The sequence below is a fragment of the Lithobates pipiens genome, unplaced genomic scaffold (genome assembly GCF_037356315.1).
Source record: "Lithobates pipiens isolate NorthernLeopardFrog02 unplaced genomic scaffold, aLitPip1_a1.2 Scaffold_25, whole genome shotgun sequence".
NCBI lineage: Eukaryota > Metazoa > Chordata > Amphibia > Anura > Ranidae > Lithobates > Lithobates pipiens.
Genome location: NW_027507787.1, coordinates 64,935,413 through 65,079,591, shown reverse-complemented (window position 1 = coordinate 65,079,591; position 144,179 = coordinate 64,935,413). Strand labels below are relative to the sequence as shown.

General features: G+C 43.6%; 1 protein-coding gene across 3 annotated transcripts; it reads left to right on the top strand.

Moving 5' to 3' along the window:
- Positions 1 to 66,872: 66,872 nt before the first annotated feature.
- Positions 66,873 to 143,268, top strand: AIFM2 (AIF family member 2). Of its 3 annotated transcripts, none has more exons than XM_077454568.1 (9): positions 66,873 to 67,006; positions 87,206 to 87,387; positions 102,201 to 102,316; positions 106,464 to 106,583; positions 116,904 to 116,996; positions 121,309 to 121,417; positions 122,841 to 122,996; positions 137,095 to 137,295; positions 142,414 to 143,268. In XM_077454568.1, the coding sequence occupies exons 2-9, from the start codon at positions 87,213 to 87,215 to the stop codon at positions 142,566 to 142,568; spliced, it is 1,125 nt and encodes a 374-aa protein (XP_077310694.1). In that variant the 5' UTR covers positions 66,873 to 67,006; positions 87,206 to 87,212; the 3' UTR covers positions 142,569 to 143,268. The 3 variants fall into 3 exon arrangements, with proteins under 3 accessions (XP_077310694.1, XP_077310693.1, XP_077310695.1); XM_077454567.1 differs by lacking the exon at positions 66,873 to 67,006 and adding an exon at positions 73,270 to 73,436; XM_077454569.1 differs by lacking the exons at positions 66,873 to 67,006; positions 142,414 to 143,268 and adding exons at positions 73,270 to 73,436; positions 139,768 to 140,480 and having other exon boundaries at positions 137,095 to 137,333.
- Positions 143,269 to 144,179: the final 911 nt, after the last annotated feature.

Sequence of the window (144,179 nt, the reverse complement as noted above, 5' to 3'; positions counted from 1 at the left end):
AATTGCATGGGTTGTTACCAACATGTGGTGAAAATGTAATGTCTTTTGAAATATATTTACCTAGAAAAATGGTGACATGTTCAATACATATTTTACCCGCTGTATGTAGATAGTTGCTGAACTACTGATACCACAGCAGCGTTGAAATATGTGATTCCTATGTGGCTCAACACATCTTACATTCTAGCTGTATAAACCATTCCAGTTTTTGCTGCTAAGGATGACCCCGTATACTAAGTCATCATATGCTGGTGTAAACTATAATAACTTCACTTGAGATATAAAGCAGGTTTCACGCATTATTTCAGGAACATCATCCCATCCACTCGGGCACTTTATGTGATTTTTTTCAGAACTTCAATTTTAAGACCTAAGGTTTTCATGGCAAAACGGTGGTGTTAAATGTAGTTCACCAACAGTTACCTCTCTTAGTACAAGTCAGATTTCTATGAATAATTGGTGTTTGTTGGCAATGTGCAGATTATATTAAAGTGGCTCTTCACCCTGAAAATAAACGTTCCTTCTCTTTAACCCTCCCCACTCCCCTACATACTGTAGATACCTCTAATACAGTGATTCTCAACCAGGGTTCCGTGGAACCCTAGGGTTCCTCCAGAGGTTGCTAGGGGTGCCTTCAGCATTGGGCCATTTTTGCCTCTCGGATAAGTTCCCACCGACACCATTGATCTTTTTAGCCATCTGTAAGGAGGTAATTCTTCCCAATGACCACAAGTGTAAGGACCATTCTTCCCACTGACCATCACACTAATGTATCATGAGTTGTAGACTTCTAATTTTTAGCAGGGGTTCCCCGAGACTGGAGAACTATTTCAAGGGTTCCTCTGTGTTAAAAAGGTTGAGAAAGGCTGCTCTAATATCTCTCCTTTTTTTGTTTGGTTATCAAACACAGGAGGCATAGTCTTGCGGGAATGGTGGGGGGAGGGGGGCATGTTTAGAGGTGCTTCGTCTGAAGGAAGCTGCCTGAACCTGGAAGAGCTGGCAGTCTCAAGATGACTTCACAAAACAAAATGGCAGCATGAGACTTAAGAAGTGGCAGCAGAGAAGTATGATTTTCTGATCCTGTGTATAGGCCTTTAGGGTTAGTTCACACAAGAGAATACTGCAGAAAAGCATCCAGTACCCATACCATGCCTTACTTGCTCAAAATGGAAGCTTTTAAAATGCTTTAAAATTCTTAGAGCTCAGTAGTCCCTCTAAAGCCCAGTGGTTGCTTGATACTTGTGTGAATGTGGCCTCAGAAGTGCAGTCTGTTTTTACTTAGAAATGTAGATCTAGATCTATGAAACAAATGACAGGTATATAACAAAAATACACTGTAATGGGCCAGTGGACTTTGTGTTTACTGGACTCATCTGCTTCAGCCATGTAGATCTTCAACAGAAGACTCTGTTCTATAACTGGCCAGCCAGCCCCCGTTCCCGGAAGCCGGATGGCACATGTTTAAATAAGCTTTGCCAAGCTAATTTCTACAGAACTTTCCAAAAGTTACCTCAATTAAATTACTTTATTTTGGCGTTTTATAAAAATAACTGGGTGAGCCTGATTCATTCCACTTGAGGGGAAATAAATGTGTTTTTCATACAAACAATAATCATAGTTAAAACATCAATACAAATTTTGTTCAAAAAATACAAAACAAAAAAATCAATACAAAGTATTGAACAACTACATTACCAAGCCTAGATATAAATGCAAACCTTAAACATGGAGTAGAGGCTCATGACAGCATTAGGAAAATATAGTTTGGTCTAAAAGTTTTATTTTCCCCTTAGTTTCACTTATTAGCACAGTTATGTTTGCTCACTGCTTCATGAACAGTATAAACAGTAAAAAGGGCCAAAATCACCAGGAAAGCTTGTTACCATACCTGGCTGGGGGTGGTGTTACTGAACGTCTTCTGAAAATTGGCTGTCATATCATATCTACATAATATGTTGATAAATGGAAATAAAAATGTAATAAAATAAAAAAGCGACAATTGTATATTTTGTCTTTTAAATATACAGTATTATCTTATTATTATTCATTATTTGGACAATAGTTTTAGAATACCGCTACAGCACATATAGCATAAACCCTTTGAGTCCAGACCACTCTCTAATCTTAGATACCCAATACCTGCCCAATGGTGCTCCCCACCTTGGACACCCTTTATATCCCATGTTAGGAACTGGGGTATTCACATTTCTTCAGTGTCATGCTTTCATACTCCTGCGTACAACAGTCTTCATGTACTTTACAATAAGTACAGTAAACAAGAGCAATAACAGTGACTGGTAAACTGCAAATACACAGCTTCCATGCAATACAAGTTTTATTTTTTTTTTTTTTTTTTTACAGCTCATAAAGCTCTGGTGCTTGCTTATATATAAAGTTATATTTAGGACTAACTCTAACCCTAGCAGAGAACAAAGCAGCAGACAGAAAGGGTTATAAAAAGAACAAAAAGTGAAAGATATTTGTACTGCTGACATATTTTTGCCTATTAATGTGATGTTAATGTTCTACAATGTAAGCCTATGGACAATTCTATGGCTTAGTATTTGGCACCATCTAGCGGTCAAATACAGAAAGTGGACTGTGATAATTTTGTTTTTTCTTAAGTGTTGAACACAATACAGGAAGTGACTGTTTTTACCCAGGAGGCTTGATGACCTACCCATAAACACTTTCCCTAGCAGTGCATGCTGGGTAGGACATAAAAGGAAACCAAACAGCCATTTTAGGTCTCTTGGGATCGCGTGGCCTGTGAGGATCTGTGCGGAGGCCTCCCGTTAAAAGGGGCCTACAGCCATCACAGATTGCAACTTCTACAGCTTGTGTGAGTGACTGGACATTGCAGGAGACACAGTGACCGGATTGGAGAAATCAAGAGACACTCATTTGAGCACCGGAAGATCGGGTTCACCCAGTATAGCGGAACGGAGTGATGGAGCCAGTTGACGGAGGAGCAAGCTACAGTCACCGAACCAAAGCTACTGCACAGAGTTCCGATCCAGTTGGTGAGCGGATCCCACAGCTTGTTAACTTTTACACGCAGATAGACTCATACACAGGTCTCACTTGAGATTTATAGTTCCACAAAGGAGGAATCGAGTAACTGACACTGAGCAGGTTTGAGGCCTATCTACTCTGACATTTCTAAGTTTTGTAACATAGTTACTGAAGTTACACCGGGAGTACCTTTTCCACAACTTAACTTACTTTAATCTGTGGATTACAAAGAGTTACTTTAGCTAGCGAAGACAAGAAGATCAAAGACTAAGTACTTTAAGTGAGATCTCACGCATAGCTTTAAAAGTAGGGGGAGCTCCCAGGTATAAATATATATTGATTGTTTGGAATTGTTTATGTTGAAATTCATTGTACTGTTGTCCTATGTTGGGGTGACATTACTGTAATCACCTTTGAAATATATTCACAGTAAAATATATCTGGTTAATTATGGTTGTGTGGAGTGTTGTTTTCTCTCAGCAGGTGGAGCCAGCGAATCCTGAAGTTACAATACAGGTATACTGCATTACATTATATTGTACTTTATTGTGTTGCACCACAGCTGTGTCAATTCAGGGGAGTTCATTAGCAGAGTGCAGGCCCAAATCAAATTCAGCCGCTCCCTCGGGGGTAAGTGCTACATATATTTTTTATTACAAGGGTATTATAAGACAAATTACCCAGAAAATTATATAACAACAACTTCAAAATGTATTATAAATAGTTTTTTTATCAAGAGAATACAAATTCTTTTTTAACAAAAAACATGAAAATTTAACATATATAAAATGTAAACATTTAACTTATAGAACACAGATTTTCACCCAAATTGTTATAAATTTAGAAAGGTGTTTTGGCCGCTTGAGTGTGAACCAGTGTTGGTGGATAGTCCTGATCCATAGCTGGTGGGAGGTGGTCACTGTGGTACATGAAAATTGGTAGTCGTAGCCAGTTGCTGTGGCATATGATGCATGGTGGCTGGAGGGCGAAGGGTGGATGAAATTGGGTAGGGAGAGGGATATGGCAAGTGGGGCGTATATTGCATATTTCCAAATTCATCAGCATAGGGCCGGGATCCAGGTGGCACATAGGAGGTGGTGGGTAGGAGGAGGTGGTGTGAAGGAGGTAGTGGGTACAGATGATTGTGGATCTACCTCACCTGTCATGCACTAACAGAAATAGTGCTTATCATTGGCTCATCTTGCAAAAATTGCGCAAAGCAAATCGTTTTTCTGTTTTTTTTTTTACACATGCCTATTAAAAATGTGGCAAAGGCTGCCTCATCACTTGTGTGCTCCTGTAATTCCCTTGACATCTCTGTCACTACATTCAGCAGCCTATCAATGGGTTTTCCACCTCTGCCCCTCCCCCCTACTGATCTTCTTACAGACGGCACGGTGCTAGGGTCTAGTTCAGGCTCCTCATCTGTTACTGGGCTAACAGACCGAAAAGTTGGGGTTAGTGGTATGTCCAAAAGTGAACGTTCCTCAAATTTCTTCTGGCTCCTTTTTTGCCTCCACCTCTTCTGAGAGGCTGTCTTCCCAGCTAGCTTGTATTCTGGAATAGAAATAGTTTATTGTTATTACGAAGCAATATTTACACTGTTCTTTAAAAAAAAAACAGAAATATGAAAGCCAATAGCATACACCCTCATTTTCAATATGGGTTTTAGAAACTCCAGATCCAGGGCATGGCAGTATGGGTAAACTTTTTTCTTCCTGAGCCACTCCTTCATTTTTTTAAGATGGCAATTGTAGCAGTCTTTGAGATCATACAATTATTCCCTTTCACACTACCGATCCGTTCAGGTCCGCCTGTCAGTTTTTCAGGCGGACCTGAACAGATGCTCCATAGAGCTCTATGGAACGTCAGATGTCAGCTGGCATCCGACCTGCTCCGATCTGAAAAAGTGTGACGGAGGGAAAAGCTATTTTTCCATCCGTCATCGGATCGGGTGATGACAGACACTGCGGTCCGTCGTCACTCGATCTCCCATAGGGGAGAGCGGCGCTGTGACAGGTCCATCCCTGCGCAGTGTGCAGACAGACCAGTCATCTTCCTACTCTGCTGAGTAAGCAGATATCCACGGGGCGGATCAGCACTGATCTGCCCCGTATGAAAGGACCCTTATTCATTTCAGGTACCTAGCGACTGGTCATTTAATGGTAAGTTTACATTATGAGTTTTTGATTGGAATATGGACAGCTAGCAGAATTATTCACAACACCTGCAAAACCAAGCCAGGAAGACTGGTTACACATAGCGCATGTTTTCTTGGAAAGAAGACATTTTCCCCATTTTTTAGACACAATTGACAGAAAGCATATCCGCATTGTGAAGCCCATTGGCTGTGAAATTTTTGAAAGTGTGCCCCATGACAACATCCGCCTGGTGACGAAACGCGTAGGGAGGAGCGGCATGCTGACATCTCGGAGCCGTTCTCACGCTGCATTTGCATGGGAGTGTTCGTACCATTTGCCAGCTGGCACAATTTACTTTTATGGAAACCGTTTTTAGCTTGGCTGTTTATAGCAATTTTTTTTACTATTAAAAACCATCTGGTTTTACCTATGGAGCCCTTTCTGTTTATTCTCTGTGACATTATATTCCTGGCTGCTCATTGGAGTGTTGAATGTATATTTGATTATTATTTGTTCCCCATATTGTGTGATCTATATTACCCTTATATACTTTTTCCTCATTATTAGCTCAGATCTTTTTTCTTTATTTTTGAACCATAAGAAAAATTTTTTTTTCCTGTTGCTAGCAGTAGCTGATGCCAACTATTGTTTTACGTACATAGACATTGGCTCCTATGGCAATCTTCTTTTGGTAGGATGCTGCTGGAAGATAGACTTGAGTTTCCACCACAATCAACATATACTAAGGGTCGGTTCACACAGGGGCAACCCGTCAGGCGACTTAGCCGCCTGACAAGTCGCGTCCCGCTCTATGCAATGGAACCATTCTAATCGGAGCGACTCAAGTCGCTCCGACTTAGAAAAAGGTTCCTGTACGACTTTTGGGGCGACTTGCATTGACTTCTATACAGAAGTCATTTCACAAGCCGCCGCTAAAGTCAGATCCCGGTCGCCTGAGGCAGTCGCGCTGCAAGTCGTGCTGCCTCAGTGTGAACGGGCTCTAAGGCCTTATTGTAATCGCTCTTTTAATTTGGAGTGTAGAGTATTCAAGTACCACCTGATGTGAGCAAGATTTGTGGAGTGTGTGTTCGACATTTTATTAAATAAATTGTGCTTCCTGCATACTGAAATTAATCTAAACATGGAGAATACCATATCTACATTAAAAGCAGCATGTGTACTCCATAATTTTGTGAGAATTCATGATGGAAACCTGTTTGAGGATTCACTTTAATAAGGACTATCCTTATCCTAACCTCCGCTTAACCCTAACCCCCACTTAACCCTAACCCTCTGCCTAACTCTAGCCTAACCCTAACTCTAGCCTAACCCAAACCCTCATCCTACCCTAACCCCCACCTAACCCAAACCTTAGCCTAGCCCTAATTCTAGGTTAACCCTAGCCTAATCCTAACCCTAGACTGGGTCCAAAGTCGCATGACAAGTCCCACAAGTGTGAATAGGGCATAAACCACAAACAAGGAGCGAAAGAGCCGCATATGCTCCATAAAAAAAGTGTAGCCTAACCACTTCAGCTCTGGAAGGATTACCCCCTTCACGGCCAGGCCATTTTTTGAGATACGACACTGTGTTATCTGACAATTGTGCAGTCGTGCAATGCTGTACCCAAATAAAACTGAAGCCCTTTTTTTCCCTAGAATTACAGCTTCATTTTGGTGGTATTTGATCACCACTGCATTTTTTATTTTGTGTGCTATAAACAAAAAAGGACCCACAATTTTGAAAAAAATAAACACATTTTTTTTACTTTCTGATAAAAGACACATTCAATAAATAATTGTAAAAAATATAATGTCTTCATTAATTTAGGCCAATGTGTATTCTGCTGCATGTTTTTTGTAAAAAAAAAAAATTTTGATTGGTTTGCGCAAAGGTTATAGCATCTACAAACTATGAGATATTTTAATGGAGTTTTTGTTTATTTCATTTTTTTACTAGTAATGGTGGCGATCATCAACTTATATTGAGACTGCGACATTGCAGCAGACAAATCAGACCCTAAATTACACTTTTGACACTTTGTTGGGGACCAGTGACACTAATACAGTGATCAGTGCTAAAGAATATGCACTGTCACTGTACTAATGACACTGGCAGGGAAGGCGTTAACATTAGGGGCGATCAAAGGGTTAAATGTGTCCCTATGGAGTGCTTGCTATTTGTGTGAGGGGTGCTTTAACTGTGGGACAACAGAGATCCGTGTTCCTGCTTAGCAGAAACACAGGATCTCTATCTTTCCTACTAATGACCTGCTAATTGGCTCCCGCTGTGTCCAATCACAGTGTTACAGAAATCTTGAGACTTTTATCAGTGTCTGGTTAACGCTTGTAGAAGGAGATTTAATTCTGCTCTGGCTGTCCTATTAGGCTCCAGGACCCCTGCCCCTTTGTCTGGACTGTGCTGATCACATGCATTCTCCCAAGAAAAAAAAGACACGATCAAACAGCCTTTTTACACAATGCAGAGGATTAACCCCTTAGGTTCCAGAGTGAGTATAACAAGCATGCTTTACTGCACATATAGACTGATTTGACTGTTCTGGGTTTAATAACACTTTAACCACTTGCCGACCAGCGCACGACGATGTACGTCGACAGAATGGCACGGGCAGGCAAATAGGCATACATTTACGTCCCTTTAAATTTGCCGCCCTGCCATCGGGAGCGTGCCGCCGGCAGCGCGCTCCCGCGCTGGTCGGGACCTCCGTGAGTCCGGTCGCGGGACCAGCGGACTCGATCGCCGTGGGCATCCCCGCGATCGTCTCACGGAGAGGCCGAATGAAGAAATGCCGTTGTAAACAACATTTCTCCATTCTGCCTAGCAACTAGTGACGCTGATCTCTACTCCTGTGATTGGAGCAGAGATCAGTGTTCACTAAATGAAAGCCCAACCCCCCCACAGTTAGTAACACACCCCTAGGAACACTTAACCCCTACACTGCCACACACTGCCACCCACTGCCAGTGTCATTTACACAGGAATCACTGCATTTATATAGCAGTGATTATTGTATAAATGACAATGGTCCCAAAAATGTGTCAAAAATGTCCGATGGGTCCCCCACAATGTCGCAGTCACAATAAAAATCGCTGATCGCCGCCATTACTAGTAAAAAAAAATAATAAAAAATTATTAATAAAAATGCTATAAAACTATCCCTATTTTGTAAACACTATAACTTTTGTGCAAACCAATCAATAATCGCTTATTGCGATTTTTTTTACCAAAAATATGTAGAAGAATACGTATCGGCCTAAACTGAGGGAAAAAAATGTTTTTTTATATATTTTTGGGGGATATTTATTATAACAAAAAGTAAAAAATAATGCGTTTTTTTCAAAATTGTCGCTCTATTTTTGTTTATAGCGCAAAAAATAAAAACCGCAGGGGTGATCAAATACCACCAAAAGAAAGCTCTATTTGTGGGAAAAAAAGGACGTCAATTTTGTTTGGGAGCCACGTCGCACGACCGCACAATTGTCAGTTAAAGCGACGCAGTGCCGAATTGCAAAAAGTGGTCTGGTCTTTGTCCAGCAAATTGGTCCGGTCTGAAAGTGGTTAAGCTTCTAAATAGATCTCCAAAACACGTTCTCATTTTGATTTAGTTACTTCTTATTTTCTATAATTTTTTTAAATAAATGTCATGAAATAGCAAGGTAGGAGAAGTATGCAGCGAATAAAGCAACAAGAGTCTAAGTGCATGTGTTTATGTATGTGGAGGAAGTTGCGCAGAGGGTCTTTAAAATGTGCCTCTGTCTCTCAGACTCTACGCCTGTGACAGAGCTTCCACTGAGATCCTGCTCAGGCTTCACAAAGCCTTTTTCATACCCAGAACAAGGCTAATGCTCTTGTGGTAAAACTAGCAGCTGACCCAGGCTCTCTTGGCATAAGCCCTCTGCACACTGCTTTCTGAAATGTCACTTTTTTCCTTAACATTTCAATGAAACTTTTTCTCTTCTTGTTACTTTGTGTCCATAAAAAAAAAAGATAGATTTCCTGCATATTTTATTACGCCACTGCTTTCTGTATGACTAACTTCCTATGGAAAATAACGGGTTAAAAATGAAAGCCTAGATGGAAGTGTAGTTTACATTCTCAGTAATTCCAATGATGTCACCAGGAGCTATAGATGGGAACTTTGGGGGATGAAGGAAAAAGTACACAGTAAAATCAATAAGATTGTGACATTTACCTAAACCAGTAAAGAGGAAATAAAATAGTTTGCAGCGTCTTTGAGGAAGAACTAGTCTGGCCCATTTCAAATATTTAATTATACTTCAATCATGTCTGTGTTTTTACAGGACTATTTTTAAATCACAGACTGCCTTATTCAATAAAATGTAATTTCTTGTGTGTTTGCCTCACTGATTTTCCCTGAAGTCTGCACTAAGATACAAGTCAAATTTTAGGCACCCGGGCGTGGCTTAACCATGAAAGTGTGAGGACGCACTTGCAGGAGCTCTGCACAAGAACGGGCTGAGGATCACCCGTAGAACGGTCCAGACGAGCCATCACACGCCCGGGGACCGCAAACACCCGCTGGCCACCAAGGAACGGAGGGGACTTGAAATTACCCACTGTTTCCTGTGGTAGAACCCTGTTTCCTTGCCGCCACGAGTTCCCCCCCGGCGAGCGCCGCAGCATCAAGTAAGAAAGGTGGGGGGGTGCTGCGGAGGAGGAGGACTCCTCCTCTCACTCACAGGGTGCTCTTCTATACAGTCCCCTGCTGACCGACAGACTTTGCTGCGACAGACTCGCAGCAAAGCACTGAAAATGCAGGGGAAACGTGAGGCCACACAGAGAGATGCCTAAAGGGACATAGTCTCAGGTCTGCCTACTAAGAAAGGTTTACATGCCATGACAGCCTCAATTGTGAATGCTCTCACACAGGAGCTGCCTGATCTGCATCAGCAAATTGACACGGTAGAGGAGAGGATAACGGTTCTAGAATAATCCACTACCACTGCCGATGCCCATAATACTAATCTAGAGACAGAGCACAGGGCCTTCTGCCACCATCTTTTCGATGTCCAACTGCGGCTAGACGACGGTGAAAACAGGAGCAGGTGGAACAATCTGTGCCTCCAAGGCATCCCTGAGGCCATCATGGGTCCAGATCTCCACACCACTGTAGTAGCTATCCTGAACCAGGTCCTGGGTAAGCCCCCTACCACTGACTTGGAAATAGATAGTGTCCACTGCGTACCAGAGCCCCACCCTCAGCACCACGGGGCTCTGCCACCATGGATCTCCCACATGATCTTCTCGGCAGGGTGCACTTTTTTACCATTAAGGAAGATCCTACGCTTGCCATGTTATCTTTCATATGGTTCTCATTGCTCTCATCTTGTGCATCTCCTAACGTAATGATTCTTTTGTTCCCATTTACCTGTTGACCTACCATTGCTTGGTTTAAAGCAACCCTTAGGGCGGCCCCCCGTCCGGGCACCACCAGTGCTTACCAGGGGTCCATAGAGTAATTACATTTGAAGACCTAATTTCTCTCTACCCCTTCTACTCCTTTCCCTATTCCCCCTCCCTTTCCTTCTCCCCATACCACTTTCTTTCTCCTGTCGTGTTGCCCCTCAACTAGAGGAAGTTCCTGGATCGAGACCCTTACCTACTCTTAACAGTGTTCGCCACCACACTAGACGGCAACATGGGTCTCCTGAAGGTCACCTCCCTCAATGCATGTGGCCTCAACGTACTAGAAAAGCACTCTCAGCTTCTAGCTGACTTGCGCAAAGGCAGAACTCAAGTTGCCTTTCTACAGGAAATGAACCTTCATGGTGAATGTATTCCTAAATTGACCAATGGGGCCTTCCAGACAGCATACCACAGTAAATCAAGGGGGTTAGCATTCTCATGGCTAAATCGGTACCATGGGCGTTTGGGGCGCAGCTGGTAGATGCACAGGGCCGCTTTCTTCTCCTAAAAGGGAAGGTGTTTGATGTGCAAGTCACCTTTGCCAAAATATACTTCCCCAACGTGGACAAAGAAAGAAAAAAAACACTGCGCTACTACGATACAACAAGCAGCTAGCACTCAAACAAAGTTATAGTAAATGTGAAACAAAAAGTGTAGCCCTAAGAAAATGAGTGAAACAAAATCTAAAAACAATTTGTACAAAAAATGTAAGCAACCTGTGTTGAACCACAGAGGAATCTCACACTTATTCTGAAATCAGTGTGGATAACAATATGTATAATGTGTAATCCCCAGTAGAGTACACATACAACTTATATGTGGAAAAATGTGATATCAATAAAGTGACGTGACATGAATCTGGAAGATTTGGACAATTAATAGTGTATCAGTCTATACAGGAGTCCTCATGTAATATTTAGGCAAAGTCAACCAATTTTCTCTTGGAGACCCAGGATTAAGGCTGCAGGAAAACCAACGACAGAGATCTGCTTGTCTGTAGTGATGTCTGGAGACACAGCACTCAATAGAAATAAGTTGAATACCCTTACCGGAGATGTTGGACCCACCTGACGTACGACAGTGAGTCTAGAATGCGCGTAGTCCCAAAGGGACCCAGCATACAATCCTTCCATAGACGTCCTCAGTCTCAGGTAAAGGTAAGCAATCCAGGTGATCACCGGACAATGTTTTCCATAATCCAAAGAGGTAATATTTCCAAAACCGGATTTATCATAGCTTTAGTTTTGGATAAAAGCTCCAAAGGATAGCATGTAAACCGAAAAAAGAAAAAGGGGGGGGGGGGGGCTCTGGATAGTGTAGGTCAAAATAAACTGGTTGGTTTTATTAAAATACACACATTTAACAAAAATATAAAGGGGATCACTGAAAATAAAATCGATTAAAAAAAGCAATGTGGGGTGCAAGTAATGCTTCCCGATGCGTTTTGACACAAGCGGCCATCAACAGGGGCAACGTGGACAACCTGCAAATTTTTGTGGAAGCTACTGCCTCAGCTGCTGGAGTTCTCGGAGGGGATTCTCATCTTTGGGGGGGACCTCAATTTCACAATGGACCCATCACTAGATGCCTCACGTGGTGCCTCCCATCTCAATTATGCACATCTTAAGCAGATGAAAGCAGATCTCCTTGCCCTAGGTCTGATAGACCCTTGGCGGCTGTTACATCCCCAGGACTGGGACTAGTCCTTTTTCTCCCAGGTCCATCACTCTTATTCGAGATTGGACTACTTGTTGTCACATAAAGACTTGTGTAGGGTGGTGTCCACCTCAATCGACATTATCTCCTTAGCGGACCACGCACCAATACACCTGACACTTCAGTTGTGCCCGGTGACCCGGACTCCACCTTTGTGGAGACTGAATGAGGCCCTGCTGCAGTCGGAGGAGACCTGCTCAGAGGTACTGGCCATGCTGCAGGAGTATTTCTCCATTAACAAGCCTCAGTCACCAACCCCCTGATGGTATGGGAGGCCCACAAGACATTTGTTAGGGACACTCTAATTAAAATAGGGGTCGGCCACAAACGGGAGAGAACACATCATACGGATGAACTCCTTACCCAGATCCATTCTTTGGAGTGCTCCCATAAGGCCAGTCTCACACGTTCTACTCATCAGGAACGTCTCAAAGCATGCCTCTACCATGGCTTTGATACCTCTTTGGTTACCTTCATAGCCCTGTAAAAGATGCCCAAAGATCCAAGAGGAGGCAACTGGGATCGTCATCATGGGAACATCATGTTCTTGTAAACCCTTCCTTTTATGTGTCCATTTTGTATCCCCTCTTTTGGGACTCAGTTATCTATTTAGTGTGGGGTGTATATTGCTGCTGGCTGCTTTCAATTAGACTTTATCCCCTCAATACCACCCTACGAGCACCTACATTTGGCATGTCTGATTATGTAATAGTGGGACTAAGCCTGGGCAGAGTAATGAAGTTACATATGGAATCAGCATCAAAAAGATCCGGGTTCAATATCTATTTTGATATATTTAAATGTATTTATGTTTCTGTTTATCTTTTTAGAAAACATATGCGGACTTTGATATATTTTTGTCCCCCTGTGGCTTCATTTGATTGTATCGGATGGAGCCCTCTATATGGTGGGGGTTTAGGGTTGCCATCTCATCCCTTTAAAACTGAACACATATTAATTATACAGGTTCTGTGGCTGATTAAGGTGGTAATTAAACTCACTTGGTGCCTTATCTGCATTAAATTAGTCTCAGAATCTGTGTAATTCATTTGTGTTCGGGTTTAAAGGGATGAGGATGCAACACTATGGGGGTTACCTATGTCACTGACCACTGGATTAATTATTATACCTTTCTATACACTAGGAACCCTTAAAAGAGAGGGCCCTTTTAAGTGTGTCATTAATACTACACCATATCAGATGATATTCGTAGATCTTCCAAACTGATTTATCCTTACATCAGCTGTACCAATTTTGGACACTTCAACTCTGACAGTGAAGAATATATGTCTATACAGTCAAGACATCACTACACCACCTATCGTATAATGCTTGTACTCTAAGTCTCTGCCCCTTGCTCCACCCAACTTGCGTCTGTTTTTGTAAGTGTATATTGTCACCTTCTGTGTATACAGAAATTAGTAAATTGAATATATTGTACATTTTGTATTTCTGTAAATCAATTTATTATTAAAAATGTCTGTTTTACCCCTCACAGGGTATAGAATCAAAATTAACCCCTTGAGCTCCTGAAGAAGTGCTCCTCACAATGTGAGACATGTTGAGCACAACCTAATCCACTTAACTGGAGTTACTCACCCCTCAACAGCCACTGCTTTGTATTGTTTAGCACCAGGAGTGTGTGGTGCTCCATAGCAATGTTTTGGTAAACCATGTGTAATATTTTGGAAGCTCCCTACCTATACATTGAGGGTGGCTACGCCATTAGCTTATACATTGTTCGGGGTTATGTTTATTCTTTTTTTATATATATATACTATGGTTTTAAATGAACTTCAATAAATAATTATACAATTGTTTTAATATGTGTGATTACTAGTACGGTTCCCTAAAAGTCCCATACTTTTGGATCCTCTTTTTCACCTAATTTACAACTAGTCACCTAGACAAGCCTAGGTGACTCGGGTCACTGCTCACCCAGACAATGCTTTAATTAAACAGGGACCCCACCCGACTTCAGAGTGTCCTGCAACAGTTCCCCAGTAAGAAGACGTAGGGCTGTGCAAATCTCTAAAGGATTAGCAGACAGACAGAAACAATAGTTAATTAAATATGATTAACAATGTGAATTCACACCTAGGAGGCACACAAAGGGGAAATATCATAGGAAAAAGACACCTTAGCTTACAGATTATAGCAGGAGATCCCAGCATCAGGTTATTTTCTTTCAATTGTTTTTTTATTAAGAGTTAACAGTTGACAAGGCACAAAATACATTGACATCAATCAGATATTGACAAAAGTAAAGCAGTCTTTCGTGTTACATTTGAAATACTAAAAAGTTCTTATAGCTTGAATATGCTTACATAACACGTTGGCTAAAAAGTAAGAATTATTATTTGGTTAAAGTCTAAGTAGGAGCGTACCTAGACAGAGAAATATGAACAAAAGGCTTTAACCTAGAAGCCAGAACAAAAGAAATAAAGGAATAAAAGAGAAAAATAGAATAAACATTACCACCATCTTAAGCATCAGGTTGTTTTGAGCGGAATATTAATTATTATTATTATTAACATCTACTCTGAGTCCCACAGTTTAAAGAACTAATTGCTGGTTTGGGCACACAGGCCCCAAATCTGTATCCAGGTCTTAGGTTCCCAGAGTCTGTGTGTTTCAGGGAGACATAGACTCGAATCTGAAGCAAGACCACTCCAAAGGTCCCCCAAGCATACATAGGGCCCATAGTCAGTAGGCAAGAGGCTACCCTGCAGTCCCCTCCAGAAGCCCCTGTCCTGGTTGAGTCTGTCACACTGGGATTGTACTAAAATCCAGGGACAATTCCTTGGAATCTATGATGGTTGGGGGGCATGAATTTGCCCTCTATTATCGTGCTTTCCTCACATTTAAGGGTTTTGTTTATCAATGTTTTTAACCAAAATTGACGGTTTTCTAAGTGAATCTTAGCTGAAAAAATTTAGATTTTTGCTCTGAAGGTGGGTATTTTTACAGAATAGGGAGAGAAATTTTCTTAAGGGAAGGGGAATTTTGTTGTAAGGGGTGAGGAGGGGTTTCTTGGAGGGTGGTGATTTTTGTCTGATGGGGTAAGGAGGTTTGCTCTTGGGGGAAGAGTATGAGTTGGGATATTCTTGACGGTGGGAAATTTTCACTAATGGGGGGTGAAGGGTGTGCTTATTGCGGATTGTGCGGTTTTTACTGATGGGGTGAGCAGAGGTCTTCTTGCAGCAGGGAGTGCTGACAGGGGCCAGCAGGGTTTTTCTCGAGGAGGATGGGTTTGCTTGTATAATGAAAGATTTGTGCTGGGTGTAGGATTTTCCTTCGGGTGGTGACGGGAGAGGTTATATTAGGGGGTGGAGAATTTGTGCTTGAGTTAAACACACTTCTGACCCTTGTGTTATTTACATTACATACTTTTGCCCCTTGCACTTGATGTGTTGCGCAGTCGTGACCCCTGTGTACTTTACATTACATACACTTGACTTCTGCAATCTATATGTTACACACCCTTGACCTCTGTATTTTTTGCATTACATACTGCTGACTCCTGCACTTTGTGTATTACATATCACTGACCTCTATGCATATGTGTTACATAACCTGATTCCTGTATGCTGTGTATTAAATACTTGTGACTCCTGCACTCTGTGTGTTACCTACTTCTGACCCCCACATGCTGTACTTTACATACTCCCAACCTATGCATGCTGTACCTTACATATTCCTGACCCCTGCCCTCTGTACACTAGATTGTACATTACGTACATTTGACCCCTTCACTCTATATCAGGGGTGCCCAACCTTTTGAAGAGCAAGGGCCACTTAAGTGACTTGATAACTGGCCGTGGGCCACAATGAGCAGAACAGGCGGATGACAGGTCCGTGCAGAGTGGACACAGCCCACTCTACTCTATAGGTCCTCTGATCCGCCCTGATGGAAGGGGATTGATCTCCTTCTGTTTTTTTTTTAGCAAATCAGATTGGAGGTAGGCAGGTGTAAAAGGACACAAATCTGTTTACATCTGCCGTTTCATAAAGGTGAATGGAGGGTCAGATTGAGTCGGACCAATTGTGTGAAAGCGACCTTTCACACTAATGCAGCTCAATGCACCTGGGTCTTTCCTGTGGGTTAGCTACACTTTGCCATAGACTTCTATTATATCCTGCAGGTGTGGTGCACTTTCTGAAAGCTTACCAAACCCGCAGGTAAAAAACAGAAGTCTATGCCTCAGTGCAGGTAACCTGAAGGTGCACTGCACCTGCGGATCAGTTTGAAAACAGGTACCCAGTAACCACTGCGCAGATATGCCCATATATACACTGCAATTTTAGTAATAAACTGACCTGTAATAACAGTCTTTTATTCAGGTATCACCTGCTGTTGCTGGCAGAGGGCATTTGGCATCACTCCACCTGTGGCAAGAGCCGGCGCTATACAGGAAGCATCAGCTTATACAGCTCTGCTCCACAGCTTGCTTTGCCGGCTTCATTAACACAGATGCTTTGGGATGGCGGGTCTGCAACCCATAACTGGGCTTGTCAATCTGCCATCCCACAGAAGGAGGTCACGGGCCACATCAGAGGGCTCCACGGGCCACATGTGGCCCCCGGGCCACTGGTTGGGCACCCCTGCTCTATATGATATATTACATTACATACTTCATAATTTGTAGGTACAAGGATTCTGGCTTAGGAGGCTTAGGTTCTATTTAACTGTGAATCTTTAAGTCCCTCACACTGTTAGTCCCAAACCCACCACAGAGTAATGGGTGTGCTGCATCATTGTTTTCTTTAGGGTAACCCAGGTCTTTTACAATCCTAGCAACACCCCTTTAGGGACTATGCTATGCTGCCATGTGTTATCCTGACTGAGCCACAGTGATACAGCTGTGGCAAGTCCACATTTATACAGCTTTCAATGTTTGTTTTGTATTATCCTGTAATGTATGCATGCTCTTTGGCATTTTGACCCTGTTTTGCATTATTTCTTATTTTGCACTTGTTTAGTAAACTGCAAGTTGCAGATACTCCCTGGCTAATCATTCAGCTGATTACCCATCCTAATAACTATTAGGCAGTGTTAATAATAGAATAAATACAGAAATCTTTGTGGCAATATACCAATAATTCTCTCACATAGTGTACAGCAGGGGTGCCCAACCTTTTAAAGAGTGAGGGCCACTTAAGTGACTTAGTAACCAGTTGCGAGCCACAATGAGTGGAGCGGGCGGATGACAGGTCCATGTCCACCCTACATATGCAGAGCGGACACGGACATGGCTCGCTTTACTCTATGGGCCCTCCAATCTGATTTGCCATGATGGAATGGGACGGATCCCCCTTCTGTTTTTTTTAGTGGATCGGATTGGAGGTAGGTGGGTGTATATAGCCACGAGTGCGTTTTTTTTACATCTTTGGCTCAATAGAGGTAAAAAGAGGGTTCGATTGGGTCGGACCATTCATGCCAAAGGGGCCTAATGCTGCAAAGCAGCCCAGTAACCACTGCAGAAGAGATATGTCCATATATACACTGTGATTTTAGTAATAAACATACCTTTAATAACAGTCTTCCATTCAGGTATCGCTGGCTGTTGCTGTCCCAGGCAGAGTGTGTTTGGTATCACTCCATCTGTGACAGGAGTCAGCGCTATACAGGAAGCATTGGTTTATGCAGCTTTGTAGCCACTTGCTTTCTCTACCGCCAGCTTCATTAACAACACTGATACTCTGGGATGGCGGCCATTCCATAGCAGGAGGTCGCGAGCCACATCAGAGGGCTCCGCGGGCCACATGTGGCCCCCGGGCCACTGGTTGGGCACACCTGGTATACAGTATTCCCCTTCTGAATGTGAAACAAGTGGCGATAAATATAGTATAAATTCACATCAATAATCACGTGGTGCTAAATGACAGCTCACTCTGCACACAGTGATTAATACCTAATATACTATAATCGCACACAAGTGAAAAAACTATACCAAAATCAATTGTCATAAATTGTGATGAAGCAAATTATAACCAAATAAATATTGACAAACCACAAAAAAACAACCTCTGACTATCCAGCAAAAAAAAAAAGTTGGAACTGAATGAATTGTTTCAAATTGTATCAAACAGTGTCCATTTCTTAAGCAAAATAAAGATTATCACAATGAAAATTCCAAAAAGGTTGTAAAGTGTAACAAAGTGGCGTGGCTACTAGGCGAACGTGTGGGGCAGACACAGGACGCTAAACACCTTATACCGATCGGTGCAGAGCGGCAGCAGAGATAAGGAGTGGTGAGAGATCATCTGATACTACCGCATATCCTGGGTCTGCCATGACCATCCATGTTCCAGTATACAGTTATCCAGACTGGTGTCTTTTTTTACCTTTGGCGTGATCAGCAATTTTCTTATGCGAGTGCAATGTGATGCAATTTTATGTGTGATTAAAAAGTTTTAAACTTTATTACGCTATTGGATGCAACTAAGTAAAGGTAAGTGGTGTTGCGCTCTGTTTTCTTTATTACATGAGCGCACATGTATGAACAGCCATGGAAATTACCCCTAAACTCTGAACTGGAATCTAGGACACCCCATCTAATCCCCTGTAAAAAGGGAAAAGCGCGTCAAGCCAAACACGGAAGTGTAAGGCATATACAGTTGGTGAGTTTATTCACATAAGGGGAGTGGAGTTACAGTTAAAGCGGTGTGGTGGAGGAGCGTGTTTGCAAGCTGATTTTATTCAAGAGACACTGGTCATCATTTGTTTAATCTTTTCCATTATTTGGAGCATTATTTATAGACTTTTTTTTCACTTTGTTACACTTTACAACCTTTTTGGAATTTTCACTGTGATAATCTTTATTTTGCTTAACCTCCCTGGCGGTATGATTATTTCAGATTTTAGGTGCTGAAAGCGATACCATTATTTTGCATGGAAATTTGGCATTTTATATTGTAGTCCTTTAATTCTTAGGAATATCTGACTTAAATCTGAGTCTAGTAGACATCCCGGGTATGCTAAAGTTTGAAAAATTAAATCATAAATTATAATATAATAAATAATTATATCAAATAATAATAATATAATAATAATAAAAATTATTCAATAATGTAATCAAATCAAAAACACTGAAATTTGCTCAGAATTGTTACTGTCATTACTTTTTAGTATTTGATGACGGATCTCCCCACAAATCGCTATCCCTCAATTCTGCGAGTGATTCTAATTTATTATCGCTGTTTTCTAGCTGGTCTAAAACCATTTTTTATGTAAAGGGACAGTTTTGGTTGCTATGGACAATCTCCAGTTTCCAGGCATAAAGAACAGTTTTTATAATATAAAACTGTATGCAGGACACTGGACAGACCAATAGGGACAAAGAGGATGTGAAATAATTACATAATGACATGTAATCTGTAAGATTACATTATACTGTATGTAATGTGTGTGTTTTATTTTTTTACTTTGGCACCGTTCTCCGTCCCCATGTGTCACAACGCCCACAGGGAACAGAGCCCGGCGATGTGATGAATCGAGCGGAGGACAAGCCGCTCACATTGCGAGGAGACATTGCTGGATCCAGGGGACAAGGTAAGTAAACTCATCCTGGATCCAGCGATGCGATCCCGAGTCTGGCTCGGGGTTACTGCTTTTGGTTCTGAATTTTCACCCTGAGCCAGACTCGGGAATATCGCCAGGGGGATTAAGATATGGACACCGTTTGAACAATTCATTCAGTTTCACCTTTTTTTTGCTGGATAGTCACTGAGCCTCACATGGTGACTTTTTTTTTCAGAGGTTGTTTTTTTTTTTGTGGTTTGTCAATATTTATTTGGTTATAATTTGCTTCATCACAATTTATGACAATTGATTTTGGTATAGTGTTTTCACTTGTGTGTGATTATAGTATATTAGGTATTAATCACTGTGTACAGAATGAGCTGTCATTTAGCACCACATGATTATTGGTGTGAATTTATACTATATTTAGCACCACTTGTTCCACATTAAGAAGGGGAATACCGTATACTATTTGTTTTTTTATAGTGGCAGCTTAGTTTTATTTTTTATTTTTGTGTTTAAGCGCAGTGGTGATACACAGTTGAAGAGGGAAAGAGAGAATATATTATTGTTTTTGCAATCCTCTCACATATGTTGCACTTTTATTCTTCCCAAAGGGAGCCTCCCTTCCAAAGATTGGGGTTATATAAAGTACATGTATAGCTTATATTTGGACACATTAAACCACACACACACACCCTTAATTATGGCATGCAATATTCTCCTTTCAAAGCCAGGCTTGCAAGTAATTGCAATATGTCTAAAAATACATAAGCCAACAGCTCAATGCTTGTAATTTTAAAACAAAAAAGTCGAAGGAACTTCCTAATGAGTAGCTGTGTGCCCGTATTTTTAGACTGCGGAAAATGTCATTTTAAAGAGCCTAGAATACCTTTTTCTGGTTAGACAAATGACAGTACAGTCCCCGGCAGTATACAGCAAACAATACAAATAATTTGGAAGACCTGAGTTGTTATGCAGGAAACCAAACTAACAGGGTAATGCTTGGTCCCAAGGAGAAGTCTGGGTCATTGGTTTATACTAAGCTATGCAAAATATGTCTGAATAAATAATATACTTCAGAAGGGAAAGGTAGTTATTTAAATGCAAAAAGCAGAATATCAAAATGATTGCTTGATGGCTTCATGTAAAACTGCCAACTACTGAATGACCACAAGCCACTGAGGTTTTTTTAGGGCAGTGTAAGCCTCTAGCCGGAAATTATAAACATTCTACACATATTTGAGTATAGACAAACCTACCTATCCGCAATAGGTGGTGCAGCCGGGTGCTGGACTACAGAAACATTTAGGAGACATTTCCCATCTTTACAATCAGTTTACTTTCAGATTCTGCTGTTATACTGAATGTTGTGTTGTACTATCCTCTCCAGTCAGCAGAGGGAGAACTATAGTCAGAAACGCATATGGATTCCTTTGCAGAACCTTGAGGAGCATGGGAATTAAATTCCAGGGAGTAAGCCATATTGTGGAGCTTACAGACCATTTGCACTATAATTCCCAGGAGACACTGCACAAGGAGGAGCAGTGGACCCGCTTTTCTGAGATTGCTCAGCTAGGCTTTCTCTCCTGGTGCCAAGGGAACAAATGGGGGCACATGTGCTGCACACTGACCAGAATGTTGAGAGGCCAGACCTGCAGAGACACCTGAGTCAGCTCAGGACAGACCACAGTGATCACATCTTCACCGCTGATGCAGGGAGAGCAGAGCATCCCCTCACCCTCTACTTCCTACCGCTGAATCCCCAGAGGCATTCCATGGAGATACCGCCACCCCTGATAACGTAATTTACTGATGAAACACATAGGGAGAAGTTGAAGACGTGTGACGTCATCACACATCAGGAAGCGGCGGCCATCTTGCTGGTTGGGAATGCCAGAGTTGTTTGTAGATATGCGCTGTTTTATTCATATTAAATGTGAGTGTAATACTTTTTAACCAAGAAACTGGGTTGAGATTTCTACAGTATGAGAAGTGTTCTTTGTTCCTTTTTTGTGATATTGGTGAGTCCTTGGAGGAGACATTCTGGAGACCTAGAGGCATGTGGCGGTTGATTTATACGGCAGACTTGCTCAGGAGTGCTACTGCGCATTTGACCTTTGTTGTGAGGGGCTATGGTGGATGGTAAGAGGCAGTGTGATTGGGTGATGATGGTGGTGGCTTCATCCCTTTGGAGAACTCAGCTTTACAGCATTATGATCGTCTCTTCTGAGCACTTCTTGTGGTTTGATGCTGGAATGGGCTCTTAATTTAAGGACTCTGATGAAGAACACCTTGTGCCCTCCACCAAATACAAATACTTAAGAGCCTCCAATGGTATTGTTTAAAACACCAAAATGTGACCAAAATGTTACAGATAAATTATGTCAAGAGCTCTGCAGTATTCCAAAGCACACTTGCCACATTCACACCTGAGCGTAGCGTTTTTAGGCAGAAAGTCGCACAATTTTACTGCGTTTTTGCCGCAATTTGTACAGGTTAAAAGGTCACCTATGTAAAAAGCAGAAAAATGCCTGCAATCTGCCTAAAAAGAAGAGAAGTTCCAGAACTTGTTTGAGCTTCAGGCATTTTGGAGCTTCTCACTTCAGACATTTTGGAGTGGAGATGTGAACCATCTCCATAGAGAATAATAGATTTTTTGCCCTCTAGAGTTTTGTAGGTTCAGGCTTCAAGCTACAAAACACTCAGATGTGAATGGGGCCTTATGATGTCACCAATAAAAGCGGAGGTCCACACAAAAATGGAGCTTCGGCTTTTCAGAACACTCCTCCCCATTCGGTGTCATATTTGGCACCTTTCGGGGGGGGGGGGGGCACAGATACCTGTATAAGACAGGTATTTGCACCAACTTCTGGGCATAGACACGAGGGGAGTTATCGCAAGGCTTCACTTCCTGATTCCCTTACCGAAGCATCCGAGGACCAAGAGACGGTTCGGCTTCGGTTGCCGACACTGCGGGCACCCTGGACAGGTAAGTGTCCTTTTTTAAAAGTCAGCAGATGCAGTATTTGTAGCTGCTGACTTAAAAAAAAGAAATAATTTGGTGGAACTCCGCTTTAAGCCCAGTCCAATGTGTTTCCCTGTCAAACAGCGCCATCAAGGGAACAGGAGCATTATGGGCAATGTCCCTACCACAATATACAGTATGTAATTGCTTTGTTCCCTTCACCCATTTCCCTTATTTTTTATGGGCAGTGCACATACAGTCAGTCCAGGGCCTCTAGGCTTAGTATAGTCACCATCAACGCACTGTGACAGTATAGTTCCTGTATTCAGTAAATCAAGCTTTATCACTTCCCACATCTGCACTTTTTAAATTACCTTGCTACTGTTTTGTTTTCAATGTTTTTATTGAAATGTTCACACAAAAAAAGGGCATACAGTCTTGAATACAAGAATAAGTACAGCATAAAATGTATAAAAAATCCAGAGTTATCCTAACAATGTGTGGATATCCCTACAATGTACCGTATTGCCAATACATGTATTTACTTTCTATAATAATTGAGCTATCCTCGTCCGTATCCTCTATTCTCGTTAAAAATTTCAGATGTGGTCTAAGGCTAATGCTATGTATCTGTTAAATACAGTTAGAGTTAGAGCCTCTATGTTTTATAAGTCAAGGTCAATCTTCTGCTTATGACTTTTATATATATTGTAAACACTCTCATTGACCACTATAGGTATGAGTAGGAGGGATTGGATAGCTGTATAGTGAGGATACCACATCACTCAGCTCCCTGAGATCAGAATACATTCTTCAGATGTACTCACTGTTCAGGGATTATAGGGAACAAATTGGATGACTCTCATATAACTACGGTAAAGACCAAGAAAGAAAAACAAACAAAAGAAGACAAAATAAATAAAAAAGGGAGAGAAAGAGGAAAGGATGAAGGAAAAGTGTGAAAGTAGAGAAGTAGAAAAGTAGAAAGTGAATTCATGGTCCAATCAGTGAATTCAGTCTCCATTCAGAGACAGATATAATCAGGCAAAGATTTGGGATCCCCCGTCAAATATTCAACTCATGGGTCCCAAACTTTCTTGAACGTCTGCATTTTATCTTGTATTATCGCTGTCATGCGTTCATTAAGTTTGTGCTTAAGTTGTGTGTAGCGCCGGCTCCTGAAGAGCATGCGCTATGTGTTTTTTTCTATTTAAAACTCCTAAAGCCACAGTTGTGTTCAATTATACCAAATTATGGTTTCAGTGCCATTCTTGCACTGGGTTCTGCTTGGCCACAGGTGTCGCTGTCACCGCTAGCAAGTGTGAGAATGCAGTTTAGTTAGGCGTATTGAGTGCCATTCTTTCTCTGAACCATCCCAGTGGGAGTGTCATCATGCTGTGCATTCTGGGAGAGGGTACTTAAGGTACTGACATCACATGCTTCTGGGTTCCGGTCCAGAAGATTTTTTGCTGTCTGTTTGGTCCTGGTCCACCTGACCAGCCCCCAGGGCCCCCATGGCCTGGGGTGTGGATCCATCTAATTCCGAGTCTCGGGGATGGCTAGCCCAAGGCAAAGTAACTGGAAGGAGGATTCAAAGGTGGTCCGGTGCCGTCTCATCTGAGGAAAGGCCCAGCAACTGGAGAAGCAACCAGGGGAGGACTCTTCGGGAGAAGGCCACACATAAGGCTGGCTTCTCAGAAAGAGCCTGGAAGCTCAGTTTAAAGACACCAAGTGAATCTAAACTCATACAGTATTGCTGGACCAGCTGCGAGATACTGGTACCATATGATAGCGCTCTAGATTTGTCTACATCCTTCAGTTACATTCAAGTCTGTGGCAGAGACTTTATTCACAAGTGTTCTACATTCAAGTCTGTGGCAGAGACTTTGTTCAAGTGTTCTCCATTCAAGTCTGTGGCAGAGACTTTATTCACAAGTGTTCTACATTCAAGTCTGTGGCAGAGACTTTGCTTTACTTAAACACTCTATCAGCTGCTAGGCCTAGTGAGAGGAGGTCTATCCGGTAGCTGTGAGAATCCAATTGTGTGCAGTAATTCTCTGGATTTCTATAGTGAGAGACTTCCTATCTTTTGCAGTTCCAAGAGTACCTGAACTTAATACCCAACCCTCTATCCCTTTATTGAGAGACTGTTCTGTCTACTTGTTGTCAAATAAATGTCCCAAAAGTGGATCCAGTGTCAGTTTCTGCAGTTCTTTGGACCCTCTACCTCGGGAAAGCCCTAGATGTAAACAAGGTCAAGAAGGTAACGGTAAGCCCAATAAAACTAGCCGCTCCTTCGGGGGTCAGTGCTACATGTGCAAATGGAAAGGCTGACATTTTCCAGGATTTTTCGCTAATAATTTTTGCTGATATAAATATAAATCTTATGAGACATCTTTGGGGTTTTGGCGCTGTCTCCACCTTGCTGCCCAGCAGTGCCTGTCTCAGGGACTTCATTAGATTCACTTGGGTGAGGGTGTAGATAAAATTGTACACCCTAATCCGGTAACGTCTTACCTTAGGGCACTGCCACCACATATGATACATGGTTCCCCCCTGCCCCCATCTGCGAAAACACAGTGGGGATGCTGTCGGCACATATGTTGCCAGCCTGGCTAGTACTATGTACCATCTCAAAAGCACTTTGTAATTAGCTTCTATAATTGAGGTATTTATAAGCGACTTCGAGGCCTCTTAGGCTATAGTATGCCATTCTTCCAGTTAAATAGTCTCCTGGAGGTCTGCCTCCCATTTTTCCATATAAGCCTGTTTAATAGAGGAATTGGTCAATACCATATATATTTCAGAGATATGTCCTCCAATTTTATCGAAATTCTGACACAGGTATTCCTTTAGAGACAAAGTTGTTATATCAGAATTTTGTGACAAAATGCTTAAGAAATGCATGATCTGTGTACATCGGAAATATTCCAAAGCCGGCATTTGATATTTCACCGTTAAAACCTTTCTTGTCAGTATACTCTTATGGTCACACAAGTCAACTATATGAAGGAGTCCTTTGTTGGTCCACCAATCAAATGTTCAGGGGGTGAGGCCTGGAGTGAAATTCGCATTTCCAAGTATAGGGGCCAATGGAGTATGCTGGGATTTAAACTTGTAAGATTTAAATTAATCTATCCCACATATTCAGGGAAGAGGATAGTGCCGGGCACAAAATTGGGGGGCGTTCCTTAGGGTATATCCATAGGATATGTGATATCGGCCTTTCCCTACATGCATGCATCTCCATCTGCATCCATATAGGGTGGGGCTTGGTAGAGTGAAACCTGGCTAATTGAGCCAGCTGTGCTGCATAATAGTATTTTTGCAAATCTGGAGTACCCAGCCCACCTTTCCTCTTAGGGGTGAATAGTGTACGCTTATTCACCCTATGCCTCTTATCTCCCCAGATGAAATATACAAGTTTATTCTGGAAGGCCAACAATTCTAATCGAAAAATCGAAACTGGTAGCGTTCGAAACAGGTATAATAATGCCCAAATATGGGAGTGTCTCTTTGTGCCATATGAAGTTGAAGGATTGTTTGAGGGTCGAGAGCATATTCTCCTCTACAGAGATATTCATGGCCTGAGACTTGTCATGATTTATTTTAAGACCCAAGATTGCCGTGAATGATTTGAGTATTGCATATAAGTTGGGGAGGGTGGTGATCGGTGATGAGATCATCATTAAGATGTCGTCCGCAAAAAGGACACATTTTTGTTCATAATTGCCACATGTAGTGCCGTTTATGTTAGTGGAGCGCATTTTTATAGCGAGCGGTTCTAGAGCCAAGATAAAAAGTAAGAGGACAGAGGTCAGCCCTGGCGAGTTCCTCTATGGATGGAGATGGGGCTAGAAGAGTAGCCCTTTACTATTAAGGAAGCAGTTGGGGAGCTATAGAGGACCCTGAGTATAGACATAAATCCTGCCCCTGAAGCCCAGCTGAGTCAAAACATAGAAGAGATATTCCCATGATAGGGTATCGAATGCCTTGTATATGTCCAAGGACAGCAACATTCCCCGCCTGGGCCTTTTATCATCCCAATCTGATTGTATCGCTGAGATGGCATCTATGACTCTTCTGGTCTGATCTGAAGCTTGGCGGCTAGGGACAAACCTTGCCTGGTAAGGGTGGATATATTGCGCCAGAAACAAATTTAGTCTACCTGCCAAGACTTTGGTCATTATTTTTAGATCAGTATTTAGCAAAGATATTGGAAGATAGTTTGTGCATAGTCCATGGTCTTTCCCAGGTTTTGGGATAAAATGAATATAAGCTCCGTAGTCCTGAGCCAGAAGACTTGTGCCCCGTTGAAATGCGTTGAAAAATTTGCAAAGATGTGGGGTCAGGATCTCTTGGCATTTACGATAATATTGTCTTGTGAACCTGTCTGGGCCTGGTGCGTTAGAGGGATTCAAACTTTTTATAACCTGTCCTAGTTCTGCTTCCAAAAATTCAATTTCCATGAGGTCCGAGTGGTCCATAGTCAGTATGGGTAGGGGAATGTCGTTAAAAAAGTCATCCATTTTACCCTTGTTACCCCTCTCTGAGCTATTATAAAACATAGACTAGAGTTTGGTAAACGCTTCTAAAATGGTTTCTGGGTTTTGAGTGACACGACCATTATTTAGTCTGAGTTTGGGTAGGGCTGACGTATAGGGGCGAGGAACTAGTTTTCCCGCTAGTAAGGTAGTAGGTTTATTGTATAATATCTGTGACGCGACCATCGTATATGTTTTTCCGCCTGTGTGGCGAGGCTCAAATTTAATGATAATCTGGTCTAGTCAATTTTGTGCCTGATATCTATCTGTGGCAATGCTCGCTGCTCAGATATAAGAGTATTAAGTTCCATCTCCAGTTGTGTAATCGTGCTTTCGAGGGATCGCTTTAATCTGCCTGCAATTTGTATTAATTTACCATGAATGGTGGCCTTATGTGCTGCCCAGTTAACAATAGGGGATGTAGACAAGGGCAAGTTTTTGCGGAAGAACATGGGCAGCTCTGTCTCTCTTTTAGTACTATCGGGTCATTCAACAGGGATGCATTAAGACACCATGGAGAGGGGTATGGTTTCTTACACAGGTCTGAGAGTGATAACCAGACTGGGGCATGATCTGACCATGGAGTAACCAGAATTTTAACTGAGGTCACATATGGTATCATCGAGGAGGTTATAAAAAATGTGATCAATCCGGGAGTAAGTCCTGGGTATGTGTGAGTAATGGGCGTAGTCTCGCACGGTGGGATTGCCTTCGTGCCAAGCATCGATGAGGTAGTTTCTATGTAGCAGTCAAGCTAGTTTGCCACTATTTCTGGGTACATGTTTGAATAGGAATTTGTTGGGAGATGATTCATCTAACATTTCATCTAATGTTAAATTACTGTCCCCGCCCATAATCGGGAGTGTAGTAGGAGATGGAGATAAATTGGTCATTAATACGTTCCACTGCCAACAGGTATTGCTAGGGATCAGATTGGAGACTGAGTTGATGAGGTCGGCCTCTCTTATATCTGAAGTCCTGGCTCCGCTGGAGGTGAAACAAAGGAAGCCGAAGGACAAGAGGGACACGAGTGCCTGAAGAGGATGGACCCGGATGGACTGCTTGCCAGGATCCAGCATTCTGGAGTAAGCTGCGGTGTACAGAGCATGAACAAAAAGGCAGCCAGACAGGTAACCAGGGTTTAACTGAAGCCAGGGACATAGACAGGAGCAGGGTCTCAGGAATAGCCAGGTTTATCAGCAGGCGGGCAGCGAGGTACCAAAAAATAGACAGAGCCAAATTCAGGAGCGGAGCCGGGTCAGGAATGGGTAGCAATACAGGAACGGAACACAGAGCCAAGGTCAACAGCAAGCCGGTTCATAAACTGGTAGAGCACACAGGATCAGAACAGGATACAAGGACACAGCTGAAGATCAGTCAGCAAGGCATAAGAGACAACACTCTCACAGGAATTCCCTGACATCGCCCCCCCCCCCCTTAGGGGCAGCCTCCATATGTCCACAAGAGACCGTTTCTCAGGATGAAGGTGGAGGTAGACTTGTATCAACCGGGGAGCATGAACATTAGAGGCTGGTTCCCAGGAGTTATCCTCAGGGCCATAACCTTTCCACTTGATGAGGAATTGAGTTCGACCTCCCCTTTTCCTACAGTCCAGAACACCCTCAACCTCATATTCTTCACTTCTTTCGACCAGTAATGGGGCAGGGGTTTGGATATCTCAATTCGGGAATGGATTAGAAACCGTTGGTTTCAGCAGCGAGATGTGGAATACAGGGTGAATTTTTAAACTGCTTGGTAAGGACAATTCAAAAGCCACAGAAATGATCTGTTTCTTAATGGAGAAAAGACCCAGGAATTTTGGGCCAAGCTTCTTCGGAGGGCATTTTTAATCTTAGATTAGCTGTGGACAGTAAAATCTTGTCTCCTGGTTTCAAATTCAGGTTCCCCCTCCTCTTCCTATCAAAAAATTTCTTATTAGCTGCCTGTGATTTCAAGATAGTCTCTCAAAAGATTTGATTATTGGTTTTGAAAAAGTCCAGTCTCTCTTTTACAGCTGATACCAAAGATTCCATGGGTACATCGGGTAGAAAGTAAGGGTGATGTCTAGTGCTCAGGGAAGTGTCTTTAAAAAGAGACATTAATTGCTTGTTTGGCGGCCATTTTGGGGGAGACCCGGAAGTATCCCGGCGGCCATTTTGCGGTGTATCAGGTCGCCGGAAGTGTGCGGGCGGCCATTTTTTGGTGGTCACACCGGGTTTGTTGTATTGTTGGCCGGAAATAAACATGTGGCCATTTTTTTGGAGGTATCTCAAACGGATTTGCATATGGATGTCACCGCCTAACTTAAGCAACAACATATTCATTCATAGAGAAGGGAGAGGCAGGCGGAGTTAATCAGAGTATGCAAACCGGATGAGTAATCTGGCCTTGTGGTGGAGATACTTAATCCTCTATTTAAAAATAAAAATAGTTAACGAAGATCTGGATTAATTGGATAATGGTAACCATAGTAATAAGTCTAGGACTCTGTAAAACGGGGCACTAATGGTTAATTATATATGCAGTGGAAAGTGGGGAAATATCCAAATGATGTATAGAATTGTATACTGGAATTATCTATCTATAAAAATTACTATTTCATTCTATATTTATTTACATATAATAAAGATTAATTATATATTTATTTCATATGGAGAAGAGAATGACAATAATTAAAATGAGCAAATTTAAATAATAAGTGGTAAGATCTTACTAATGAGCAAAGTTAATATAGCAAGATCCGAATAAAAATAAAAATTAAAATCAAAATTTAAAATTAATTAGAATATTCTAAAATTAATTAGTATAAAAAATCAGTATAAAAAAATTATATCGGATACAATGTATTAAAAATCAGAAAAAAGGGGGGAGAACGAAAAAACGAAGGGAAAAAAATTCCCATTACTGCCGGAAATGACGTTAAGAGCGGGGTTATTCAAGCATATTCAAACATATTCAGAGTATTTTAAACACAAATATTAAAAATCCATAACACGGTGCATACATATGTGTGAGCCCATCCATATATAAATGTGTCATATAAACATGCGACTATTGCGATTTGGTGACTCAGGTGATCATATTGCATGCAGACAATCAGAGTATATGGTGTTGGCTATTTTGGAAGAGTGGTTATAGTGCACCAAGGATCTAATGTGTGGGGAGGTAAGTATATGGACTATAAAAAATATATATAAAATGGTCTAAAAATTATATGTAGAGAAGAGTTGACAGAGGTTTTAAAAAAAGGTTAAAAGTCGCTAATGAAGCAATTCAAGTCGAATTCCACGTTAAGTCCCTTTGGCGAGAAAGTGTCTAGTGTGAAAATCCATTTGGACTCGATTTGGCTGAGGGTTCTTACTCTATGACCCCCTCTCCAATGTTTAACATAGGGCTCGATTCCCCAGAATTTGAGTTGGGAGGGGTCTTTCTTGTGGTGTAACGCAAAATGCCTAGATACGCTGTGCTTGTCGAATCCCTTCAGTATGTTCTTTACATGTTCTTGAATGCGTACCTTGAGTGGTCTCTTGGTACGGCCTATGTACTGAAGGCCACAGCTGCATTCCAATGCGTATACCACTCCAATCGTGTTGCAGCAAATGAACTCTTTGATGTCATAGCTATTTCCTGTGCTGGTTGAAGTAAACTCTATTCTCTTTTCATTAGGACGCTTTGTCTTAGTACATGCGTAGCATCGTTTGCAGGGGAAGAATCCTTTCCCTGTAAAAAAGGAAAAACCCCTACTTGGTGGATCTGGTATATTCTTTACTAGTTTATCCCTGATGGTTGGGGCTCGCCTGTACACAAATTTTGGGCGAGTGGGCAAAATATCTTTGAGGCATGTGTCTGCGCGTAGTATCTCCCAATTGCGTTTGATAATTTTTTCAACTTGTTTGAACTGCACATTAAAGTCTAAAATAATGGGAATGTTGTCCTGTGTAGTCGCGTTGTGGGGTTTATTTTTTATAAGGTCTTTGCGATTTAAATTGGCGACTTCTGATATTTTCTTATTAATAAATCCTTCATCGTAGCCTTTTTCTATAAATTTTAGTTTCATATTGCTAGCTTGGTCAAGGAAATGCTCTTCTTGTGTACAATTGCGCCTCAGGCGCATAAGTTGGCCTTTTGGTATATTGTACAGCCAATTCCTGTGATGACAGCTTTCCAATGGTAAGTAGCTATTACGGTCTACGCTCTTGAAGTGTGTTTTAGAAAAAAGTTTATTGTTGTCCTGTATTATTTCAAGATCCAGGAAAGTAATGGATTTATTACTTATCTCCCATGATAGTTTAATGTTTCTGTTGTTTTTGTTAAATTTTTCTAGAAAAGTCGTCAGACTTGATTGTTCACCCTTCCACAATATGATGACATCATCGATATATCTCCGATATGTGTGCAGTTCGTTTGGGGGGTTGGCGAATACTTCTTCCTCCTCCCATTGGGCCATAAACAGGCCTGCGACGCTGGGGGCGAATTTCGCTCCCATAGCTACGCCCGTCTTTTGGTGATAATAGTTCTTATTGTACCAAAAGTAGCTGTTTTTCAGACAGAAGTCAAGACACTTTATAAGGAATTTTCTCTGGGGGCAGGGGAGATCTGTGTACTTCCGTAATCCCCATTTTGTTGCCTCGCAGGCTTGGTGGTGTAAGATAATTGTGTATAGTGAGGCTACATCTGCTGTAGCGAGCCACCAAGGTCCTTCTTCTGTTGGTATTTCCTCTATAATTTGTAATATGTGCTTGGTGTCTCTCAGGTATGCTCGTGTCTTCTGTACTGCCGGCTGAAGATAATAATCGATATATTGTCCCATCCTCGCTGTCAGAGAGTCAATACCATTGACTATTGGTCTGGGAGGTGGATTATCCCTATCTTTATGGATTTTTGGGAGTGAATAAATAATTGGTGTTCTACATGCCTCAGGTATTAAATATTTAGCTTCTTTTTTGTTAAGGATATCCTTCTTCTTAACTATTTTTATTTTTAAATAGAGGATTAAGTATCTCCACCACAAGGCCAGATTACTCATCCGGTTTGCATACTCTGATTAACTCTGCCTGCCTCTCCCTTCTCTATGAATGAATATGTTGTTGCTTAAGTTGGGCGGTGACATCCATATGCAAATCCGTTTGAGATACCTCCAAAAAAATGGCCACATGTTTATTTCCGGCCAACAATACAACAAACCCAGTGTGACCACCAAAAAAATGGCCGCCCGCACACTTCCGGCGACCTGATACACCGCAAAATGGCCGCCGGGATACTTCCGGGTCTCCCCCAAAATGGCCGCCAAACAAGCAATTAATGTCTCTATTTAAAGACACTTCCCTGAGCACTAGACATCCCCTGATGAAGTCACGTGACCGTGACGAACACGCGTCGGGACGCTACCGGAAGTGACGCAATCGAGCTCGAGGCTCGTTTATACACCATACAAAAACTCTGTCTGTTTGTGAGTGCTAAAGCTGTTTTTATAAATAAACTTCAATACTGTTAAAAAATACTATACTATGGGGCTTCCTTCCTCCTTATCTGTTTAACCCCTTGCATAAAACCACCGAGGTATACCACCACTTCCCCCCCCCACGCTGAAGTACCGCTGAGGGACCACTTAAAGAGCCCAATACGGCACAGTAGGCAGGAGACGCCAGGACCCCGGGGATATGTGAATAGGACCTCGAGGGATAAGGACCACCAGGAACCCCGAGGACACATATATCACATGCTGTTACCTTACAGCTGTAAGGTAAGGGGACACCCATATTCTGATCACACAGGACCACGTGGGAGATATCCACCATCACCATTATCACCGTTTAAATCTCTACCTTATAGTGCACATATATTTTAAGCACCAGCACTGCAGGCGATTGTCTTGTTACATGCGATTTTGGGCTATCGCCACCTGTTTTTGCACAAGCTGAATGGACAATTTTAACTAGGACTATTGTTCAATTGTTGTTCTTTTATAGTTTCAAATACTGTGCACCTTTTTTCTTTTGTTTTGGACTATTCCCAGAGGGTTGTTTCCCTCCCACCAACACTTGGATTGTTTATGCGTTTTTTGCTTTGATTCAACAATTTGATTAAATTTTTTTTGGTTCTATGATTCAATTTAGTGCACTGCACCGATATTTAAGTCTATGGCATAAGACACCCGCACAGAGTCACTCTGCTTAACCCTCCCTTGGCTTTAACACCATATGCGATTTCTTTAGTCACAAGGCAAGCATTATTTACATCTTTTGCCTTATCCAGCTAATGATTGTTTTTGTACACTGTTGCACATATACTTTGGTTTAGCAGATATTTTTTTCAGATCTATTCATTGTTCAGCACTAGCACTTTGTATGCGTTTTTTGTCATTTTTAACAAATCGCATGGTGATTCACTTTATATATTTTTTATTTCGTCCACTACTTTATGTATAGTATTTTAGTCACTTTAAAATGCAGTAGTAGTTATCTTCACGGACCTTCTTTATATTCAACACTGCCACTTTATGCAACTTTGCTACCTTTTTATAAAAAAAAATCGCATTGGGATCACCAGTCTTATTTTTTTAATTGTTTTTCTTATCCACTTGTTTACCACTCAAAATACTACTACGCATAGGAGTGAGGGTCCCTCACTATATATATATATTTTTTTATATACATATATTGTCTTTTCTTTTTCTACGTTCCATTTATTACCTGTAGTGGAGACGACATTACATTTATCATCTAATCTTTTGAGTACCTATTGAATATATTAAACCTGTTTTAACTAGATTCTTCATCATAGTACCGCGCACCACTACTCTTTTACCCTTTGTCTTCTCTAATTGGGGTTCGAGTACCCCATCTCAGTGTGTGCAGCGGTGCAACAATTAGATTACTCTCTGATTAGGCGCAGGAATATTTTCTTTTATACTTAGAAAGGAAGGGTGATACCCCTAATTGACATAGAAGGGTGACTGTTTCATGACAGAATGAACTGAATTATTATACGCAAATTCTGCCAAGGGAAGGAGGGACACCCAATCATCCTGAGAGAATGACAAAAAGCATCTCAAATATTGTTCAAGGGGCTGATTTGTCCTTTCGGTCTGACCATTAGTCTACGGGTGATATGCAGATGAAAGACAAAGTTACATTTTTAATGCTTTACATAGGGTCCTCCAAAATTTGGAGGTAAACTGAACTCCACGATCTGAGGTGATACTTGCTGGGATGCCATGCAGCCTTATGATCTCTTTGATAAATGTAGAAGCAGTTTCAGAAGCAGAGGGGGTTCCTTTCAACAGTACAAAATGGGCCATTTTAGAAAAACGATCCACTATGACAAAGATGGTGGTGAATCCTTCAGATGGGGGAAGTTCCACAATAACATCCAAGGAAATCATGTTCCAAGGTTCAGGTACATGAAGAGATTCTAACAGCCCCCAGGTCTTGGCATGATCAGATTTGTTTCTGAGACATACAGAGCAGGACCTGACATAATCTCTACAGTCATTTAACAAAAGAAACGGGACACTAGGTCAGCGGTCTTGTGGATTCCAAAGTGCCCGGCAAGGGGATGGTCATGGCATTTCTTAAGGATGTGAACTCTAAATTGCTCAGGAATAAAGATTTGTTCCTTGTGGAAGAAGAGTTCATTCTATGGTTGAAGATGCAGAACCAGTGGAGGAGGATGATTAGCAACTGCCTCCTTGATTTGGGACATAACATATTCCTGTAAGAGTAGAAAGTTCTTGGCAGGTAAAATAGTGTCAGGTTTGGGAGATGGGGCCAACTCAGAGAACATACGTGAGAGAGCTTTGGGTTTACCGTTCTTGGATCCAGGGCGGAAGGTAAGATGAAAAGTGAAATGTGAAAGAATAGTGCCAATCTGGCCTGTCGGGGTCTTAAGTATCTGGCAGTTCATAAATATTCCAGGTTTTTATGATCAGTAAGAATAAGGATAGGATGCGGGGCCCCTTCCAACAAATAGCACCTGCCAGGATCAGCGGCTAGGGAGATCAGACATGTAGCTACACAAGGGAACTGAGACCAAACAAAGGCTATATATATTAAAGTGATATTTATTTATAGTGAAACACAGCAAACCATTAACACAGCAAACACAGCACACAGTAAATGTGAACATAAACAAACCCCAAAAGACAAATAACAAAGGAACCTAAATACTAACTATATACAAAAACCATCTAAAGGACAAGGATAAGGGAATGCAAGGTTACAAGGAAGGGGGATCTCAACAGGGTACACAAATAGAAGCAAGGCAGGAACAAGGCAGAGAGGTACAGACTGGATCAAGCTAGGCACAGCCGGCAAGGAAGGGACCAGAATCGTGACACACTGGGGGAAGGGGGAGAAGCCTTAAGTAGCCCCCAGGCAGCTGAACATTAATTAGCTTGATTCCACCAGCGTGCTGGCTCCTGGGTGACACCTGCTGGTGGACACTGGAACTGCAGCAAACAGCCCAGAGCAGGATAGTGCCACCATCAGGCGAAACTTAATCCTAACAGCGATATTTCTCCAGGGTGGCTTTAATAGCTAATAGTTCACGATCTCCCATGTCATAGTTCTTTTCAGAAGAACTTAATTTCCTAGAGAAGGCAATTGGTTGGAGTAAGGACTTAACCCCTTGTCTTTGGGATAGTATAGCCCCAACTGCCATTTTGGAAGCGTCCACCTCGAGCATGTAAGCTAGAGCAGGGTCAGGGTGTTTTAGAATGGGAGCAGAAGTCTTTAATTTCTCAAACGGCTTGAGCCTCATGGGTCCATTTAAATGGAGTATATTGTTTGTTTGGTTAGTCGAGTAATAGGAGCAATGATACTGGAAAAGTTCTTAATACATTTCCTATAGAAATTGGCGAAGCCCACCAAACGTTGTATGGTTCGTCTTCAGGAGCAGGCCAATCAAGTACAGCAGTGACTTTTTGCAGATCCATGGAGATGCCCTCCACAGAAATGACAAGTCCCAATAATTGGATAGACAATCTTTCAAATTCGCATTTCTCAGCCTTAGCGTAGAGATGGTGCTGTCGAAGTCTATCAAGTACTTTCTTTACATGATTTCTCTGAAGATCAAGAAAACTGGAGAATATAAGGATGTCGTCCAGATAGATGATAATCAATAAATCTAAGCAGTCCCGAAATACATCATTGACCAGATGTTGAAATGTGGCAGGGGCGTTGGAGAGGCCGAACGACATGATAAGATATTCAACATGACCAAAGTGTGTTCAGAATGCAGTCTTCCATTCGTCTTCATCACGAATTCTGACTAAGTTGTATGCACCCCTTAAATCAAGTTTAAAGAACACTTGTGCCCCTTGCAATCTTTGGAAAAGTTCTGGAATCAGAGGGAGTGGGTAGCGGTTCTTAACCATTAATTTGTTATGGTCTCGATGATCCACACAGGGTCTGAGGGTGTGATCTTTTTTTTCGACAAAGAAGATGCCGGCCCCTGCAGGGGATGTGGATGGTCGGATGAAGCCCTTCTCTAAGCTTTTGTTGATGTAGTGATGGAGAGCTTCTAATTTGAGCTCAGAAAGAGGGTAGATACGGCCAAACGGTATCTCAGCCCCAGGCAGCAATTCAATGGGGCAATCATAGGCCCAGTGAGGAGGGAGAGAGTCCGCATTCTTTTTATTGAAGACATCATTATCCGAAATTTGTGGTATAGTGCAGGAACAAGTTTTGAGACTTCCGGATCAGACTGTATGGCCAGGAGAGGGGTAGCAGTGCGTACCTCTTATGGAGCACAATGTTCCAGACAGTAAGAAAAGGACCTCCCCCATAAGTCAATTGATGCTGGGATTGTGTGCCTTCAGCCAAGGCATACACAGGATGATGAGGAACATGGGTGATGTGATGACATCTAGGCTTAGGAACTTTTGATGACCGGTAGAAGAAAGGCAAAGGAGGGGAACCGTTTCCTGTGTTACTGGGCCAGACTTGATACCAGAACCATCAGCGAGGTGTACAACAAACCCCTGCTTCTTTTTTTTTTTTTTTTTGCCACGTCAGTGTTTTTATACCAGAGACTAGGTTCAGCTTGCCGCTCATTCGTGTCTCATTCGCAATTCCACATCATTGTAGCATATTTGATTATATACGTTTTAAGATTACTGTGATCACATAAAAATTTCATATCATTTGAGAAATACAAAGGTAGACAAAGTGGTAGAAAATACCCTAATGTTCGCGAAATATACACCGTGACGATATCTATTGTCCTGGCATCTCATATCTAATTTAAATTTCCCTCTCCCTACTCCCCCCTCCAATCCCCCCCGCCCCCCCTCAGTCCCCACAGGATCACGTCATACACTCAATTCAAATATAACCTCCTCACTCCTCACTGCCATTCTGTAACAATATCATTCTCAGATTGACAATCAGAGTCATGAAGAGGCCAGCAGAGAAATCCTAAAGAACAGGAAGGGCCCACCCTTCATGAGACGGAAGAGAGACTCTAGAAGGACTAAATAGGTTGAAAATAATGAGATAATAGAGGAGTCACATCCAAGGAAAAAGAGACATCCGACACTCATGGGGGGAATCAATTTTCAGTGGCAAAAGCTAATGCAGCCCGTCTAGCTATGGTAGGATCCCCAACTTCCACAGACTAGACCCCCATAAACTCATAAACTTCTTATTGTTACCCTGTTTGATGAAGAAGACCCTTTCATTGCCAATTGTCGTTTTTATGGTTGCCAGCCAGGTTTCAGCTGACGGGCCCGAATGTGAATGCCATTGTTGAGCAATTAGCTTCCTTGCTTGGAAGAAACATCTAATCACTGGTATTTTAGTAATGTTGGAGTTTGTAGATTCCTCTGGTATAGACAGGAGACAAGTCCTGACCGTTGCTTTCAATGTTAGATTAAAGATTCTGTTAATCTGAATTATAACCTGCGTCCAATACCTGAATAATTTCGGGCACCTCCAAAACATATGGATGAAGTCGCCAGTCAAGCCGCATCTAGGGCAGTGATCGTTATTTCTCCAGCCTAATTTGAACATTTTCTTAGGGATATAGTATACCCGATAAAAAAAGAAAAGGTGGGAAGCTTTCTGAGAGGGGGAAATCGAAACTCTAGTTCCATAATCGATTATCCGATCCCAGTCAGAATTGGACAGTGGACCCACGTCATTCTCCCAGCTTTTCCTACTTTTAAGCAAGGCTTCATGACCTAACGTTTTATCCCCTAATCTAACATAAATATAGGAAATCAGTCCTTTAAGCGTATCCTAAAACATAATTTGTGATATCACAGGCATCTGAATCCACTGAACCTTTTGAGGTCCAAATTGTGACTGGACTGCATGTCTGACCTGAAGATATTTATAGAACGAACGGTTCGACAGCGAGAACTCCGATTTTAAACTATTGAATGTTTTAATATCTGAGCCTTGAAATATTTGCATTAGTTGATTTATACCTTGGTTCTCCCATTCTCTGCATCTTTCAACTTTAGCTAATTCGGCCAAGTTTCTATTATTCCATAACGGAGCCAATACAGATACACCTTGGTATCCTAGTATAACCTTGACTGTTTTCCAGAGTTTAACAATCTGGTTAATCGTTGGACAGTTTGTACTGAACGAGTTAGCCTCAAGGGCCTCGATGAGTGTATTATGTGGGCTTCCTAACATTAGCAGGCTGTGGCGAGGTGTAGCCTCGCTTGATATTCCTCCTCCTGCTAGGTGCTGCAGCTGTGCCGCCAAATAATAAAGTCTAGGACATGGAACCGCCATCCTCCCCTTCTCCAACGGTAGCTGTAACAACCGTAGACTGATCCTCGGCGGCCCCTTTCGCCATAAAAAATCTCTAAACAGAGATTCTATTTTCTTAAACCACCTCGAACCAATCCATATCGGCGAGTTATGGAGAAGATATAGAATTTGGGGGAGCCACACCATCTTGACCAAATTAAAAACGTCCCGCCATCGATAAGGGGAGGCGGCTCCAAATATCCGCCTTACATTTGAGCTTCAGCAGGAGAGGGACTAAATTATCTTCCAGATACCCCTTTACATCTATTGCCATCCAAACCCCCAAATACTTCAATTTCTCCACCACCTTCAAATTGAAGGTATCTCGTAATACATCAGTGACCCCGATATCTATCGGAAGTAGTGCAGATTTGTCCCAGTTGATGGTCAATCCAGATATTTGGCCGAATTCCCTAATTATTCTCATAGCCACTTCTAGTGAGGTCTGAACCTCACCTAAAAAGAGCAAAATATCATCGGCAAATAATGCGATCTTTTCCTCCAACTGACCTCTCTTAAATCCCTGAATATCCGGGTTAGCCCTAATAGCAATGGCCAATGGCTGCATCGCCAAGACGAAGAGCAAAGGGGAAAGGGGACATCCCTGCCTCGTACCTCGCTCCAATTGGAGCACATCAGAGTATTCATTATTCATTTTTATTTTTGCGCTTGGATTAGTATAGAGCATCTTTGTCCATTTGATGAAGGTAGGCCCAAATCCAAATCTAACGAGGGCCTCAAACAAATATTCCCACTCAAGGCAATCGAAGGCCTTGGCTGCATCCAGGGCTAATATAGCCCTGGAGCCTCCATTGTCTACCGGGATCTGGATATTCAAATGGGCTCTACGTATATTAATGCTGGTAGACCTGTTCGGGATAAATCCCGACTGGTCAGGATGGATGAGCTTATGGATAAACTTTTTTAAGTGTGTTGCAAGTATTTTTGCTAGGATCTTTACATCAGTACATAACAGCGAAATCGGACGATATGAAGCAGGATCCATGGGGTCTTTCCCCTCCTTGGGGACAACCACTATGGTAGCTTCCAACATTGAGGAAGGCAACGTCCCCACTGCCAGAGATTGAGTTAATACCTCCAGCAATTCTGGCAACAGAACCTCGCCATATTTCTTATAAACCTCGATAGGTATCCCATCTGGTCATGGTGATTTTAAGTTGGGCATTTCCGCCACGGCTTTACGAAGTTCATCGATAGTTATTGGAGCCTCCATTGTCATAGAATCTTCTACCGATAAAGTTGGTATGCTTACATTACCCATAAAAGCAGCAATCGTTCCCCCCACTCCCCCCCTCTGAGATTTATATAACGAGCAATAGTAATGGTGAAATATATTTTTAATAATAGTGGGTTCAGTAGTGATCTCCCCCTGTGAAGTCCTAACCGCTAGTACCATTGAAGGGGCAGTATTTGTTTTAACCAATAAAGACAATAAACGGCCCACTTTTTCTCCTTCCCCAAAGTTCACTTGTCTCTGTAATATACATCTGTTCTCTATCTTTCTCCTAATGGTCATTTTATACTCTTGCTTCTTTTCTAGCCATATCTTCTGAGTGAGTGGAGTTGGATTGATAATGTACTGCTGTTCTGCCCCTTGCACAACCTTCCTAGCCTCCTCCTCCCAGTTCTTCATCTCGGCTTTATATCTAGCAATTTTCTGGATAAAGAGTCCCCTTAAAAAAGCTTTTAATGAATCCCAAACCGCTCCCGCCGATGCAGTACCCACATTAATATGAATAAAGTGTTTTAATTCAAGTATTAATCGCTCTGGATCATCTAGAATCTCTAACCACAAAGGGTCGATTTTCCATTGCCCAAAATACTGCTTTTTCCCCACTATAAACGTCAATGTTAAAAGGGAATGGTCTGATATCCCCCTTGGGCCATATTGTACTGCCTCCACTAAGGCCAAGGCTTGGCTATTCACCAGGGCCATATCAAGTCTGGATAAAGTAAAGAAGGACATTGAAAAACAGGAGTATTGTCGCTCCAACGGGTGACGGGTGCGCCACGAGTCGCATAACCCCACTTCATGCAGAAAGTGACAAAATCTCGTCTCGTTCCCCGCGGTTGTTGGAATTACCGTTGGAAATCTATCGAAGGACTTGTCCAGAACTTCATTCAAATCCCCCACTGCTATCACGGGGATATCAGGTTTATGTATTGTGAATAATATTAACTCATGCAGAATCTCCAACTTAAATGGAGGTGGGACATATATATTTGCTATCACATATGGATTATTTTCAATACAGCAATATAAAAAAATATAGCGACCCAATGTGCCTATGCGACTATTATAACAAGAAAACAGAACCTCCCTATCAATCAAGATGCTCACCCCTCTTGCATATGAAGAAAATACCAAATGAAATTGAGTTTGGAATTTCCGGCCAAGAAGGAGCGGAACCGTCTCAGCAGTCAGATGTGTCTCCTGCAGACAGAGCAATCCGGGCCCTAAGCCCTCCAATGCTGATAATACCACCGCCCTCTTGGTCGGATCTCCCAAACCCCGGACATTCCATGACATTACACTAATTCTTTTTACCGGCATTTCATCTTATCAGCCTATATAGCGGGCCAATTTAAAACAAAAAAAAGAAAGAGAAATAAAAATAAAAAATAATAATAGAAAAAAGGAAATATAAAAAAGACAAAAAAAAGAAAGAGAAATAAAAATAAAAAATAATAATAGAAAAAAGGAAATATAAAAAAGAGAAGAGAAAAAAAAGGAACAAGTAGAAAATCAACCCTTTTCCTTAAAGTTGCAAACGTGCCGTTCCCACATACGTGGTTTAAGGTGATTGTGGTTCTTACCCCCCCCCCCCAAGTGTGATATATCCCTCCTATACAGTAGATCCTCGTACTTGTGTGTATATGTGTTGGTTTATCATTTCCCACCCTTCCCACCCTGACCCTCCCACCTTCTATAGCTAAATCCAGCCCCCCTATCCCTCCCGCCTTGCCCCACAGGGCTTCCCCCTAGGGGTACGCCAGTGACCTTCTTACCACCCACCCAACACTTGCTTCCATCATTCCTAATTAACACTGCACTCAAAAAACAAACCCAAACCTGGGAGCACAACTGCCCCCCTCCACACACACCTACTTGCATTCCTTTTATCCCAATCCCTCACCGTCCATCCCCCCCTAATCCTTTTATACGTGAAATAAACATGCAAATTGTTAATATATCATACCCCCTTCTCACCCCCTTCACCCTCCTCATAACAAGTTATAAACATATTATAAACAAATTATAAATTATAAACAATCTAATTTTTAAATCAACAAGCCAGCCCAATCTATATAGATTTATAACTCTTTTTTGTTTTCTTCCAGCCATTGGGCTGCCTCCTTCGGTGTATTGAAGAAAAAAGTCCTGCCAAGTGCTATAACCCTCAGGCGAGCTGGATAGAGGAGAGCATAGTCTATCTTGTATTTTATCATGCCACGCTTGACTGGAATAAATTCAGCTCTACGCTTCTGGAGATCTCCAGCAGTCTGGAGTAAGCTGCGGTGTACAGAGCAGGAACAAAAGGCAGCCAGACAGGTAACTGGGGGTTAACTGAAGCCAGGGACATAGACAGGAACAGGGTCTCAGAAATAACCAGGTTCGTCAGCAGGCAGACAGCGAGGTAGCAAAATATAGACAGAGCAAAAATCAGGAGCGGAGCCGGGTCAGGAATGGGTAGCAGTACTGGAACAGAACACAGAGCCAAGGTCAAGAGCAAGCCTGGTTATAAACTGACACAGCTGAAGATCAGTCAGTAAGGCATAAGAGACAAGACTCCCTTTAAAATAGGCCATCTGGCACCAAGGGGAATTGGGCCCATATGTGCGCGAGTGAAGGCGGATTGCCGTGCGCATGCGCGAGCCTGTTCGCCGTTCTATGACAAAGACTATGCACACATCTATGCACAAAACATCTCACAGGAATTCCCTGACAGGTATCTACCCACTTTGTCTTTTACTATGGTGATGGGAGTAAAGAGCACCTTCTGTGAGAGGCTTATTGCAACTCCCTCGTGGTTATCGGGCACTGAGATACCTCGGGGGTCAAGGTCTTTGAGAAATGGGTCTCCTGTAACAACATGTCTGCTTTTTGTTTATAATAGTAATGGAATGCATTCGCTCTCTTGAGAGGGGAATTAAATCCCTGTTCATTATGTGTGAGTATGGAGTATTTGTTAGAGTAATCAGTCGTCATCGTGGTTTGACAGAGCACACTCATCGTTGCATTGATATAAAGCCCCCCCGGCTCCAATGGCAGAAGAACCAGGTCAACCCAGGAATCCATAAGGATATGGCAGGAACAGAGCACAAGGTCAGGATCAAAGGAAAGAATAGAAAAGGAGAAAGAGTAATGAGATTTTGTGGAAAATTGTAAGGCCTAACGCCTGAAATTGAGTACAATACCTTTGCTAAAGAAACTGAGCAACTGCGAGATGAATCCCTTACCGGGAGATGAAGCCGGGGAATCAAGCGTGAGGTTGCTCCCATCCGAAGATAGGGGCAAGGTCACTAGAGTGGCTTGCAAATCCACCCCGACTTTTAACCAGTTTTGCTATGAATCTAAAGGAGGTTAGGTAAACATATCTTTAACCATCTATTTGAGAAAACTCACAATGGGGTTGCCCAAACCACGCCGCCCCCCAGGATTTCCCAGGGGGGCGCCGGCGGGCCAGGCCACCCGGTCTCTTAACAGTGATATGTAACAGCGTAGCCGACCCAGTAACCGTAGGACAGCAATCATAAAACAGAAACAAACAAAAACAGATAACATCAAAAAAGATATCTATGTTGATAGGGCTGAACATAGGGCTCTTAAAGGCAACCAAACAGGTGGGCCCCTCCCTTCCAGATTCAGACCACAATGTGTTCCATCCAAGGGCAAGTCCATCTGCAGATAATGAAGGGGGAGGGAGAAAAGAAACAAAAATGGAGAACAACAACCCCTTCTAAGCCCCTGTACACACGGTCAGAGATTTCCACAACCAAATCCGTCGGATTTTGTCCGTCGGATCTTGTCCGAAACTGTTGCATACACACGGTCGGACTAAGTTGTTGAAAAATCCGATCATTCAGAACGTGATGACGTAATTTCGTTACGATGGGACTACGTTCAGGCTAGTAGCCAATAGCTTTGATGTAGGAACTTGATCTGAGCATGCGTGGCACTTAGTCCAATCAAAATTCTCCACACATGATCAGAGTATGTCCGATCGAACCAGTTGGTCGGGAAATATTTCCAACATGTTGGAAAATTGGGTCGGACGGATATTCCGACGGAATCAGTCCGATGCATACCACACAGTCGGATTATCCGACAACACGGTCCGATAGGACACATTCCGACGGATTCTCCGACCGTGTGTACAAGGGCTAAGAAGGGGAGAACTGTGGCTGCTCAAGTAGGTGGTGATGGAGACTTTCTGCTCTGCCTAGAGCGGTGAGTGTGCCAGATCGGGGACAAGAGACAGTCCATTTGGTCCGATGAGGGGGTCAGTCGATTCCCCGAGATGATGTCCAGTTCCAGCAGCAAATCTTCACCATCTTGGAAGGTTGTAAAGGAGTAGGGTTTGCCCTTATAAGTAAAAGATAACCGAAACAGAAAAGACCATCAATATTTTATTTGGTGGTTCAGCAGCTGCTGCAAAAGGGGTTTCAGATTTTGGCATTTTTGCACTGTTGAAGGGGCGATATCCGCGAACAACTGGATAGAGGTCCCAAAGAGCATCAGATCCTGACGATTCCTGGATGCCATCATCAGTTTCTCTTTGATCTTGCAGTAGTGCGGTTTCATTATTATATCTCGTGAAAGTCCATCCGACCTGGGGGCCGTCAGGGCCAGATGAACCCTATCGATCTCCAACTGATGGGGTGAGATATCTGGAATCAGTTCTGTCATAAGAGCCTGCAATGCTCCTTCTAGGTCTGTGTGGCTTTCTGGTAGACCTTGGACTTGCACATTATATCGCAGAGACCTATTTTCCAGGTCTTCAATTTTTGTGTGGGCCTCGTTCAATCGCTCTTGGAGTTCTGCAACTCTGGTATTCTGATTGATCCTAGCTACCGTTCCTTCCACCTTGCTCTCAATGGTATCTAGCCTGAGTCCTAAACTCTGAATGTCTTGCTTAATGTCAGTGGTTATAATAGAGCAAGCTTTAGAGAGTTCCTGCTGCAGCATTGTTGAGAAACTAGCTGGCAGCACTGTCTCCTGTATAGGGAACAGATTGAGGTGAGGGTTCTCATGTACAGGGTTAGATTGGCTGGACAGTGTATTTGCAAAATCTGCCAAGTTTCTGCCCAGTGAGGAGGCCGGGGAGCCTGCATGCTCTGATGGTTCCTGGGGTGTTGTAGGGGCTGATGGCAGGGAGAGAGACTCACCTCAAGGGTCCCGGTCTTGATCCCCTGAAGATTGTGAGGAGAAGGGGTCCCGTATGTCCTCCCTGGTAGCCGTTTCTGTAGCCTGCGATGAGCGGGCTGTTTGCTGTGCTGGCCACGTGTCTCTGGCTTACCCGGCGCCATCTTGGGTGTAGGAGTCTGTCCAGAGGGAGAGGGCCATCCCTGTCCCTGCTGATTATGCTGTTTGTACTGCCTTTTTTCATCTGCCCTGCGTTCCGGCACTGCATTACAGTCCCGCAATGACCCGCCGTTCATCTCGGGAAGTCTCCCGTTCCTCCTGCACTAATTATAGCTGTGGTTAGCCTGCGGTATGTGGAGCTCGGTCACAGCATAACTGCTCCCGTGGCAACGCGCATGTGCACTATGACCTTGCTACTGTTTATACTGATCTCAATGTCAAGTGTCATCGAATGCCTAATCCTTATTACTAATCACCCTGTATGCAAAACTGTTATTACCATTTTTGATACATTTCTATGCTTATTTGTTACCAACCATATCAGTTTTGCCTTTACTAACTGGTTCAGTGCCTGCTTTCTTTGATGTAGTACTACTGCTGGGTACTACTGTAAGTATTACTTTCAGAGATTTTCTGTGATATTGCATGCTTTGTACACTCAGCCTAGTGTCCTAGAAGGGCTGAAGCTCTTAAAGACATTGAGGCAAAGAACAGAGCACTCATCCTATCCAGTGGTTCCTGTGGTGGTAGCACTACAGTGATAACTGGCAATATTTCTGCCATGCAAACAGTATTCTAGCCCCTAATGCTGCAATGCATCAGTGCCAACCATATAGGCTACTGCCTTCCCACAGTAGACTACAGTGAATGACCGCATATGATGCACACTGTAACATAACCTCAAGTCAATTCCAGAAAATTATAAACCCCTTTTGAGACAAAAATCACTACGTATGGTGGGGTCCCAAAGTATAACATTCTGGCACATCAAGAAAAAAATAAATAAATTAAGTTAAAAAATAAAAATGCATTACATCTCTGCGACACATGCACATTTTTCCATGCTTTGTCCTTTTAAAGACCCTGCTCTGTCCTTCTTAAACTACTAAATCCTTCCACTTTCATCATCTCCACAATATGGTAACAAATCATTTTGTAGCTTATCCCCTTCATATGCAGATTTGCGTTCATAGCTTGAAAGGGTTGAACCGGGGTGCCGGTACCGTTTTTTAGAGCCGGACAGTTTTTCCCTGACCTGCAAAGTAAAGGCATACTAGCACATTATGTGTAACTTACCTGCAAACAAAGGCCTCATTGTCACAGCTGGAGGCCGCATCCGTCTTCGCTCATCTTCCTTCCAGGTCCGCGGACTCAGACTGTGTGACTGGCCGGAGCTGCAGTCACACAGTCAGAGGGGCACAGGGCAGAAATGGCATAGGTGGCCGTTCATTCAGAGTGCATGCAATGATGGCATCATCAGCCGCATATGCAGTAAATATTTCCTAAACGGCGCATGTTTAGCAGATATTTACAGTACCTATAGGCAAGCCTTATTATAGGCTTACCTATGGGTACAAACAATCCATGGAAGTTTACTTCCACTTTAATACCACTTAATACCATAACAAGTCTTATTTTTGTCTGATTTCCGCTTACACACATTGCATAAAATGTAATGTTATATTCTGCTAGTAAGAGAAAGTCCTGACTATTCAGGGGAACATCATCATCTTGACTTGCTTTAGAGATAGTGATGATAGAAATCAAATTTACATAAATCAAATTACAAGCAAAACCCAAGTCCTATCATTAAATCCATGCAAGGTGGAAAAGATCCTATTATTTTTTATTAATATTTCACTGAACTAATATGTTTTGCATAGCTTGTAATGAGATACAGTAGCCCCAACATTCACTGTTGGCAATACAGGTTCAACAGCAGTTGGCAGATTTATTTAAATAATTACCTTCAGGGGCCATTTAGAAGCTTGCTACTGTATATTTTAATGGCATCTAAAACTTGATACCACCTACACAAACTGCTGGACTGTACATTTCTTCAATAAATGTACGTTCCGCAGACAGAGCACCAATGTTTGATTTTGCAACACAAGGATTCTCTGCATGCAAATGCATTAGTCTGTAGTCTGTTCAATGAATAGAGACTCTGTGCAAGACTGCCAGCAGTGCAGAAGAGTTCTTGCTTACCGCATATTTAATAGAGATCGATGATTAAAATTCTTACCGAGTGTCAGGGCAGAATGCTTGAGAAAAGCAATCAGGCTCAACTAAAAATCAAAGTATTTAGTCTATTATTGTTTTTTAAATAGATTTTAACTTGTCCTTTAGATGACTTATCACCCCCTGCAGACAGATATAGTCTGACAGTTACTGACCTTACTAACTGTCTACCTACTTCTGAATTTGATTAACAGCACCAAATAACTGAACCTTGCAATTAGAGAATTTTAAACACCAAATGTTAATAAAACGTGCATACAGTACTGATGTCTGAACATCCTGGCAGAAATTACTTGCATTTATTGTCCGTGAATTTGTGCATATTTGTGCGTACACAGGTAAAATAAATTCTAGCTCCCAGAATGCAATTTTAATCTCTTCAAATGAACAATATACTGTGCATGCTTAAAATATTGAGCAGCAACACAGATTTTGCCATTTTTCTTTCTTAGGCCGCGTACACACGCGCGGACTGTTCGCCCAACCTTGTTCGGCAAACAGTTTCGGCAAACAGTCCGCTTAAAATTTGCATGAGCGGACTTGCCCACACACGAGCGGACTGTTTCAGCGAACTGTTTGCCAAACAGTTGGCTCAACTTTTGAAATGAACGGACTCGCCCACGTAAGGAGGAGGCAAATCCGCCCATTTCGAGCGCGTGTACAGGTAGGCGGGGCCCGCGAAGGAGACGTCGCGGGCTCCGCCGCCTGGAATGGGCTTAAAGGGGAACCCCAACGCCGAAAAAAATCGGCGTGGGGGTTCCCCCAAAGTCCACACCAGACCCTTGTCCGAGCACGCTACCCGGCCGGCCAGGAAAGGGGGGCGAGCGAGCGCGCCCCCCCTCCTGAGCCGTACCAGGCCGCGTGCCCTCAACATGGGGGGGTGCCTTGGGGAAGGGGGGGCCGCGCGGCCCCCCCACCCCAAAGCACCTTGTCCCCATGTTGATGAGGACAAGGGCCTCTTCCCGACAACCCTGGCCGTTGGTTGTCGGGGTCTGCGGGCGGGGGGCTTATCGGAATCCGGGAGCCCCCTTTAAGAAGGGGGCCCCCGGATACCGGCCCCCCACCCTATGTGAATGAGTATGGGGTACAATGTACCCCTACCCATTCACCTGTAAAATAAAGTACAAAAAAAAAACACAACACAGGGGAAAAAATATTTTATTGCACAGCTCCGGGGGTCTTCCGTCTTCGGGGGTCTTCTCGCCGGACTCCTCCGCTATCTGTGTGTAGCTCTTTTACTAGCGGAGGAGTCCGGCTTTCTTCCTCCCCGCCGCCGGCCTCTTCTCCCGACTTCGGGGGTCTTGTCCCCCTCTTCGGTTCTTCTGCCGGGCCACCGCGCCTTCTTGTAGCTCTTTTGCAGGCGGTGGCCCGGTCTTCTGACGCCGCTGCCTTCCGTTCTTCTGTCGCCGCCTTCGGTTCTTCTGCCGGGCCACCGCGCCTTCTTGTAGCTCTTTTACAGGCGGTGGCCCGGTCTTCTGTCGCCGCTGTCACCGCCGACGCCGACTTCCGTTCGTGTTCTTCTTCTTGTTCTTCTTGTTCTTCTCCAGGAGATGTTGACACGTCGCTCCCTCCGGCCGGAATGCCAGAGCCGCGCTGTGCGGTCACTTATATAGTGACAATGGGGCGGGGTCACATGGTATATGTCAACAATTGTGAATGAAGTTTTGATGTGCAACAAGTGATTGGTTAAACCTACAAACGCTTTTTTTTTTTTTTTTACAATTATTTTTCTTCATAGTGGATTTTCAAAATAAAAGCAAAAAATTACAGGTTATATGGAAGGTTTAGAGCTTGCACACACTATCTGCTGTGACCTGCATTTCATAGCGCAGGTAACCGCAAGCCTGAAGTTTAGTACTTTTAGTAGTTAAATAATACAGCTTTAATATAGTTTAACTGGATAGCACTTCTGCTTAGCAGCACTAGTGTTGCTGGTTGCGTGGGTTTCCTCCCACACTCCAAAGACATGCTGGTAGGTTAATTGGCTCCTGTCTAAATTGGCCCTAATATATGAGTTTGAGTTAGGGACCTTAGATTGCAATCTCCTTGAGGGCAGGGACTGATATGAATGCACAAAACATATATGAAGTGCTGTGTGAGCTGTTGGTGCTATATAAGTACCTGAAATAAATAAATGTCATTAGATCAGGGAGGGACAGCTGGGAAGGAAAGAAGGACAGTTCCTCTCAATGAGGATTATAGGGAGCTATGCAATCACAGTTCTTAAACACAGTGTAAGGCTTGATTCACACCTATGCAATTTTAGTGCTTTTTGTATTTTGCAGAATTGCTCTACAGAACGTGTTCCATAGGAAACCATGTTGAATGGTCTGTAGTGCAAATCTGCAAAATACAAAAAGCACTCAAAATCCATAAGTGTGAATCAAGCCTTATACTCATTTATTGATTGGCACTGTAGAACACAATGATAACTGTGGAAAAGAGAAAAATCACTATTCCCATTTGAGTTGCTGAATAAAGACGGAGACCAGCAGATGTAGCAATACTATAGTAGAATGATGCCCTCTTGTGTGTCTTCTAAAACATGACTCACAATGAAGGCAATACAGTGTTATGCAGCTGTCATCTCTAAGCAGTACTCAAGTAGTTAGCTTTGTGTTACAACATCAGGCTTGTCGGTCACAATGACCTTGTTAAGACCATTAAAAAAAGCCTTAAAAGAACTATGTTCACAGCTAAAAGGCAATGACTCTAATTGATATTAAAGGTGATTTGTAAAAGCTGAAGTAAAAATTGAGTGTATTGTTGGCTTGCATTTTTTCAAAAAATGGTCTCATTTTACAATTTCTTAGAGTTCTATTTCTTTTGCAGATTATTCATCGATTTGTTTTGTGAAAAATATGAATAATGAGGCTGCTGCAATGTCTGTCAGACGGACACAATTGGACCATCCATAGCTTTCTACGGAGCAGCGGATGTCAGCAGACCTGTCCACTGCCGTCAACAGCATGCAAAACAATCATGTCCGCTAAAAACAGATGAACCTGTTCCCAATCTGCCTGGTGAATCGGATCAGATGACAGTCAGATGGAAATGAAAAGGTGGTCGTTTTCCTTCTGACAACCCCATAGAGAACAGCGGGCTCTGCATAGCGTGGATTAGCCTACTCAGCGTGGATCATCAGAGAGATCTCCTGCTGAGCAGGCGGACCTGCATGATGGAGTCCTCCCCATCTGAAATGGGCCTTAGGCTGGATTCACACCTATGCATTTTTAGTGCTTTTTGCAGATTTGCACTACAGTCCATTTAACATGGTTTCCTATGGAACACGTTCTGTAGTGCAAATCTGCAAAATGCAAAAAGCACTAAAAATGCATAGGTGTGAACCAGGCCTTAAGCTTTGTTCACACATGCAATGATTCTAAACCAGTATACCAGTTGTATAAAATTTGCCACATCACCACACAACCACGACAATGTGTAGAAACCTGAGCGGCCACAATATCAGCTTGTAGGTAGGCAATCCGGGATGTTAAAAACGTGGATTTACCACATGTTTTTCTACTGTGCCTTTCCCACACATGAACCAGATCAGACCTGGGTTGAGAAACTTTAATATATACAAGATTAGTTAAAAAATGTATATGGGAAGATATCAGGTGTCTATGTAATGAACCTTAATTTTCTGTCAGGCCTTTGGTTTTAAAGTTGTTGTAAGTCAGATATTTTGTTTCCTTGCCAAATATAGCATCCACTAAGAATTGTTTGGGGGAGAATTGCCTGTGTAATATCTAGCTGTGCTCTTGTCCAGGCCAAATAAACAGCAAAGTATTATGCAATTTTATCTACAGGTCTCCTGAGATACATTTTGAGTCATGATTGGCCCTGCAAGCAACACCCTTTAAAAATCAACTGAGCTGGATGGAAATTTATCAGTTGAACAGTGACTGCATCCCCTTGTTCCTCCCTTGCAGTGCCAACTCACCCCCCAGTCAAGAGGATGTGCCACAGGAAGAGACCAGGTTACCGGAGTTCAAAATACTGCACTTTGTAATATTTCTATATCTCCCCTCCAAAATTGCCATGTAATAGGGTCCAGAGGGGGACCAAAGGCAATAAAAGAGTCATCTCCATAGTTTACAAACTCATAATTCAATAATTATAAACGACGATCACTCTACCTGAGTAAAAACCTATTAGACAGTTGCCTTTCCTTTCTCTGTCATGGCATGTGGTGGGTTGCCATGCCCTTAGGTCAAGATGGCACTTCATAATTATGACAGGTCACGTGTATATGTATACCTTTTTTCTTCAGATCAATTTTGATATAATACTAGATTGATGTCTCCTAAAGAAGTGGAGTATTCCATGAAACGTGTTGGGCCACAAAAGACCAGCATATATTTATATATATATATATATATATATATATATATATATATATATATATCACTTTTACAAAATGTTTTGGTGAAACTGATGAATATGATTGTATTATGGATCTTATTTATTGAATATTCTATATTAGTATGTTTTTTATTCAATGGTTTTTATTTCAAGTTTTCACATTTTCCATTATAAACAGAAGTTCAACATATGCGGTTTCCAACGCGAGCAAAGTGCTTTCCTGTATTAAGAGAGGTATGGACTCCAGAGAGAGCGATATCATTTTGCCCCTGTTCAAATCATTAGTAAGACCTCATCTGGAATATGCTGTTCAGTTTTGGGCACCAGTTCTCAAAAAGGATATCGGGGAACTGGAGAAAGTGCAGAGAAGGGCAACCAAACTGAAAAGAGGCATGGAGGAACTCAGCTATGAGGAAAGATTAGAGGAACTGAATTTATTCTCTCTTGATAAGAGGAGATTAAGTGGGGATATGATCAACATGTACAAATATATAAGGGGTCCATATAGTGAACTTGGTGTTGAGTTATTCACTTTACAGTCAACAAAGAGGACAAGGGGGCACTCTTTACGTCTAGAGGAAAAGAGATTTCATCTCCAAATACGGAAAGGTTTCTTCACAGTAAGAACTGTGAAAATGTGGAATAGACTCCCTGCAGAGGTGGTTCTGGCCAGCTCAGTGGATTGCTTTAAGAAGGGCCTGGATTATTTCCTAAGTGTACATAATATAACTGGGTACTAACATTTATAGGTAAAGTTGATCCGGGGTAAATCCGATTGCCTCTCGAGGGATCAGGAAGTAATTTTTTCCCCTGCTTTAGCAAATTGGATCATGCTCTGCTGGGGTTTTTTGCCTTCCTCTGGATCAACTGTGGGTATAGAATTGGGTATATGGGATTGTATGATATTATTATAAAAAAAAATTATTTTTTTTTTTTTATTTTTTATTTTTTGTGGTTGAACTTGATGGACATGTGTCTTTTTTCAACCTGACTAACTATGTAACTATGTATATGTAAACAGTTTCGTAGTGATATTTTTAACATTGCACTTTAAAGGCAAATATGAACTTTCTATGATATGGTGCTAACATATCACCCTCCGAGATGTTATTAACATTATTGTTGCTATACTCGTGGTATTCTAGTGGGGTCTGTGTCTAAGCTGAATTAACCTTTTTAGATATCGGCATGATGACCCACTTTAATTTTGCCAGCCCAATTAGGGGGTACCAAAGAGGAAAGTTGTACCCAAAGAGAGGTAGTAGAAAAGAAAGGAAGAAATAAAGGAGTTAGAAATTTTGAAACGTGACCTCCATACCCCAACTTCTGCCCCCCACCGGTCCCCCTACACCAACTCCATGGTAGGATCACCAGGTCTGCCTTACCTTAAGTTATGCATGTTGGTGCATTCCGGTGCTATTCATTCTGAATCTGCCTTGCAGCACACTACAAGGCACAGCTAGGGACTACTGCATTGCTAAAAACATTGCATGCACTTTTTTTTTTTTTTTTTGGTGCTGGTTGGTCCATTCAAATAAATAGCATGCCTTCACATGCACGCGTTATATAATTTAAACACATTTATGTGCACTGCCACAATTTTGCTTGGGCTCCTGCATCGCACAAATGTGAACGGAGCCTTGATGTGCAACAAGTCATTCGAAAACTCGCCAATTTATTAATTTTTCAGAGATATATTTCTTTACAGTGGATCTTCAAAATAAAACAAAAACATTATAGGTTATGTGGAAGGTTATTTAAATGAATGGCCTTCCTTCACACACATGCGGTAAAGATTAAAAAAAAAAAAAAAAAGTTTAAAATTACATTACTTGTTAAATCTTTTATTACATTTTTGGGATTGGTTTTACATATAATTTAGGATGTATTTACAGTTGAGAATGATAAACCTACGAAAATAGGGGCATTGTTCATACAAAATAATCAAGTTACATCTATCATTCATTTTTTTTAAAGCGGATTAGAAAGAAAAAGGCAAAGATTTTTGTCTGCAACCATTTTTTTGTTTTCTTTTTTTATTAAGCCCTTCATCCTCAAACTTCCTTTTTAAATTTCAAATATCATTAATAAACATAGAGGAACACGACAATATTGACAAAGAAGGAGATGCCGGTTGAAAAATATTTTATTTCAGTTTTGACTTTGCTTCCAGACAGGAGTAGGGGAAATGGAATGTTTGAGACCCAGATATAGCAGTGTGCATAATTCCAAGTCTTTGACTAGGTCTGAGTAATGTAATATCGTGTATGAAGCAGTGGTGGATATAAAAAGAATGGTGCTTTGTCAGCCCTTATTCATCACTGATTACATATTATAAACATATAAAAGTTCTCTAAAAATGTGCATTGTAGACTGTCAGCCAAAACCAACATTCATTTAGCATGATCAGCCAAGAAGAAAAAACATTTTAGAGAAGAGACCTTTGAATGAAGTTAGTTATAGGTCAACAATTTAGTATACTTAATTTGTTCAAATTGGGGGCGGGGGGGGGGGGGGTAATTTATTTTTTAGGCAATGTTAATTTATAAACAGTTGATTAAAAGAGAATATGTCAAAGTCAAGTGTTAGTAGACAAACATATTTAAAATAAAATTTGGTATTCAACGTTATGTCATCCATATTTAATTGTTTGTTCTGAAAGAAACAAAGAGAATTTAAACTGAAAATTACGCCCTAACTGTTGTTTTCAAGCCAACTCGGACGCCAAGGTGTTAAGTGTCAGCAGTGCCGTAGATGCAGAGCATCCTGCTGGGACAGAGCTCATCAGTTCTCAGAACCAAAGAAGGCCAGACAGGCTCAGTCATGTGCAGGAGAATATTCCTAGCAGTTAATGTTTGCTTTGCAGGAACAACTGTATGCTTGATATTTAGTATACAAGCCCCTTGTGCTTTCTCGCTTCTATAAGAAACTCCACCAACTCCCCAGAGAAGTCTGTAGCTTGGCCTTAAATATGTCTTTGGTTTTATTTCTGGAAAGAAAAATAATACCTTTTAAATAACAAAAAAAAAAAAAAAAGTTGCAATCCATACGCAAGTGCAGAAGCTTGGAATAAAACTGAACAATGTTACCTTAACAGTGAATGTCCAAGTGCTATGTACAATGAGATTTATTTTTGAAGAAATTAAAGCTTACCTAAACCGATTTTCTTTTTAATTTTGGATAGTGTAGAGCAGCTTTTATCAACCATGATGCCATGGCGCCCTGCAATGCCTTCTGGGTTCTTCAGGAATGCTTTAGCATAATGCCTACATTTTTCCCCACACTGCCCCACAAGCCAGCAAGTGGTTACAGATAGATAAGAAGATCTGGCAACTTGCACATTTATATCAAAGTCTTTATTTAGCTACAGAATAGTGGCGATAAGAACAACTTACATGTTTTGGCAAATAGCCTTAGTCATAGCCAAGTGTATCAAGCCTGCATTTCAGTTACATAAACCCACAAGTTTTTATTGTGCTGTACAAAGAACCAGCCGCCAGTTTCTGATCAACAGATGACACTTTGGGCCTTTGTCTGAGCCTCTCCATCAGCACTGGGGTCACATTAGCTGAATTAGGGAGAGAGGCTGAGGGAAATGCTGGAATATTAGTCAGTACCAGTGTGAAAACTTGCTTTGTAAAAATAAATCACCTCTAATGTTGGGTGACCTACATGTGTGGATGTTGCTGCGATACGTAAAACTATTAGTTTAATTTTTTACATTTGGAGACTGTGCGGAGTTTTACAGGGTGCCACATATGAAAAAAAGTTAAGAAACACTGGTGTAGGGAATGTTTAACGTTCATATCAGGTTTCTATCTACTGTATATCCAATTGAGGAGATTTCTTCAAAAATTCAGAGAATGTCTCTGAACTTAGAAAAATGCTCTCTTTAGACAGCTGGCCCAAGTGTCTCCACTGAAAGGTTTCCACCTCCATTCCTTTTCTGGTGAAAGCTCAAAAGTTTGGATTTTTCCTCCACTTTCAGTCCTAGTGGCAGCGTCCCCAGGACATATAGGGGCAGTGAATCTCCCTAGCAGGGTCACACAGTGGCAGCCCGTACATCATGGTTGGGTCTCCCTATCCCTGCTGTCGCCCATCAGGACACCAGACGCATGGACTCCTACGGCGGGGGTGGGAGGGGTGGTTTTTTTTTTAACCACCCAATTAGAGCCAGAGGCCAAAAGGCTTCAAAAAGGGATGCAGAGGGTGCACCATGATCCCACCCTGTTGTGTGACCAAAGCGAATACATTTTTGCTATTTTCACACCACAGTGTCTCCCTGCCAAATAAGACGCAGGGTCAGTGAGACCTGCTTCCTGATTGGCCAAAGTGTCAGGCCATCCTATTGGATGGCCAGCACTTTGGCGGAAGAGGAGACACACAGGGGAGGAAGCTGGAGGATCGGACTTCTCCGCCGCTCCTGCCTGCACTGAGACAAAGGGGGAGAGGACCCAACAGCCCGGTAAGTGCCGGACCTCCTGCAGGAGGGACCGGGTGGGGGGTTTCTGTCACTGCCGCAAAACTCCACTCTGCGCGCGGGGGGTGGGGGGGGGGTTTGGTGCTGTCTGTGTCACAAGCCTCGTGCCACAGAAGGTGGGGATGCTGTCACTGACGGGGGTGTTGTTGATGTCGCGAGCCCCTCCCTGACAGTGTGCCAGCAGGAGCCATGAGGGGGGGCGGGTGGTATTTACAGTGCTGTCAGTCCCATCAATGATGATGATGATGATCTATATACCCTGATCTGTGATGCTGGTCTATATACCCTGATCTGCAATGATGCTCTATATACTCTGATCTGTGACCAGCACGCTATTTAAACTAGAAGCCCCAGCGACAAACACCACGTGACATTTGTATTGTGTTCCAGTAAACCTGCACACCTGAGCAATTTGGGAACCGAGGAATGCGGCTCGCTTCCTCCCCCACTTATCTCCTACTCACTATATCTTTCTCTCTTTCTTATGTTCTCCAAGGCAGATTTTCTGGAGACTTCAGAAACTGCTGGACCCGGTCTGACTACCATCCTTCAGGCTTGAGTTTGTTTGCTGCAGATAAGATGGCCGACATTTTAAAGGGGCAGTGACAAAAAAAAAAGAGAGAATACGCTCACCCACCATTCCAAGCTGCAATAAATCTTCAATGGTGGAGCCAGGGCAGACTGCATGAGATGTGGCCACGGATAAGGAAGCAGAGGCGTGGAGAGTTTAAGATTATAGATGGTAGCACCCTGCAGTTAAGGCAGGGTTGGTCCTCACTAATTTACTTTGCCAGGAATAATTATTTTGGTTGATTGTTGGAGATCTATTGGATTTCTCCCCAAGTTTGGCCTTGTTGCACTTTTCTCTTATACCCCTAGGTGGCCAGGTACTTGGTGGTACTAGAGACGAGAAGGGCAAGGCAAGGTCAGGTTATGGATATATGGGGTGTGATTTATTAAGATGAATGCGCTGTGGCAGTTCATACATTAATTGGTACGGTGGAAAAGTAATTAACTGAACGTGCGAACCGGCGCCTTTTGAAAACGCAAATAACGATAATAAATGTGGAAAAATTGTGGGAAATGACTGCGCTAAACCAACATGTGTGAAAAAGCTGCTAAACAAAGCCGGAACAGAATGAAGAAAACAATAGTGTAGCACTGTAAACAATAGTGATCTTAATAATATACACACACACACAGGGCAGCCATCAGAAATTTTGGGGCCCCTTACACACATTTAGGCCTGAGCCCCCCCCCCTGCCCCGGGTCTGACCACCAACATTCCCTAGGGCCGTCCCACCAAATCCGCCCACTGGTCATCCCACCGGGTCCCCATCCATCCCTCTCCACAATGTATCCCCATCCACGCCCAGCACCATTTAGCCATCCCTCTCACCCCCATACCAAAACTAACCTTAGCCGAACAATTGACCAAACTCAACGCCCCATTCTCCGAACAAGAAATTTTGGATACTATTAAAACGCTGCCAAATGGCAAATCTCCAGGCCCAGATGGACTGGAGAATACTTTAAACAATTTGCTCCAATTCTAGTCCCCCATTTGACTGAACTTTTTAACAACGTTGCCTCCTCTTCTACTTTTAATAAAGAATACTTAAAAGCATTTGTGATAACTATACCTAAACCAGGGAAAGAACCGACTGTCCCCCAAAACTTCCACCCAATTTCACTACTAAATCAAGATCTGAAAATATACGCCAAAACTATAGCCCGCAGATTAATTCACATCATGCCCATACTCATTCACCAGGATCAGACAGGTTTCACCAAAGGGAGACAAGCCCCCGATGCCACCAGAAGAATGCTCAACTTAATCCACCAAGCAGAATCAACAGGAACGCCTTCTCTGCTTCAACCTTTGGATGCAGAGAAGGCGTTCGATAGAGTTCACTGGCCCTACCTCACCTCAGTCTTGAAAAAAATTGGTTTTACAGGACATATATTGAATGCCACCATGACACTATACACCACCCCGGAAGCACAAGTCTTCACGGAAGGAATGCTATCCTGTCTATATCCCATCACCAATGGTACCCGCCAGGGTTGCCCCCTATCACTCCTTTTTTTCAACTTAGTTATGGAACCCCTGGCTGAGCATATATGATCTCTCTCTACTATCACTGGAATAACAATTGGCCCAATCTCCCATAAAATTTGCTTGTTCGCAGATGATGTCATCCTGAGTCTTACGAACCCGACTTCTTCCCTGGCTGAGGTTCAAAGACTACTTAAATGGTTTAGTTCGGTCTCACTTTACAAAATAAATGAGTCCAAATCCCTTATACTTGATATCAATATTGACGCCACCACGAAAAATCTCCTGCAAATACAATATCCATTTCAATGGGCAACTACTCACATCCCATATCTTGGCATCCAATTACCAAGATCTCTAAAACATCTCTACGCGGTCAATTTCCCTACACTCTTACACAACATCCAACAGGCATCACAGAAATTAGCAAATCATGAACTTTCATGGACTGGAGAACTCGCCGCCTTCAAAATGATCTGCCTCCCCCAAATCCTCTATTTCTTCCGCACACTTCCTATCCCTCTCCCTACTACATTCTTCCGTTCCTTACAAACAATATACAATAAATACCTCTGGAAGGGGAAAAAACCCCGGTGTGAACACTCACATCTCATCAAACACAAAACAGTGGGCGGAATAGGCTCCATAGACTTCAAAGACTACCGCTCAGCAGCCATACTAGCCCAACTTCCTCACTGGATCTGCCCACAACCATTCACTCCCTGGGCCCAGATAGAACGACAAACGTTCACCAACTCTGATTTAAAATAATGGCTGCTCAGTATACCTCTGGGTACTACCATCCCGACCTACATATCCCCGACTATGAAGGCGTCAGGCCCTGGCATGGAGTAGACGAGTTAACAGACTTCCCGAAGCACCTTCCCCCAACTTTAGTATTCCTTTAGAAACGCTTACTCCTTTAACACCTGACTTACCGACTTCCCTCTGGTCCTTCAAAGGTATTCATAATCTCCAACACTTGTACCAAAACCATCACCTCAAACCCTTCTCCCAACTACAAACTGAATATAATCTTCCCAGCTCAGAGTACTTTATTTACCTGCGCATCGGTCACTGCTTATCTAATACACCCTCCCAATTCCCCCCAAGACTTGGAAGTTTCTCAATAATACAACTTCAAATATTAAAGGCATAACTCACTTTTATAACCTACTACAACACAAAACACCTTCCTTATACTGGCCCCCCATCATAAATGGGAGACAGACTTAGCACACTCGTATACGGACGACCAGTGGCAGTTGGCAATAAATGTTACCTACAAATATACAAAGTGCGCAGCATTATGGGAACTCATGCAAAAAATGTCATTAAGGTATTACCTTACCCCAACTAGATTAGTGTCTTTCGATCCCTTCGATCCCCACTCCACTAATATCTGTTGGCGATGCAAATCGGAAACCGGAAACCTACTCCACATCCTATGGGCTTGCCCTCATCTAAAACAATACTGGTCTGATGTTTTCCATCTCATTTACTCAATTACTAATTGCACTGTGCCCCAGACCCCTGCATTGGCTATACTCAATTTGACCATTGATCAAATTCCTCACAACATGAGATGTATCACCACGCATATACTACTTGCTGCCAGGCTCAATATCACTAGACACTGGAGATTGGACACTCCTCTCACTGTAGCGCAAGTGTCAGATATAGTGTCTCTACATTATAGCTACGAGTCCGGGTTGTCAATGGGCAGTGGTCGGTCTTCTAAAACCGCTGCTAATTGGCAACCCTGGATAAAGTGGAACTCAGCTGTGACCAGTACTTCACGATGTTAACTTTTAGACCTAGTCCTGATTTCTTGACCGAGCAGTACTAGATACTATTCTTTACTTGTTCCTTGGATTACCCCCCCTTACCAATATCTCTCCAATGAAATGACACTTAAGTCTAATGATGTCTAAGGCGGGTCTCCCATCGGTGTGACACTAATGATCCCCCACGGGGTGCTACACCGGTGGGAATTCCGTTTACAATTTCTCGGGACATACTACTTACCCTTTTTTTTCCTTTTCTTCCTTTTTATTTATTTCTTTTTTATATACATTTTTGAATTATACTACCTACTGATGTATACATGTAACAGTTCTAAACATTGAAACCATTGTACATGTTATGTATTGACGTCACTGTTCGACGTACAATGTTAATTGTACTTGTAACTCTCTATAATACTCAATAAAGAATATAAAGTTGAAAAAAAAAAAGATCTGATCTGAGCAGATCTATACTAGCGTCCCCAGCAGTTTAGGGTTCCAAAAAAACGCATTGTTAGTGGAATCAGCCCAGATACCTGCTAGCACCTGCGTTTTGCCCCTCTGCCCAGCCCACCCAAGTGCAGTATCAATCGATCACTGTCACTTACAAAACACTAAACACATAACTGCAGCGTTCGCAGAGTCAGACCTGATCCCTGCGATCGCTAACAGTTTTTTTTGGTAGCGTTTTATATTTAAATCCTGAAGTGCTTGGTTTTCGGGGTCCCGTACATGGCTAGGCTCCCAAAAAGTCCCCCACATGTGGTATCCTCGTACTCGGGAGAAGCAGCAGAATTTATTTTGGGGTGTAATTTCACTTATGCCCATAGCATGTGGGAGCAATATATAATTTAGTGACAACTTTGTGCAAAAAAAATAAAAAATTTTAATATTCCTGCAACTTGTGGCAAAATATAAAATATTTCATGGACTCAACATGCCTCTCAGTAAATAGCTTGGGGTGTCTACTTTCCAAAATGGGGGTCATTTGGGGGGGGGGGGGGGGTTTGTGCTATTTTGGCATTTTATGGCCTTCGAAACTGTGATAGGTAGTGAGGAGTGAAATCAAAAATGTGCACCCTTAGAAATCCTGAAGGCAGTGATTGGTTTTCGGGGTGCCGTACGTGGCTAGACTCACAAAAAATCCCACATATGTGGTATCCCCGTACTCAGGAGAAGCAGCAGAATATATTTTGGGGTGCAATTCCACATATAACTATGGCATGTGTGAGCAATATATCATTTAGTGACAACTTTTTGTAAACTTTTTTTTTTTTGTGTCATTATTCAATCACTTGGGACAAAAAAAAATATTCAATGGGCTCAACAGCAATTTCCTTGGGTTGTCTACTTTCCAAAATGGGGTCATTTGGGGGGGGGGGGTTGTACTTCCCTGCCATTTTAGCACCTCAAGAAATGAGAAAGGCAGTCATAAATTAAAAGCTGTGTAAATTCCAGAAAATGTACTCTAGTTTGTAGACGCTATAACTTTTGCGCAAACCAATAAATATACGCTTATTGACATTTTTTTTTACTAAAGACATGTGGCTGAATACATTTTGACCTAAATGTATGACTAAAATTTAGTTTATTCGATTTTTCAAAAAGTAGAAAATATCTCTATTTTTTTAAAATTTTCAGTCTTTTTCCTTTTATATCGTAAAAAAATAAATACCACAGAGGCAATCAAATGCCATCAAAATAAAGCTCTATTTGTGGGAAGAAAAGGACGCAAATTTCGTTTGGGTACAACATTGCATGACTGCGCAATTACCAGTTAAAGCAGTGCAGTGCGAAATTGTAAAAGGACCTCTGGTCCTTAGGCTGACAATTGGTCCGGGGCTTACGTGGTTAATATATAGGAAATATTTATGTTTGTTTTTAGGGCTCCTACTTTTGCACCTACCTTTAGTTAATAGGAAACCTTCACTCTACATTTGTAAGGCTAATTCTAAAAATTTTGTAAAAAAAACAATTGATATCCAACTCACCTTTCAAGCCCAAAGGCGGCATCGTTTTTGAAGGGTTAATGATGTTTCTAGGCTGTTTCTATTCTGTACATTTCCATGTTTCTCTCAGAATTCTATTATCTAAGTTTGACTGGGAATGTGTTTACTTTTTTTTTTTTTTGAAAATTTATCTTTATTGAAAATTTTTAACATACATATAACATACAAACGTACAAAAGTGACCCCAAAACACAACCCCAAACCCCCACCCAACAAACTCCTCCTTGTGCAGCCCTCCGCTCAACTTCTTAGCTCATTCTATGAACACAACCGTATCTCCCATACCACAAAAATGCCACATACCGTAACTGATGATTTGAATACCCAGAATGAAGATGTAGACCAACCCAAATATAGCAGCACCCTCCCTGCCCCACCCCCACCCCTCAGGGGGTGCATCTCCGGCCTAGCAATTAATTCACAGTATCTGCAGTATCAAGCCAGCATCTCCACACCCTCTCAAACTTAGTAGGACACCCTCTACTGAGATAAGTGGCTTTGTATAACGGTAAAGCTTTATTAATTAAACCCTTCCAGTAGGAAATCGTTGGAGGTGCAGGTTTCTTCCAGCATAACAGGATAGCTTTACGTGCATAAAATAACGCCAGAGAAATCAGAGTCCTCTGCGCCTTTCGAGGTGCCAACTCCTCCACCAGCCCGAGCAAACACGTCGCGACCGTGACCGGAATCGGCACCGAAAGTACAGACTGTAAGACCTGCGCTACACCCTTCCAGAACTCAACAATCTGCGGACACAGCCAAAACACATGGTCAAAGTCAGCTCGGTCAGCTGTGCAACGCCAGCATCCCTCCGCACCCGTACCATAAATTCTGGCCAGTCTAGCCGGGGTGTAATATATTCTATGGAGTAATTTAAACTGAATAAGTCTGTCTCTAGCCGAGACTAGTGTCTGAAACGGGTAGCCCCACATGTCATCCCAATCCTCCCCGTCAAAGTCAGGTACCAAGGCACTCCAGATGTCTCTACATTTTTGGATAGGCTTTGGTCTGTCATGGAACAACAGTCTGTACACTACGGAAAGAGGCTTTTTCAGGTCCTCCGTCCGCAGCGTCTTCTCCAGAGGCGACACTCCCATCTCCACAGCCCCAGTACCGAACTGAGAGAGAAAAGCGTGCCGCAACTGCAGGTATCGAAAGAAATACCAATTTGGAAGATCATATTGAACCTTAAGCTGATCAAACGTCTGATTAAGCTGATTAAAAGTCTCCCCCGTCCTACCACATGTTTCAATTGTTTAACACCAACTTTGGCCCATATAACCGGATCTGGGATTTCTCCAAAGTGCGGCAATTTAGGATTAAACCACAGAGGAGTGTCAGGAGACCAACTCCCCTCTGGTTGTTTCAGCAAGGCCTGCACCTTGTCCCAGGCCCGTATTGTTGCTCGCATCAAGGCCGTCGGGAATGTGTTTACTTGCTAAAAAATATTTAGGCTAGATAGATCACTATGGTTGGAATTGTTATGGGGACACTTTGACATGTACCTTTCTAACTGTAACAGTGTTCCTCATCACCACCACATCAGGCAGTGTCTCAAGTCAACACCAGTGTAAGCTAGGAACCATGTCTCTGATTACCACCACACCTAGGGTTGCCACATTATCCCTTTAATCCAGGACACACCTTAATTACACAGGTTCTGTGGTTGACTAAGGTGGTAATTAAACTCACTTGGTGCCTTATCTGCATTAAAATTGGCCTCAGAACCCATGTAATTCATGCGTGTCCTGGATTAAAGGGATGATGTGGCAACCCTAACCACACCAGCCCCGCTGTCACCAGACCAGTGTAAGTCGTCGGCAGTGTTCCTGAGTACCCCTAGCATAGTTGCCAATAGTTCCCAGGATTTAGAACTTTTTCCCGATTTTTAGTGTTTCCCGGGCAATAATTTTTCCCAAATTTTCTTTTTCCCCAGAGGTCCGCGGCCGGCGGAGATAGTGTCTTTGTCGGCCGCCATTTTCCATAAGACCAGAACATTGAGCTCAGGAATTGGCAGCAGCAGGGTCTTGTGATTGGCTGAGCTGATCATGTGCGGGACGGATGGGAGTCGCCTGGAGGAACTGCTGGTCACATGTGGATGCAGGGCTGGACTGTGTCTGGGTAATCTCGCCAGCCGTGCATGCTGTCGGAGTGAGTCCTAACTGGTGCTGTGTGTCTCCTGAGGTCAGTCTCTCTCATCTGCACTGTCAGCGCCTCACCCCCCTCTGTCAGCTGCCCACCCCCCTCTGTCAGCCGCCCACCCCCCTCTGTGAGCCGTCCACCCCCCTCTGTCAGCCGCCCTCCCCCTCTGTCAGCCGCCCTCCCCCTCTGTCAGCCGCCCTCCCCCTCTGTCAGCCGCCCCCCTCTCTTTCAGATGCCCCTCTGTCAGCAGCCCCCCTCTCTTCTCTGCCTGACCCCTCTCTTCTCTGCCTGACCCCTCTCTTCTCTGCCTGACCCCTCTGATCTCTGTCTGACCTCCTCCTCTCACCTCCCTCTTTCCCTCCTCAGGGGGTGGGGGGCCCCAATAATTTCTAACAGCAGCCCTGTGAGTGAGTGCACCAGTTCAGATGTGTCTTGTCCTACCCTCTGTCATAGAGGCTCTATGACAGGGGTAGGTCAGTGTGGCGTGTAGGGGTCCCTCTGTCATTAAAAAAAAATAAAAAATGCCATAAATCTATCCCCTATTTTGTAGATGCTATAACTTTTGTGGCCCTTGTTCTGATGTGTCAGAGGACACTGATCAGTACCGTTCGGACAGTGGGGATGATTCCGTGTCCGCGCAGGAAAAAGCGCTAGTTGGAGCACTTATCACCGCTCTGCGTGATACCCTGAAAATACAGGATGCAGCAGGATCCTTTGCTGAGGTGGTGGTCCCTTTTGGGTCCTGTAAACCAGTACATCTAAGGTGTTTCCATATCTGACTTATTTTGATAAGTTCATATACAAGGAATGGGGAAGCCTGCAACGGACCTTTGCGGTCCCAAAAAGAATGGCTGTGCGGTATCCTTTTGAAGAGAGCCTCCTTAAAAAATGGTTGGCTTCCTTCCGGTCATAGACCCCCCAGTATCCAAGTTAAATAAAGTAACCACGATTCTGGTAGAGGGGGCTTCTGCATTTAAGGACCCTACCGACAGGAGGGCCGAGGCAGTGGCCCAGTCCATATTTACAGTGGTGCGGTCAGAGCTACGACCGGTACTGGCCATGGCATTAGTGTCGCAGACCCTTACTGAGTGGGCAAAACTATTGCACCATGAATTGGAGAAGCAACAGTCCCCTCCAGTCTGCGCAGAACTAGCAGACTAGTTGGTGCATGGCCTTAATTATGTCTGTGATGCAGCCCTGGGTACACTCCCACTGCCCTCCAGAGCATCGGTATCAGCAGTGATGCTAGGGTGCCTAATCTGGCTGAAATGCTGGTCTGCGGACCAGGCATCTAAAAAAAAGCCTTGACGGATTTGCCCTTCCTTGGTGAGCGACTATTTGGAGCTTTGCTGGATGACATTATTAAGAATGTCATAGGTGGGAAGAGCACGTTGCTCTCCCAGTCCAAGAAGGGTAAAGAGCCATGCAGTAGGCAAGGGCCCTCCTTTTTCGTTCAAAAGAGGCTTTTTCGTCCGTGCGGGGCTGCAGGTAAGCGCTCCCAGTCCGACAGGACAACTGCGGAGGGACAAAAGCGTCCCTGGTCTTGCAAGCCTGCGTGCAAAAGTACTACCACATGAAGGTTTGCCCCCGCCCGACACACAGTTGGGGGGGGGGCGCCTTTGGGATTTTGCAGATTGGTGGGCCTCCCGGCTGTCCGACCAATGGGTCTACAAACTGATTTCATCAGGCTACAAGATAGAGTCTCTTAGCCACCAAACAGATTTATTCCCTCCAGCATACCCTTACTCCCTAGGCCCTATTTTGGGCAGTAAGCAAGGCTCGAGTCCTGCGGGAACGCGTGGGAACGGCGTCCCTGCACTTTTTTCACAGCAGGAACGCCGTTCCCTTTGCAGGACTAGAGCCGTCTGAGCCGATTCTTCACTAAGCATCGCCGCATAGTGAAGGACGGCATCCTCCCCTCCCTCGTTCCTCCTCCCAGGGTCGGTGCTACCACTAGGTGGACTAGACACTGGCAGTCGCCTGGGGTGCAGCCACAGCCCCAGTGCTGGAGGAGGTGGGGAAGGATCTGTAAAAAATGACAAGCCGGCGGGAGAAGTGAGATGCAGAAATTAGTTCCCATCCCCGGAAACCCCATCCACCTTCTCCTCTCCTCCCCCTCCCTCCTCCGTCCTCTGCGCTCTGTCAGTCCCTGTGTGTGGACAGTGCAGGGATGGCTCGGGAAGTATAGCTGTCCTAGGTGGAGGGGATGGATCCATTCCTCACGTTGCTCCATCCAACTCCACCTCCTGGATGCAGTCAGCTTCACACACATCGCTTCTCTTGCCCCCCTCCCTGCTCGCATATTCAGTCTGTGAAGGAGAGGTGGGCAGGAAGATTAAAAAGGAGCAGCCGACAGACACAGTGATACTGTACTGCTGAATAAACCAGAGAGCCCCCAGGAGCCTTCCAAGTGAGTGTGTGCACTTCCGCTGACTCCCTCCGACCTCTCTCTCTCTCTCTTCCAAACCCCAGCTTCTAGAAATCCACCCTTTGCAGGGAGAATGGCTCTCATTTCCAGGAGCTCATATTCAGGGACAATCTCCTCTTCCTTCTCTTTGCATGTTTCCAACCTTTTCTTCCACTCTTCATCACTGAGGAATACAGCACAGCTTTACCTTGAAATCTTTTGAAACAACACATTTTCCTGTTCTGTGCAGAGCTGTACAGAGTACACTGATCAATGATAGATCATTTCTCTTCCTGCAGGCAGCCAGTGACTATCTTTGCAGCAAAGTGGACTGTGTTTTTAAGTTTATTTTCTCGCCTTTGAATATTTGTATTGATTTTCATAAAATAAAAATCCTTTTTGAGTTTTATTTTGTGTGTTGGTCACAGCCTCATATTGGTGCAATTTTAAATATTTTGATAAAATGTTATTGATCTAAAAATATTTTTAGATAATCTTTATGCACGCACAGTAAGAGCTCTTTCACACCAACAGCACCCAGGTGTCAGCGGTATTTTTAGCGGCACTTTTCAGTCATTTGTGCAGCGCTTTTCGGGAGTTAGCATAGCACTTTTAATCCCTGCTAGCGGCCGTAAAAAGGGTTAAAAGCGCTGGCCAAGTGCCACTGCAGCGGGGGCGCTTTAGTGGCACTTTGGCGGTGCTACCCTATTGATTTCAATGGGAAAGGGCGCTTTAGGGGTGGTGAATACACCGCTCCTATAGCGCTGCAAAGATGCGGCTTGCAGGACTTTTTTACGTATTTGTATATGTATGTAAAAGGGTGTATTTGTGTTAGAAATTCCCTGTGAGGGAAAGATCATCACCCATTGTGGTGATTATTCTGTTAGTTTGACTAGTCACCTTATTTTGTTTTTGTAAACTGGCACTTTACAATAAATGTTGCACTGTATTTTCTGTGAAATATGTATGCATATATGCGTATAATTTTTTTTTTTTTTTTGTGGGGGAGTGGATCTTGGGTGGGAGTTCCCACACTTTTTTCCCCAGGACTTGACCCCTGGCAGTAAGGGACCTGCTGAGCTGCTGGGTGATAGTACCTGTTCCAAAACCAGAAAGATTTCAGGGATTCCACTCCAATCTGTTTGTAGTCCCCAAAAAGGAAGGGGTACGTCCAATCCTGGACCTAAAAGCCCTCAATTGCATTGTGAAAGTACAAAGGTTCAGAATGGAATCGGTTCGCTCCGTAGTCGCTGCACTCCATCAGGGGGACTCCCTGGCATCTTTAAACATACAGGATGCGTACGTTCATATATACCCATATGCCTCAGGCATCAGAGGTTTCTGCGATTTGCAGTAGGGGAAGAGCACTACCAGCTTATGGCTCTGCCTTTTGGCCTGGCTTCAGCACCCCGAGCCTTTACCAAAGTATTGGCTACAATTTTGGCATTGTTGGGACAATGTGGGATCTCAATCGTGGGGTATCTGGACGATCTCCTTCTGAGAGCAGCTTCCACCTCAGAATTAAGGGAGGATGTGGTGATCACTATGCAAATTCTACAGGAGTTTAGGTGGGTGTTGAACCTCAAAAAGTCGGTAGTAGTGCCGACTCTGTGCCTGGAGTACCTAGGCTTACTGCTGGACTCCGTGGAAGCGAGAGTGTTTCTCCCATCAGACAAACTGCAGACTCTTAGAAGCTGCTGATGAAGCGCAGAACTCGCGTTTCTGCATGCGAGTTCTGGGTCTCATAGTAGCCTCCTTCGAGGCTGTACCGTACGCCCAATTTCACACCAAAGTCTTGCAGAGGGAGATATTGTCCAAAGGGGACAAATTTCCATTATCTCTGGATCGGCAGATTCAGGTGAGCCAGTTAGTAAGGGACTCTCTTCTCTGGTGGCTGAGATCTCTTGCCCTTTGGTCCGGGAAATCGTTCCTGCCTCTTCATTGGACGGTGATCACCACGGACGCCAGCCTGGCCGGTTGGGGTGGAGTACTGGGAGTACAATTGACCCAGGGCCTCTGGTTGAGGGAGGAATCCCTGTTACCGATCAATGTGCTTGAGCTTCGAGCAATCGGGCTATGCCTCTCCACATGGTCGATGAGACTATGAGGGCGTCCGATCAGAATCCAGTCAGACAACGCCACGGCGGTGGCATATGTCAACCATCAAGGAGGAACAAGAAGCTCGGCTGCAGCACGAGAGGTCTCTCACATACTTTGGTGGGCAGAGTGACACATACCTGCCCTGACGGCCGTATACATCCCGGGAGTAGAAAACTGGCAGGCGGACTATCTAAGTTGCCAGATGCTGGACCCAGGAGAATGGGCTTTGCATCCGGAGGTGTTCAGGCTTCTTTGCCTGCAGTGGGGCACACCAGATGTGGATCCTCTGGCCTCTCGACTCAATCGGAAGGTGCGGAGGTTCGTGTCCAGGACAAGAGATCCTTGGGCGGACACGTCAGATGCGTTGGTGGCTCCATGGGAGCAGTATCAGCTGATTTACACCTTCCCTCCGCTCAAACTGTTGCCACGTCTGCTCCGCAGAGTGGAGGCCAAGGGGATTCCAGTAATACTGATTGGCCCCGGCGTCCTTGGTACGCAGACCTAGTATGCCTGGTGGCGGATGCTCCTTGGCGGTTGCTGATGCAAGAAGACCTCCTATCGCAAGGTCTGATACTCCATCCTGCTTTACCGTCGCTGGTTTTAATGGCATGGCTGTTGAAAGGCAGGTGCTAAGGTACCGAGGTCTGTCAGACTCGGTAATCTCCACTATGCTGAGGGCACGAAAATCTTCTCAGAAGATATACCATCGTACATGGAAGGCTTATATCTCCATGTGTGAGGAGATGGGGTGGCGTCCAACGACCTATTCTGTTTCCAGGATCCTGCTGTTCTTACAGCGAGAAATGGACCATAAGCTGGCCTTGAGCACCATCAAGAGACAAGATATCGGCCTCTGCTTTTTTTTTGAGACCCCTGGTGTCTCACTCATTAGTGAGTGCCTTTGTGCAAGGGGTTCGACATGTAGTCCCTCCGATGCGACCACACCTACCTCCATGGGATCTGAACCTGGTGCTATCGGTGCTGCAGAAGCCGCCATTTGAGAACATCGGGGAAATCCCTTGTTGACTCTTTCTCAGAAAGTGGTCTTCCTAGTGGCTATTACATCTGCCAGGAGGGTTTCTGAGCTGGTGGCCTTGTCCTGCAAGTTGCCCTATCCACAAGGATAAGGTGGTGTTGCGTCAGCAACCTTCTTTTCTGGCGAATGTGGTTTCAACTTTCCATCTCAATGAGGACATTGTGTTGCTATCTCGGTGTCCTAAACCGACACACCCTATGGAATTGGCCCTCCATTCCCTGGACGTGATCTGGGCAGTAAGGGTATACATGTCTGCCACGGCTCTCTTCCGGAAGTCAGATTCTCTGTTCGTTTTGGTAGCTGGTCCGAAAAAAGGGCTGGTGGTCTCGTCGACCACCGTCTCATGGTGGATCAGACAGATCATGGTCCCCTTTCCTGCCACAGCCTATTCCACCAGGGCAATTGGGACCTCTTGGGCCTTCTGACATCAAGCATCAGTCTCCCAGGTGTGTAAGGCGGCAACTTGGTCGTCTGTTCACACTTTCACAAAGTTCTACAAAGTTGATCTAAGCGCATCTTCTGATGCCTGCTTTGGCTGCAAAGTTTTGCAGGCGGCCGTGTAATGTTGCAATTTACACTCTTTCTTCTTGTTCGAGAAAGTTACATTTTGATTATCAATGCATCTGATGCATATGTTGACCGCAAGTTCTGATGTGGTTGGTTCAGATGGTGACCCCTTGTTGGGGAGCACCTATGGTTGTGGGCGAAGTTATGTTTGCTGTTCCCACTCCCCGTTATGACACTGCTTGAGGACGTCCCTACGGTCCAGATTAATGGAGCTGTATCCGTCAATGAACGAAAGAGAAAATAGGATTTTTTGCACTCACCGTAAAATCCTTTTCTCTGAAGTTCATTGACGGACACAGCACCCTCCCCTCCTATTAGTTTACGTTATACTGCTTGTTGACGTACTGAGCTGCAGGAAGCAGGCTGAGGGGTTATTGCCAGAGGGACCGCCCCCTGGGCAGAACTGTACAGTTCTGGTGTTTTTCACATGTATTGCATGTTCTGCCTAGTCCTTTTCTGAAGGGGGCGTAGTAACCCTACGGTAAAGATTAATGGAGCTGTGTCCCTCAATGAACTTCAGAGAAAATTATTTTACAGTGAGTACAAAAAAATAAATAAAAATTTTGGACATTTATTATAGCAAAAAGTAAAAAAATTTTTTTTTGTTTTTCAAAATTGTCGCATTTTTTGTTTATAGCACAATAAAATAAAAACCGCAGAGGTGATCAAATACCATCAAAAGAAAGCTCTATTTGTGGGGAAAAAAGGACATAAATTTTGTTTGGGTACAACATTGCGCGACTGCACAATTGTCAGTTAAAGCATTGCAGTGTCGTATCGCAAAAAACAACGATTGAAGCGCATTATAACTATTATTACATTGTTATATAAAATGCAATAGTTCAACTCATCATAATGTAGAATCAGTGGGAGCCCTGAGAGTGTCACTTGCCACCGTCACCTGCCTTCAGATGTGGATTGTCACCTGCCACACGTTGCAGATTGTCACTTGCTATACGTTGCAGATTGTCACTTGCTATACGTTGCAGATTGTCACTTGCCACGTCACTTACCACACGTTGCACAATTTTCACTTGCTATGTCACCTGCCACATATTGCCGATTGTCACTTGCCACAACGTCACCTACAACAAATTGCAGATTGTCACTTGATATGTCCCAGAGTGAAGGCAGGTAGCAAAGAGATGATGTAATCTCTCTGCTGCCCGCAGATGCACAGTGAGGGCGGAACTGCATTGATGCAGGGCGGGCGGCATGTCTCTGCTCCCCGCCCACCAGCCTGCTGATTGGTCAGCATGTGCGCTCACCTGCAGACTGGCCTGCCTACTTAGCCATCGATTCGCCTGCCCGCACACTACTGTCGCCTTGGCCCTGGGCTCTCTCACAGTGCAATAAGCAGTGGAATGGGCTGGCTGGGCTGGCTGGGCTGGATGCCGCCCCCCCCCGAAAGTGCTGCTCGGGACTGATGGTACCACCAGGTCCCATGGTAGGACCAGCCCTGATGGCTCCTCCTCTAACAGGAAACACCATCATTCCAAGCTTTAACAGGAGGCCTCCACGCAGCTTCTTTCAGTTTTTTGTTTCCTCCAGCTGGAGGAACACCTTTTGGTGGGAACCATGATCTCGCAGGGCTTTCCTGGGAGATGAAAGGTTCTTGCGTGTCAGTTTTTTCTGGGTGTTACATTAATGTTGCCAAATGTCTACAACTTTGTGATGTGGTCTATGCCTACCGGCTGTGCTCCTCTGCCCGCCCAAGGTATTTTGGTTGGTCGGCCTGCTTCCGGGTTTCACTGGTAATCTAAACGACCACTCTATGTCTTGGTCCTGAAGAAGCCAAATAGTGGTGAAACGCTGAGCACACAGACAACATTACATCATTTTTGTATAACCAGTATCTCCGTTCAGCCACATGCACTAATTTGATACATTTTTTGTATTATTCATTATAAGTAACCACTTTTTCCTATTTTTGGATGAGTGTGTATCTCTAAAATACTTTTAAAATTTAGACAATTCAATGATGTGATTTTATTTAGTATGTCTCCCTTCTGTGGACACTATAGTCCCGTCTAATATATTCCAGCTTACCAGTCTTTAGATGTAGTGGCTGCATTTTATTTTTTATTCAAATTGCATGACAAGTGGCTCCAATGTGAACAAGGACTGATTTGATTTTTTTTTTATGTATTATAGCAGAAAGCAAACAATATATAGATTTTTTTTTTTCAAAATTCAGTCTTTTTTCGTTTATATCCCCCCAATTTTTTTATTTTTTATTTTTTTTTAAACCAGTGGTGATCAAATACCATCAAAGTAAACTCTATTTGTGTGGGGGGAAAAAAATATAGATTTTGTTTGTGTACAGCATTGCATGACTGCGCAATTGTCAGCTAAAGTGTCGAATAGCAAAAAATGGCCTGGTCATGAAGGGGGTGAAATCTTCAGGAGGTCAAGAAGTAAAAAAAAAATAATACTACACTTAAAACTAAGAAAGTTGAAAAAGACTGTCCAAGGCATAGGAAGGTGCAATAAAAAGATGGGCCACTAGGTGACAGCACTGGCTATGGAGAGGCTTAGCAGAGGCTTATTGTGTTTTGCTGAGTCATATTGATGTTGCAGTTCCTCCAATTTACAATCCCCCTATATAGAGGCAGATAAGTGTCAGCTGGGTGCTGTTATCGTATTAGTGTGATCTTGTGAAGACTGAAGAGCTGAGGTTGGGGGAGAATATCTCATACACTCAGATGACAGGAAGCAGTCTGTGGATTGGTAAGTGTATACTGCACACACAGCTGTCATATGCTGCCAATGGAGTCCTGCAGCATGTTATAGTGATCAGTTACACACATTTAGAGTATTTTGTGATTGTTAGTAAATAGCGATTAACCGCTACTGCATAGGGAGCCGCTATGGTGAACCATACATGGTGCAATAAAACAGAATAATTGGTGTCTAATCCAATCAAATCTGACATTGATCAAGCAAGACAAAAATAGCACTAGAATGAGCGATGAATGATGATTTGGAGTGATCCAAGTCGATTGTGGCAGAAAAGGATCAGTTGCACGGTGGAATGTTTTTGTGCACTCTAAGCAATTCCCACGATTCACCATCTCTGATCACTCAGGAGACCTGTGCTTCTGTCAAATGTTTTTATACAATTGCCACATGCAGTCCAGTGCGTTTTTTTTGTCTGCATCAAAAACGCATAGAAAGTAGGTTGTATGGTTTTCAATGGCATAGTTCACACCAGTGCTTGCAGTTCCAGTGCGTTCCAGTTCCAGAAAAAAAAGTAGAACATGCTGCATTTTTCCTGCACTGGACTGTACTGGAATGCTGTAAAAAGCATCAAAAACTCACGGGAACGCACCGGAACACACCTAAACGCACCAAAAATGCTCTGGAACACCTATGTTCTTATGTAAGGTTAAGGGGAAAAAATGGGGGGGAAAAATACACTGGACTGCATCAAAAATGCACAGGCAAAAAAGCATCTGGAGCGCATCCGGACTGCGTTTCTATGGTGTGAACTGGCCCTAAGTGTAAAAATGTATGGAACATATATAGTGTAACTGATATTTAGATCGATTTATGTGTTTGATTGCTTTGGAGCAAATGTTTTAAAGCACTGTGTGTGGCCATGTTCCTATCACAATTGTAATAATGCAATTATTGATGATACTAAACATTGTATATGTAAAGCGATGCGTGAATTGACAGCGCTATATACGTATAATAATAATGATTGCTGGTGAGCTTGTACCATAGAATATGAGGTCAAACCTTAAGGCCGGGTTCACACTATAGCGATGCGGGAACGCCACGAATCCGCGGCGTTTACCCGCATCGCACACCTCCCGCCGGCAGTTCACACTGCCCTATGCGGACGGCTGGGAGTGTCAATGTTATGTTAATGACACCCCCAGATCTCGCACAGGAATCGGATCGCATGGTGTGAACCCCCATGCGATCCGATTCTGTTGCGGACCCAAAAAAGGGTCCCGTGCGAGTTTGCTGCGGGAGCGCTGCGAATTCAGCCATACTATCTGTATGGCTGAACTCGCATCGCTACGGAGATCGGATGTGATTTGCTGTGCGAATCACATCCGGATCTCCCCCCGCAGCGGTGTGAACCGGGCCTAAGAGTTTCAATGTGTATGCAATCACGCAGACCCTTGCACTACATGGTTTTGGTAAATCTGAAGACAAAAATCTGCAGAAAATCTAATAGTGTGTATGGGGTCTTAGTCGGTAGGGTTCAATATTGAGTTGGCCCACCCTTTGCAGCTATAACAGCTTCAGCTCTTCTGGGAAGGCCGTCCACAAGGTTTAGGAGTGTGTCTATGGGAATGTTTGACCATTCTTCCAGAAGGGTTTTTGTGAGGTCAGGCACTGATGTTGGACGAGAAGGCCTTGCTCGCAGTCTCCACTCTAATTCATCCCGAAGGTGTTTCTATCAGGTTGAGGTCAGGACTCTCTGCAGGCCAGTCAAGTTTCTCCACCTTAAACTTTCTCATCCATGTCTTTATGGACCTTATCACTGTGCACTTATGCACAGTCATGTTGGAACAGGAAGGAGCCAACCTCAAACTGTTCCTAAAAATTTGGGAGCATAAAATTATCCAAAATGTGTTGGTAATTATGTTGACGTCTTAAAGGGGTTGTAAACTCTCTCCTTTTTTTTTTTTTTTTTTTTTTTGTTGTTTTTTTTTTTTTTTAAATAACAAACATGTCATACCCACCTCCACTGTGCAGTTCGTTTTTGGACAGAGTGGTCGGAAGCCTTGTGCCAAATTCAAGCCTCACATTTTCATTGTTGTACCAACAGGTGTGGCCAATTAGTAGAATTCTTTTTTTTTTTTTTTTATATATACACTGTTACTGTATAGTGCTATTGTTGCAACAAATTTATAAAGAAATTTCACCATATTGGTGAAAAGAAAAGTGAAGGTAAATAAGACCTTTGTTATGTAGGAGTAACTTGTTGACCATGTTGCTTGTATAATTATGTGCTGGGAGGTACTGGCATCCATGGTTCTAATTTTTCCCAGTTCAGCAGAAATCATATGAAAATCTAGCTGCCTATGGATAGATTAACCACCTTCCCTCTGGAAGCTTTTACCCCCTTTATGACCAGGCCATTTTTTTTCTATTCATCGCTGCCTTCGTTTAAAGCGGAGCTGCACCCTAAAGTGGAACTTCCACTCAATGGAACCCCCCCCCCCCCCCCCCCCGCACTCTGGTGCCACAACTGGCACCTTTCAGGGGGGTGCAGATACCTGTATAATACAGGTATTTGCACCCACTTCCGGGCATAGATAGCTGCAGAATCTGCTGGTATTTACGCCACTTCCTGTCCCTCCCCCGCTGTCTGCTGGAAAACACACGGGTCCCAGAGACAGCAGGGACTGTCCGTATGGCGCAGCGCGACTTGCGCATGTGCAGTAGGGAATGGGGAAGTGAAGCCGCAAGGCTTCACTTTCTGATTCCCATAGCAAAAATGGCGGCGGCAGCACCCGAGGGCCGAGCGACAGATCGGCCTCGGGTGCTGACATCGCGGGCGCACTGGACTGGGGAGTGTCCATATTTTAAAAGTCAGCAGCTGCAGTATTTATAAAAAACAAAACAAAAAAACAAACAAAAAAAAAAAAACGGCAGAACTCCCGCTTTAACTGACAATTGCATGGTCATACAATGCTGTACCCAAATGAAATTTATATCATTTTTTTCCCTCCCACACAAATCAAGCTATCTTTTGGTGGTATTTGATCACCACTGGGTTTTTAATTTTATTAATGATATAAATGAAAAAATACCAACATTTTTGAAATTTTCTTTTCCTTTTTGCTATAAAACATATCCTATAAAAAATAAATTAAATCTCTTTATAAATGTTAGCCAAATTGCATTCTGCTTTGTCTTTGGTAATAAAAGAAAAATAAATCCCAATAAGTTTATATTTATTGGTTTGTGTGAAAGTTCTAGCATCTACAAACTATGGGATATATACTGGAATTTTTTTTATGCTAGTAAAGGTGGTGATCAGCAACTTATAACGGGACTGCAATAGTACGGCAAACAATTGGGCACTAACTGACATTGGATGGAGCTGACTAACTGCCACTGATGTCCCCAGTGACATTATTACATTGATCAGTGCTAATGATATGCAATGTTAGGCTGCGTACACACGGGCGGACTGTCTGACGGACTTGGTCCGCTGAAACGTGTTTCAGCGGACAGTCCGCTCGTGTGTGGGCTTCAGCGGACTTTTTCAGCGGACAGTCTGGCGGACTAAGTCTTTCGGAACTTCCGTAATATTGTCCGTCCAAACTTGGTTTCAGCGGACAGTGAGTAGGCAAGTTGGACGGACTAAGTATGGCGCATGCTCAGAAAGGATTTACACGGCCGAAGGTTGCATTGCAGTGTATTGGACGTCTTATTTCTAGTCCCGTCGTACGTGCTGTACACGTCATCGCACAAGCTTTCAGCGGACTGTCTGTTCATCGTGTGTGGTCAAGTCCGTTCATTCAAAAGTAGGACGGACTGTCTGTCGGATTGTCTGACGGACTTAGTTGGCTAGACAGTCCGCCCGTGTGTACGCGGCCTTACTGTGCTAATGACACTGGGCTGAAAGGGTTAACATCTAAGGCGATCAAGATTAAATGTGTGCCTAACAAGTGTTTATATGTTTACTGTATGCTGCTTTTACTGGGGATCTAGTGGTTTTCATTCCCTGCTTAGCAGAAAATTAACAATGAGATCCCTTGTCACTAAACACAGCTCTGTGTTGTTTACATTCACAGAGCTGTGTTCAGGGAAGCTCAGAGTCAATCATGGGCTGCCACCTGGTGATCGACATGTGCTGTGACGAATCGCTGCACAGCCAGCGGTTGCCTGCACTCTGTCTGAGCATGTGGATCACATACTAGATGCGTGATCCAGTGTAGGGAGGCCGCTCTGCCACCATATATGTAATGCCGCGTACCCACGATCGGACATTGATCGGACATTCCGACAACAAAATCCATGGATTTTTTCCGACGGTCACACAAAGTCGGTCGGAAATTCCGAACGTCAAGAACGCGGTGACGTACGACGAATGAAGTTCAATAGCCAGTGCTGCTTTTCGTGGAACTTTGTGTGTCGGAATTGTGTACACACGATTGGAATTTCCGACAACGGATTTTGTTGTCGGAAAATTTGAGAACCAGATCTCAAATTTTGTGAGACGGAAATTCCGATGGAAAATGTCCGATGGCGCCTACACACGGTCGGAATTTCGGATGACAAGCTCCCATCGGAAAATCTGACCGTGTGTATGGGGCATAAGTTTCACGGTTGGCAAACAGTTAAGTTAGTCTTGATATTAATGTGGATTCAATATACTGTACACTTAAACCAAATATATACCGTAACCTAGTATAAACCTCAAATAAGGTTCAGCGCAACCACAACCATGCTACATTGGCATAATAAAAAAATATAATGATAATCTCCATATTAAAGAGGAGGGCCGGTTAAAATAATAAAAAAAAAAAAAGTCAGCAGCTGCAAACACTGCAGTTGCTGACTTAATAAACACACTCACCTGTCCAGGGCGCCCGCGATGTTGGCCGCCCGAGGCCGACCCGTCCCTCGGCTCTCGGGTCCCGGCGCCGCCATTCCCTGTAAGGGAAACAGGCAGTGGAGCCTTATGGCTTCACTGCCCGTTTCCTACTGCGCATGTGCGAGTCCCGCAGCTACTGCGCATGCGCGAGTCCCGCAGCGCTTTCCGAATGGGACGCGCTGTGTTCTGGAACACACAGTTCCCAGAACACAGCGCGACCCATTACCCAGAAGACGCCGCGACGAAGACAGAAGACAGAAGATCTCCGCGGAGGAGGAAGAGGAAGATTAGGATAAAGTGCCTAGCAACAGGCATTTCTGGTAAGTAAAAAAAAAAAAAATTTTTTCATTTTTTTTTTTTTTTTAGATTTTTTTCTAATTTTTAAATTTTTTTTGTTTTTCAGGGTGGCCCTCCACTTTAATAGTAATAGACCTCAGTACCATATATATCTGTACATAAAAAAAGGCAATAGTACAATATGTGAATATTTCTAAAATGATAGTGTCACATTCAATGTCCTTTTGTGCAGAAGTCTTCAAAGTAACATATATGAACAATGCTCTCTCGAAGCAATCATGAATACATTTCAACAGTCTTGCTTGAAGGAAGTGCTCCAAAACCACATTCTTGCACCACAGAGTACCGCCACCTCACTCTCTGACCCCTTACCTCACATTTAGACCTACCCGATGGTAAGGTCTAAAAGAGATTGTCCCAATTAGTGTCAGTCCACAGATATCTTCAGCCCTGCTGATATTGTCTCTTTGAATGGCGGAACACCTATTCACACAAATGCATAAAAAGAATGGGAAGACCATCATAGTGCAATATCTCAAATAAGTTTTTTTTTTAAAGGGTTAAAAATGACTCGAGTATAGCGCACTAGATGGAACGCATGCTACAGCTATAATAGCTAGAGTGTCCCCTCCTGGATGGATGCTGCGGTATGCCAAGAGATGCACGCACGGGCGTACTGAAGCCAGGCAGGCTGACGCGTTTCATCACATGACCTTAACTTAATCGTAGGAAAGAAAGCCAAAAAGTATTAGGACCTCTGCCTTTACACACACATGTGAACTTTTAATGGCATCCCAGCCTTAGTCCGTAGGGTTCTATATTGAGTTGGCCCACCCTTTGCAGCTATAACAGTTTTAACTCTTCTGGAAAGGCTGTCCACAAGGTTTAGGAGTGTGCCTATGGAAACGTTTAACCATTCTTGCAAAAAGGCATATGTGAGGTCAGACACTGATGTTGGATGAGAAAGCCTTGCTCGCAGCTCTAATTCATCTCAGAGGTGTTCTATTCCCCGTGATAACCGCCGGCCATAAGCGATCGCGGGCATGAGAGGCAGAACAGGGATGAGTGTGTGTAAACACACAAGTCCCTGTTCTGTTCTGTGAGGAGAGACAGATTATGACTTCCTAATAGATAGGAACCATGATCTGTCATTTCCTCTAGGTCAGCCCCCTCCCCCTACAGTTAGAGCACACACTAGGGAACACAGTTAACCCCCTGATCGCCCCCAAGTGTTAACCTCTTCCCTGCCAGTGACATTTTTACAGTAATCAATGCATTTTTATAGCACTGATTGCTGTTTGAATGCCAGTGGTTCCCAAAAATGTGTCAAAAGTGTCCGATGAGTCCGCCATAATGTCGCAGTCCCGATAAAAATTGCAGATCGCCACCATTACTAGTTAAAAATAAAAAAATAATAAAAATTCTATAAATCAATCCCCTATTTTGTAGACGCTATAACTTTTGTGCAAACCAATCAATATACGCATTTTTTTTCCCCCAAAAAAAATATGTAGAAGAATACATATAAACTGAGAAAAAAATAGCTTTTTTTTAAAAAAAAATAGGGATATTTATTATAGCAAAAAGTACAAAATATTGTTTGTTTTTTTCAAAATAGTCGTTTTGTTTATGGTACAAAAAATAAAAACCGCAGAGGTGATCAAATACCACCAAAACAAAGCTCTATTTGTGGCAAAAAAAAGGACGTCAATTTTGTTTGGGTACAACATCACACGACCGTGCAATTGTCAGTTAAAATAAAGCAGTGCCGTATTAAGCAGGTCATTAAGAAGCCAAATCTTCCGGGGCTGAAGTGGTTAAGGGAGGGAGGTTATTTTTAATTCAAAGCAAAGTTCCACTCAATTTTTGTTTATTAAAAGTCAGCAGCTACAAAAAAAGTCTATCTTCTGACCCAAACCCTCCGTTCTCTACCCCGCCTGTCCATGGCACTGGCGATACTACTGTGGGCATCCGGCTGTGACAGGTTACAGCTTCTCAGCTGGGTGCGCATGTCTGACTGCACTATTCTGAATGGCCGGACAATCTTTTGGGACCTGTGATGTGTCCCAGAAGATTGCAGGGAAGAAGGGCTGCCTAGGAGGCCCAAGCGGAAGTGGGAGTTTGTCGGTAACGGTGTTGCACTTGATATCGAATCGTTGACCAGATAATCGTGATCAAATCGGGAGACCAGTGAGGATGCGCACCTCTATTACCTTTTTAATTTTACATTGTATTTTTTTTAAATAAAACTACCTACTCCCAAACTGTCATGTGAAGCAAAATACATAACCAAGAATTATTCCACGCATTTTTTTTATTGTGCATTAAAAAAAAAAAAAATTAGACATGCTATCTGCCAATAGAACTTAACCAAAAAGTGCATTCTATGCATCCAAAAATATAGAAAATACAGGCATACCCCACTTTTAAGTACACAATGGGGTTTATTTACTAAAGCTGGAAAGTGCAAAATCAGGCTCACTTCTGCATAGAAACCAATGAGCTTCCAGGTTTTATTACCGAAGCTTAATTGAACAAGCTGAGGTTAGAAGCTCATTGGATTCTATGCAGAAATGAGCCTGATTTTGCACTTTCCAGCTTTAGTAAATAAACCCCATTGTGTACTTAAAAGTGGGGTATGCCTGTATATCAAATCATTATTATTCAACCAAAAAACAAAATAAAAGCCTCATGCATGTGTCCTGCTTCTTAATCTAGGGTATCAACAATGCAAAGAGTTGGTAAAAGCAGGGCTCTGTCGTCCAGAGAATTCCAAAAATCAATTCCAGAACTCCTCCTCCTGTTCCTGGACTGGACTTGGGTCAAAGCAATAACTCCAAGGCCAATAATAAATAACACGTTATCTACTCAGATATCGCACCATGCCTGGTTGACGAACGGCCGTTCAGAAACGACTGAAAAGCACAAAATGAAAAGCGCAAATAAACACTCCTCAAACTTCTACTAACACGAAATTAGCCGAAGGAGCCCAAAGAGTGGCGCTAAAGAGCTGAAAAACCACATACGTCAGTATTTTCATGTTTGTTGGCCGACAATCCCTTGCCGTTTGGAATGCAAGACAAAATCCAGGCACACGCCTTCAGACAAAAGTCAGAGGTTTTGTCTGTAGAAAATCCGATCGTGTGTACGAGGCTAGTGAAAATGTCCAAATTGGGCCCAAAGTGTCAATACTTTGTTTGGCCACTGCCTTAACCCTCTTGGCCACGGAGTTCACCAGAGCTCCAGAGGTTGCCACTGGAGTCCTCTTCCACTCCTCCATGATGACATCACAGAGCTGGTGGATGTTTGCGGGCCTTGCGATCCTCCACCTTCCCTTTGACGATGCCCCACAGATGCTCAATAGGGTTTAGGTCTGGAGACATGCTTGGCCAGTCCATCGCCTTTACCCTCAGCTTCTTTAGCAAGGCAGTGGTCGTCTTGGAGGTGTGTTTGGGGTCGTTATCATGTTGGAATACTGCCCTGCAGCCCAGTCTCTGAAGGGAGGGGATCATGCTCCTCTTCAGTATGTCACAGTACATGTTGGCATTCATGGTTCCCTCAATGATCTGCAGCTCCCCAGTGTCGGCAGCACTCATGCAGACCCAGACCGTGACACTCCCACCACCATGCTTGACTGTAGACAAGACACACTTTTCTTTGTACTCCTCACCTGGTTGCTGCCACGCACGCTTGACACCATCTGAACCAAATACGTTTATCTTGGTCTCAGACCACAGAACTTGGTCCAGCAATCCATGTCCTTAGTCTCCTTGTCTTCAGCAAACTTTTTGCAGGCTTGCTTGTGCATCATCTTTAGAAGAGGCTTCCTTCTGGGATGACAGCCATGCTGACCAATTTGATGCAGTGTGTGATGTATGGTCTGAGCATGGACAGGCTGACCCCCCACCACTTCAACCTCTGGAGCAATGCTGGCAGAACTCATACATCTAATTCCCAAAGATAACCTCTAGAAATTATGCTGAGCACGTGCACTCAACTTCTTTGGTCAACCATGGCGAGGCCTGTTCTGAGTGGAACATGTCCTGTTAAACCGATGTATGGTCTTCGCCACTGTGCTGTAGCTAAGTTTCAGGGTCTTGTCAATGTTCCTTTAGCCTAGGCCATATTTAAGTAGAGCAACTATTCTTTTTTTCTGATCCTCAGAGATTTTTTTGCCATGAGGTGCTATGTTGTACTTTCAGTGACCAGTATGAAAGAGTAATGCCGCGTACACATGATCGGACTATCAGGCGGACAACCTGCCGGACTTTTCAGCAAAGGTCCGCTGGACTTTCCGAACGAGCAGATCTGCCCACACACGACCGGACTTTTGAAATGAACGGACTTGCCCACACATGGAGTAAAGTCCGTTCATTTTGAACGTGGCTCCAGGTAGACGGGACTAGAGAAAGGAAGTCAATGTCGCCGCCTCCATCTATGAGATTGACACCTTGCGAGCCCTGTCGCCTGGTATGGATTTAAAGGGGAACCCCTACACCCCTACACCGAAAGAACGGCATGGGGTCCCCCCAAAGACCATAGCAGACCCTTATCCGAGCACGCAGCCCGGCCGGTCAGGAAAGGGGGTGGGGATGAGCGAGCCCCCCCCCCTCCGAGCCATACCAGGTCACGTGCCCTCAACATGGGGGGGGTGCTTTGCGGCCCCCCCACCCCAAAGCACCTTGTCCCCATGTTGATGAGGACAAGGGTCTCTTCCCGACAACCCTGACCGTTGGTTGTCGGGGTCTGCGGGCGGGGGGCTTATCAGAATCCGGGAGCCCCCTTTAATAAGGGGGCCCCCAGATTCCGGCCCCCTACCCTATGTGAATGAGTATGGGGTACATTGTACCCCTACCCATTCACCTGGGGAAAAAGTGTACAGAAAAAAAACACAACACAGTTTTTTAAAAATACTTTATTAGACAGCTCCGGGGGTCTTCTCTTCTTCCGTCTTCGGGTCTCTTCTCGCCGGACTCCTCTGCTATCTTCTGCTCTTTTGCTAGCTCTTTTACTAGCGGAGGAGCCCGGCTTTCTCCTTCACCGCCGCCATCGCCCTCCAGGGGTCTTCTTCCGACTTTGGGGGTCTTGTCCCGCTCTTCAGGGGTCTTGTCCTGCTCTTCGGTTCTCCTTTCCAGGCCTCTGCTTTCTTCTTCCAGCTCTTTTACTAGCGTTGCCCCTGTCTTCTGTTGCTGTCGCCGCCTTCTGCTTCTTCTGCTTCTTCTTCTCTTCTTCTTCTGATGTGGACCGGCCGTAATGCTGGGGATGCTTTGTGCGGTGACTTATATAGGGACAAGGGATGGGGTCACCGGGTGATGTCACATGGTAACCTCGCCCCTTATGTCAGTCCCAGCATCCTCCGGGACTGTGACATCATAAGGGGTGGGGTCACCACATGACATCAACCAGTGACCCCACCCCTTGCCCCTATATAAGTCACTGCATAACGCGTCCCCAGCATTACGGCCGGAGAGAGCGACAGAAGACTGGGCCAACGCTAGTAAAAGAGCTGGAAGAAGAAAGCGGAGGCCCGGCAAGAAGAACCGAAGAAGGGGACAAGACCTTCGAAGTTGGAAGAAGACCCCCGTACGGCGGTGGCGACGAAGAAGATAGTGGAGGAGTCCAGTGAGAAGACCCCGAAGACTGAAGAAGAGAAGACCCCCGGAGCTGTCTAATAAAGTATTTTAAAAAACTGTTGTGTTTTTTTTTCTGTACACTTTGTACCCCTACCCATTCACCTGGGGAAAATGTACCCCATACTCATTCACATAGGGTAGGGGGCCGGAATCTGGGGGCCCCCTTATTAAAGGGGGCCCCCAGATTCTGATAAGCCCCCCGCCCGCAGACCCTGACAACCAACGGCCAGGTGTCGGGAAGAGGCCCTTGTCCTCATCAACATGGGGACAAGGTGCTTTGGGGTGGGGGGGCCTGCAGCTCGCCTGTCCCCACCCCCCTTCCTGACCGGCCGGGCTGCGTGCTCGGATAAGGGTCTGCTATGGACTTTGGGGGGACTCCCACACCATTTTTTCAGTTTAGGGGTTCCCTTTTAAATCCATACCAGGTTACGGGGTAGCCAGGTGTCAATTTTGCTGATGGAGGCGGCGACATTGACTTACTTCGCTAGTCCCGTCTACCTGGAGCGACGTTCAAAATGAACGGACTTTACCTTGTGTGTGGGCAAGTCCATTCATTTCAAAAGTCCAGCGAACTAGCACACAGACGGGTGGATTGTCGTCCGGCGGACAATTTTCAGTCAAAACTTCTTTCTAAGTCCGTCGGACTTTTGGGAAGAAAAAGTCCACCGGAACCCACATACGGGCGGATTGTCTGGCGGACTCTAGTCCGCCGGATAATCAGATCGTGTGTACTCGACATAAGAGTGATAACACCAAATTTAACACACCTGCTCCCCATTCACACCTGAGATCTTGTAACTCTATTGAGTCACATGACACGGGTGAAATGGCTAATTGGGCCCAATTTGGACATTTTCACTTAGGGGTATACTCACTTTGGTTGTCAGCGGTTTACACATTAATGGCTGTGTGTTGAGTTATTTTGAGGGAACAGCAAATTTACACTGTTACAAGCTGTAAACTCACTACTTTACATTGTAGTAAAGTGTCATTTCTTTAGCGTTGTCACATGAAAAGGTAGAATAAACTATTTACAAAAATGTGAGGGCTGTACTCACTTTTGTGAGATACTGTAATCTTAACTACACCCCAAATGCAGATCACAAACGTAGTGCTTTTACCTGTATTGGATCACATGCTACTGCAGTACCATGTGATCCGGTTGGAATGTGTTTTTGATGTGACTTTTGGTGTGATCCAGTTCCATTTCAACCCATTCAAATTAACAGGCTGAAAATTGCACCGCATTGAGTCACATAGGTACACATTCCTTCAGGTGTGAGTGGATGCTATTTCTTTATAAAATTGTCACAGCCATAGCACCAGAACGCAACAGTGTCAAGCATAAGAAGTACTGGAGTTTGTCGCACCTGTTTGAAATAGCAAGAAAACTGTTTCACGGCTTTCATGAATTTTGGTGGGATTTTCTAATATTCCTTGACCATGTATATGGCTATGATGCCAGAATTCTTTTTTACAAATGCTTTATTGAATCGCCACCTGGGTTAAGGTGGCAAAATTAGATTGTTGATCCAGGGAATATTTGTTTGCCTTTGGAGCATCAGGAAAAATTTTTGTTTCACATGAGAAAATTTCAGCATGCTTTTTTTTGTCTTCCTCTGGATCCTCTGTGGTTATAGGGTTCTGTATATGAAGGTCTTCTAATTAATTAATTTTATTTATTTTAATGATGCACCGACAATTCGGCCACCAAAACTATTAGCCGAAAATAGGGTTTTTAGCGTTGTGTGTAAAAAGAAAAAAGCGCAGATAATGGCTGCCGAAAACTACTTCGATGTTTTTCATAGGTCATGTGACTCAAAAAATGCATCAAAAATGTAGCAGTGCTGTATTTTTTATGTATTTTTGCTGTATTTTTCAATCCATTTCAATGTGGAGGTACATTCTTGGTGCAGTCTTTTTAACAGTCTGTGGCAGCCTTTCTGAACCTTTTCAACACAGAGGAACCCTTGAAATAGTTCTCGGGTCTCGAGAAACTCCTGCTAAAAATTTAGAAATCTACAATTCATGATACATTAGTGTGATGGTCAGTGGGAAGAATGCTCCTTACACTTGTGGTCATTGGGAAGAATTACCTCCTTACAGATAGCTAAAAAGATCAATGGTGTCGGTGGGAACTTATCTGAGAGGCAGAAATTGCCCAATGCTGAAGGAACCCCTAGTAACCTCTGGAGGAACCCTGGTTGAGAATCACTGGTCTATGGGAATGTTTGACCATTCTTCCAGAAGTACATTTGTGAGGTTCGGCACTGATGTGAATGAGAAGGCCTGGCTCGCAGTCTCAGATCTAATTCATCCCTAAGGTCAGAACTCTGTGCAGGCCAATCAAGTTTCTTCACCCAAAACTCGCTCAGCCATGTCTTTACTTGCTTTCTGCATTGGTGTGCAGTTGTAACAGGAAGGGGCCATTCCCAAACTCTTCCCACAAAATTGATAGTGTGAAATTGTCTTGGTATGCTGACGCCTTAAGAGTTCCCTTCACTGGAACTAAGGGGCCAAGACCAACCCCTGAAAAACAACCCCACACCATAATCCCCCTCCACTAAATGATTTGGACCAGTACACAAAGCAAGGTCCATAAAGACCTGTATGAGCGAGTTCAGGGTGGAGGAACTTGACTGGCCTGCACAGAGTCTTGGCCAAATAAAACAACTTTGGGTTGAATTGGAGCAGAGACTGCGAGCCAGGCCTTCTTGTCCACATCAGTACCTGACTTCACAAATGCGCTTTTGGAAGAATGGTCAAACATTCCCATAGACACTCCTAAACCTTGTGGACAGCCTTCCCAGAAGAGTTGAAGCTGTTGCAGCGGCAAAGGGTGGGCCAACTCAATATTGAACCCTACGGAGTAAGATTGGGATGCCACTAAATTTCATGAGCGTGTAAAGGCAGACGTCACAATACTTTTGGTAATACAGTGTATATATATAATCTGTTTTTGTTATATAATCTGTTTTTGTGCTTTATCTTTGTCTAAGCACCAGCATGGGATCCAAGCTGTCTGTGGATGAGTCCGTACGAGTGGTGATTGTGGGTGGAGGATTTGCTGGCATAGCTGCTGCCAGTCAGCTGAAGTCGCATGAAATCCCTTTTGTTCTGGTGGATATGAAAGACTGCTTTCACCACAATGTTGGAGCACTTCGGGCTTCTGTAGAGAGCGGTAAGTTTGGTCTGCACCGAGATTTGGGGTTTGCATTCCCAAAACACAAATCCTCAGTCTATTTTCAATAAATCTCTCATTGTCCTGGGTAATTGAAAGTGAAATAAAAACCTGTACTGGGGGAGCTGACATTGCTAGCTGTCGTTTGAGAAAGCCAACTGTCACACCTTGATGTTCCATTGGCCTTACAATTAAAACCCTTATGGTTTTTTGTTTTTTTTTGGCTATATACATCCTGCTGTGGAGATTTCCCTTCACTTGCTGTCTCAGAGATGCAACAGGACGTGGGAGAAAATCTCCACAAGCGAAATTCCTATATATATATATATATATATTATATAAAGCTTTTTCAAAAGGGAGGGTCAGCAGTAGAGGTAATGCTGTACTTCACTTTAAAAACGAATGCTCAGGAGGGGGTGCCCATTCAGACATGGAGCCACGGCTGGGCACTGCCCCCTCTCTCTCTCCTCATTGGCTCAATGACTTTGACAGCAGCAGTAGCCAATGAGGAGGGAGAGTCCCAGACAGCCGAGTCTCTCGTGCAACATCGCTGGATCGAGATGGGGCTCAGGTAAGTATTAGGGGGGCTCCTGCACACCAAATGTCTTTTAGCCTAATGTATAGGATAAAAAAAAACCTTCTGCATTTACAACCACTTTAAGGACCGTTCAGCCATGTCCAGCATTTGGGTGATTATTTATTCCATTGGCCAGAATAATATGTTATTCCGGTCACTGGAATGAATGCTCAAGCACTAAATGAACCTAGAATTTAGATGTGTTTATAGGAGTATTCTGTATTTTTTCCACTGAAAAACTTCTCTCCTGATCACACAAGAGTATTTTTCTGCCTCTAAATGCCTGTAAACGCCTATGTGTGCATGAACACACAGGCTAACATAGAGGGGGCGGTTAGAAGCTGAAAGAAAATAAATAAAACATCAAACACCAAAGTGGCATTTTTGACACCCGGTGTGCAAGAGCTCTAAATGTGGTTTTGCATTAAAGGTTACCTCGGCTTACAGTGTGTATATATATATATATATATATATATATATATATATATATTTGTTTTTGTTTTTTTTTGTTTTTTTTTTATATCCGTTCATCCGTTTCAGTTGCTTAGGTTTGTGACATGGTTACTTTAAGGAAGAATTCCAGGTATTGGTATATTATACATACAGTTTGGATCAATGTAACTGTTTTAAGTATCTCACAAAAGTGAGTACACCCCTCACATTTTTGTAAATATTTTATTATATCTTTTCAGGTGACAACACTGAAGAAATGACACTTTGCTACAATGTAAAGTAGTGAGTGTACAGCTTTTATAACAGTGTAGATTTGCTGTCTCCTCAAAATAATTCAACACACAGCCATTAATGTATAAACCACTGGCAACAAAGGTGAGTACACACCTAAGTGAAAATGTCCAAATTGGGCCCAATTAGCCATTTTCCCTCCCCAGTGTCATGTGACTCCTTAGTGTTACAGGGTCTCAGGTGTGAATAGGGAGCAGGTGTGTTAAATTTGGTGTCATGGCAAAGAACTCTGAGGATCTGAAAAAAAAGAATTGTTGCTCTACATAAAGATGACCTAGGTTATAAGAAGTTTGCCAAGACCCTGAAACTGAACTAAATTGAGCAGCATGGTGGCCAAGACCATACAGCAGTTCCAGGACAGGTTCCAGGAGTTGAGTGCACGTGCTCAGCGTCATATCCAGAGGTTGTCTTTGGGAAATAGACGTATGAGTGCTGCCAGCATTGCTGCAGAGGTTGAAGGGGTCAGCCTGTCAGTGCTCAGACCATACACCGCACAATGCATTAAATTGGTCTGCATGGCTGTTGTCCCAGAAGGAAGGCTCTTCTAAAAATGATGCACAAAAACAATTTGCTGAAGAAAAGCAGAATAAGGACATGTATTACTGGAACCATGTCCTGTGGTCTGATGAGACCAAGATAAACTTATTTGGTTCAGATGGTGTCAAGCGTGTGTGGCGGCAACCAGGTGAGGACTACAAAGACAAGTGGGTCTTGCCTACAGTCAAGCATGGTGGTGGGAGTGTCCTGTTTTGGGGCTGCATTAGTGCTGCCGGCACTGGGGAGCTACAGTTCATTGATCAAACCAAACCATAAATGCTAACCTGTACTGTGACATAATGAAGCAGAGCATGATCCCTCCCTTCAGAGACTGGGCCACAGGGCAGTATTCCAACATAACGACCCCAAACACAACTCCAAGAAGACCACTGCCTTGCTAAAGAAGCTGAGGGTAAAGGTGATGGACTGGCCAAGCATATCTCCAGACCTGAACCCTATTGAGCATCTGTGGGGCATCCTCAAATGGAAGGTTTGCAAGGTCTCTAACATCCACCAGCTCTCTGATGTCATCATGGAGGAGTGGAAGAGGACTCCAGTGGCAACCTGTGGAGTTCTGGTGAACTCCATGCACAAGAGGGTTAAGGCAGTGCTGGAAAATAATGGTGGCCACACAAAATATTGACAATTTGGACATTTTCACTTAGGGGTGCCCTTTAGTTGCCAGCGGTTTAGACATTAATGGCTGTGTGTTGAGTTATTTTGAGGGGACACTGTTATACAAGCTTTACATTCACTAATTTACATAGTTGCAAAGTGAAATTTCTTCAGTGTTGTCACATGAAAAGATATAATAAAATATTTACAAAAATGTGAGGGGTGTACTCACTTTTTTTGAGATACTGTATATACCATTCCTGGCCTATGCCCCTGGAAGCTGGAAATCATCTACCCCACTAAATTATCTTTCTAAATGGACCTTTTCTATTCATTACCATGCTAATGGACTATAATGTATAGTTTTTAATTATTCTTTTACATGTTTGGCCTTTCAATTTGTATGCACCCATACTGGACCACCTGGACGGTTCATTCCCGGTTGTTATGATTCATTTTAATTTATTTTTATGTACCAACTTACTGTGTATACAGAGCTATGTAAGAATTGTTTTGTTCTGCTTTGTATTGTTCCTCTCTCCCCCTTTTTTTTTTTTTTTTTTTTTTTTTTTTTTTTTTTTTTTCTCACTTGATGAAAAACGATTGAATATAAATTGGTCAGCTCCAGAGAATGGCTCAGAATAGAAGTAGAAAATGGAGTGTAAACAGTAGCTGCTCTAACCTGTCCATCTTTAGGAGATCCCTGAAAACTCACTTATTCAGGGAAGCCTATCCCACACCCACCTAACATCTGTCCCCGAGCCACCCCCATCAAATCATTCCCCACATCTATTACCTTTTGTACCACCACCCCCTCCCTTTAGAATGTAAGCTCTATGAGCAAGGCCCTCCTGTCCCTTCTGTATTGAACTCTACTGTAATTGTGCTGTTGGCGCTATATAATTTGTGTATAATAATAATTTAAAAAGAGTTTTGTAATATATAAAAAGTCCAAAAGTTTATAAAGAAAACAAAAGTACACTGTTATATTTTATTAAAAAAAATAAATCAGAAAACTTTAAACAAGTACTAGCTATATAAAAATAAGATATCAAATGCTGCTGGCAGCAGTTATTGCTTATAGATAACAAAAGTCATCTCAGTAAAGCGGTGATCCCACGCTAGATAAAATGCAATGAATTAGTAACACAAATATAAGTTTGTAGCACTAGTGGTCACCAGTGGTAGCAAATCCTTCATGATAAGGAAACAACTCTATTTCAAGAGTTTCTAATGTAGAAAATTTTCCCAATGCATTAATGCACAGTGGAGGGAATTTGTCCTTTTCAGAAAGTTCCTTTGGTCGGAGTAATCGGCCAAGAGCAATGCTAAGAGTATACAGCCCCATTCTTAGGCTGGCTTTACTGACTTATCATTTTCGAGATGTAATATCAAAAATAGATTCCCTTAAATTACAAGCAAAACTTTAAAGTGACACCAAACTCAGAAACAAAAAATTCTATTTAATTATGTATTCTTAAAGTGGTTGTAAACCCTCCATGTTTTTTTCACCTTAAAGCCCCGTACACACGAGAGGACTTATGTCCGACAGACTTCCGAAGGAGTCCCGTCTGAGTTCTGCTGGAATTCCGACGGAGTTCTGACAGACTTTTCGGCTGAGCGGACTTGGCCACACACGATCACACTAAACTCCGATGGATTCGAATGTGATGACGTACGACTCGGCTCGAATAAGGAAGTTCATAGCCAGTAGCCAATAGCTGCCCTAGCGTCGGTTTTAGTCTGTCGGAGTAGCATACACACGAGCGGATTTTTCGAAGGGGACCGGGTCCGGCGGAGTTCCTTCGGAAAAATTTGAAGCATGTTCCATATTCTAAAGTCCTTCGGACTTTGGCGAGTCAAAAGTCCGTTGCAGCCCACACACGATCGGATAGTCTGACGGACTCAGTCCTTCGGACTTTGGCGAGTCAAAAGTCCGTTGCAGCCCACACACGATCGGATAGTCTGACGGACTCAGTCCTTCGGACTTTGGATGTTGAAAAGTCCGCTCGTGTGTACGCGGCATAAGGCATCCTATGCCTTAAGGTGAAAAAACACATTGCAGTCACCGGTCCCCCAGCCCCCCCTGTTTTACTTACCCGAGCCCCTTCATCTCCTCGGCGGGGACGTGCTGTCCCTCTCTCCATGGGGTTCCGCCTCTTGATTGGATAGATTGATAGCAGCTCAGCCATTGGCTCCTGCTGCTGTAAATCAAATCCAATGATGCGGGTGCCGGGGCCAAATCCGGCATTCCTGTCTATGGATGCAAATGCTGGACTCGGGAGCACGCCCGCAAGGCAATCCCCTCGGGAGAGCGCTTCTCCTAGGGGGTTACCTGATGTTGGGGGGAGCCACGGGAGCCGCCGGGGGACCCCAGAAGAGGAGAATCAGGGCCACTCTGTGCAAAATGAGCTGCACAGTGGAGGTAAGTGTGACATGTTTATTTAAAAAAAATAAAAAACTATCCTTTACAATCACTTTAATGTATCCTTACCTCAAATACTGTCTTCTGTTACTCTCAACCTTCTCTATTTTATTTTTTATTTTTTTTATCTGTGATATGACTTCCTTCCCATTGTATGTTGGAATGTACTGTAGCCACCCTCTCTTGTTTGCTCCCAAGATGGACTATGGACTATAGACTATGGATTTGTAGTGTACATAGAGTAGTGTATAAGACCTCAACCAACATGCATTGCTTGTTCCAAATACCGTATTTTTCGGACTATAAGGCGCACCGGATTATAAGGCGCACTAGCAACGACCGGCTGATAAAATGGATATTTCCATATATATAAGGCGCATCGGACTATAAGGCGCACGGTCGATTTTGTGAGAAAATTTAGGCTTTTACGTGCGCCTTATAGTCCGAAGGTTAACGTCAAGAGACTTGATCTGTGACTCCATGCGCGCCCATCTGACAGATACTGTTAACAAAGCACTCCAGCGATGTCAACAGGTCATATATAAGGCGCACCGGATTATAAGGCGCACGGTCGTTTTTGGGAGAAAATTTAGGCTTTTACGTGCGCCTTATAGTCCGAAAAATACGGTAAGCTGAATTTATGGGAAAAGGAAAGGTTAAGGAGTTTACGGAGGATGATACAAGTGGCAGGAAAGCTCAGCTAAGCACACCCTTCTGCCATAGTTGCCAATATTGTAAAAAAAAATTTTTAGGCTGTAGGCGGAGTCGCATTATGATTAGGGGGTGGGTCATGCGTTAGTAGGCGTAGTATAGGAAAAAAGAAAAATGCACTGCACCGAAAAATTGACATTATTTACGTGAAATAGTGGGTGTGGTTTAACCACTTAACAACCACCCTATAGCCAAATGACGGCTACAGGGCGGTTTCTTATCTCTGGGAGGCCGTCATATGACGTCATAGCTCATAGCGGCCGTTTACCACGTGATCGCTCCGTCAAATGACGGAGTGATCACTTGTAAACAAACCGGCGTCATAACATGACATGACGCCGGTTCCTCCGATCGGAACAGCGGAGGGGGAAGAGATCGGTGTCAGCAGTGATGTGGGCTGCACCTGCAGTGCCTACATCTCTGCTCACCGAAAATTAACCCCTCAATTCCCTGCCAACACCCTGCCAACACCCTGCAACACCCTGCAACGCCCGCCAATACCCTGCAACACTGCAATGCTCTGCAACATCCACCAATACTCTGCAATGCTCTGCAACACCCGCCAATACCCTGCAACACTCTGCAATGCTCTGCAACACCCACCAATACCGTGCAACACTGCAATGCTCTGCAACACTCTGCAATGCTCTGCAACACCCACCAATACCGTGCAACACTGCAATGCTCTGCAACACTCTGCAATGCTCTGCAACACCCACCAATACCGTGCAACACTGCAATGCTCTGCAACACCCTCCAATATCCTGCAATGCTCTGCAACGCAATACTCTGCAATGCCATACTCTGAGATACCCAGCCATACTCTGAGATACCCAGCCATAGTCGGTGATACCCTGCAATACCCAGCCATAGACACCCCCCCCCCCCCTCCCGCTGCCCTCCGGTGCTTCTACCGACTCGCCAATACGATCAAATCCAGAATCTTTATTTTTTATTTTTATTTTTTTCAGGCTTCCCAGCTTAGAGGTGAGATGTGGGGTCTTATTGACCTCATATCTTACTGTAAAGAGGACCTGTCATGCCATATTCCTATTACAAGGGATGTTTACATTCCTTGTAATAGGAATAAAAGTGATCAAAAAATTTATTTTTGGGGAAAAAAATGTCAAACTAAAATAAAGTAAAATGAACAATAATTTTTTTTTTTTTTTTTTTTTTTTAAAGCGCCCCTGTCCCCATGTGCTCGCATGCAGAAGCGAACGCATATGTAAGTCCCGCCCACATATGAAAACGGTGCTCAAACCACACATGTGAGGTATCGCTGCGAACGTTAGAGTGAGAGCAATAATTCTAGCCCTAGACCTCCTCTGTAACTCAAAACATATAACCAGTAAAAAAAATTAAATTGTCGCCTATGGGGATTTTTAAATAGCGACGTTTGGCGCCATTCCATGAGCCTGTGCAATTTTGAAGAGTGACATGTTGGGTATCGATTTACTCAGTGTAACTTCATCTTTCACATTATGCAAAAATTGGGCTAACTTTACTGTTTTTTTTTTTTTTTAAGCACAAAACAGTTTTTTTCCAAAAAAAAGCATTCGAAAAATTGCTGCGCAAATACCGTGTGAGATAAAAAGTTGCAACGACCACCATTGTATTCTCCAGGGTGTTTGCTAAAAAAAACATATATAATGTTTTGGGGTTCTATGTAATTTTCTAGCAAATAAATGATGATTTTTACATGTAGGCGAGAAATGTCAGAATTGTCCTGGGTGCTCCAGAACGCCTGATGGCGCTCCCTGCATGTTGGGCCTCTGTATGTGGCCCCACTGTGTAAAAGTCTCACACATGTGGTATCGCCGTACTCGGGAGTAATAGCAGAATGTGTTTGGGTGTGTAATTTGTGGTATGCATATGCTGTGTGAGAAATAAACTGATAATATGACAATTTTATGAAAAAAAAATAAAAATAAAAAGTAAAAAAAATCTTGATTTTGCAAAGAATTGTGGGAAAAAATGACAACTTCAAAAAACTCATCATGCCTCTTACTAAATACCTTGGAATGTCTTCTTTCCAAAAAGGGGTCATTTGGGGGGTATTTGTACTTTTCTGGCATGTTAGGGTCTCAAGAATTCAAATAGGCCGTCAGTACTTCAGGTGTGATAAATTTTCAGATATTGGCACCATAGCTTGTGGACTCTATAACTTTCAAAAAGACCAAATAATATCCACCAATTTGTAGTTATTTTTACCAAAGATATGTAGTAGTATAAATTTTGGCCAAAATTTATGAAGAAAAAATTACTAATCTGCTAAATTTTATAACAGAAACAAAGAAAAATTATTTTTTTTTTACAGAATTTTCTGTATTTTTTCTTTTATAGCACAAAAAATAAAAAACCCAGCGGTGATTAAATACCACCAAAAGAAAGCTCCATTTGTGTGGAAAAAAATTTCATATAGATCCAGTGTTGCATGACTGAGTAATTGTCATTCAAAATGTGAGAGCACCGAAAGCTGAAAATTGGTCTGGTTATTAAGGGTGTTTAAGTGCCCAGTGGTCAAGTGGTTAAAGGGGCGTGACTCGAAGATGGTGTGGTTAGAGTCTGAGATGAATGAGGGATGGAGGGAGAAACAAAGAGAAAAAAGGGATGGAGAAACAGCAAGCCCAGATCCTACACCACAATAGAAATATGTGTATTTCAGAAAGTTCAGCAAATAAAGATACTCCAAACACCTGGTGTTAGCGCTTCAATCATCCCAGCACCATGGTTGTTGTTGTGTCAGGATGATTGATGCGCATTATTATTATTACATTGTATTATAAAATGAAATAGTTCAACTCACCATAATGCCGAATCAGTGGAAGCCCCAAGTGTGTCACTTGTCACGTCGCCTGCAATCAGGTGTCCCCAGTAGAGTCCCTCCTTACATCACAGATGTCCCCAGCGCAGTGCTTCCTTACATCTCAGTGTCCCCAGAGAAATGCCTCCTTACATCTCAGGTCGGTCAGTATGCAGTGTTTCAGTGTAGGGGTCTCTCTATGATAGGGGGTAGGCGAGTGTGGAGGTCCCTCTGACAGGTGGTAGGTCAGTGTGGAGTGTAGGGGTCCCTCTATGACAGGGGGTAGGTCAGTGTAGGGGGTCCCTGGCAGTGGGAGGCGTAGTACACACATGCGGTGTGATGAGGTGGGCCCCCCATTCATTCTCCCGGTGCAGTGTTGCTCACAGTCTGGGTACACATGGCCGGTATACGGTGTGCTGTACAATGCTGAGCCCGGGGCGCATCCATGTCTATGCGGGGAGCCTCCAGTGTGCTGCCCGTCTCCTTCCCATACACCGGCCCAGGATGAGCGTGGCCTCTACTCACCCCTCACACGTCCATGCACCAAGCCCACACACCGCACACTGCAGCGGGAATCGGCCTGATTAGTAGGCGGGGACCGGGAGACACTAACATGGCAGACAGAGACTGAGGGGGAGGAGGCCTGACACAGGCAGAGCCTGGACCTAGCACAGTACTGCTCCGCTTTCCGTTGTGCTTGGAAGGGGTGGGGGGTGGAAAATGGCAGCTGGCGAAGACATTATCTCCGCCGGTCGTGGACCTCCAGAGGCGGCGAAGAAGAAAAATCGGGGAAAAAAGGGATTTCCCGGGACATTTCACGGGAAACACTAAAATCAAGAAAAGGGTCTAAATCCTGGGAATGTTCGGGATTATTGACAACTATGCCTTCTGCCTTCATGCCTGAGCTGAGGACAAATGGATTCCAAGAAGTAAAGTATATTTTGCCTAATTCATCTGCCCTTACTAAAGATTGAAGCAGCTAGTAATGCATGGGGGGTTGCTTTTCGAAGTGATGTCACAACCAAACAAAGCATGGACACACAATTGGATGGTTTGTGAATTTAAAAAATGAATGAAATAGCGTTTTCAGTTTGTGGTGCTCAGATACAGTTTACAGAAGGATAGGCTGCATAAGGAGTTGTGCTATCTATCGTAAACAAGCTTATAGAAGGAGAGAGCAAAGTGGCAAAAAGATGAGCTCATCAGTTTCCTGCTTCTCTTTACACCAGTGGGGGCCCGTCCATGTGCCCGGCCTGGGGCAGATGGCAGATGAGCAATTTTCCCCCAGGATTCTGATTCCCTGTAATGCACTGTACACACGGTCGGACTTTCCGACGGAAAATGTGCGATCGGACTGTGTTGTTGGAAATTCCATTCGTGTGTAGGCTCCATCTGACTTTTTCTATTGGAATTTCTGACACACAAAGTTTGAGATCTGGATCTAAAATTTTCCGACAACAAAATACGATTGTTGAAATTCCGACTGTGTGTATGCAAAAGTGCCACGCATGCTCAGAATAAATTATGAGATGAAAGCTATTGGCTACTGGCCTCTTTATAGTCCCTTTGAATGTGTTGTATGTCACCTCGTTCTAAAGATCGGATTTTCCGACAACCTTGTGCGACCATCTGTATGCAAGACAAGTTTGGGAAAAAATCTGACGGATTTTGTTGTCGGAATGTCCGACCGTGTGTACAGGGCATAAAGGGGCCGCTGTGCTGCCAGCTCAGAACTGTGCATGTGCAGTTCCAGAGCTGGCCAAGTGCTACTGCTTGTGCGGGGGGGCTAACAGGGCTGAATTAGCGGCCAAGGAGCAGTGAAAGAATGACAAGTGGGCACAAATTAAGAGCCCACAACATGGGATTGTGGCCGCCACATTTTTTAATAAAGTTTTAAATTTTATGTTTAAAAAAAAAAGTACCTGCACAAGGCTTTTAGGCGGGAAACATGTTTTTCCTCAACTGTGTGGGTCTATAAAAGGCCCCACTTGACAAAAACTATTGCAGTTGTCCTGGATCGGCTCGGCGAGCTCCCCCTCCCTCCCAACCTGTCGCTGGCACCATTATGTGCTTCTGTCACCCTTGAATCAACTTTGTTTTATGAATTATTCATTTATAGCTTGAGTTCTATGACTGAGCGAGTTTAAATTTTGTTTACATTTTTGAATATATATTTACTTATTGATATTTGAATAAAGTTTTAAAAGATTTCAATTTAAATACCAATAAAGGTGCCGCGCCCATTTTAAACACCAAATTTTATTGTGTCGTGTATTTTTATATATAATGCTATGTTTAGTCAATGAAGGTGTGCGACTTACAATTCTATGAGGTGATCCCTCCATCTTGTGCTGCAGCTACGAAACAGGGTTGTTAGCTGCACCTGTGGGTAATTAAACCCACTTGGTGCCTTATCTGCATTCAATTTGCCTCAGAACCTGCGTAATTCATATGTGTTCAGGGGTTAAAGGGATGAGGTGGGAAACTTTTTAAAGTTGGCAGTCACATCCTAAACATGAAGACGCTGACTGAGCCAGTGAGGCTCCTGCTGGGACTGTGTAATTGTAATTGAGTGCGCTGTAACCAGACTCTCCTCTCCTCCCTCTCTTCCTTCCTACTCTGTCTCTCCCAAATTCCTCTCCCTCAGCCTTGTCATTTAAACACATGCCTACTGGACACTCTCACCCCCTTCCTGCCCAGCCCAATTTTCAGCTTTCAGCGCTGTCACATTTTGAGGCTCGGTTCACATTGGTGCGATGAGGGAACCCTGCGAATCCATTGCGGAGTTTCTGCATCACACCTTACTCTAGGGTTGCCACCTCATCCCTTTAAACCCAAACACATATGAATTACACAGGCACAAAAATAGTTGTGCATACAATCACCTTCGAATTATGTACCCACTCCTGCACAAATGTCAGATTTAGATATGCGACTGCGTCTATGCAGACGCTATGTCTTCATCAACTTCTATAAGCTGCCTGCATGCAGCTTCAAGGTCTGAATGAGACCAAAGAGAGTTGTCCCCTATAACAGGAAGTTCCTACATAGGGACTTTCATGGCAGGATCACCAGCTGGCATTTAATTAACCACTTGCCGACCGCTGTCAGCACATATATGTTGGCAGAATGGCACAGCTGGCTATACGTTACTTTAAATTTCCCGCTGTGCACACGCATGCCTGCCACGAGCTCCGTGACCGTGCCCGCGGGACCCAAGGACTTGATCCCCCCGCAGGGATACCCGCAATCGTGTCACGGAGCTGAAGAACGGGGAGATGCCGATGTAAACAGCATCTCCCCGCTCTGCCTAGTAACAGGACACTGATCATCTGCTCCCTGTCATCGGGAGCAGCGATCAGTGTCGTGTCACACACAGCCCATCCCCCAGATAGTTAGAAATACTCCCCCAGGACACACTTAAGACTCCCTGCCCCTAGTGGTTAACTCCTTCACTGCCAGTGACATTTTTACAGTAATCAATGCAATTTTATAGCATTGATAGCTGTATTAATGCCAATGGTCCCAAAAATGTGTCAAAATGTATCCGCAATAATGTCCCAGTGACAGTAAAAAAAAATTTTTTTTACCAAAAATATGTAGAATAATATGTTGGCCTAAACTGAGGAAAAAAAAGTTTTATATATATTTTTGAGGGATATTTATTATAGCAAAAAGTAAAAAATAATGTTTTTTTTGTTTATAGTGCAAAAAATAAAAACCGCAGAGGTGATCAAATACCACCCAAAGAAAAGCTGTATTTGTGGGAAAAAAAAGGATGTAAATTTTGTTTGGGAGCCACGTCACACGACCGCACAATTGTCAGTTAAAGCGACGCAGTGCCAAATCGCAAAAAGTGCTCTAAGTGGTTAAAGCTGCATATTTAAAATAGTTAAAATTACTTTAAGCCTAGGTTCACATTGGAGCAATTTATCATGCAATGACAAGTCGCAGCTTATTGGAGGCAGTGGCACTGTTCCAATCGGTTTTTTGAAAAACCTTCTGTGCTGCAAAACCTGATCTGATCCAGATATATATATATATATATATATATATATATATATATATATATATATATATATATATATCATTGTAGAAAATCCATACTAGGTAAGTAAAACTCAAAAAGCAGCTTACTAAAAAATTGTAATATGAATTCTCGTAAAATATGTGTCAAAGCAGCACTATAGATCAAACAAATAATTGCAATACGGAACAGCAAACTATAAGTGCAATATGAGACAGCAAATATTTAAACATGCAAGTTCCAATAAAAAACAGTAGATAAAGTGCCAGAGAGTGCAATATGGAACAGCATTCAATAAATTGCGGATATATATCCAACACTTAACCGTGCATTAAAATAACAACAAATGTGCAAACGAACACGAAATTGTAAAGTCCATAGTGAGAGCAAAGACCATTAGCATATGTTCTTCCAACTCAGATGTAAAGAGATCCACCACGGGCTAAGAATAGTCATCACGCCTCTTATCAGAAAAGATGGGCCAAAGGTTATAATGGCCAAAAGCACATACCATGTTAACACAGGCTGGGCGGTCAGCAAGGAAAACGATGATCGTCATTCCACAGTCATCCCGGAATGCCAGGAAAGAAATACAAATCTCCATCACAAAGTCCATACTAAACATCAAAGTTTATTGAAAGCTTACAGTGTTCACTTACAAGCCTCACAGGAGGGTGGATCAGCAGGCTGATAGTGTAGAGCAGGGAGCACTAGATGGTGCTCAATGGCTAATGCAGGCGGACACCGAGAGTCGCCAAACTTCTACATGTTTCATTAGCAGTGACGTCTTCTGGGAGGAAAGGCCACATACACAGCGTCCCTCCGTCACACTATAAATGTACTCAGCTTGCACTGGGAAGGCCGCTCAGCTTTAATAGCTCAAGCGGATGTACTTGCTCTAGTGTTCTAGAGCCACTTGAACAGTATGTGAAAGAGATGTATGGGAAAACCGATCTTGTTCCCTCCAGCGGCTCTCACTGCAGTTTTCCTCCTCCACGGTCAAACATATACTAGTTAAAATACATGAAAAAAGGGGCTGCACGATACACGTAAGCCTGCAACATAGATCTGGACACACCAATACCATCCGATCACACCCACCCATCCGTAATGCCCATGTGTGGCCAAATACCTACCCCTCAATGGCTTCGCATGAAGGACCGCTGGGACGCTTTCTTCAGCGCCTCCTTTGTCGTTTCTTTCTTTGTTTCTTTAAAGTGGTAGGTAACCAATGAAGGCCTTGTGGGCTTGGATGCATTTATATAATGCATTTTTGTTCTGGGTCTTGATGCCCTAAGTCTAGGGCAATCTCGACATTATGGACATTATGAAGTTATATGTTTATAAAAAAAAAAAAATTTTTTTTCCTTTTTTCTTTCTCATTTTTCAGTTTTTATGATAGGCCTCTTTACCCCCTGCAGCTACACTAAGGTGGTTATAAGGCGGTCGCCGCCTGCATGATTGCGTCCCAGCGGTCCTTCATGCGAGGCCATTGAGGGGTAGGTATTTGGTCACACATGGGCATTACGGATGGGTGTGTGTGATCGGATGGTATTGGTGTGTCCAGATCTATGTTGCAGGCTTACGTGTATCGTGCAGCCCCTTTTTTCATGTATTTTAACTAGTATATGTTTTTCTTGTTTCCTCTTTTTTTTGTAGAACTGTTGTTACTTCTTTTGAGACTATATTCTATTTACCCCTGAGGAAGCCATTTGTATGGCGAAACATGTAGGGAAGGACTGACCAGACAGCACCTAAAGGCCAATGCCATTCCGGCCCAACACGCTCCATACTTTTGGCTGTCTGAAAACTGGATAGAATATATGTATTTTATGCTCTAGTATTCAATTGTACTAATGTTTCTCTGTTTTAGTCTTTTGTTTTGTTGTTTATTTATTTTTGGTACTTTCACTATTATGTGATATTTATTAAAATTTGATATTATAATTTTGTTTTTTGTTTTTTTCTGTCCTTGAATATTTTTGCACCATGATAATCCTATTCTCTCCCTTGTTGCGCCTTTTTTTTTTTTTTTATTAATAATTGATACCACTACTTTGGGAGGAAAATGGATAAATTGGTTATGTGGACATGCAGTATTTATTGATTTAAGCAGGTCCTCATTAAATTGAATAACCCTTGTTTTTCCCTTTTGTTCTTCTCTTGGGCAGGCAACATTAAGGTCCTCAATGGTCCTTCCCAACAGAACAAATACAGGAATGACTCCACATTCCACAATTTGGCTATTACATTCCTTAGCTGGTCACTTAGTTCATCACTGGTTGTTGCAGACATAACTATCGTGCAAATATGAAGAGAATGTATTGATTTGCGTGCAAGTTTGGTCAAAGATTGTTTTTTTGTGTAACAGGTTTTGCAAGAAAGACCTTCATTTCCTATACAGATTCATACCAGGACAGCTTCAAACAAAGCAAAGTCATTGGAATAAACCTGGAGACCCAAAACGTGGTCCTAGAAAGCAATGAGGTAAATACAATGCTAGTAGTGTTCTGAATCAACACAACTGTCCCATTCCCACCATGTACAACACAGGGGTTCTCAACCTTTCTCAACAAGGGCCTGTTCCCTGTTTTTTTAGAGCTTAGAAGAACTAAACTGTGACCAGATGTTGAAAGGATCATGTAAAAAGCCCCTTGTATTTTGTCATTTAATATACGAACTGCGCCTTTTTGTAATAATATGAATGAACATTCACAACTCCATTTTGTATATGTAATAATATGAATGAACCATCATGACTCCATTTTTGTACCCCCTGCCATTTTGTATGAAGTCCCTTATCGTGTAAGTTCAAACTTGTGTAAGCCCTTGTACACATGGTCGGAGAATCTGTCGGAATGAGTCTTATTGGACCGTGTCGTCAGATAATCCGACTGTGTGTGGTATGCATCGGACTGATTCCGTCCGAATCTCCGTCCGAACCAATTTTCCAACATGTTGGAAATATTTCCCGACCAACTGGGCCGGACGGACCTAATCCGATCATGTGTAGAGTATTTTGATCGGACCAAGTGCCACGCATGCTCAGATCAAATTCCTACATCAAAGCTATTGGCTACTAGCCTGAATGTAGTCCCATCGTAACGAAATTATGTCATCACGTTCTTAAAGGATCGGATTTTTCGCCAACTTGGCCCAACCGTGTGTATGCAACAGTTTTGGACACAATCCGTCGGACTAAATCCAACGGGCAAAATCCGACGGATTTGGTTGGCAAAATCTCCGACCGTGTGTACGTGGGCTAAGAATGCTTGCACAGTATCCCCCCTTCCTTATGTTCTCGGAATGTATATCCTGTTTAGCCTTAGGCAATCAACTAAAATATGTGACTAATGACCAGATGTCCTATCTAACTGTTGATAGATATACATCAAGTTACAAACTGGTATAACCCTAGACACGTATGCATTAAACTAACCACCCCCCCACTTTGTTCTATACTGAATATAAGCTTCTTTCGTGCTCAATAAAGACAGACATTTTGTCTCCAGATATCTGAGGCCCCTGTTGGTGTACCTACAAGAAGGGTGGTTGTCCAGAATACCTACTATTTCCTTTCAGATGTAAAACTTTTCTTGTTTTAGTTTTGGATGGATCAGGGGAAGGGTTTACCCTCTGGCACGCCTTTATTGCTGTCTGTCTCTTTCCATTTGTAATTGTAACTATTGTCCCTTAGACAGCAAAGTACGGGAAAATCCAAAATTATTTAGTTGTCCCTAGAACCATAAGGAAGGGAAAACTATAATGGAGACAGCTGTCTAATGCAGCGTACACACGAGCGGACTTTTCAACGGACTTTCCGAATGAACGGACTTGTTCTATTTCTAAAGTCCGTCAGATTTTTGGACAGCAAAGGTCCGATGGAGCCCACACACAATCGAATTGTCTGAAGGATTCGCTCTGTCGGACCTTTGCTGTCAAAGTCCGGTCTTGTTTACGTGGCATTAGAAGGGAATTCCCCTCACTTTGGGAGATTTCTTCTTGTTGTGCCTCTGAGACAAGAAATGAAAGAGAATTTCCTCAGCAGTATATAGACACAAAAAAAATAGCCCTGCATGAGATTTTAATATCCTCCCTATTGTGTGTGAAACTATTTGAAAAAGTTTTGGCTACAAATACACTGTAAGACCTGATGTGCACAACCGTACAGGGGCCGTACAATTTGTGGAGCCTGCATGCTGACATTCCTGGAACCCTCTGACCCGGGGGCCACAACCACCCATTGAGATGCAATAAAAGAGGTGGTATACCTGCTTGTGCATTGAGGGTTGTATAAAGCACTTGCATGTGCACTGATGCAGACACTGAATGCAAGGAGTGGGAAATGTGTCAAGAAACTGTTACCCTTCAACTTATTTGTGACCATCAAAATATTTTAGAAAGATGGTTTTTCCTACCTTAGCACAGGGCTTGACAAATTTGCTTTGAATCTAGGAGCCAGCTAAAAAAAATATATTTGATTTATTTGGGGTTTGGGCGGATGTCTCTTTCGGTTGTGGTGCTGCTGGGTGGGACGGCTTTCTCACTGGGTGGTGTTGGGGGATGTGTGTCCCTTTGGGGCTCCTGGGGTGTGTGGATTTGACACTTTAGGTTGTTGGGGCTGAAGTATTTGGTGTGTGGCATGCTATGCAGACTGGACTCTGCTCACCACCTAGCTTGTCTCCAGAGCCACGCGCGGAGACTGGTGGGCCATGGTGTGTACAGATTTGCTGGAGCTGAGGGGGGGGAGCCTTTCCACACAGCGGCATGTGGTCTGGTGGGGGGGGGGGCAGAGAGTGCCCGGGGATCTCGGTGTCTGGAGAGGTAAGGGAAAACTTTAGCCCTGATGTGAGTTGGCAGCAGAGCTGGATTTTTTTGTTTTTTGTTTTTTTGGATGTTGGAATTGGGTGCCTGTGGTGGGTGGGTGGTCTGGCAGGGGCACCTGGGATTTGTCAAGCCCTGCCTTACAATATGATAGTTGTGGAGAATGGGTGGTGTGTATATTGGCAGATATTTTGTTTTCCATTATTACAATTAGGGATGCACCAATACCGTTTTATCGGTAAGTGAGAATACTGATACTTTCGATCAAGTACTCGCCGATACCAATACTGATATTTTGCAGTGCGATTTGCTTCCATACAAAATGAATGGATGCAAATTGCACTGCAAAGAATGACGTGATCTGAACAGGAATGCAGTGTGATTCCTGTCCGAATCCCATGCAATTTCCCCCACCGCTCCTGTGTGTGAACCCAGTAAAAAAAGCGAATAGCCATGCAGCACAGTGGTGTAGTGGTTAGCACTCTCACCTAGCAGTAAGAAGGGTCGCTGGTTCGAATCCCAACCACGACATTACCTTCCTGGATTTTGCATGTTCTCCCTGTGCCTGCGTGGGTTTCCTCCAGGTACTCCGGTTTCCTCCCACAATCCAAAGACATGCAGGTAGGTTAATTGGCTTCTGTCCAAAATTGGCCCTAGTATATGAATGGGGATCTTGGATTGTGGGCTCCTTGAGGGTAGGGACTGATGTGAGTGTGCAATGTACAGGGATAGGGACAATTGTGGACACTCACTCAGGATGGACTGGTGTCTTTATTCAACCTAACTATGAAACTACTATGTAGTGCAGCAATAGGCAGTTTATTAAAATGTTATAACAACTTTTAAAGTAATTATCTAGTCATATCCATATCTGCAGTGTCCCTGTCCTGCCAATGATGGCAAACCACAGTCACTTGAGGAGAAGTTCCTATGGGTATAAGGTGGAAGTGATGTCAGCTTGGGGACATTTCCTTCAGCCCCGTTTTTTTATCTTCGGTGGAACTGGGACACTGCAGATCGGGATTTAACTATATATTTACTTTATGAGTTTTTATAACATTTTAATAAACTGCCTATTGCTGCACTACATGGCACTGTGATTTCTTTATTAGGTTCACATACACAGGAGCGGTGGTGGAAATTGCATGCGATTCGGACTAGAACTACACTGCATTCCTGTTTAAATCACATATGATTCTTTGTAGTGTGCGATTTGCACCCATTCATTTTGTAGAGACACAAATCGCACAACAAAGTATCCATTTCGGTATTGAAAGCATTTTCACAATTAAAAGTATTAGTCAAAATACTCGGTATCAGTGCATCCCTAATTACAACTATATATAATGTTGGAATAATCAACCTATGGGATCATAACTGCTTTTATGTAATGTTACTATTGTATTAAATATAACATTACGAAAGGCAAATCCACTTTGCATTGAAAGTGCACTTGGAAATGCAGTCGCTCTAAATCTAAGGGGTAGATCTGAAATGAAAGGAAGCTCTGCTGATTTTATCATCCAATCATGTGCAAACTAAAATGCTGTTTTTTTTATTTTCCTCGCATGTCCCCCTCGGATCTACAGCGACTTTACTTCCAAGTGTACTTGCAGTGCAAAGTGGATTTTCCTTAGTAAATAACCCCCTATATTTTAATGGAAATAAACTATATTTTTATGTGTGCCAGATAGAGAGAGGGCTTTGTGGTATGAATAGTTATTAGTTAAGAGGATTGAAATCTTCTTGTTATTGCTGCATGACCACTGTAAATATGAGTCTTGATTTTCCTTATTGATGCTCTATTTAGGAATTGCACTTCTCCCATCTCATAATTGCTACAGGAAGCGTTGGTCCCTTTCCTGGAAAGATTGCCATAATAACCACCAAGGATGCAGCCATTCAGATGTATGAAGATCTGGTAACAGAGGTAAGTGTGCAAAGTGAAATGCATTGCTACACACATGATTTATACTTGGCTTTCAACATTTATATATTTAATATATAACTTAAAGTGCAGAGATATATATTGAGTGAGGTTTCTTTTTACAAGAACACATCCTAACAAGTGGAGGACCACTACTGGGCGAGCAGGTCTCATTTTATTTTTCTTGCCTCTCAAAGTCTCTTATTTATTAAAGACTTTCCTTCCCTGCTTCCTTTTCCTCTCTAGTATCTACAGTACAGTTGAACTTTCTGTATTAGCTGCCTGTTAGATTGAGGTTAAAGCGGAGCTGCACCCTAAAGTGGAACTTCCGCTCATCGGAACCCTTCCCCCTTCCGGTGCCACAATTGGCACCTTTCAGGGGGGTGCAGATACCTGTATAATACAGGTATCTGCACCCACTTCTGGGCATAGCTAGCCGCAGATGCCCGCCCCCCGTTGTGTTCTGGGAAACACACAGTTCCCAGAACACAACGGGGACCAGTGAAGACGCGCAGCGCGACTCGCTCATGCACAGTAGGGAGCCGGGCAGTGAAGCCGCAATGCTTCACTTCCCGATTCTCTGACAGAGGATGGCGGCAGGGGCAGCCGAGAGATGAGCGATTGCTCGTCATCTGCTGCCAACATTGCGGGCGCCCTGGACAGGTAAGTGTTCATTTATTAAAAGTCAGCAGCTGCAGTATTTGTAGATGCTGGCTTTTAATAATTTTGATAAAAGATACATTGATGGAGAAGACCAAGTGTTCTAAATCTTATATTGCTACTGTCCCCAATCACCTTCAGCAAAAGAGAGGAGGCTTCAGAGGTCCATTTAAAGGGCAAGTCCACTTTTGTGAGAAAAAAATAGCAAATAAATATTGTAAACTAAAGTTATTTGAAATTAGCTTTTGTTTTCAATCTGCAGCGCTGTCATTTTCTGTAAGATGCAATGCCATATGGCAGCCTGGAGGCTTTTCTGTACACCAGTGACAGCCCGTCCATTAGGGGCTCCTGGGCGCTCCCTCTCTCCAGGCCACCTCCTATATGCAGTGGATAGATGCATGCATAGCATAACATGCATCTATCCACAGCCGCCGTGGCCATCCCCTATTCATGCGTCTGACCCCCGGGTGTATGAATTACAGCGGCCAGGTTGTTTTGTTTTTTAAGCACCTATTTAGAGTCTGAGTCTGTAATAGGCTTCAAAATAGGGTGGGCTTGGGTAACAGAATGCAACCGAAGCCCACCCAGGTGTGTTACAACAGCGAATGAATATTCACTGTTGAAACACTGATCCTCAATCCGGCCAATCGGAAGCAGGTGAGAGACAGGTTTTTCCGATTGGCCGAAAAGAGAAGACTCCTGATTGGCTGCTGAGGAGGAGGGAGTAAACGGAAGCCACCATTGATGTGATGACCCGTGGAGAGCAGGAGAACTGTTTGCCGCCCCCCAAAAAAATTTACATCGGCCGCCACTGCTGTACACAAATGGTGTACAAAATGCCCCGAGATATGTAATTTCCTGCTTGAGTGATTGGATTACTGATTTTCCCAGTGGTCTGCACTAAGATACAATTGGGCATCCCCTGAAACAAAAATTTGTGGTGAGATACTCTCAAAGAGAAATGTCTAAAGGGATGCAGACCCTGAAACTTTCCCCAAGAACCCTGCAAGTGTGGCAGCTGATTGATAATTCTAAAATCACTCCCATTCACATTCACTTTCCAGATGGATACAGAGAAACACAGCTGTTTCTTCAAAATAACAAAAGGTAGGAAACCAACAAAGTTTGTTAACATCCTTGAAAAGAAGTACTTTTGGGGTGACAGGCATCCTTAAATTTTGCTTGTGCAGTTTAGCCACAATTTGTCGGGTGACAATTGTGGCAAAATCACGCCACGATTGGGGTGCCATTGGAAGTAACTGGATCGTAAGGGTGTCCCATGTTTTGCGGCAAGTCAGGATTCTGCCCCCGATCCAGACTGCCTCGGTGTGAATGGAGCCTTAGGCTGGGTTTACACTTATGCAAATTGGGTGCCGGTTTCCACGCATCCAATTCACACGACAGAAGCTTGTGATGAGCTCTCAATAGAGCCGGTTCACACATCTCCGGGGTGGCCACAGAGCTGATTGCACAGGGGTCCTGTTTCAGGTCCGAATTCAGGAAAAAATTTGGACCTGATTCGCCCCCGAAACAGAGAACAGGGATGCACCGGACCTCATGCTGTGAGCCGCATGCAAATCAGGAACAGCCTAAAGGCCTGTACACACAATCGGACTTTTTGACAAGAAACATGCAAATTAGCTTTTTTAAGGCAACATCCGACCATGTGTACGCTCCATCGGACAAACTTTTTCGGTTTTAATCGGACAAAAGTTCGTTCTGCAAACAAACTTTTTGGAAACATAAGTCCGATGGAGCAAAGTCCGATCGTGTGTACAGAAAACCATCGGACTTAAGTCCAAAGTACAAACACGCATGCTCAGAACCAATGTAAAAGATCAGACAACAAAACAGAAGTTGACCAAAGGTGGCGATAAAGAGCAGAAAAACCACGTCATTTGGTGAAAGTTGGCTGAAAAAAATCCTGCCGTGTGTATGCAATACAAATTCACGGCCAACGCCCTTTGGACAGAAATCCACGGGAAAATTTGTTTGAAGTCCGATCGTGTGTACGAGGCTTTAGGTTCACCATGCACGTTACAATCTAACCATTCAATCTCTATACAACTAACCTTAGATCTATCGAAACTATGGAAAGACTAGGTAGGTCCTCATATTACAAACAGTCTGCATCCAGGTAGTCAGGTCTTTGCTCTAGAAATAATGTAGATTGTACACTCAGATTGTAATGTGTGTGGGAGATTACATCTAGCAGCGCACCTTATGTGATGTGCGGAATAAAAGAAGTTACGTGTAATCTGGATTGTAATATTCTATCATCTCCTCCCAGTGTTTTCTTAGTCTAGGAATATATCATTGTTTTATTGCTGGATTTTTAACAATGTATTTTCTTGTAACATCTAAAATGGGTTGGGATTCAGAGTGAAATCATGGAGATTTATTTACACCTAGGTTGTTTGAGTCCCTGGTAGCCTCCTATATTGAGGTAGTTGGGATATTTTTCTACTTTTGACAAACGTATTGGAATATATTGAATATATGTGTGCTACTTTAGACTGATTTACATTTTGGAGAACATGCATATTTCGAATTTTGATAAACCAATATAAGTAAATTACTGATATATTTTCTAAAATAACTAAAGCTTTTCTGATGCTGTACACATTCCATCAGCTGAATGTCTGTTATTTTGGCTCATTATTGGAAATAATCAATTTTATAATTTAAAATGTTGTGTAGAACATGAAAGCGTTTCCTCTGTATGTGTATATTGGCAGAGTGCATTGGCCACAGTACGTGTTCTAACTAAACAGCGTCACCTTGTGGCCAAACTTATGCTTTTCAGTAACAGATACTGTATTTGTCACTTTGCTGGTTTATTATTATTTTATTCTGCTAAACATGTCTAGAAAGGAAAGTATCCAATCTGCACCTACACAAGTTGGGGGTCAAATCTTTTTTTTTTTTTTTTTTTTTTTTTTTTAATTGCTTTGTGGGATGAAAAACATTTCTAACCACTTACAAAAGGTTACAAGGAACACAAGATTCTTCCAAATGTAGCTATCCTGTACTTGAGTACCCCATAAAATACCTTTTTGTGGAACAATCACACATTTATTAAATAAAAGTCAGTATCAGTGGCGGCTAGTGCTAAATATTTTGGGGGGCGGCAAACTATGTATAAAAATCAGTTTAAATCTAAAGCATATCTAAACCCAAAAACAAAAATTTAAATTGTTTGTTTTTGTATTTTATTAAAATAATAAACTTGTTATACTTCCCTGCTCTGTGAGCCATCCCACTGTGCCCACTGCTCTCTGCCCACAGGGGTTGACTAACCACAGCAGGAGCCAATGGTTTCTGCTGCCTTGGCAAAATGGGTGAAACCAGGGAAAGAGGAGATCAGATGTAACGGGCACAGCAGTGGATCAATACAGGTCTCGGGTAAGGGGGGGGGGGGGGGGGGTGTAAGGGCACACAGCAAATACTAAAACATGGAAAGCATTAAGGTAAAAATAAAAAGGTTTTATTTTAGAACCACTTTCCACTTTTTATTTTTTGCTCTATGAACAAAAAAAAAGACCATTAATAAAAAAAAAAAAAAAAAAATATATATATAAATTTTTACTTTCCGCTATCCCAATAAGCGTGCATTGATTTGTATTTTTTTTATACTTGTAATGGCAGAAATCAGTGACTTATAGTGGAAGTGTGATATTTCGGCGACAATCGGACACTAACTGACACTTTGCGAGAACCAGTAACACTAATACAGTGATCAGTGCTAAAAATATGCACTCACTGTACTAATGACACTGGCTGGGAAGGGGATTAAACATTTAGGGCGATCCAATGATTAGCTGTGTGCCTAACCAATGTTTTTCTATCGTGTGTGTGCTGCTTTTACTCAGGGAAGTGATGGATCTCATTCCCTGCTTTGCAGGGACACAAAATCCATCCCTTCTCCCTCTGTCATAATGGAGTTCTGCCTTGTTTATATAAACAGAGCTCCATTCTGAGTCTCTGCCCAACAATCATCAGGTGTTGGTGGTCATCATTTGCCCAGCACACGCAGATCGGCTTCTGCTGTGAATAATCACAGCAGAAGCAGCCCACCGCCACGCCCCTTGTAGGCGGAAGTGCAGAATCATGTGTATATATACATGTGATTCTGCATAGGAGAGCTGCCCTGTAGCAGTAAATTTACTAATGGGGGGCTCAGTAAGTGGTTAAGGGGTGGGAAAACTCACGGATACCCGCATATGGGGTTTCTCTACAGAGTGCATTTATTAACATTGTTATTGAGTTATTTTGGGTCTGATTTTGGTCAATAATAGTTACCTCAGATAAAGTTTAACGTTAGGTATTTTCTCCTGTGTTAGGACTCAATTTGCTTTATTAATTCTGCAAGCTTGAATTGTTTATTACTTAATGCCAAGTTTTGCATTGTTTACTTGCTTTGACATAATATACTTAACACATCATTTGGTACGGGTGATCCGGGTGTGTCAGGGGGATCTTAGTGGTTTTGAGATTCATGGCTGAACAGAGGACCTGTTATCATCAGCGGCCCCTTTGGGGGCAAGCGCTACACATACAACATATTGCCAAAAGTATAGTGGCATACCAGCCTTAGTCTGTAGGGTTCAATATTGAGTTGGCCCACCCTTTTCAGCTATACAAGCTTTAGCTCTTCCGGGAAGGCTGTTCACAAGGTTTAGGAGTGTATCTATGGGACTGTTTGACCATTCTTACAGAAGTGTATTTGTGAGGTCAGGCACTGATGTTGAACAAGAAGGCCTGGCTCACAGTAACTGCTCTAATTCATCCCAAAGGTGCTCCACCGGGTTGAGATCAGGACTCTGTGCAGGACAGTTAAGTTCCTCCACCCCAAACTCTGTGCACTGGTCCAAATCATTTGGTGGAGGGGGCATTATGGTTTGGGGTTATTTTTCAGGAGTTGGGCTTGGCCCCTTAGTTCCAGTGATGGGAACTCTTAAGGCGTCAGTATACCAAGACATTTTGGACAATTTTATGCTTTCAACTTTGTGGGAACAGTTTGGGGATGGCCCCTTCCAATATCGCTGAGCACCAGTGCACAAAGCAAGGTTCATAAAGACATGGATGAGAGAGTTTGGGATGGAGGAACTTGACTGGCCTGCTGAGAGTCCTGACCTCAACCCGATAGAATATCTTTGGGATGAATTAGAGTAGAGACTGTGAGCCAGGTCTTCTCGTCCAACATCAGTGCCTGACCTCACAAATGCGCTTCTGGAAGAATGGCCAAACATTCCCTTAGGCACACTCCTAAACCTTGTGGACAGCGTTCCCAGAAGAGTTGAAGCTGTTATAGCTGCAAAGGGTGGGCCAACTTAATATTGAACCCTACAGATTAAGACTGGGATTCCATTAAAGTTTGTGTGTGTGTGTGTGTGTGTAAAGGCAGGTGTCCCAATACTTAATATATAGTGTATGTATTGGAAGTTCCTTATCCTATCGGCTATGTGCAGAAACTTGGACATGTTAGAAAACCTGATCAATAGCTTTTTTTTTTTCCCCACGTGATATAAGCTCATGGGGTCACCTTGGCCACCTTGGCCAAGCTGAGCTGTCAAGTTTGTTCACCTGCTGCTCAGCCAGAGTAGATCACGCATGTATGTCCAATTAATTATCCTATAGCCCATTTTCTTTTAAATTTTTTAATGCCCCCTGGACTCTGTTCCTTCTCAAATACTACAGCCACCATCTGACTCTATCATACACTCTTAAACGCATATATTCAACCTCTCACTCTCTACTGGCATCTTTCCCAACCTCTAAAACATGGGCTAGTAACTCCCATACCAAGAAAGGCCTCACTAGACCCCACCAATCTTAACAACCTAAGACCCATCTCTTTACTCCCTTTTGCCTCTAAACTCCTTGAACGTTTAGTCTACAACCGACTGAGCGACCACCTCATTGAGAATAACCTTCTTGATCCCCTTCAGTCTGGATTTCGCCCACAGCACTCCACAGAAACTGCCCTCCTAAAACTCTCAAACGACTTACTAACAGCCAAAACCAACGGTCATTATTCAATACTCTTAGGCCCCTTTCACACTACCGATCCGTTCAGATCCGACTGTCAGTTTTTCAGGTGGACCTGAACGGATGCTCCATAGAGCTCTATGGAGCGTCGGATGTCAGCAGTGACATGTCCGCTGACATCCGTCCCGCTCCGATCCGAAAAAGTGTGACGGAGGAAAAAGCTATTTTTCCATCCGTCATCGGATCGGAACGGGTGACGACTGACACTGCTGTCCGTCATCACCCGATCTCCCATAGGGGAGAGCGGCGCTGTGACAGGTCTGTCCCTGCGCAGTGTGCAGAGACGGACCTGTCATCTTCCTGCTCAGCGGAGATCGCTCTGCGATCCCTGCTGAGCAAGCGGATATCCACGAGGCGGATCAGCACTGATCTGCCCCGTGTGAAAGGACCCTTACTCTTGGACCTTTCCGCTGCCTTTGATACAGTTGACCACCCCTCCTCCTCAAAAAACTCCATTTGCTTGGTCTCCATGGCTGCACTCTCCGTTAATTTGAATCTTACCTATTTCATTGCACCTTCAGTGTCACTTACAACTCCACTTCCTCTTCTCCAACTCTTCTTACCGTTGGGGTCCCCCAAGGTTCTGTCCTTGGACCTCTACTATTCTCGTTCTACACATCCTTCCTGGGTCAGCTGATATCCCTCCATGGCTTCCACTACCATTTATATGCTGATGACACCCAAATCTATCTCTCTACCCCTCAGCTCACCCCATCAATCTCCTCACGTATCACTGATTTACTAACAGATATATCAGCCTGGATGTCAAACCACTTCCTCAAACTGAATCTATCTAAGACCGAGCTCTTAATATTTCCTCCCCCACGTGTCCCTTCCCCTGACTTCTCTGTCAAGATCAACAGCCTATCTATAAGTCCGTCCCCACATGCCAGAGTGCTAGGGGTAACCTTAGACTCTGAACTGTCCTTTCATGCCCACATACAATTCCTGTCCAAATCATGCCGCCTTAGCTTCCGCAACATTTCCAGAATACGCCCCTTTTTAACCAATGACACCACCAAGCTTCTTATTCACTCCCTGGTTATCTCTCGCCTTGACAACTGCAACTCCCTCTTCATTGGATCACCTTTACATAGACTATCCCCCCTTCAGTCCATAATGAATGCCGCTGCCAGACTCATCCACCTTACCAGCCATTCAGTGTCCTCCACCACTCTCTGCCAATCCCTCCACTGGTTTCCACTCACCCAACAAATAAAATTCAAAGTGCTAACAATATTTTACAAAGCCATTCAGCTACATCACTAACCTAGTCCCAAAATACCAGCCAAGCTGCTCTCTTCGGTCCTCCCAAGACCCCCTGCTCTCTAGCTCCCTTGTCACCTCCTCCCATGCTCGCCTCCAGGATTTCTCCAGAGCTTCTTCCATCCTTTGGAAATCCCTACCCCAATCTGTCCGATTGTCCCCTAATCTATCCATCTTTAGACAATCCCTGAAAGCCCTTCTCTTCAAAGAAGCCTATCCTGTTTCTAACTAACACCGTTTTACTTCCTCCATCAGCTCATCTCCCCACAGCTATTACCTTTGGTATCAATTGACCATTCCTTTTTAGATTGTAAGCTCTAATGAGCAGGGCCCTCTGATTCCTCTTGTACCAAATTGTTATGTAACTGTAATGTTTGCCTTTATTTTGTTAAGTGCTGCGCAAACTGTTGGTGCTATATAAAACCTGTATAATAATAATAAAAGGGCCACTATTGTGTGACATAATTGAGTGTGCGCATTTTCTTTTTTAAGCAGTAGGCTACAGACAGGTTTACTTTTGAGGTCATTGTAGTCCACATAAAATGGACTGTCTGCTCTGATCATTATCTTTTCTTTCTTGGAGATCATGTTTGGCTTCTATTAACAGTAAGAAATGTCTTATTGATCTAAAGACTTGAACACGTTGCCATGACAACGGTGTCTTAGGAGAATGTGATCAGGTGGAAGGGGTCACTGGAGACCAGAGCGCAATAACTGTAAAATATTGGTGTGGTCACTGGTCAGACATTTTAGAGGAAATAGCTCCATTACACACTTGTCTATTATATTGTGCTGCTGTAGCTAGGTGATTCAAAAGAAGGGTTCAGTTGATGCAGCATCAACACTAAATCAATTCAGTTTCATATTGCTGTGAAATCATTTAAGTTGAAAACTAAATACGAGAGAATGTGTTTTCTTTTCATTCTACATTTTACGGTTGGACTAGTTCTCTTTAAAAAAAAAAAAAAAACTGTTAGCAAGCAATGATACCCTCCAAAAACATAAAATGAAGACCAAGCCTTTTCTGGCACTTTTTGTTTGAGTTTAAATCAACATTTTTGTCTAAAAAAATTACTTCTGACCCCTAAACATAATATATTTTTTAGAGGATTTAAAAAAATTTTTTAGCAGACACCCTAGAGAACAAAATGGCGATCGTTGCAAATTTTTATGTTACACAGTATTTACGCAGTATTTTGCAATATTTTTTGGAAAAAAAGCACTTTAATCAATAAAAAAAACCCCAATCTTTTTTTGTAAAATATGCATTCTGACAACCAAATACGTTGGATTTTGTCCGACGTATTTTGTCCGAAACTGTTGCATACACACGGTCAGACAAAGTTGTCGGAAAATCCGATCGTTCAGAACGTGGTGACGTTATTTCGTTACGATGGGACTATGTTCAGGCTAGTAGCCAATAGCTTTGGTCTAGGAATTTGATCTGAGCATGCGTGGCACATTGTCCGATCGGAATTCTCTACCAACGATCGGACAAAGTCCGATCGGATCATGTTGTTGGAAAATTTTATAGCCCAGCTCTAAAACTTTATTGGTCGGATATTCCGATGGAAACAGTCCGATGGAGCCCACACACGGTCGGATTATCCGACAACACGGTCCGATCGGACATTAAAATTGCACACGCTTGTGGAATGGCGACAAACTACGGTACTTAAAAATCTACATAGGCAACGTTTACAATTTTTTTTTTTTTTTACAGGTTACCTGTTTAGGGTTACAGAGGGGGACTAGTGCTGTAATTCTCTTGCTAACATTAGTGGCGATACCTCATGTGTGGTGCGAACACCGTTTATATATGTGTGCCCAACCTTTTTCTTTTTTCTTTTTGTAGCCCATCTCTGCTTCCACAGAAGTATAGAAAAAGTTGAGGGTTGCACTCCATCTTAAATGTTTCATGTTATTTTATTCCATGAAAGCCAAAGTGAATGCATACATTCTGTCTCCACCCAACATACCACGCTTCCCAGACGTGTTTCGCCCCAAGGGCGAAGTTTGTACCTACTCTAATGCTTGTGAGCCAACCCTTAGGGGTGAAATGGGGCTTAAGAGTGGGGTATGTTGGGTGGGGATAGAATATCATTCACGTTGTCAGGGAATAAAACAACATGGAGAATTTAAGATGCAGTGTGACTCGCAGCTTTTTCTATACTTCTGTTGTCCAAGTTGTATTTCATTTCAGCTGGCTGCTACTAATCTCTCACAGGTAAGGAACGATAAGAACCTGGAATGATGGTTTATTGTAGCACAATGGCTGAATGCCATATATAAGGTTTAGCTGTGGGCTAGTCAATTAACCTTATTTTTCCTTTTTTTTTTTTCAAGGTCCAGAAAGCTAAACATGTGATTGTTGTGGGTGGAGGTGCGGCAGGTGTTGAAATGGCTGCAGAGGTGAAAACAGATTATCCAGAGAAAGAGGTACAATTCATTCTATTTTTCATAATAATGATACTGAATCCCTCAAGAGATACTCTAAGGCCCCTTTCACACTGACGTCCCGTTCAGGCCCGCCTGTCAGTTTTTCAGGCGGACCTGAACGGGTGCTCCATAGAGCTCTATGGAGCGTCGGATGTCAGCGGTGACATGTCCGCTGACATCCGACCCGCTCCGATCCGAAAAAGTGTAACGGAGGAAAAAGCTATTTTTCCATCCGTCTGCGGATCGGATCGGGTGACGACGGGCACTGCGGTCCGTCGTCATCCGATCTCCCATAGGGGAGAGCGGCGCTGTGACAGGTCCGTCCCTGCGCAGTATGCAGAGACGGACCTGTCATCTCCCTGCTCAGCGGGGATCGGCGGAGTGATCCCCGCTGAGCAAACGGATATCCACGGGGCGGATCAGAACTGATCCGCCCCGTGTGAAAGGACCCTTAAGGTGTCGAGAAAACTGGAAAAAAAACAAAAACAAAAAAGCGTGAAATGGACACCTATGCTGTATAATTAGCATTTTGTCCTGGATCTTTAACTTTTTTCATAATAGTTTATGGCATAGTCTTTGCTGCATTGTTTATTTTAGAGCAGGAACATTTTAGTGGTATTGTTATGTTTTTACTTTAAATTTAGGTGTTTGGGTGGGTTAATGGTTAGGTTTCAGGGTTAAAAGTTAGAGTATGTCAGGGCCGGTGCTACCAATAGGCAAACTAGACGCCTGCCTAGGGTGCATTGCTGCCTAGGGCGCCCGGCCGCTGGTTTCCCTACTCTTCGTCTCCGCACTATGTACGTTTTCAGTGCTGTATTATAAATACCTCTGTAATAAATGTTATATCCTCTAGTCGGCGCTGCTTGGATAAAGCGTGCACATCTAGGGGGATGCAGGGGATGTCTCTGCTGCATGTTACTCAGGCAGCACTCTATAGTGTAATTATAGAGGCGAAAGCCCTGGAGGACATGTCCTGATGGAATGGAAGAAAACATCTCCTGCACGCCTCTATGATCAGTACTCTCTACAGCAGCCACATGCTTCCTCTAGCGCTGGCTCCTGTCACACTGATGCTTGGGCAAAGGGGGTGGATTCAGGGGCAGTGGTTCAGTCCAAGGGTATGTTTTGGTTAAGGGTTAGTTGTAATGGCTAGGTTTAGGTTAAAGTTATGGTTAAAGTATAAAGGTTTAAAGCAGGATATGACTTAAGGTGAGCATGGAAACATTTACTGTATGACTATGGACAGCTTACTTGCGTATTTTACCAGACTAAATCTGACCATAGACAGATCGAAATTCAGCTGTTTTAGCAGGAACTGGACTAATTTCAATCTGTCAATGGGTAGGCTGGTTGTACTGAAGTCAAATCATCCATTCTTGAGTACAACCAGCCCTTCAGGTATTGTATTTTGGCAGTGGGGGTGGCTCCCCACTGGCAGAACACAATAGCACTGCGGGATTCAAGCAACTTTCTTACTTTCAATCCATGGTTGAAGGAAAAAAATGCATAATGTATGACCTGCCTTCTCTTGATTTACCTTTCTTAAGTGTGACAGCTATATGCTCTTTACTGTAAAACAAAACCAAGGAAATATCCAAGCTCAACTTACTGAGCAGCCTGCGACCACCTGAATTGACCTGTCCAGTAGTATGCATTAAAAACAGGAGTTTAATTGCACACATTTGCAAATACGTGCGTAAGCCATAGAGCCCCAGCAAGGCACCCCATTTTCTGTGGACTTAACTTCCAACAGGTCTCCAACAGGGCCGGTGCGTCCTACCGGAATACTGAGAAATTTCCCAGTAGGCCGCCTGCCCTGGGGCTGCTTTGATCTGTGGCTGGCTACAGCCCTCCCCTCCCGCCTTCTCCTCTTGTTTGTCACACGCAGTGGGAGCACTGTGTCTCATGGAGCTGGGTCTGTGTGTGTGTTGTCAGAAGAGCTGTAACAAGGTCCCGCCCCCCTAGAACATCTTGTGTGATAGTAGCATCAGTGTTCCGTGAGGCTGCATTCATGGGCACCGTGAGGCTGCATTCATGGGCACTGTGAGGCTGCATTCATGGGCACCGTGAGGCTGCATTCATGGGCACCGTGAGGCTGCATTCATGGGCACCGTGAGGCTGCATTCATGGGCACCGTCAAGCTGCATTTGATGGGAACAGTGAGGATGCCTTGTTGGGCACAGTGAGTCTGCATTGTTGGGTACAGTGAGGCTACATTTGATGGGCTCTGGTGAGGCTGCATTGATCTCTTGTACCATGTCCGCAGTCTCTGACCATCTCTTGTACCAGGTCCGCAGTCTCTGACCATCTCTTGTATCATGTCAGGAGTCTCTGACCATCTCTTGTACCAGGTCCGCAGTCTCTGACCATCTCTTGTATCATGTCATGAGTCTCTGACGATCTCTTGTATCGTGTACACGGTCTCTGACCATCTCTTGTCTTATATTATGTCTGCAGTCTCTGGGGGGGGGGGGGGTACCTACAGAAGAGTCAAGAGTGGGAGTGCTGCCAGGATGGGGGGTCATGGGAGAAGTCAGACGTGTGTGGACTGTGGAGAGGAGTCTATAGGATAAAACCAGAGCCACTAAGCTGGAGCCGATTGACTGAGCCCTGCACTGTGCACCTAAGAGGAGGTCATTGACAGCACCACTAGGCCAGTCTGAGGGGGGTAAATGATGTAAGGGGGGAGTGAATACAATAATGTAAGGGGGCACTGATATAAAGGTTTCCCCCTTTATATCAGTAACCCCACCCCCTTACTTTAGTGTATTGTTTCTGTGGAAGGTGGTCTCTGGTCACCCGAGTCCCCCCTACATCCCCAGAGTCCCTGGTGTCCCCTTTGATGATTGACCACTTTTAACTGAAATTTGCTTTTATATATATATATATATATATATATATATATATATATATATATATATATATATAATATATCTGAATTTATTTATTTATTTATTTATTTAAAGCCCTATGTGCTTTCATATATGTCTTCTCTATATATAATACAATTTTCAAATGTGCTTTAAAATACATGGTTTTCCCTTTCATGAACAAGAAAATAATGACGTTATGATGTTGGGCTTGTATAATAATGCTATGGGGCTGGCATGACATTTTTTCCAGGGCTGGTTTATTCCCAGTCCGGCCCTGGTCTCCAACAATGAAAGCACATGCATTTTAATGGACAGGTAAACCTGGAGGGAGCCCATCCCTTCTTAAAGGCACAGGTGTACACTGAACACCCAGCACACAGCACTATGGCAGCAAAGGTGTCCAGTGTGTTGCCTGGCCAATATAATTCACAGTAAAAACAAGTGGTCACTGACTGCCCCCAACTATAACTGGTCACTGCAGCTAGGAGTGTTGGAAGGGCAATGCATGTAAAACAAAACCAAGGAAATTTCCAAGCTCAACATACTGAACAGCCTCCGACCAACGAAATGTACCTGTCCAACAGTATGCGTTAAAAACAGGGGTTTAGTTGTACACATTTGCAAATACAGGCATAAGCCACAGAGCCCTGGCAAGGCACCCCATTTTCTGTGGCTTTAAGGAGGGGTGGGTTCCCTCCAGGTTTACATGCCTTCCACCTGTCCATTAAAATGCATGTGCTGCCATTGTTGGAGACTCATAGAGATTAGAGTTAGATCCACAGAAAATGGGGTGTCTTGCCGGGACTTTGGCTTTCGCATGTATTTGAAAATGTATGCAACTTAACCGCTGTTTTTAACGCATACTATTGGACAGGTCAGTTCAGGTGGTCGTAGGCTGGTTGGTAAGTTGAGCTTGGAAATTTCCTTGGTTTTGTTTTTCAAATGAGAAAAAAATTGATAGGAGAAACTAAAAGAATTTTATTGACAGAAGAGACGTGTAAAGTCACTTCTAACAGAAATAAACCTTTACCTACTAGCACTATTTTTCTACTTTTTTTTTAGTTTCACTTTAAGATTGGTGGTAGGTTGATTTTAGGAATTATGGTTCCAGGGACCAGGACCTCTATAAATTTAAGAGGATACGTTTAGAATAAGGAAAATGATGTACTTTTCATTATGATACTTTGTATGTAATGTATTGCTTTTTGGAAGCTATTTGAACTGTTAGAATTTTTTAGAACTGGTGCTTATTGATCACAAAAGTACTGTTCTTAAAAACTCTCACATCCTAAAAAAAAACAAAAAACTAGCCATGCTTGTCTAGAAGCTCTTACAGTGTTTTAATGTGTTTGGTTTTCCTCATTAGAGGTATGTAAGTGACAAGCTAATACAAAAGCATAATTTGAGCTTACATTTTCTATGTTTTTGGCTTTGTACAGGTTACATTGATACATTCTAAGGTCGCATTAGCAGATGTGGAGCTGCAGCCATGTGTAAGAAGTACTATAAAGGAAATACTCCTGAAAAAGGGAGTAAGGCTAATATTGGGTAGGTCCCTATTACCTAATGATTGTTAACATTAATAATGTCATCAGCACTCTTCACAGATCTGTATTTGTTGTCTATAAACGTTCATCATCTTATTATTCGGTATTCATGTTGGTGTTCCAAAATGTTTCCATGACTCCATGTCAGCCAAAAGGGAGGGACAGATACCGTAGTGGAAATTTTATAGTGCAGGGGTGCTCAACCTTTTGAAGTATGAGGGCCACTTAAGTGATTTGGTAACTGGTCACAGGCCACAATGAAATGAGATGGTTCAGAATAGATTTTTATTTTTTATTTTGAATAGCATAATGAAGATTTTAAACAGCAATCAGGCTCTTCATTTTACTAGGTACAAATCCTATTAGATGTTTACCCGCTGTTTAATCACAGTTGCAAAAAGAAAACGGACAGGTGGACCTGATCAGACCGATTGTGTGAAAGGGGCCTAGAGCTGCTTTCACACTGATGTGCTGCAGTTTACCAGCACAGCGGGTACAGCGCAGTGCACCTGCAGGTTAGCTGTGCTTTCTATTATATCTTGCTGGTGTGGTGCACTTTCTGAAAGCACACCAAAACTCCTGCATTCAGGAGCGCACCAAACCCAAAGGGATATAAGAGAAGCTTATGGCTCAGCGCAGCAAACCCGCAGGGGCATTGCGCTGTGCCTGTGGAATAGTGTGAAAGCGGCCTAATAACCCTTTTTCTTTAGTGCTTATATATGCCCATTGCAAAACTGTGGTGTTTAATGTATATTATGCTCTTCGCTAAACTGTGATATTTATTAAACTGACCTTTTTAACTTTCAGTTTCGCTGGCTGTTAGAAAAGTTACTGTCCTAGGGGGAGTGATAACAAGTGCACTTGGCCTGGCACAGGAGCTGGCGCTATAGAGGGAGCATCAGCTTAGGCAGTTCCTGTCCCATCCATAGCCAATTGCTTCCTCCGGCACCGGCTCCATACACTAATGCTGTAGGATGGCGGATCAGCAACCCGCGATCTGGGCTTGCCAACCCATCATCCCAGAGCAGGAGGTTGTAGACCACATCAGAGCGCTTCTTGGGTAACCGGTTTAACACCCCCTTCTATAGCCATACTCATTTTTTGTGGGGAAAAAAATTGGGTTTATCATGATAGGGCTTTAAAGAGTTAGGAGATTGCTATTAAAACTGGTCCCATAATACTTTGACCTAGAAAATAGTGATAATGTAGGTTGTGTGTGCATTTCAGATTGGTATTGAAAATAACACAAATTGTGTAGTAAAATGCAATGATGGCTGCATATTCTAATATACTACTATTTACAGCATGTTGGGTTGATAAGTGAGGCATAAGAGCTTCTGTGCTTTGGGCATAATTTCATTACCATGTATGTTGCTTAGAATATTTTTTTTGCTAAATAACTGTTAACCGTTCTGATCACCCAGGCCAGAAAGTTGTGAATTTGGATGAACTGACACCAAATGTGGTTCAAGACACTATGGAAATACATTTGGATAAGGATCCTGAGGTGATCACTGCTGACCTGCTCCTCTGCTGTACAGGAATCAAGATAAATTCATCTTGTTACATCAATGTATTTGGTAAGTACACCGGTGTACACAGAGGGTATAAAAAGTTGTAGCACAATTCTCGGTTGTAGGGTACCGGATGTATGCTTTCTGATGATGTTTCTTCCTACAAATTATACTGTAAAGAAACAGATCTGGCTGTATAGAGATCAAGATGAAGAAAATTACTAGAAGATAATGTAACAGGAAAGCACAAGCTTATGTTTAATACGCTGTATATGCTTTCCTGTAATGCATGTGCAGAAATTTATTTTAAAGGCTAAGTTCACTTGTTTGCAGAAAATAGCCTATGCGGTCAGGGGGAACAGTAGATTTTAACAATCTCTGCAGCTTTGTAAAATGATTAGGACATTTGGGACCCCTCAGGGGCATGGCTAAAAAATACCTACCCTGTTTCCCCAAAAACCTATCGTGATTGTCGGTGATGGCTGCAATATAAGCCCTACCCCCCAATTAAGCCCTACCCTGTTTCCCCAAAAATAAGTCCTAACCTGAAAATAAGACTTACAAGGACTTTAACCACTTAACAACCGCCCATTGCCGATTAACGGCTTCAGGGCGGTTGTTTTACTCTGAGAGGCCGTTAATTAACGGTCTCCCAGAATTCTGCTCTCGCGCGCCCCTGGGGCGCGCACACGAGAGCATCCGTGACCGCTGGGTCCAGTGGACCCCGCGCATCACGGTAAACGGCCGCTCATCGCGGCCGTTTACCACGTGATCGCTCCGTCAAATGACGGAGTGATCACTTGTAAACAAGCCGGCATCATGTTATGACGCCGGTTCCTCCCTCCCCCTCTCTGTACCGATCGGTACAGCGGAGGGGGAAGAGATCGGTGTCAGCAGCGATGTGGGCTGCATCTGCAGTGCCCACATCGCTGCTCACCGAAAATTAACCCCTCGATTCCCTGCAATACCCTGCCATTACTCTGCATTACTCTGCATTACTCTGCAATACCCTGCCATTACTCTGCAATGCCCTGCCATTACTCTGCAATGCCCTGCAACACTCTGCAATGCCCTGCAACACTCCGCAATGCCCTGCAACACTCCGCAATGCCCTGCAACACTCCGCAATGCCCTGCAACACTCTGCAACACTCCGCAACGCCCTGCAACACTCTGCAACACTCTGCAACACTCTGCAACACTCTGCAACACTCTGCAACACTCTGCAATACTCTGCAACACCCTGCAACACCCTGCAACACTCTGCAACACTCTGCAACACACTGCAACACTTTGCAACACTCTGCAACACCCTGCAACACTCTGCAACACCCTGCAACACTCCGCAACACTCCGCAACACCCGCCAATACCCTGCAACACTCTGCAATGCTCTGCAACACCCGCCAATACCCTGCAACACTCTGCAATGCTCTGCAACACCCGCCAATACCCTGCAATGCTCTGCAACGCCATACTCTGAGATACCCAGCCATACTCTGAGATACCCAGCCATAGTCGGTGATACCCTGCAATACCCAGCCATAGACACCCCCCCCCCCCTCCCGCCGCCCTCCGGTGCTTCTACCGAATCGCTAATACGATCAAAGCCAGAATCTTTTTTTTTTTTTTTCAGGCTTCCCAGCTTAGAGGTGAGATGCGGGGTCTTATTGACCCCACATCTCACTGTAAAGAGGACCTGTCATGCCATATTCCTATTACAAGGGATGTTTACATTCCTTGTAATAGGAATAAAAGTGATCAAAAAAATTATTTTTGGGGAAAAAAATGTCAAACTAAAATAAATAAAGTAAAATGAACAATAAAAAAAATGTTTTTTTTTAAAGCGCCCCTGTCCCCATGTGCTTGCATGCAGAAGCGAACGCATACGTAAGTCCCGCCCACATATGAAAACGGTGTTCAAACCACACATGTGAGGTATCGCTGCGAACGTTAGAGCGAGAGCAATAATTCTAGCCCTAGACCTCCTCTGTAACTCAAAACATATAACCAGTAAAAAAAATGTAAATCGTCGCCTATGGGGATTTTTAAGTAGCGACGTTTGGCGCCATTCCACGAGCGTGTGCAATTTTGAAGAGTGACATATTAGGTATCTATTTACTCAGCGTAACTTCATCTTTCACATTATGCAAAAATTGGGCTAACTTTACTGTGTTTTTTTTTTTTTTTTAAGCACAAAACTGTTTTTTTTTCCAAAAAAAAGCATTCGAAAAATTACTGCGCAAATACCGTGCCAGATAAAAAGTTGCAAAGACCACCATTGTATTCTCCAGGGTGTTTGCTAAAAAAACATATATAATGTTTTGGAGTTCTATGTAATTTTCTAGCAAATAAATGATGATTTTTACATGTAGGAGAGAAATGTCAGAATTGTCCTGGGTGCTCCAGAACACCTGATGGCGCTCCATGCATGTTGGGCCTCTGTATGTGGCCGCACTGTGTAAAAGTCTCACACATGTGGTATCGCCATACTCGGGAGTAATAGCAGAATGTGTTTTGGGGTGTAATTTGTGGTATGCATATGCTGTGTGTGAGAAATAACCTGATAATATGACAATTTTGTGAAAAAAAAAAAAAAAAGTAAAAAGAATCTTGATTTTGCAAAGAATTGTGGGAAAAAATGACAACTTCAAAAAACTCATCATGCCTCTTACTAAATACCTTGGAATGTCTTCTTTCCAAAAAGGGGTCATTTGGGGGGTATTTGCACTTTTCTGGCATGTTAGGGTCTCAAGAATTGAAATAGGCCGTCAGTACTTCAGGTGTGATCAATTTTCAGATATTGGCACCATAGCTTGTGCACTCTATAACTTTCACAAAGACCAAATAATATCCACCAATTTGTACTTATTTTTACCAAAGATATGTAGTGGTATAAATTTTGGCCAAAATTTATGAAGAAAAAATTACTAATCTGCTAAATTTTCTAACAGAAACAAAGAAAAATTCATTTTTTTACAGAATTTTCGGTATTTTTTCTTTTATAGCACAAAAAATAAAAAACCCAGCGGTGATTAACCACTTGCCGACCGCCGCACGCCGATGTACGTCGGCAGAATGGCACGGGCAGGCATAAGGGCTTACATGTACGTCCCTTGCCTCCCGCGGGTCGGGGGCCCGATCGGGCCCCCGCCCGGTGCCTGCGGCGGTCGGTATTCGTTCGGGAGCGATCCCGGACGAGGGGACGGCCATTCATTCATGGCCACCCCCTCGCGATCGCTCCCGGCGAATGAAATTGTCCGGTGACATCACTTCCTCTCCTGTAATGTAAACACAGGAGAGGAAGTGATGTATTCTCTCCTCCGTGTCGGTAGTTTTCGTTCCGGCACCGAGGAGAGAGCATCGGTGAGTTGCACAAGCACTACACTACACAGTAGAACATGCCAGGCACACTCACACCCCCCCTTTACCCCCCGCTCACCCCCCAATTACCCCTGCCCCCCCACTCACAGTGACACCAATTGCTTTTTTTTTTTTTTTTTTTTGCATTGGTGTCATTTGTGACTGTAATAACTGTTAGGGCAGTTAGGGTTAGCCCCCTTTAGTTCTAATGTGCCCCCCTAACCCCCCCAATAAAGGTTTAACCCCGTGATCACCCCCCGTCGCCAGTGTCACTAAGGCAGGGTTCACATTGCAGCGGTTTATGAGAACGAATGTGATTCGCACCGCACTGCAGTGCAAATCACATCCGATCTCTGTGCGATTCGAGTTCAGCCATTCGCCGCACCCGCCACACCCGCCGCACCCGCCGCAAATTCGCACGGGACCCTTTTTTTGGCCCGCAGCAGAATCGGATCGCATGGGTGTTCACACCATGCGATCCGAGTTTGCAGATCGCACTGCGATATGCGAACTGATCTGGGGGTGTCAGTAACATTTCACTGACACTCCCAGCAGTTCGCATAGGGCAGTGTGAACTGCCGCCGGGAGGCATGCGATGCGGGAACCCGCCGCGGATTCGTGGCGTTTCCGCATCGCTCCAGTGTGAACCCAGCCTAATAAGCGATCATTTTTCTGATCGCCGTATTAGTGTTACAGGTGACGCTAGTTAGGCAGGTAGGTATTTAGGTTCGCCGCAGCTTTTTATAGCGCCAGGGACCCCCATATACTACCGCATAAAGCCCCCTGATTGCCCCCTAGTTAACCCTTTCACCAGTGATCACCATATAACTGTTACAGGTGACGCTGGTTGGTTAGTTATTTTTTTATAGTTTCAGGGCACCCGCCATTTATTACCTAATAAAGGTTTAACCCCCTGATCACCCGGCGGGTGTCATTTGTGACTGTAATAACTGTTAGGGCAGTTAGGGTTAGCCCCCTTTAGTTCTAAGGTACCCCCCTAACCCCCCCAATAAAGGTTTAACCCCGTGATCACCCCCCGTCGCCAGTGTCACTAAGGCTGGGTTCACATTGCAGCGGTTTATGAGAACGGATGTGATTCACACCGCACTGCAGTGCAAATCACATCCGATCTCTGTGCGATTCGAGTTCAGCCATACAGATAGTATGGCTGAATTCGTGTCGCACCCGCCGCACCCGCCGCAAACTCGCACGGGACCCTTTTTTTGGTCCGCAGCAGAATCGGATCGCATGGGTGTTCACACCATGCGATCCGAGTTTGCAGATCGCACTGCGATATGCGAACTGATCTGGGGGTGTCATTAACATTTCACTGACACTCCCAGCAGTTCGCATAGGGCAGTGTGAACTGCCGCCGGGAGGCATGTGATGCGGGAACCCGCCACGGATTCGTGGCGTTCCCACATCGCTCCAGTGTGAACCCAGCCTAATAAGCGATCGTTTTTCTGATCGCTGTATTAGTGTCACAGGTGACACTAGTTAGGCAGGTAGGTATTTAGGTTCGCCGCAGCTTTTTATAGCGCCAGGGACCCCCATATACTACCGCATAAAGCCCCCTGATTGCCCCCTAGTTAACCCTTTCACCAGTGATCACCATATAACTGTTACAGGTGACGCTGATTGGTTAGTTATTTTTTTATAGTTTCAGGGCACCCGCCATTTATTACCTAGTCTCACTAGTGTACCCCTAAATTTAGGGGTGTCTACTTTCCAAAATGGGGTCATTTGGGGGGGGTTTGTGCCATCTTGGCATTTTATGGCCTTCAAAACTGTAACGCCCTTAGAAAGCCTGAAGGCGGTGCTTGGTTTTCGGGGCCCCGTACGCGGCTAGGCTCCCAAAAAGTCCCACATATGTGGTATCCCCGTACTCAGGAGAAGCAGCAGAATTTATTTTGGGGTGTCATTTCACATATGCCCATGGCATGCGTGAGCAATATATCATTTAGTGACAACTTTGTGAAAAAAAAAAAAAAAAAAAAAAGTTTGTAATTTTCCCGCAACTTGTGGCAAAATATAAAATATTCCATGGACTCAACATGCCTCTCAGCAAATAGCTTGGGGTGTCTACTTTCTAAAATGGGGTCATTTGTGGGGGTTTTGTGCCATCTTGGCATTTTATGGCCTTCAAAACTGTAATAGGTAGTGAGGAGTGAAGTCAAATATTTACGCCCTTAGAAAACCTGAAGGCGGTTCTTGGCTTTCGGGGCCCCGTACGCGGCTAGGCTCCCAAAAAGTCCCACATATGTGGTATCCCCGTACTCAGGAGAAGCAGCAGAATTTATTTTGGGGTGTCATTTCACATATGCCCATAGCATGTGTGAGCAATATATCATTTAGTGACAACTTTGTGTAAAAAAAAAAAAAAAAAATTTTTTTTGTCATTATTCAATCGCTTGTGGCAAAAAAATAAAATATTCAATGGGCTCAACATGCCACTTATCAATTTCCTCAGGGTGTCTACTTTCCAAAATGGGGTCATTTGGGGGGGTTTTGTACTGCCCTGCCATTTTAGCACCTCAAGAAATGAGATAGGCAGTCGTAAACTAAAAGCTGCGTAAATTCCAGAAAACGTACCTTAGTTTGTAGATGTGACAACTTTTGCGCAAACCAATAAATATACAATTATTGACTTTTTTTTTACCAAAGACATGTGGCTGAATACATTTTGGCCTAAATGTATGACTAAAATTGAGTTTATTGGATTTTTCTAATAACAAAAAGTAGAAAATATCATTTTTTTTCAAAATTTGCGGTCTTTTTACGTTTATATCGCAAAAAATAAAAATCGCAGAGGCAATCAAATACCATCAAAAGAAAGCTCTATTTGTGGGAAGAAAAGGACGCAAATTTTGTTTGGGTACAACATTGCATGACCGCGCAATTACCAGTTAAAGCAGCGCAGTGCCAAATTGTAAAAAGACCTCTGGTCATTTACCAGCAAAATGGTCCGGTCTGAAGGTGGTTAAATACCACCAAAAGAAAGCTCTATTTGTGTGAAAAAAAGGACAAAAATTTCATATAGGTCCAGTGTTGCATGACTGAGTAATTGTCATTCAAAATGCGAGAGCACCGAAAGCTGAAAATTGGTCTGGTTATTAAGGGTGTTTAAGTGCCCAGTGGTCAAGTGGTTAACTAGGGCTTATTTGGGGGGTAGGGCTTATATTGCAGCCATCACCGACAATCACGCTAGGTCTTATTTTTGAGGAAACAGGGTAGTTTGTAAACCGCACATCCTGACTTGTTGATAGGTTGGAAAAACAATTGGTTTTCACATCTGTAATGCTGGGAATGAGCATCCAATGGTTTTCTTGTCCTAGCAACAAATCAGGCTTCTAGCTGACAACCCCCCAGGTCCTGACTTTTGAAATGAAGATTTTACAAAGCTGGGAAGACTTTAATATCTACTGGAGCTACTAGTAGCCCCTTTACCGAATACTTGTTTAATTGAATCCCACAGACACAATTTAAAAAAAGGGTACATCTGTGCAGGACTATATACAGTCCAAAGAGAGCGTCCAACAAGAGTCCAAAGTTTTTTTAAAGATCTTTTTATTGAGTTTTATAAGCATTATATACTGTGTAAGAACACAATGAACATAATTCACAAACTTCTGTCCTTCAGAGAAATAACAGAAAAAAAATGTCAATATGTTTGTGGCCAAATACTCCCTCCCCTTTTATCAGAGCTCAAGAATTTTGACTGTGCTTAACCACTTCCATACATTGCATTTTCACCCCCTTCCTGCCCAGGCCAATTTTCAGCTTTCAGCACTGTCACATTTTGAATGACAATTGCGCGCTCATGCGACATTGTACCCAAATAAAATTTTGATCATTTTTCCCCCCCACAAATAGAGCTTTATTTTGGTGGTATTTGATCAGCTCTGCGTTTTTTTATTTTTTGTGCTATGAACAAAAAAGTGCATAAATTTTGAAAAAAAAACACTATTTATTACTTTTTGCTATAATAAATATCCCATTTAAAAAAAAATAATAATAATTATTTCCCTCAGTTTAGGCCGATATGTATGTATTCTTCCACATATTTTTGGTTGAAAAAAATCCCAATAAGCGTATATTGATTTGTTTGTGCAAAAGTTATAGCGTCTACAAAATGGGGATAGATTTGGCATTTTTTTTATTATTATTATTTTTTTTTACTACTAATGGGGGATGATCTGCGATTTTTTATCGTGACTGTGACATTTCGGTGGACAGATCGGACGCTTTTGACACTATTTTGGGACCATTCACATTTATAAAGTGATCGGTGCTATAAAAAAATGCACCGATTACTGTATAAATGTGACTGGCAGGGAAGGGGCTAACACTAGGGTGCGCTGCAAGTGTTAAATGTGTGTCCTAGGGAGTGATGATAACTGTGGGGGGAGGGGACTGATGAGGGGAGGAGACCGATCAGTGTTCCTCTGTACAAGGAACATCCGTTCAGTTCTCCTCTCCTCTCACAAGGCGTGGATCTGTTACCAGGCAATCACTGTTGCCCAGCGGACATCGCGGCCGACAGGCACGCGCACCAGGTCCCCAGAGATGCGGCACACGCACGCTCTTCACAATGCCGGGAAGCAGAGGACGTCATATGACCCCCACCCGGAGGGAGGAACAGTTCCTGCCGCCGTCATTTTACAATATGGCGGTAGGGAACTGGTTGGATGGACTCAGACAAATGGACCTATGGACTGAAAACCAGACAAATCAGTACTGTGGTTTTCTGATTAAAAGGTTTTTAGAAGGTGTTAACATATGCAAATCCTTGTGCAAGATTCACCGGCATCTGCTTATCTAAGTCTATTGAAGCACAGTTAAAATTCTAGAGCCCTGATGAAGGATGAGTCTATTTAGCTCCGGAAACATGTTGGCTTTTCTCTGCTATGGTCCAATGATATCATTAAAAATGTTGGACTCTTGGACGTTTGTTTGGTGTTTGCACTAGACTGTATACTGTATACATAGATTCTCAACTCCCCCACCCATTTCTAATCTTGGTTTGGGGGAGTGCTGCTGAACCATAGCTAGCATTTCTTGTGATAAATTGATTGACCCATTGACAATCTGTATCCACCATCTCGTGTTCACTTGTGTTTGATCTGTGGATGACTGTCTGACATACTTTCTGGTGTGCATGCAAAACAGTCAAGTACAGGTGTACATTAATGGGAGGTGCTGTTCATAGGCAGCAATGAACTCTCAAAGCATCAAATTTAAGAGCATGTCCCTAGTTCCAGGCCAGGCTTTGCTGATGACCATCAAAGGGGTTGGTGGGTCTTCAATTCCCCATACACCTAGGCTTATTACTATGCCAGTTCTGTTTTAGAGTAAGGCCGCGTACACACGGGCGGACTGTCTGCCCAACTAGGTTCGTCAAACAGTTTGACAAACAGTCCGTTCAAAATTTGCATGAGCGGACTTGACCACACACGACGAACGAACAGTCCGCTGAAAACTTGCGCGATGACGTGAACGGCACGTACGACGGGACGAGAAATTCGGCGTCCGATACACTGCAATGCAACCTTCGTCGTGTAAATTCTTTCTGAGCATGCGCGAGACTTAGTTTGCCGAACAAGCCTACACACGAGCGGACTGTTCGCTCAAACCAAGTTTCAGCGGACAGTCTTACGGAAATTCCGAAAAACTTTGTTCGTCAGACTGTCCGCTGAAGCCCACACACGAGCGGACTGTCCGCTGAAACACTGTTCAGCGGACAAAGTTGGACGAACAGTCCGCCCGTGTGTACGCGGCCTGACTGTGTGCTTGCCTGTAGATACTGTACCTGCATGTATTTCAGTGTTGCAAACCTACCAGATTAAAATTTACTGACATGACACCCAAAATTTCCTGGCACAGCCAAGTTTTTACTGGCATTGCCAAAAGTTACAAAATTACAGTTTTAAGAGCAAATTTTACTATTTAGGCTACAAACAAGTACAATATACAATTATCAATTTAAAAGTAGAGATTGGGGCAAAAAACATATTTCTTATTTTATTTTCGATATAGTAAGTAGCTCAGGGACAGGGCTCAGGAGGGCAATAAATTAGAATAGGAAGGCACACACACATGAAGTTGGTCCCTTCAGTCCACTCCAGTCTAAACAGCACTGACAGTCCCACTCCTGACCTGCCCTGCTCCTGTCCTGCAGATGCACACACGGGGCTCTGGTGGCTCTGCTTGGTTCCCTTTCACCATGACATCACATGACATGTTCGGACACCGCCTCCACCAGAGCTGCCAAACACACTGTAGCAGGGACTCGGATGGTCTCGGCCGGCTCTGGACCGAGCTGAACATCACAGCCATATTTTTTACTGGCAACTTTTTCCTTTTACTGGCAGGAAAAAATTGCTGGCTGCCAGTAGAAATACTGATGGTTGGCAACACTGATGTATTTGCGTTTCCATTTTTTTTTTTTTTTTTTTTAACATTTAATGCCAGAAATCCACAAACGTTTATGGTTGTTGTTAGTGAACACTCTGTCCAAGACTACCTGTTCAGTACCAACTGCTTTATTACAAATGAACACATCTAACAATTATGGCTTATGCTCACCAGTGTGTTGCAATAACACACATTTCTACAATGAATAGTAAAGTACATTACATGTGTTGGTGTGTCCTTGTGTCATTCATTGTGAGTAGCATATCAACACACCTTCCCAATGCTTGAGCCTTGCAGCAAACCACAATGCAATGCACTAACCTGTGTTGCAATGTGCTGCATCAGCTAAACTTGTTACTGCTCCAGTTTTTGGTCTGTTGTGGTTCATTAGAATGGGCAGCCAGTTATAGGTTGGGGTGGTTGTCCTTTTGTTTTGTATTGTTAGTGATTTGGGGAGGGAATGCACTGGATACCTTCGCTGACATGGGTGTCCAGTGCGTCAATATACCTGTAAGGAGGGATGGGCAGTAATCCTGCACCACCAAGCGTGTGAGGCTGTGAAGTGGGGCCTAAGGAAATATAGTACATTGCCATGCGTTCAGCGAAAATACTTAGTGAAATGCTTGGACTTTTGCCTTAAGAACAGCTATTTTTGGTACGACCGCGAATATTACTACCAAAAAACTGGAGTTGCGATGGGAGCTAAGTTTGCGCCCAGTGTAGCTTGCCTTTTTATGTCTCAATGGGAAGAGGATGTGGTACTACCTGGCAAACCTGAAGAGCTAATGCTGTATAAGAGGTACATAGATGACATCCTCCTATTTTGGAAAGGTGATATAGATAGCTTAACCGCATTCCTGGAGACACTGAATCGCAACGACAGGAATATCAAATTATCATGGGTAGTTAATAGGGAATCCATCTCTTTTCTTGATTTAGAAATCCTACAAGAAAATGAAACCCTACGCACAAGAACGCACTTTAAAAATGTTGACAAGAACAGCTTCCTGCCAGTTGTGAGCTGCCATCACAAAAACTGGTTGTGCAATATCCCAAAAGGGCAGCTGATGCGATTGCGCAGAAATTGCACAAAAATTGAAGAATATCTTACACAAGCAGAGAAGATTGGCCAAAGGTTCACAAATAAAGGATATAAGGATGAAGAAATTAGAATGAAGATCCTAGAAGTTAAAAACATGGATCGCATGGAGATGATTAAAGACAAACAAACTCCCAAGCTGGAAGCTGGCAAAGTACCAATCATACTGAACTATAATGCCCAATATAAGAAAATAGATGCGATTATTAAAAAATACTGGTATATTTTACGCTCAGACGTGCACCTAAAAGATCTTCTACCCCAATATCCAAAGTTCGTGTACAAAAGGGCACCGACATTGAGGGATAAGATCGTCAGGAACGTCCCTGACCCACCATACAATGGTGTGACCTTTTTCACGGGAAAAGGCTTCTTTCCATGCAAGTGATGCTTTGCGTGTACAAAAACAAAACGCCCACCTGAAAAAAGACTCAAATTTAGCTCCACAAGTACTGGGAACTCCTATGACATTAAAGAGTTTATTTGCTGCAACACTGAAGGGGCCGTGTATGTCCTACAATGCAGTTGTGGCCTACAGTATGTAGGCCGTACCAAGAGACCCCTGAGGGTTCGCATAAAGGAACATGTCAAAAACATAATCAATGGATTTGAATAAACAGTGTGTCAAAACATTTCCTGACACACCATAATAAAGATCTTACCCATCTCACATTTTGGGGGATTGAGCCCTACAGGAAGCATTGGAGGGGGGGTCATAAAGTGAGAACACTCAGCCAACTAGAATCAAAATGGATTTTCACTTTAGATACTTTCACACCCCAAGGGCTCAACATAGAGTTTGATCTTAACTGCTTTATCAGCAACTTTTAGATATTTTTATTATGGATTGGAATTTTACATATCTGAAGTGCTACGACATATAACATTCTGTTTGTTTCGGTTTACCGTATTTAGGATGATACACTGAAATGGAAATATGGGAACTTTGGACTTCATTTCCGGTATCCATCCCTCAAATCGCATATATATGCAATTTTCTTGATATCTTCATGATCGCTAAATAAACTGTCGGGGGCATTTTATCTCCACACTAGAAAATACCATGCTACACTGTTTTAGATATAATACGTTTTTACCCATAAATTAAAGAGAGTACCAATATTTTAATGTTTTATTAATTACCTCCTGTCTTAAGCCATTTTTTATGAATTTTTTATGAACTTTTTATTATAACATCCTCTATCCTAAATTATTAGTTTACGAATGTTTTGTCGGTCCCGTCGTTTTAATAGTAAGTGAATGTGTTTAATCCTCTATTAACACCAAGAATGCTACTTGGAGTTATATAGGTGGAGAAATCCCGTGTCGTTGCCCGAATAAATGCAACTACCGGGTGTCTGAATTGAACTTTAGTCCATGTAAGCAGACATAGATCTGTCTAAACGATGAATAAATTGGCTTAGAATCTATAAGAAAAAACGACCGGGAAGCGTATAGAACCGGTCGATACTATAGCCTATAAGAAAATGGCCGTGCAACTAGAGTCATGACCGCGAATAATAATAGACAGGACTGACTACAGGAAAATGGCCGCGAATTAGAGATACTATTTAAACGTTCGTCCACCTCCTATGCATTAGTCCCTGATGAAGTCACGTGATCAATGACGATACGCGTAGGATTGGCCTAGGAGGACACCGGAAGTGACGTCCGGGGTACGAACGAGGAAGCCGTTCGTTGTTTTTAGCTGTAGACGTTTGAATTTTATTACATAAATGTGAGTACCCAGGACTTGGTCCTTTTTATAATAAAGAATTTGTGTGACGTACTTCACTATTGGAGCCCCTTCTTCTCTTTCTTGGGTCTGACTTGTGATCCTTTGCGGAGTATCTGGAGGAAAAGTTTTGGGGGCACCTACACTGCATTTAGGATATACACCGTAAATCATTGTAGTGTTCCTATACCTACTGATGACATACATCCTAATTGAAGATACACCTGCTATATTGGAGCATATTGCTGTCTGACAGCAGTGAGGTAAGGTACCCACTGCACTCAGTGTGTGAGCACCCACGTTTGAGGAGCTGCAAGATCACTGGTGGAACTATCCCGGGGTTGTTCACAGGATTAACCCTTCACATAGCACAGCGTGGATTCACTTTATTTTTTGCATGAACTGAATTACTAGTCCTTTATGCTAATTAAGAGACACTTTTAGGAACCCCCCTTTTTTTGGATTATTGTCTTTTTACTTTTTGATATTTTTTTATATATATTTTTTTATATTCTTTTACTGTGTATTTATTTTTCTCTTACACAAGTTCTTTGTACACACGTTGGCACTTGGATGCACTTTCATGGACTGTCACACATTTGTTTGATGTCACGATTCTTTTGAAGTGCTACTATCAGGATTTGCGTTTTTATCTGTATTACTTCACTTGCACTTTATTATGATTGTATAGATCATTTACATATTTTTTACTGGCAACTTTTTCCTTTTACTGGCAGGAAAAAATTGCTGGCCAGTAGAAATACTGATGGTTGGCAACACTGATGTATTTGCGTTTCCATTTTTTTTTTTTTTTTTAACATTTAATGCCAGAAATCCACAAACGTTTATGGTTGTTGTTAGTGAACACTCTGTCCAAGACTACCTGTTCAGTACCAACTGCTTTATTACAAATGAACACATCTAACAATTATAGCTTATGCTCACCAGTGTGTTGCAATAACACACATTTCTACAATGAATAGTAAAGTACATTACATGTGTTGGTGTGTCCTTGTGTCATTCATTGTGAGTAGCATATCAACACACCTTCCCAATGCTTGAGCCTTGCAACAAACCACAATGCAATGCACTAACCTGTGTTGCAATGTGCTGCATCAGCTAAACTTGTTACTGCTCCAGTTTTTGGTCTGTTGTGGTTCATTAGAATGGGCAGCCAGTTATAGGTTGGGGTGGTTGTCCTTTTGTTTTGTATTGTTAGTGATTTGGGGAGGGAATGCACTGGATACCTTCGCTGACATGGGTGTCCAGTGCGTCAATATACCTGTAAGGAGGGATGGGCTCCCTCCAGACATATCTGCCCTTAATCTATCTATCTATTATATATGTGCTCCAACTTTAGAGACTCAAAATTTATAGAGTCTCCCAGCTGATGTCTCCAAAGTCCACCAATAGCTTTGAATTTCCAAGACTAAATCTCTGAAGCAATAAAATGAACAACTTAAACAATGCTGAAACAATTTGGAGCATTACCCAAATGTATGTTGTCATGACTGATTGCTTTGTAATAACATAATACAATTTGTTTGTCATTTAGGTGACAAAGTAGCAAGAAATGGAGCGCTTAAGGTGAATGACTTTCTTCAAGTGGAAGGATACGGCAACATTTATGCAGTAGGAGATTGTGCAGATTTAAGAGAACCTAAAATGGCATACAGTGCAGGTCTGCATGCCAACATTGCTGTCACCAACATTATCAACAGTTTGCTTGGGAAACCACTGAAACAATATAAAACAGGTATTTTCAAGCATTTATATTTACATCAGTAGTCTAAGGCCGCGTACACACGGGCGGACTGTTCGCCCAACCTTGTTCGGCAAACAGTTTCATCAAACAGTCCACTCAAAATTTGCATGAGCGGACTTGCCCACACACGAGCGGACTGTTTGACGAACAAGGTTGGGCAAACAGTTCGCTCAACTTTTGAAATGAACGGACTCGCCCACGTAAGGCGGAGGCAAATCCGCCCATTTCGAGCGCGTGTACAGGTAGGCGGGGCCCGCGAAGGAGACGTCGCGGGCTCCGCCGCCTGGAATGGGCTTAAAGGGGAACCCCAACGCCGAAAAAAATCGGCGTGGGGGTTCCCCCCAAGTCCACACCAGACCCTTGTCCGAGCACGCTACCCGGCCGGCCAGGAAAGGGGGGCGAGCGAGCGCGCCCCCCCTCCTGAGCCGTACCAGGCCGCGTGCCCTCAACATGGGGGGTGCCTTGGGGAAGGGGGGGCCGCGCGGCCCCCCCACCCCAAAGCACCTTGTCCCCATGTTGATGAGGACAAGGGCCTCTTCCCGACAACCCTGGCCGTTGGTTGTCGGGGTCTGCGGGCGGGGGGCTTATCGGAATCCGGGAGCCCCCTTTAAGAAGGGGGCCCCGGATACCGGCCTCCCACCCTATGTGAATGAGTATGGGGTACAATGTACCCCTACCCATTCACCTGTGAACTAAAGTACAATAAAAAACACAACACAGAGAAAAAATATTTTATTGCACAGCTCCGGGGGTCTTCTCGCCGGACTCCTCCGCTATGTGTGTGTAGCTCTTTTGCTAGCGGAGGAGTCCGGCTTTCTTCCTCCCCGCCGCCGGCCTCTTCTCCCGACTTCGGGGGTCTTGTCCCCCTCTTCGGTTCTTCTGCCGGGCCACCGCGCCTGGTCCGGTGGCCCGGTCTTCTGTCGCCGTCTTCCGTTCTTCTGTCGCCGCCTTCGGTTCTTCTGCCGGGCCACCGCGCCTTCTTGTAGCTCTTTTACAGGCGGTGGCCCGGTCTTCTGTCGCCGCCGCCGCCTTCCGTTCTTGTTCTTCTTCTTGTTCTTCTTCTTCTCCTGGAGATGTTGACTCGACGAGCTCTCCGGCCGGAATGCCAGGGACACGCTCCGCTGCCACTTATATAGTGACAATGGGGCGGTGTCACATGGTATATGTCACATGGGTTGGTCACATGGGTTGATGTCACATGGGGACTATGACATCGTAAGGGGGCGGGGTCACCATGTGACCAACCCATGTGACATATACCATGTGACACCGCCCCATTGTCACTATATAAGTGACCGCACAGCGCGGCTCTGGCATTCCGGCCGGAGAGATCGTCGAGTCAACATCTCCAGGAGAAGAAGAAGAACAAGAAGAAGAACAAGAACGGAAGGCGGCGGCGGCGACAGAAGACCGGGCCACCGCCTGTAAAAGAGCTACAAGAAGGCGCGGTGGCCCGGCAGAAGAACCGAAGGCGGCGACAGAAGAACGGAAGACGGCGACAGAAGACCGGGCCACCGGACCAGGCGCGGTGGCCCGGCAGAAGAACCGAAGAGGGGGACAAGACCCCCGAAGTCGGGAGAAGAGGCCGGCGGCGGGGAGGAAGAAAGCCGGACTCCTCCGCTAGTAAAAGAGCTACACACACATAGCGGAGGAGTCCGGCGAGAAGACCCACGAAGACGGAAGACCCCCGGAGCTGTGCAATAAAATACTTTTTCCCTGTGTTGTGTTTTTTTTTGTACTTTATTTCACAGGTGAATGGGTAGGGGTACATTGTACCCCATACTCATTCACATAGGGTGGGGGGCCGGTATCCGGGGGCCCCCTTCTTAAAGGGGGCTCCCGGATTCCGATAAGCCCCCCGCCCGCAGACCCCGACAACCAACGGCCAGGGTTGTCGGGAAGAGGCCCTTGTCCTCATCAACATGGGGACAAGGTGCTTTGGGGTGGGGGGGCCGCGCGGCCCCCCCTTCCCCAAGGCACCCCCCATGTTGAGGGCACGCGGCCTGGTACGGCTCAGGAGGGGGGGCGCGCTCGCTCGCCCCCCTTTCCTGGCCGGCCGGGTAGCGTGCTCGGACAAGGGTCTGGTGTGGACTTGGGGGGAACCCCCACGCCGATTTTTTTCGGCGTTGGGGTTCCCCTTTAAGCCCATTCCAGGCGGCGGAGCCCGCGACGTCTCCTTCGCGGGCCCCGCCTACCTGTACACGCGCTCGAAATGGGCGGACTTTCCGAGCGGGAACAGTCCGCTCATTTCGAAAGTACAGCGGACAAGCCCACACACGGGCGGACTGTTCGCTCAAACACAGTTTCAGCGGACAGTTTTTCGGAATTTCCGAAAGACTTTGTCCGTCCAACTGTCCGCTGAAACTGTCCGCTGAAAGCCCACACACGAGCGGACTGTCCGCCCAAACACTGTTCAGCGGACAAGGTTGGGCGAACAGTCCGCCCGTGTGTACGCGGCCTAAGGGATCTATTCATAAATGTTTTCACACAAGCTTCTCACAACATTGACCTAAGATTCACATTTATCCACTTGAATCCTGTTAGAAAAATGTGTGAGTCTTGGGTAAATGGTTCAAATGGTGTGACAATGTGAGCCTCTGCCACTGTGAAAATATAGGAGAAAATGACACAGGATTCACATTAAGACTATTTTTTCTGAGCGGAGAAAGCTGTATTTTTTGTTTTCTCCGGATTCTGTAGTCCCGGTCGGGGCCTGGAGCTTGAAGTGTATTGGGTGGGACGGAACCTTCAATAGAGGTTCCTGCAGCCTGTGTGAGTATACAGGTGTACAGGTGTCATTAAATACTGAGGCCTGAGGATAGCTCAGGTTAACCAGTTTGGAGACAGAAGGTCTCATCCAGGGGTCAGAGGAGCCCCAGTAAGGAGACAGGAGGTCTCACTCCAGGAGTCAGGTGGGGTTTGATTGGGGTGTCAGGAGAACCCCTATTTAGAGGCCAGGATAGGGCCATGCAGCAGGGTGCTGTGGCTAAAGGTCAAGCGAGTCAAGTGAACCAGTGAAACTGGGCAACACAGTCAGAGGGACTGGTAACAAGGGAACCAGGTGGCCCGGCATTTACAATTGACTGTTGATGATAGAAACCCCTGCGTGGGCAACTGATGTTATGTGAGCTTTTCATACTGTTTAATAAAAGTGGGCTGCCATGCCCTAAAATACAGTTTGTACTGGCACGAATCATTTGAAAAGCACCTAGCATATACGTATAATAACCCCAATGCCACAGTGGATAAATGTGAATCCTGTGTGAAAACATAAAAAAATAGACCCCTAATGCCCCATACACACGGTCAGACATTCCGACTGAATTTTTTCCGATGGATTTTGGCCGAAACTTGTGTTGCACAAAGTTGTCGGAAAATCCAATAGTTCGGAATGAGGTGACGTACAAAACATATGATGGGACTATGTAGAGGCCAGTAGCCAATAGCTTTCGTCTCCAATTTTTTTTCTGAGCATGCATGACACTTTGTGCGTCTGAATTCTCTACACACGATCAGAAAAAGTCAGATTGGATTTCGTTGTCGGAAAATTTTAGATCCAGCTTTCAAATTTTTTCCATCAGAAATTCCAACGGAAAAAGTCCGATAGAGCCCACACACAATCGGATTTTCCGATAACATAACCCGATCAGACTTTTTCCGTCTGAATTTCCGACCGTGTGTATGGGGCATAAGAGTTGTACCACTAATGAGCTATATGCCATAATACATATTGCTATTGTTTCATTCTACCAATTAGCCGAGGATGTACATGAGTTTATGAGCCAGTGTTTAACCACTTGAGATCCGCGCTATAGCCAAATGACGGCTACAGCGCGGATCTCCTTTTCCGGGACGACGTCAATAGACGTAGTCCCGTGTACGAGCGGCCTGCGCGCCCCCTGAGATCATGTGATATAACGGAGCCGGCGGCCGTGATCGGGACATCAGTCCCGATCACGGCCAGCCCTGCTAGCGCCCACCTACCCCCTGCCAGTGCCCACCTGCCCCCTGCAGTGCCACACTTATTAAAAGTAAGTGCCCCCGTCAGTGCCACCCAGCAGTGCCCACAGTGCCACCCAGCAGTGCCACCCAGCAGTGCCACCCACAGTGCCCACAATCTGCCTCAAAGGTGCTGCACCCCAGTGCCACATATCCGTGCCCATCAGTGTCATCTACCAGTGCCCAGCAGTGCCGCCTATCAGTGCCCAGCAGTGCCACCTATCAGAGCCACCTATCAGTGCCACCTATCAGTGCCCATCAGTCCCATCTATCAGTGGTACCTATCAGTGCCCATCCGTGCCACCCATCCGTGCCACCCATCCGTGCCATCTTATCTGTGCCCATCTTTGCCCATCAGTGCCGCCTTATCTGTGCCCATCGGTGCCGCCTTATCTGTGTCTATTAGTGCCGCCTTAACTATGCCTATCAGTGCCCACCAGTGCAGCCTATCAGTGCCCACCAATGCAGCCCATCAGTGCCCACCAGTGCAGCCTATCAGTGCCGCCTAATCAGCGCACTTCAATGAAGGAGAAAAATGACCCGTTTGCAAAATTTTATAACAAACTATTAAAACATGATTTTTTTTTTTTTTTTGCATCTTTTTTTGTTTGTTTAGCAAAAAATAAAACTCCGAGCTGTAACTAAATACCACCAAAAGAAAGCTCTATTTGTGGGGAAAAAATGATAAAAATTTCATTTGGGTACAGTGTTGTATGCCCGCGCAATTGTCATTCAAAGTGCATCAGCGCTGAAAGCTGAAAATTGGTCTGGGACTGAGGGGGGTTTAAGTGCCCAGTAAGCAAGTGGTTAAAGGACTATAAATATCTATTTATAGAGATATATATATATATATATAGAATATATAAAATTATTAAATCATAAATACCTTTTTTTATCTAACAGAAGGTTCATAGTATTATGCACATAGTGTTTGATTGAGCCACATATCCTTGAAGCATAGAAGGTCATAAAACACTTACTTACTGTTTTGAAGACTTTGTGCCGGTGACATGCTGCCTATTTTCTCATGAACTACTAGAACACTTCATCAGATTGCTGATATTAACCTGCATACTGTGTGAATGTAATTGTCTGTTTCCTCCTATTCAGGGCCAGTTTCAATGCTTCTATCAATGGGTCGAAATGATGGAGTGGGGCAGTTCAATGGCTTTTACATGGGCAAAATGTTAGTGACCAAGGCTAAAAGCCGAGATATATTTGTCTCAAAGAGTTGGAATAACATGGGACAGAAGATGCCAAAATAGGTGCTTCCATAGGGCCTAATACTTGAAGACTCTACCTCAACCCAGGATCATCTTCCCCAATAAACAAACATTTTATACATCTGTACATAACAGAATTTCTAGTGTAACTGTTATTTAATGGTAAACACGTTGCCTGATTTTGGTGTCTTTTTTTTTTTTAAAGCTCTACTAAAATAAATACTGTTAATAAATTAACAGTAAAATATAAAAAAAATGTATGCAAGTTTACTTTGTTGTTCACAAGAGATGAACAGTAATGTCCACCGGCAGGTTAACGATCACTTGCTTCTGCACATGTACTTCTAAAACGCCACAGAATGGAAGAGGCTGCAGTGCTCCACATGGGACTATGTGTGCTCATTTTCAAGTCTTTTGCAGATGATGAAGGAGAATTTGGAACTCCCTGAGCAGCTGTAATTGTATGGAATTAGGGGGCTCCCAGCCTATTTCAGCTCATACCAGAGCACCTGTGATTGTAGCACCAGCAGAAGTGACAGATGTGTATGTGTATGTGTATGAACTCATTGCAGTGTTAATTAGCGGGGTTGGTCATCCAGCATAAGGTTGGAGAGACAAAGTTAAAACTTGGTTTTTAAGTAAATAGTCATCCTGAGCCTTTTAGGCTAGACTGTTTGTGAAATTTTGTTATCTATAGATTAATGGGGTTACCCCATAATAAACCCGTCCTAAGCCATTAAAACGAATTCTGTGTGTACTTATTTCAGATTTGTTATTACAATTCCTATTTGCTTTTTTGGGCTCCCGTGTCTCTCATACCATAAAATAACTGGCACCTCTGCTCCACACATGATGCATGCGTACCGAATCTCTTAACCAGAGACACCTGCTGGACTTTTCTGCACAAAGAGAGGATACTAGAGTGGGGGGGAAGAGAGGGGTAAAGAAATGCATCTACCCTTCCACACAGGGCTTTTTTTTCTTAGAGAATAGGTGCAGGAACTCCCCCTTTCTGAGTCACCTCTTTTCTCCACCCCCTACCCACCTATGAGCACCATTCCTTGGTTTCACCCCCACCCCATCCATCCCCAGTACTGCCTTTTTTAGAGAATACAGAACCAGGTATCATTTTGTAATTTTGTATGGAATTTGCTAAGTAGAAAAGCACTACAATAGATCCCCTGCAGCCAGTAACAATAGAGCCCCCCCCCCCCCCCCTCCAGCCACAATAGAGTCCTCCATCAACAATGGACCACCTGCAACAAAATTCCCCCCAAGCAACAATAGGCTCTTGGCATCAAAAACGGATCTCTCACAGCCAGCATCAATAGACTTTATGGCAGCCAACAACATTAGACCCCTCCCTCAACAGTAGATCTCTCCCAGAAATGGACCCCCAGCAATATAAGACCCCCCTTAAGCAACAGTAGATCCCCACCAGAAACAGTAGACCTCCTCAGCAACAATAGACTCTTAGTGCTGGAGGTGCCGAAATTGGGTTCCTGCTGAAAAAAAGCCCTGCTTCAACGTATAACATAGGCGCAGTATCACATTCTCAAGTAGGATTGTGCTGACACTGGAATTGAGCCCTCTTCACTCCAAACACAATGCCACCCTGAGCAGAGCTTTTCAAATGACATATAACCAATACTG

What these genes read in the sequence shown, in the direction of transcription:
- AIFM2 (XM_077454568.1), top strand. Translation starts at nt 87,213, where the DNA reads ATGGGATCCAAGCTGTCTGTGGATGAGTCCGTACGAGTGGTGATTGTG. An exon ending in TCGGGCTTCTGTAGAGAGCG is followed by an intron (nt 87,388 to 102,200) that starts GTAAGTTTGGTC and finishes TTTGTGTAACAG; the next exon opens with GTTTTGCAAGAAAGACCTTC. An exon ending in TGGTCCTAGAAAGCAATGAG is followed by an intron (nt 102,317 to 106,463) that starts GTAAATACAATG and finishes TGCTCTATTTAG; the next exon opens with GAATTGCACTTCTCCCATCT.